The sequence below is a fragment of the Podarcis raffonei genome, chromosome 2 (assembly GCF_027172205.1).
Source record: "Podarcis raffonei isolate rPodRaf1 chromosome 2, rPodRaf1.pri, whole genome shotgun sequence".
Lineage (NCBI taxonomy): Eukaryota > Metazoa > Chordata > Lepidosauria > Squamata > Lacertidae > Podarcis > Podarcis raffonei.
The window spans coordinates 69993863-70121273 of NC_070603.1; the positions used below are offsets into that span (position 1 = coordinate 69993863).

The window sequence follows — 127411 nt, forward strand, 5'->3', positions numbered from 1 at the left end:
CCACAGCTGTGATCCTGCCCCTGCGAATGGTGAGTCCTCACCCCAGAGTAATTCTTGGGAGAATTTCTCGGTCCACAAACAGGGCAGCGCTGAGCTCTAGTTCTGTGTTTTCCCTCCTGGTCGTCTGGCAACCCTAGTGTCTCCTGCCTAGGATATTCTCTCGGCATAGGCACCAAGGGGTTAAACCCAAGTCACCTCAACCACAGTTCCTTCACCCCAACCTTCCTGCTATTTATCATTACCTGTTCTTCACGGCCAATTTCCCACCCACCTGAAAGGATCTAGAGTCTTGACCAGCCAAGAGGATACAGTTGGGCGGTGTAGGGGGCAGGGGAGGAGTTTCTGACTAACCAAGTTTCAAATTAAACTAAAGTCCAGGCCTGACTCTTCCCCATGTATATAGTTATCTTGTGTGCAGATGCATGTTTCTGGCATATAGCAAGGGACAGAAACAGCTCCATCTCTCCATATAGTTTTCCTGTAGAGGTTTGGGTGAAATATTGTCAATATTCCAGCTAAAATAAAGGGTGGAAGAAACAATGCCTTTTTTTTTTTTACAAAGCAAACTAGAAAAGGAACACTGATCACATGGGCATATGATACTCAATATTTTGACAAATATTTTATTACCTTTTATCAATGGCAATTTATTATGATTTTAATGTAAGACACTTTGAAGGGTCCATTGGATGAAACAGAGCCTTAGAAATCTCAATCAATGAACAAATTGCCACTTGATATACAGTTAGTGATTCAGTAAAGCTAGCAACTTATGCACATTTAACTTGTGTTCATTCAGCTTTATGCGCTTGGCAAAAATAAAAAATATTTTAAAAATTAAAGGGGCGGGCCTCTGGGGGGGAAAAGACTTTGGCAATCCAAATCCAATGTGCTTTGCCTATACACAATTTTGTCTTTTGGCATGATCCCTGGAATGTAATCCCTGCATAAATTGTGGGTTTACTGTGCTGCGCTTTGGCTTTTATTTATTTTGCTTTTACACATTATTTCTTGGTTCCTCTAATTCATATGTAGCATGGCTTTGTGACCTTCATACACAACCTACAACATACTTTCGTCCTACCTCTAGGATAACTAAGAGACTGTGTGAATATAAAATACAGTTTTAGCTGTTTAGTTTGTTTTAAAATGCAATACAGATGTGCCTAGCAAGGTATCTTGGTTCTCTGCTTTCTTTATTGGGCTAGGCAGCATCCGAAAAAGAGCAGGAAAATAACCTTGAAAAGTCCTATTTTTCAGGATCTACAAACTATGCAGCTGTATTCAAAATCAGAAACAAAAGAAAGCAGTTCCAGAAAGTCGTCTCTAGCAAAGACTGGTAAAAAGATAGACAGCGATGACATACATACAGCCCTTCCTCCTATTAGTCAAACTGCGGTTAATGCAGCTGCCTCATTCACCTCTCCCTGTGTCCCCCCAAGCTAGCCTCGTCTGACCTGGAAGCCTTCTGCTGCCTCAGGGCTGGTGGAGGATGCTATCCCATCATCCATGTTAAAGCAAGTCTTAACTGCCTGGGATCGTGTCCTGTGTCTCAGGCAGCAAGATTTCTTGGGCCAGCCCTACATATGACTAGATTAAGAAGAAAACTTAAAACCCTTTGTAGGCACTGATTGGTATGGTCCGTATCCATGGTGCCCTCGTCCCTCTCAGGTGTTAGTCTAGGCATGCCTTGCAAGGAACGGTGCCCAGTGGGTAGGACAGGCTCTCCAGACAAGTGTTGGTTAGGAATAATTGGTTTGTGGCATCCTTCCAAGCCCAGTCCGTTTTATGTTGTGAGTTTTCAACAGTCAATGTACCATCCATAGAATAACCACAAACCAAAATTATGTAAGTCGTGTCTGACTTCCAAGGAGTACAGTGATCGTCACACTAATATTTAAATGTAATTTATGTTTGCAGAGCTGTCAGGAATCTGGCATGGGATGGAGCACTTATAGAACAGCGGAATGAGGATGGCCAAAAGAACTGCGTCTGAAATGCACCAACTCTTCAACAATCCTCTCTTCAGAATGACTCGCAATCATTAATTTCCTCTGCCCTGGTCTATCACTCATTGACCGTGCTAGGCCAAAGTCCTTGCCCAGCATGCAATGTGACGTTCCATTGACGCTGCAGCCCAATAGGCATTGCCTCCCACCTCCCCAGCATGCCAAGTGAAGGGGTTCTGCATGGGGAGATGGGGACTATGCCAGAACTTGCTGCATAAACACACACACACACACACATTTCTGTGGGCACAGGGTGAATCATCTCTCTTTTGTGGTCTGTGACTTTCAATTACCTGAAAACATTTTGGTATTTTTCTCTCCAGCAAGAGCCTTTTGTCCCACCCTACCCAGAGAAAGTTTATCCATTTGTATTTGCCATACGGAGGATGTTTGAAGGCTGATTCATATGTAAAGGTAGGGCATACGGCACTGCCTTTTCATGGGATAGTATCACCTTGAACGTCTGCTGAAGTCACCCAACACATGGAAAGGTATGTGTAGTCTTTCTGCATACAAAGAGGCTTTCAAGTGGAGGTAGGTGCCCCACATGCATTGACTGAACATGAGCCTCTTGCAACAAGAGAACAAGACTTCTGGATTTTCAATCAATTTTAGCAGATAACAAAGACATGAAATGAGGAGCCCTGACTGCCCATGAAGTGGAGTTGCCAGCAAGGAAACCAACAGAAAGATCAACCAGAGCTTGTTCTCATGGAGGTGGTAGATTCTTTGGCAAGAACTGAGCCACATAAGAAGGTCCTCAGGCCAGAAATCTGGCGTGCTGATAGAATCTAAGGGCATCTCTGTATGACCTGCCCAGTAACACCTCAACTTAGTCTTCTTAAGAGAGAGTTGTGCAGGTTTCTCTGCAGAGACAATGTCATGATATCCATCTGCACAGAACACATGGGAAGCAAGGTCTTTCAGCAAGTTTGGTCTCCAGTTCTGCTCTTGCGCCCCTCAGGGCTCTGGTGATACAAACGGCACCTGTATAAATGTGACAGAGGAGAGTAAAAGATGTTCCAACTAACTTTATTTACCCAGATCTCATTCCACAGAGAGGACAGACAGTCAGACAGCAACAGCTGGACAGACAGGACCACAGCGACATCCACGAGGGCATGAAGACTGAGCAACAGGGCCAAGCCATGGAGCAGAACAAGGAATGGTCACGACTCCACTCCTTGCAACCAGCAGTCTAGCAGCTCCTGTTCCTCAGGTCTGCTGCTGCTGCTGAATAGTATTGGGTGCCGGGACAGGACAGGAACCCTGAGGAGCGCAGCAGAATGGAACACATTCAGAGGCAGGGAGAGAAACCCAGGAATCTATGATCACACCTTCAGTGAAGTTCATCCAGGCAAATGGGCTGTTTCTTCCTGTGTATGGCACCTTGGTTCCATGGAACCTCTGCTAACATGGGAACCTGCAACACAATTTCCCCCACAACTGCCTAGACTTCTTCCTCCCATCCTCTCCCAGTCACACTCCTGGGGTCCCCATCCTCTTAAGAAACACACTGAGTGCTCAAAAGATCCTCATCTTGAGGGGAAGGGGAATCCTTCATGGGAGCTAAGCTAAAACACATGTCCTCATCTGCATCAGGGTCATATTCCAAAATGCAGCAGGAGGATATCATGGCTTGGGACCTCTGGAAGAGGCAAATAAGTTGTTCTTTGTCGATGGACTTCTGGTCTGGTTGAGACAAGCTGATCCTGACATGTCAGTGAACATACCTTGGACTCATCTCCATCCATCTGGTTGGGCAAGGACTTCTGGGGGGTGTGGAAAGCCTGCAATGAGAGCCAGGACGGAGTTTAATCAAGTGGCCTGGGTTATTCCAAAGCCCAGAGTGTAGTTTGCAATCTATTGACATTACACAGAACACAGAGAACCCCTTCCCACCAAATACATAGGTGAGCAAAGCCATCCAACAGACCATCTGTGAATGTGACCACACATTGGGGACTCTTCACCCAATTGGAGCTGGGGTGGAGCAGTTACCTTCTTGGCAGGCTGGATCTCCTCTGTGGATTTGGACCGAGCTTTCACTCCCTGCTTCTGAGGGGAGCTGGATTGCTCCTGCAGCACAGGAAGTACACATCAGTTGGGGAAATGTGCCCTTCGTTAAGCCATTTCTCTCCCTTGGAATCTTTCATAACCTCTGTTTTCCTGCAGACACTTCAGGAAGGGAAGCTCATGATTGATACCCCATTCATATACACTGCAAGTGGTGTAGGAACCACTTCTGGGTTGCAAGATGCAACCCCAGGGCACAGCAGTCTACAGCGGTATCAGCTCTCTTCATCACTGGGCTGGGAGCTGGGATGGATCCATGCAACTGGCTGCATGCAGATGCATAACCACAGTGGCATAAGGTCTAGGCACAGAGAAGCATCTCCCATGCCACCACCAGCAGGTGTGAACAGGGCCGTCTTAAGTATATCCGGCGCTGTGGTGCAAAGGTCCCTCCGGTGCCCCCCCCACCGTTTCCCAGAGTTGCTGACCTTTTTAGGGCGCTGCTGGCAGCTTTACAGGGCTGGAGGGCGGCTCCTCCGGTGGTGAAGAGGCGGAGCCTCCAGACACGGTGCTGCTTCAGCAAGGCGGACAAGGGTGGCGAGCTGACGCCGGGAGGCACCGCATCCAGCTTCCGCCTCTTCCCTGGTGCCCTCCAGAACTTGGTGCCCTGGTGCCCCACACCACTTGCCTCTATGAGCAAGATGCCCCTGGGTGTGAATGGGGCTAGCAGGGCTGTCCCATTCCAAGTGGAAGCTGCATAGCTGTCACACCACTGTATACAGCCCACCTACTGCAAGGTGACTCCTGGCACTGGCCTTTCAGTATAATGTGGATGCAGGAAGAAGATACGACCTGCAAGGTAAGTGGCATGATCGCACCTGACATTACAGAACATGCTCAGCTCTCGGCGTGTTTTCACTGATGGGTGCTAAGTGCAAGCTGGAAAAAAAGGTCTAGGATCTCCACTGATCAACTCTGTTTGAGGCTGGCTGTACATGGAGAAAATGCACACATTTGCCTCCTTGGTCTGTCTTGGTGGTGCCCTCCAGGGGTTATTGAACTACAACTCCTATCTGCCCCAAGAAGCATAACCAATGGTCAGGGATGATGGGCATTGTAGTCCAAAAGCATCTTGAAGGCACCATGTTGGCTATTCCTGGTGGAGCCCATATTGTTTATAAACTGACTGTAGAGTGGTTCACAAAAGTCCCAGGCAGTGGTCCTTCCCAGCCCCCACATCTGAGATACGGCAGACTCTTGAGACTAAAACCTGGGATCTGTGAATAAGAGGCTCTTCCCCTGAGCTGTAGCCCCATCCAAAACTGCATTAATGCAACGATGCCATTCTGTGCAGCACAGTGACTCTCTGCTGGATTAGAGAGACGTGCGACACACTTGGTGGCACTCAACCTCCTTCATGCTTGGAGGGACTCTGTGCATCGTTGCCATCACTGAGTGACACCCTGTGACACTTCCTCAGAGGTGCCGAGCATCGGCAGCAGGGATGGGGAAACTGTGGCCCTTCAGGGGCCATTGACATCCACCAGCCCTAGCCGAGGAGAATGGGAATTATAGTCAACAACATCTGGAGAGTTACAGGATCCCTGGTGCTTATTTATAGTGTCTTCAGGAATAAGAGAGAGGCAGTTGTGGGAAGGTTCCCCTTTTTTGGCCTCCTTAGTGTAAAGCATTTCCATGCAGTACCTTTGAGTTCAGCTCCATGGCTATTTCCTGGTGGGTAATTCTTAAATCCTTCTCTGGCCAGACAGAAGTTTCTGCAAGGAAGATGCACATCATCTGAGAAACCACCAGTCTCCTCCCGCTCCTTGTGGCTGCGATACACATGAGGAGGGTAGTCATGGCTAATAGTACTACTAACCTCAAGGGAAATAAGGGCTAAATCCCCTGTTTCCTAGTGACAATAAAATGGACAGGCCTTACAAAGGAAGGGTATAAACAGGGGCTCCTCCCTCCCTCCAGGATCTGTATTGGGGCCAGCCCTTCTAAACTTGTTCATAAATGACCTGGAGTTAGAGGTGACCAAAGTGGTGGCCTAGTTTGTTGATGGCAATAAATTACAAAGGGTGGTAAGAACAACAACCAAAAAAAGGGGGGGATAGCAAAGGACTCCAAGGGTATCTCTTCAAATAGTTGAATGGGCTTTAAAATGGCAAAAGTGGTTCAATGCTAATAAGTGCCTAGTGGTGCACACTGGGGCATAAGGGGGGGAAATCTTAACCTCACATTTGTTTTATGCCATGGGAACTACTTGACAGTGACTGAGCAGGAAAGAGACCACTGGGCTGAGGTAGACAGCTCAACAAAAAGCACCGGTCAAATTGCAGCAGCTGTGGATAAGGCAAATTCCATGTTGAGGATCATCAAGGAAAGGAATAAAAAGCAACACTTACTGACATCATAATGCCATTATACAAATCTATGATGTGCCTGCGCTTGGAAATATCCTGTGCAATTCTGGTCACCCTACCTCCCAAAGAAAATTGTAGAGCTGAAAGAGGTGCAGAAACGGGCAACCAAAATGACCAAGCTAATATATGTCCCATTGGTTTTTTAAAAATACTTTTATTGACTACACCGATTCTGATGGCAAAGCTAAGCACGTAAAGATCTCCCAGTGAAGTGAATGTGTGGGGGAGGGAAAGAGAACTTAATTTGGGCTGGACTATGGCCAACTGGTTGTATGGTGGGTAAAATACCAGGCAACAGTCCCGATACTTTCCTTCCCTTCTTCCACTCCCTTCCCCACTGAGCATGTTGGTGTTGGGGGACCCGACTTGAATGGAAGTGCAAAGAAGCACATGCTGCTGTTTGGATGGTCTTCCACTCTGTACTCTGCCCATCAGCCTCACAGCGAAAACCGCAGCCTTCTCTACCCCCTTCACCCAACGAATAAGGCTGTTTGTCAGCTCAGAGTGGGGAGCACACCTGATACCAAGTCCTCAAAGGAAAAGTCACTGAAAGCCCAAGACGAAGCAGCCAACAGAAACCACTCCTTCCCCTTGTTTAAAAAAGCAGCAGCAACAACAACAGAACAATTACCTGCCCTGTCCCCATTTTCAGAGCGCTCAAGGGCGAGGAGGAGGAAGCTGAACAGCCTTCTTTGCCTATGACCTTGTCTCTGCTTACCTGTTCTTAGCCTTATGAAGCATTGCCCTAATATGGATTTTGTAAATGTTGTGCCCTTTGATGCTTCCAGGTAGATGCTCACTGTAGCGTCAATGCTCATCATGCATACAATTTCTTTCATTTTTATTTTGCAGAGTCCATATAGACCCGTCATGAGCATAAAAATACCAGCCTGTGTTTTCCCTCCATTTTACTACCCTTATCTTGTTGCCAGTGACCTGATTGCAATATCTCAGTGACCCATTTGCGAATAAAACCCCTATCTGGAAGCACCTGGATATGGATTTTGGAATTTCCCTTGCCCAAGTGCTTCTTGCCCTGAGAAGGCTGGAGATATGCTTCAAATCCCATGCACTCTGCAATTCGAAAACACTGTTCATTTGGACAGGCATCTCCATACTAAGGACATCTCACGCACCTCCACAGCTGCCTCCAGCCTGGGATCCCCAGGTCTCCTGCAGAGAGAGCGCAGACTGGGCAAGTTGTAAACTGCCCTGTGATTTTCGAATGAAGAGTGGTGTATAAATTAAACAAATTAAATAAGTAAGTGGCAGCGCTGGTTCCCCTTCCTATCAGACTGCAGCAGTGGCGTAGCGTGGGGGGTGCAGGGGGGGCCGGCCGCACCGGGCGCAACATCTGGGGGGGAGGCGCGCTCGCACTCGCAGCTCTCTGCCCCTACCTGGCTCCACGGGTTAGGGGGCGCAAATTACTTGCCTTGCCCCGGGTGCTGACAACCCACCCTACGCCACTGGACTGCAGCAGGATTCACCAACCTGCTGCCTTCCAGATGTTTTGGGCTACAACTCCCTTCAGACCTCATCATGCTGCCTACAGGGTTAGGACTGGGGTTCAAGCAGCCAACTACCGCAGCATGGCAAGGAACACAAAATTTGGACACTGGAAACAACGCTGACACCCCGCGCCCAGCATCAAAGTAGATCCCCAAAGGGAGATGTCACCCACCCACCCATCCCAGAAACGTTGTGCCACAGCGTCCCCTAGCGTTGACTTGAAGAAACGGAGGGAGCCCTGACGCTGAAGAGAGGTGCGCCCCTTCTACTTTGCTCCTCGCGAGCGGAGCGCCCCCTAGCCGACCAGCAACTCAGGAGAAAGACCCCTGCTTAGGAATGACCCCTGCTCCAGGAATGGCCGCCGCCCGCAAGACGCAGCTCGCCCGGGCTTACCTGGCTGTCGCTGGGGCTGCCGGTGGCTCTTCCCGTCCGGGATCTCCGCCTGCACTGGCTGCTCCCCTCCCCACTCTCATTCAGACGGTGAGGGGCCGGCACATGCGGTCAGGGGCAGCCAATGGGGAAGCAGCTGCCTCCTCCGCCGTGCTTAGCATGCGAGGCGAGGCTCGGCTCGGTAAGCACCTCGGGGACTGAGCTGGGCGAGGGGATGGGGCGCATCGGGAGACGGCGACCCCGCCTCGCGCGACCTCACCCACACGCCGCTTGCTGGCTGATCTCCCCAGCAAACGCACACAAGCAGAACACGTTTGCTGAGCAAAGGCTTGCAGAGGTTTCCAGGGACCTAGGAATGTGCGTGTTCTGTGTGCGTGGGGAGAGCGCGGCAACTCCACAACTGGAGTGTTTCCAACCCAAATTTCCATTCATCTCTCTCTCTCTCTCTCTCTCTCTCTCTCTCTCTCTCTCTCTCTTACACACACACACTGCTTGCCCACAGAGCACACCTCCGCCGTTTTTAGAGAGGGATGGGGGACCCAGCTCCTAACCAGAGACATACACAGCTCCAGCGGAGATTCTGTGGTACAGTTGGTGTGGGCTTGTCGGATCTGCACACCAAACGCTCAACCCAGGGCAACTGGGAGTTGGATTGGGGGTCCTCTTCGCTCTAAGCCATGCCGTTTCACGTGAAGGATGTGGGAACCTCTCAGGGGCAGCACAGACCCCCAAAACAGTCCTGTCTCCAGAACTCCTGCACCCGAGTGTGTCTGCCTTGAGGGCTGCATTCACAACCCACTGCTGCCACGCTGCCCAGAGAGGCATGTGATGCCGTGCACAAACTCGCAGAGACTCAGGACGACTTAAGCAACGGTGTTATCTTACATTTTACAAAGACTGAAAATTACAAACTATATACAGGCGTCATCACCACCTGCCACAGAGATGCGGTTGCTGCTGGGGCAGCCATGGGCAGCTGTTTCACAACACAGAGCAACACCGTACGACGGTCTGGTACAGCAAGTGGGCAAGACTGGCATTTTCCTGCCCAGCCAGCACGAGCAGTTCCAAGGGAGGAGAGTCAGCCAGAACATTAGGAGGACACGTTTCTATTCCTGGAAGACAGGCTGGGGGTCCCTAGAAGTGGCTGCAGGCTGTAGCCAGGCCTCGGACCATATTCCTATGAGAGGGGAGGAGTCTCTGTGAGGCAGAACATGGTACCACAACATATACTGAACAGGAGGGACCTGACCTCACTGCAAGGAACATGAGGTTGACTAGGCCTCTTGGAAGGGACTAGTATGGCTGGTGGATGGAGTCATGGAGGAGGTCACATGGCTGAAGGTTTCCCAGCAGGACCAGCTGATGATGGAGTTCCCGTAGGCGGCTTTGAAAGGGAAGCCTGAGATACCAACTGCTTCTTCTGGGCCTGACACTGAGAGACGGTGGCTGCCTCAGCACTGGGGGCCTCAGATGTGGACTTTTTCTCAGGGGCTGGGCTGGATGAGGAGCTGGTCTTGCTGGAGACACCATCTTGTTCAGGCAGCTGAAGGAAGTCAGGTAGTTCTAGATCCTCTTTGGACAGGAGGCCACGCTGGTCATTGACTCTGCAGCTCTGTACCCGGTTCAGCAGATCCACGAGCCCTGGAGGGGGGGGGGGAGAGAAGGAATTTGCTGTAGTTCTGGCGGCCTAACAATAATTTATTATACTAGCTGTCACCTTTCTATTCAACAGCCTTCTTCACATTTAAACCTTTCTTTAAAAAATGGCCAATAATCCAGGCAGAGGGCCTTCTCGGCAGTGGCGTCCGCCCTGTGGAATGCCCTCTCACCAGATGTCAAGGAAATAAACAACTATCTGACTTTTGGAAGACACCTGAAGGCAACCCTGTTTAGGGAAGTTTTTAATGTTTAATTTTTTTCTTGTGTTTTTAATATCCTGTTGGAAGCTGCCCAGAGTGGCTGGGGAGGCTCTGCCTAATGGGTGGAGTATAAGTAATACATTATTATTATTATTATTATTATTATTATTATTATTATTATTATTGACAACAACAACAACAACAAAGTAGTGAGGTTGAAAATTGCATGCATTTACAGAAATAAACATGTCAACATGTATGCAGATTCACATAGCACCCTTTAATTCCCTGGGACTGCATTGCTTGCTTCCTAGTCAGTAATAAGCATCTTATTTACCTCCCCTATCTGACAAGTAACATCAGAGAAGATTTACCTTCCAAGTCATACGTGCGTCTATTCTGTTTGCTTCTAGGAGGCTTAGTGTAGGAACAGGACCCCTCACTGAATGAATCAGATTCAGATTCTGTCTCTACAGAGCTGTCATCCTGGAACCACAGTAAGAGAAGGCATGATTATAACCAGAGCCAAAAACTGCCAACCCGGTACCTACCTAAGCACCATGACATAAGCCTAGCAAACCCAAAACAAGGTGATATGTATGGCTGGTGGGGTGGGGAGCAGAAAGACATCTCTGGACATACAAAACTAGTATTATCAGGAATACTGCTAGGCCAAAACTTTTCTCACTGAGATCTACATGCAGGAAGGCTTTGTTTCTAAAAATAAAAATGGAGCAGCATTCTGTCATGTAATTGCCCCAGCTAAGGTAATACAACCCATGGCCAAGACTCACCTCACTCAGCTCACGAGAAGGGCTTATTGCAGAATTTCTCACACCAAGAGGTTTCCCTTCTGCAATAAAGCACATGGATATTAAATATCCTGGAGGGACAGCAGAACAAAGAGTCAGACCTTAAGCTCTGACAACAATGGGAGGATGGCTGGAACGAAGGCTGAGAATAAGACATGATGGAGAATGGATCGGGATTTCCTGGAAGAGACAACATGGAAGAGGCTGGAAGCCTATAAATTGGGAGCTGAGAGAACATGAATGGACTGTCCTTGAAATGATTCAAGTGTCGATCCATGTGCTAGCAAGAACACTGGCAAAAAGAAGGAAATGCTGTGTTTACAAATGTGTCATGGACTAGGGAAGTTGTGGGTTTGGAGTACAAGATGAGAGGAAGTAGCAATGTTGCCTTCTCTTTTTCTGACAAGACTGCTATGTTTTCAGCAGCTGTATGATGGGAGCCCATTCAACAGGTGACTCTCCCCTTCCCTGCTGCTTCCTGCTGGAGAAAATCTTCACTTATCACACAGCTATGAAAGGAGCCCTGCCAGAAAAAAAGTGTCAACTTTAGTGGGCCACCTATAAAGTTACGAGACAGAGGTGGTTGATCAGAGCGAATGTGGAGCAGGATGCAACACTGCATGAAATCTGGTATGATCCCCCACCCCTGACGAATATCACCGTGCTACAGCACATAAATGCCCTGGGACATGTGGTTGTGCCTGTGGCCTCACTGCTTATGACAAATGGCTCTTCATCTAGCCTGTTCACCGTGAGTGAGAGCTGATTTCCTCACCACCATTCTGCAACCAACATTGAACAGGCTCATTGAGTGGAAGATGCAAAAATTAGTGGTCTGCTCTTCAACATTGGCAGGAAACACAAGGCAATCCTGTGCATCGGCCTCCCTCCCTCCCAGAGATCCACAAGGTATTCATTTTTCCCTCCCTAGGAAGGTGTCCCTGTCTAATACTGCACAGTGCCAAGCCATCTACCAACTATCCCTAGAAAAATGAACAAGGTCAAGATACTAGATTAGCAACCACATGTGCCTTTGAGCTTCACCTACCTGTATCTGACTCCAGCACAAGCTTCTGAGAAGCCACAGTGGTAACTTTCTCTTCCATATTAAGAGCTTGGGGCTCACCAGGCTGCAGCAGGAGAGCAGAGTTAGAGACACAGCAAGGCAAGGACTTCATGTCAGGGTGGATGAACAACCAGAACAACACTGTATACATGCTGCTAGAGTGGGCAGCTTTCCAAAAAGAAGCTGAACAGAAATAGCCACGTGCCGTAGCCCACCAACCCACAAAAATAATTAATGGTGTCTGAGACACGGGGGATCTCCCTCTAGCCTGGAGAGCTGCTGGACCTATGAATGGCCTGCATCTAGCTGGAACAGAACATTACCATGGACTCTGGTCTGGGTACCAGTCTCTCCTGGCCTGTCACTTCACTTGCTCCTGCTTAGCTAGAAGGGGAAAGCATTGTCCCTAATAAGAATGTAAAAGAGCCCTGCTGGATCAGACCATAAGCCCAGCTAGCCCAGCTTCCTATTCTCCCAGTTGCCAATCAGGTTGCACCCATAAGTGGAACGTGAGTGCAACAACACAACAACGAAGAATTCCTAGTAATGGTATTCAGAGGCAATTGGTATTCAACGACTAGTAGACACGGGAAGCTCTTGTCTTGTCTGCTCTTTTAGAGCCATCCAAGTTGGTGGCCATCACTACAACTTATGGTAGCAATTTCCATAGTTTCACTGTGTGCTGAGCAAGGGGTGCTAAAAAAAACCTGGGGGAAAGCTTAAGATCCAAATGTAACTAGAAATTCCATCCCTACAGACCCCAGCAGAACCCCACAGAGAGGAAAACTGCAGGGAGGAAACTCCAAGTTCCATACTCCTTAACCATTTACCATACTGCCTGGGGTTTATGGGTCTTTGAATCCAACAACATCTGGTAGGCCACAGGTCCCCCACCACTGGACTGGAGTCACCCAGACTTCATTTCTGTGTCCTGTTTCACTTCCTCAAAGACCATTCTCACCCGTCGAAGCAGGACTCGTGTGAGATCCAGGCCGTACTTCTCCACAATGGGCTGCAAAGCCTCCCGCAGCTGCTTAGTAGATTTCGCCAGAATGCACACTGTCTTATTCAGGGGCATGATTTCTAGCCTATAAGGAGAAGAAACATCAGAAATATACCCAATGGGCACAGTATACTGCATCTGGCACTGCCACCTTGCATAACTTGTGCACCCCAGTAATTTACCCCAGGTGAAGGATAACCCTCACTTCCTGATGCCTAATGGTAGGAAACCAAAGAGTACAGTTCTGATTCCCCCATTCGAAGCCCATGGGCAAAGTCACAGAAACTGAGCACATAGGAAAGCTGTGCAGGAAGGATGGTAGTTTCCTAATACTGTGCCCATATATGAATCACAGCAAAGTGGGCAGGGAGAAGAATATTCAAGCAGGTTGTCTTGAATGAAATCCTAATGTTGCGAACCCCTTGTGATTTAGGGTCTGAGAGGCAGAGTCTGTTCTGGAGCTGTGAGCCCTGACCTATGTTCATGGTGATACAGCAAGGTTCATGCAGATGGGGGGAGGGTGCTATCTCCCAAGAGATTTGCAGACTGGGGCTTGCAACACGTATGGCCTACTCACTTGGCCACCAGTACCTGTATGGGAGACTCAAGGGAGTGTGAAGAAGATAATGGGGGTGCTTCCACCTAACCCACCCCCTCTGCCTTTGAAAGCCTTAATGCTGCCTGAATTGGGGATACCAAAGGGGCAGCACACCCATTGGGGAAGCTGAGGCCTTGACATTTGGTTGGCATAACCTGATTCCTAGCTATTTTGTAGTGGACTTAGCCGCAGTAGCCAGAGCATCCAGGACTAAGATAAAACTGTGCAAACTCCTTTGTTGTTCTTGCCCCTGCCAGGAGGTGTCATGTTCCTACATTCATTGTACTGAAAAGTTGCATTTTGCATACTTTTTTATTATTGCTACTACGCAGAGACATCACCTTACCAACAAAGGTCCATATAGTTAAAGCTATGGTTTTCCCAGTAGTGATGTATGGAAGTGAGAGCTGAACCATAAAGAAGGCTGATCGCTGAAGAATTGATGCTTTTGAATTATGGTGCTGGAGAAGACTCTTGAGAGTCCCATGGACTGCAAGAAGATCAAACCTATCCATTCTGAAGGAAATCAGCCCTGAGTGCTCACTGGAAGGACAGATCCTGAAGCTGAGGCTCCAATACTTTGGCCACATCATGAGAAGACTCCCTGGAAAAGACCCTGACGTTGGGAAAGATTGAGGGCACAAGAAGAAGGGGACGACAGAGGACGAGATGGTTGGACAGTGTTCTCGAAGCTACCAGCATGAGTTTAACCAAACTGTGGGAGGCAGCGGAAGACAGGAGTGCCTGGCATGCTCTAGTCCATGGGGTCACGAAGAGTCGGACACGACTAAACGACTAAACAACAACAACTATGACATTGTTCTTGCAGTTGTTGATTTTGTGGTGTATTGCTGTTCTCCTTGTTGTAAGCTGCTCTGAGCAGTGTGTGTGGTGTGTAAAAGCAGCATAGAGATAAAAGTGGCATGAACAGCAGTAGACAGAGAGGTGTTGGGTGACAGAGAGGTGTTGGGTTTGCTTATGTTTCACAAATAAAGACGGGCCCCCATCCCTGGGGCAGACAGCCCTGGCTCCATGTCAAGAGGGATTTAGCAAAGTTTCCGCCTGTTAGCTACAGAATACATGGCCAATGCAGAGCAGGAGGGGTCTACAGCGATTACACTCACTCAAAGCTGACCCTGGTCTCCAGCTTCACCTCCTGATCCACCAGGACTAAGCTCTCCTGGTTCAGTGCCAGTGGCTTCTGTGAAAAACCAAGCAAAGGCAGACATATTAATACAGCAAAAATTAAAACACGGATGTATTGTTGTATATATATGGGTATACGCAGTGCTTTTTTCTAAAAAAAATGTTTAGGGGTACTCTCATTTTCCTACTCATATTGAAATACTGCCCCTCAATGAGGCCAAACTTTGATTCACAAAGTGTTTTGGAGCATGCATACCCCTGCATCCCCCCAGAAGAAAAGCACTACATATTTGAAGTAAAACTAGAAAATAAGGCCACAGGTGTGCATGAGTTTAAAAGCTAATGAGACCAAGGATGCAAATCTGGGAAAATAGCTTTGATAATCCTGCATGATACGTATTATGAGACAAAACAATCCTAGTGATTAAGGGCTTTTTCCTAGTTTACATTTGTTTGCTTGTTAACATTTCTTATCATCAGGTATGAATTGCCTCCTAGCATGAGTCCAAGAAAACCACCGTTATTTTCCATATGTTGCAACACATGTGTTGTTGCAACATCAGCGCTTTCTAACATTCCTCATGATGCCTCAACAATGCCTACTAATCTTTCAAGATGCCTTTCTCTTGATCAAGTTTATTTTTCAATTGTTTTGAGTATTTTGGAATCATATTTTTTATTTGATTATTTGTGCACTCGGGTGTTAGTGACAACTCTCTGCAAGCAGAGAGGTTACTAGTATAGTGTTCTGGCTTGAGGACAGAGGGGGTCCTTTGTTCAAATCTTGCCCCTACCAGTACTGACAATCTGTCAGCCTCGGTCCTTTGTCTGTGTACCTTATAAGGTTATTGCAAAGGTTACCAAGATAGCCCATGTGCAGCACTTCGAATGCGCAAGAAATGCTATTTAAATGCTGACTACTGTATTAAACATAAAGTGGCACCTCGGGTTACATACACTTCAGGTTGCATACGCTTCAGGTTACACACTCCGCTAACCCAGAAATAGTGCTTCAGGTTAAGAACTTTGCTTCAGGATAAGAACAGAAATCGGGCTCTGGCAGCGCAGCGGCAGCGGGAGGCCCCATTAGCTAAAGTGGTGCTTCAGGTTAAGAACAGTTTCAGGTTAAGAACAGACCTCCAGAACGAATTAAGGACTTAACCCGAGGTACCACTGTAGTTCTAAGCATGTTTACTCAGAAGTAGGTTCTCCTGAATTCAGAGAGATGTATCACCTAATAAGTGTGTTTAGGATTGCAGCCTTCTGAAATCCTATACAGTACACAGTTACCTGGGAGAAAGTCCCTTGAACCTCAGTGGAACTTACATCTGAGTAGACATGCATAGGATGCTTTTTCTTTTTTCTTTTGTACCAGGAAGCTTTCTGAGATTATTTCATTAGGAATAACCTATAAGTATATGTACACACACTGTAATCAGCTATAAGCTGGATATTATTTGCCTAATGCAAATATGCCTTCTGAAATACTTGATATACAATCAGGGTGGATCTCTGGGGCTTACCTGTGGATAGGTGGGTAAATATTTGTCTCTGGCAGCACTTTGTAAAGAACAACATTGAAGGTATTTGAATTTCAGAGGAATTGAAACTATGCAGAGGCCCAACCCCTGGGCAAAAGAAAGATTCACCCTGCAGTGAACCTAAAGTAATTTCATTTTGAGTTCTTTCCTTGTCAGCTATGTGGGATAAAATTAGCTGACTCAAGGAGATACTTGAAGAATAGTGGGTGTCCCTCAAAAAGTGATGATGGTAGTGTAACTCATATTGGTGCCTCTAGCAATCCATCTTCAGTGTCTTATCCATCATTAGTATTCTGAGCCTTCAACTAGCCGATCTTATGGGACAATTATCTCAGTAATTCTTACAACAACCCTATAAAATGGGCAATTGTTGCGCATGGCTTTTGAGACTGAGAGAATGTTGGTTTGCCTCAGGTGGGTTTGTACCTGCAGTGAAATTTCAGGCAAGCACTTCTGAACTCACAGCTCACAAGGGAAGCTACTGCATTGTCCACCAACTGGACAGTTTTTGCCCTTTGAAAGAGGTTACAGTTGCTGTCTCCGTCTATATTTGACCTGGAAATACAGCACACACAGCATCTCTTCCTCTTAAAATCTCTGCAGTGGCATTCCTCTAGAAGCTATTTTCCTTTTCCTCCCATAGGCTGGGCCTACCTTTTCATTCCCCACAAGATAGATCTTGACATCAGGCAGGTGGAGGCCCCGGCGCTGGCAAATCCCAGCCAGCATGTCCTGGATGGAGAGTCCAGAGCGCACAGGGGCCAGAGAGGCTGTCCCATCGGGAAGGTAAATACAACAGTACTTGACAGGCTGGTTCTGACTGTCAGGTTCTGAGCCAGTCAGGCTCTGCCTGTTGTTCTGGAGGAAGTAGAAATCAACACATTCAGCATCACTCTTTGGCTGGCTCAACTACTAGGATAAAAGCTCAGAGTGGACACCAGATGATTTCCTAAGGTCTGATATATAATTTTGTCTGTGGGTGTTTTGAGGCTTCTGGACAAATGTACCAATGATAATAGACATACACAGAATTTTCATACATAACTGTACATCATTTATCCGTCACCTGTGTGCAAAACATATTTGCTGTTCCATGCATTATAGAGAATGAGGAGATAGAATACTAGAATGTACACAAGTGGCAAGTGAGGGGTATAATGCCCTCCTTGTGCTTTTCTGATGGGTGCCATTTTTATTTTATTTTTAAACTTTCCTCTATTTAATAAACCATATTTTGAATCTTGCAAAAATGTTTAGCAGAAGAAGAACTCTGCTAGATAAGACCCAAAGTCTGTCTGGTATCCTGTTTCCCACCACGGTCAATCTAATTGCTCAGACAAGCTCATAACATACAAACACAAGAGGAGCCCTGCTGGATCAGGCCAGGGGAACGTCTAGTCCAGCATCCTGTTCTCACAGTGGCCAACCAGTGGCCAATGAAAACATGCAAGCAGCAATGCATTGTTGCTTCACAGCAAAAAGTATTGTCAGATCTACTACTCCTGAACATGGAGGTTCTATATAGCAGGTTTCTTCAACCTTTTCAGACTCAGGAACCACTTTTAACCCAAACATGCATTTGAGGACCCATTTCTTAGTCTCCCTATTGATATGCTAGTTTTGCTGCATGCAGGGACTACAACCGGGGAGCAATTTAAATATATGATCCTTCTCTACTACCTACAGTTTGAAGTAATACATTTTAGAATTCTACTCTTGCAGTCTACATTTCTCATTCTGGGTACTGTATAGAAAAGTGTAAAAAAATTCTGGTTCTAAGATGTGTCAGTTTGGCAGCCTAAAGTCTGCAACTCTTGCTTTCGTGTCCAACAGCTCCCCCTTTCTGCGGATCTGGCACTGGTGCTATGAATACAGTGCAAGGACCTTTGCATACATGTCACTCTTGCAGTCTAAGCCTGTAGCTCTAACCACATTTGCCTGTGAATAAGCACCACTGAACCTGGTGAACTGTGCTGAATCATGCCTGGTCTGTTGGCATTTATGTGTAATATCTATCAAAGCCAAAGAAAAATCTGATCTGATCCACTGTCCAAGAAACAAGTACAGTGGTACCTCAGGTTACATACACTTCAGGTTACAGACTCCGCTAACCCAGAAATAGTGCTTCAGGTTAAGAACTTTGCTTCAGGATGAGAACAGAAATTGTGCTCCGGTGGCAAGGCAGCAGCAGGAGGCCCCATTAGCTAAAGTGGTGCTTCAGGTTAAGAACAGTTTCAGGTTAAGTACGGACCTCCGGAACGAATTAAGTACTTAACCTGAGGTACCACTGTACGCTGTACATGCATGTGCATATGCTAAACAATAAGAAAATAAAAATCATTATTTTGCTCCCCAGAAGCTGGTTCCATCGGAACAGGTCTATACTCTGTAGTTTACATTCATGTTATGCAGATCAGCCAATATTCAGCACCCTGCTGTCCCTGCAGGGTTTTCTAGCAATGCTTCTCCCTAAGGATAATGTCACTCCCTGTTTTCCTTTCACTGGTCGTTGTATTCAGGAGGGGAGGATTGCCTCCCCACCAGCTGGGACTTCCTATGGCTTTAAGCAACATCTTTTCAACAGTTCCAGGGTTCTGCAGCTGCGGAAAATACTGGGAACTGCCTCAGCGGCTCTTTCCAGGAGCATTCGCAGAACTGCACATTGTTGAGAACTCCTCCACACTGCACAGTCACATAGCCCATTACAGATTGCGTGGGGGCTGGGCAGGACAGAGCGTGCAGCAGCCGTGGCAGAACACCAAGCAACAGCAAAACGCCTACTAGCGCAAGGAAGGGAGCGTGACCCAAGCAGGATGGGGCAGGCAACAGCAGCACAGGTCGGTTTTCACTGCCCTGGCCCTCCAAACCCCCAGGCTAAATAAGTCCCAGAAGCACTTGCCTCAGTCTGGGAACTGTTGGTGGTGTAAGATGAGAGGAAGCCCAGATCCAGGCTAGCCGAGGAATTCAAAGAGCCTTGAGACTCACGCCAGTGGGATGGCCCTTCGCTGCCATTTCTTTCCTCTAGGACAGAGAATCAGCAGGTTTTTGGAGGATATGTGATCCATGGCGATCGGGCACTTTATTAACCACCCTGGTGCCACCCAGAGACACCTGAACAATTGTGGTGTCCCAACTATCGGCTTTGGACTCACCTCCCCAGTGACGCTCCCGCCGGTCCCCTCTCCGAAAGGATCTCCGAGGGCTCCTGCTGCCTAAGTTGCCACCTTCCTCCATCCCTAGCGGCAGCGATTTCCCTGCTTTTAGTTTCGTTTTCTAGGGGGAAGCCAGAGAGTGCATCAGCTCATAGCATGCTGGGCCAGGTTAGGGGGACGAAGTGGGGAAAAGCCACCCCCTAACTTTCCCATGCAGTCCTGTTCAAGAGGAGGCCCCGTACCTTGCCATGGTCGCTCGGGGGGCTGCCGCTTCGAGAGTGAGGCCTCAGCTCTGGCAAGGGCTGCCCTTGGCTTTCGGCCTTCGCACATGCCTGATACAGTGGAGACTTGACGAAGCGTGCGTAGCTGTCAAACTTCATCAGGTTGAAGATCTGGAGCAAGAAGCCTTGGGTTAGTCATGTGCCCATCACTGTCCCTGAAGCAGGATGTCCTCCAGGACTTGGATTGCCTCAGAGGGACATAGGAAGCTGCCTTATACTGAGTCAGACCACTGGTTCATCTAGCTCAGTATTGCCAACACGGACTGGCAGCAACTCTCCAGGGTTTCAGATGTACCTGGAGATGCCAAGGATTGGGCCTGAGACCTTCCACATGCAAAGCAGCTTTTCTGCTACTGAGCTGCATCCCTTCTGCTACCTCAGAAGACTTCAGCAACAATGCTTCACATTACTGACTGGAGAAGCAGCAGGTGGTGTTCCTCGATTCCCACACAAGCCCATATCTCATAGACTAACTAAGGCGGACTGTTCTCACCTGGAGTTGTTGGATGTGAAACATGTCAGGAGTGGGGGTTGCCAGCATCTCCTCGCCAATCCAGGCCTGTCTGTCAATATTGACCGGGCTGACCGAATGTCTTGACAGGAACTCATCATAGATCCTCCTAGCCTCCTGGGCCAGCTATGGAGAAAGCAATGTGGGATGAGACGAGTTATGACGTTACTACAGGTAACAGCTGCTTTCTGTGCCACTCTTCTTGTCTCCTTTAGTGTAGGCTATAGGAGAAGAGCGTCAGGGTTCCTATAGTCATAGGGCTGCATGCAACCAATGCTTGTAGGCAAATACTAGAAAAGTATGAAATTGCTATTCATTTGGTTGCAAAATTCAACATTATGAGAATCCTTCCTTCCTTCCCATGCCTGGTAAAATCTCCAAAGCCAGAGAGAGACTCAAAATGTTTCCGAGCCATGAAAAGGAAGTATTTTAATGTGCTACATGGCTCCTTCCCCTTCCCTATGACTAGTGACGAAAGCAGGGAAGTATACAAAGAGCCAATTTCCACAATGTGTCTAGGTAGCAGAATCCACCTTTTTTCAGCCAAGAATTTGGCTTCCTCGGGTACAGAATTTCTTTAGTGTTTTCTTTTTAAGCACAGTTCATGTAGTGTAACTGAGAGGCAAGGAGTCATCCTGACATTTCTTAGCATATCCCCTCTTCCAAATCAGGCAATGTGTTTCCTGAGCAATGATAAACGTGCTGCCTGCATCTTGTTCACAACTGAGCTTCCTCAAAACAAAAGTCTTCATTTTATAAACTACAATTTCTAAACCTTGTGGTTAAAAAATAAATATGAATATCCCACTCAGGGCAAATTAGGAACAAACTGAGCTACACTTGCTTATATCCACTCCCTTTCAGCCCCCCAGGCAGAGAAAGAGTCTGCTTTGTGCTGGTTTTGGGTTTCATCTGCGTTGTCTGGCCTTGGTGGTGCTCTTACCTGTTGGGTGCTGCCAGGTGGGATCTGCTGAAACCGTTCACAGGCTTGCCAGAAATATACATTCTCAGCACTAAACTCCTTCTTCAGGAACTCCTAAAAAGAGGTGGGGTAGAGATGAAGACGACCCTCCCTCTGTCCCAGGACTCTCACAATTTAGTGTCCTGTGTAGGTCAAAGAGTTCATCTAGGCACCATTCAGCCAGGTACAACAAATGCAATACAACACAAAGCAAAACATTATGTATACTCTACAACAGGCACATACTATTGCAGGCTCACACATACACAGGGGGGCTGGGGGTGTACCTCTGCTTCTCACAGATTGGTGAGCCATTTCCTTCTCCATTGTGGCGCTGGACTGGGTGGAGCCTCCCCACCCTGCCCCCACTCTGCAATGAGTATGAAAATACCCCCCCCTCTCTCCACTCTTCAGGTAGTCAATCTAATTAGCAGGGAAGGAGCCATTTTGTCAGCCTTTGTGGCACTGGGCTGGGTGGAGAGGCTTCCACCTCTCTACATTTTTTTTTAAAATAAATTTTTATTAATTTTCCAACACATATTAAAAGACAATACAAAACAATACATAAACAAACAAACATATAAACACGTATAATTTCTTAACCTTCTTTTCCTTAAGCCTTCTTTCAGCGACTTCCCCATACCTCCTTTTTCTGCATCCCTGTTTTAAATCTTTCCAGCAACCCCTAATTTTAATTACTTATAACACTTCCTTTAAATCCTTTTTCTCATGTCCAATTGTTTATCGCTGCAATTCTATTTTGCATTACTCAAAACATTTTAACACTCATTAATTTTACAACAGTTCTTAAGATAATCTTTAAATTTCTTCCAATCTTCTTCCACCGTCTCTTTCCCTTGATCGCGGATTCTGCCGGTCATCTCAGCCAGTCCCATATAGTCAATCACCTTCGTCTGCCATTCTTCCAGTGTGGGTAGTTCTTGTGTCTTCCAGTACTTTGCTAAAAGTACTCTTGCTGCTGTTGTCGCATACATAAAAAACGTCCTATCTTTCTTTGACACCAATTGGCCTACCATGCCCAGGAGGAAGGCTTCTGGTTTCTTCACAAAAGTGCATTTAAGCACCTTTTTCATTTCATTATAAATCCTTTCCCAGAAAGCCTTAATCTTTGGGCACGTCCACCAAAGGTGATAAAAAGTACCTTCAGTTTCATTACATTTCCAGCATTTGTTATTGGGCAAATGATAAATTTTTGCAAGCTTGACTGGGGTCATGTACCACCTATAAATCATTTTCATAATATTCTCTCTTAAGGCTCCACCTCTCTACATAGCACCACACCATGGTGGGGAGGGGAAATGCACTACCCTTGCTTAATTCTGCATGCTTTTGCCCCAGTGGCAGCCACCAGAAAATTGGGTCAGAGGCTGGCAGGCCACTAGAGAAGGCTTAGCAGGCCAGACAGGGACGTAGGAAGGAGGGTGTGGGAGGTGAGGGGGGTGGCTCACGGCCCCATGCTGCCCCAAACGGCAGCATGGGGCTTGTGTCCGCCAGGTGGACTCTGTGGGCAGCATGTCATGGCACCTCCCTGTGCGGATCGCTGCGGCGCCCCCAGCTAGCAACACCCCTGAGGCTAGATAAGCCCCACAGACTGATCATGTCCTGCCCTGGATTGGAGGGAGATCATGATAAACAGAAGTGCTGTGTCTTACTCACAGTAAAGTAGGCCACACCAAGTCGGTCCTGCAGTAGTGTCTCAAAGGACTCTGCCCACCGTGCTACAGATTGCCCCGAAGAAGGAGAGGCGTTCTGGGTGCTTGGCAGACTGTCCACACTGTTATTACTGCCCCGAGCCCCCGAGCTGCTTAACTCTGTGAACAGAGAGAGATTTCAGGTCCTTCCCAAGCCCTAGAGTGACACTGAGTTGGGGGTCTGCCCAACTTGGCTACCTGAGGGAGAGGTCTAGATGACAACCCCATTTCACATACTGCAGGTGTGGGGAACCTTTGGCTCTCCAGATGTGGCTGAACTACAACTTCCATCATCCCAGGCAACTGGACATGATTGCTGGAGCTGATGGGACTTGTAGTTTGGCAGCATCTGGAGGGCCAAAGGTTTACCACTCCAGACATACAGAAACCAACTGGAGTGGCAACTGAATCTTATTTCAACAAGATGGCATCCTCCACTGCGCCTGAGGGCAGCAGGCTAGTGTAGGAGGTGCAGGCCATGATGTGGCATAGGCAGTCCTGTCATCCAATACTTCCTCATCTCTCCCTCTACCCCCAGCATCCTTCTGAGGTAGACACCTAACTCCACATAATGAAGGGGTTGGCCCAGCAACAAATCTCTGGCCTCTGTATACCAGCTGATAAATCTTAGAGCTGGAAGTGGCCAGTCTGTGTCCCGGCAAAATATCCTGAGAGGTATTTTGGGCAACGTTTGTTTCACCATCTAGTTGCCTGGAGCTGTTTTATGTAATTCAGAATGCCAATGTGAGTGAGTGTGAGCAGGTCTTCTTGTTGCTTGTAGAGTTTACCAACCTTTGCACTGCTCCACCCCTACTAGCCAGTGAGCCCTGCTGTCATGGTCAGGTCTTTAACCTTCCCACATGCCCAGCACCCTTCCCAAAGACAGACGGCCTACTTACCCCCATCTGACACAGCCAGGCCCTGCAAGAGAAGGATGAGAGTGGTCAAAAGAGTTCTTAGGGATATGGCAGAATGCAGCGGGGCCAGTACCCCTGGGGACGGAGGCAGCCTCTGCTCCAGCATCACACAGCCTCCCAAGACATTCTGCTGCACACAGCAGATGCAAGATAGCCGTCTGCTACCAGAAAGCTTCCGACTTCAGGACAAGTGCCAAACTGTGCCGCATCCAATCTCCTCTGCTGTTGTGGAAGTCTGCCGTGGTCAGAACTCGCTGTAAGCAATGTAAGATACATGGGAAGGAGGTGCTGACCTACACAAGAGCAGGAGCCTACCACTACCACCCCTGGACCCAGCTGCCTTTGGGATAAAGTAAGCTGTAGGCCCACCTTATTCCCAGATGCACCCCAGGTGGAATGACCCAGGGCCAATACTATTCCATACCGTCCAACATTTTCTCAGATGAAAATAGGGACATTCTATTCTACATCAGGAAGCTTCTCCCACATTTGATCTCCAGCACACACAGATGTCTTATACACCTATACATCTGTCACCTTGAGCCAATTACAACCTCTCAGCCTAACCTACCTCACAGGATTGTTGTAAAGAAAAAAAATATGTGAGAGAGGGGATTGTGTACACCTTCAACTGAAAAATGGAACTGAAATAACATTTCAGCAGTACGCTGCTTTGAGTCCCTGTCAGGGAAAAGATGGGAAAGAAGAGGAGGAGGAGGAGGAGAAGGAGTAAAAACTGTGAGAATGATCAGGAACATACCAGAGAGTAAATCCTATTGAACTCAGTGGGATTTAATTCTGATTAAAAATGCTTAGGGTTGCCCAGTCTTTACCCAGTTACCTGGGAGTAAGCTCCTTTGAATACAGTGGGACTTACTTCTGAATAGACATGTAAAGGCTTGCAGTGTAAGGCTCCATTTACAATAAAGGAATAAACGCCTCATGTGTTTCCTAAAAAATGGCTGGCTGCTGAAGCATTTTAATTAAACGATTTAAAGTGGACTGGTGACCTTTTCCTTCAGAATTATAGGAAGGGGCTTTGTATGCGCTCCACCATTTCCTTAATTTGATGTAGGTAATTTATTTTCGGTATAAGCAGCACTCCATTTTTGAACACATACACATATACACACACCACTTTAATTGCTCTCTGAGACATGGAGGGGAAGAAAATGGAAAAGTAGGACATTCCAGGTTCAATTAGAAATGGTGTTCAACGTTCAACATTACTTGTATAATGGCACCAAAGGGCCACACACAAGACCTAGAGCAGGGGTGGAGTGCTTCAGGCCCAGGGGTCAAGTGTGGCCATTCAGGCCTTTCTATTTGGCCTCTAAGACTCTCTGCTGCCACAATACGCTCTTGAGCCTCACCCCTCACCTGCCTTGCATTGCACCCTCCCTATTTTTGCCTGACCAGAATGTGTCATTTAAACTCTGATAACACCTCTTTGGCTTGTCTGAGTATATGTAAACACTAGCCAATCGTTGCTCTGCCTGCCTTTGCCTCTGGCACCACCCGCCACTGCCTTGTGGCCCCCAGAAGGAAATGCGGCTCTCTGGCTGACACAGGTTCCCCACCCCTCAACTCGAGACCCCAATCCCAAGGACCATCCGGATGTGGCACAGAAACCAGCCTTGCCACAGTGCCACAGTCTAGTCGAGCCAACCGCATACAGATGTTGGTGGTGTCCTTTGCCTACGCCATTGCTTTGTGGCACATACAAGGTTCCTCATACTGGAACTTCAGTCTAGGTCTTTCAGATCACACAAATCTGAAAAGGACTAATGGAAGGAGGGTGCTGATGGGATACGCCTGTCAGCTTGGTCCTTCTCATGTCAGGCAAGACAAAACAACTCCCCATATGAGAACGTGAGCAGCCATTCCTTCCTGAAAACCCACAACAGTTTCTACAGAAACAGGGTTGAATTCAACCTAATGTTACATGGCAGTGGCAAACTTCCAGGACACATAGATTATGCACACATTAGCACACACACACCCATACTGCATACTGCTGTACACAGCCGAGAAGGGGCAGGGATGTCTTCACTTGATACCCATTGCCTGTTTGGTTTCCCCATGCCTGCAAACCACCACCACCCTGAACTCATGAAGCTGTCATCTGCACATGTGCAACAGCTGTACACACCTCAGCTTAACCGTGAAATGAATGTAGCTTATGTTTTCCAACTGGATGGCACTGGTTTGAAGGGAAATGCACCAAGGAGCAGTATTTCTCAAGAAAAAGTGACAGGATATAGATGTGGATTGTGACAAATGCCTTGTGTACGCAGCTTCAAGCACCAGTGGTGGGCCACAGTAAACAGTAATGTGGGTACCGTCTCTGGGGTCAGTATCTGACATTTCTATTTGAATCCACATTATAGAAAGGATGGGGAACCTCTGCTGGACTACAGCTCCCATCATCCCTGACCATTTGTTATACTGGCTGAGGCTGATGGGTGTTGAAGTCTAACAGTGTTTGACAGGCCACAGATTCCTGAACTCTGCACAATAGGATAAGACTCTATGTTGTCACCATAGTCAAAGGGAATCTTTCCATGAACCACACCATGGACCTCTCTCCAAAGGCTCCTACAAGCTGATCCCACACAGAAATTCCACATAGGATCCCCCATTCAGGGCAAACAAAGGCTAAAGCCACTTTCCAGGCAACCAACTGAGTTTCTGTGGCTGGCTCGCAATTATCTCCCGTCTAACATTCCTACTGAACCCTGCTATTCCCTAAACAAATAGCTGCTGGTTTTCAGCACCACCAGCTTATCTAACCTGCAACCCCTTGCTTATTTTTGTTTTTTGCTTTTTTTTGTTGCCTTGCTCACGACATGAGTCTCCGGCATCCAGTTTTGTCAGCCCATCTAATCTGATTACAGCCCTTCCTTGCCTTTTGTGGCTGCCAGTCATGCTGAGTTGTGCAACATGATCTCAGAGACTCTCACGCCAGCCCTCGGTCTTCTGGGCTCACCGCGGCAGATCATCTCTCAGTGCAGGCTGCAGCCTCTGAAAAGTACTGTGATTTCACAGGCCACAGAAACCCTCGAGCTCAGTGTGAGACAAAAAAAAAACAATCTGGCCGGGTGTGGAGTGCGAGGGGTTAGCAAGGCAAGAGTCACAGACCCTTGACACAGACCAGCCACGCAGAGAGTGCTCTCCATGTACTCTCCCACAAGTTACAAAGAACGAGGTGGGGCAAACAGGCTCCTTGTCACCAGGCTCAAAGGAAATGAAGTGTGGATTAGCCTTTCTCTAACAGTCAAATCCCATCCTCTCCTCAATATCAGTGTCACAGCCTCCCACTTATCTTCCTGGATGTCAGAGATCCATGAAAAGTAAAGGCACCCCTGCAAGGAGAAAAACAATGAATGCTGATCTTCCTGGACAAATAACAACCCCAAAATGCATACACAACCCAGATCCTTAAAAGGCTGCTTCCCTGAAGCATCCTTTGCTGGGGACAGAAAAAAACAAAACAGAAACCACATTTCCCTGCAGGTTTGTGAGCTGCAAGCCTCTGGCCTTGCCATCATCCCCCAGGAGCAACTGAAGTGTACTCACTCACCATTCGGCCATTTTGGACGCCCAGGTATTTGGGTTTTCCCAGCATGCCTCGTGCTGCTGTCACAGGTAGTCCGTCTAAGCCAGGACCATCAGCCTAGGAGAAGCCCCTCCCTGAGGCTGCAGCACGGCCTTCTGAGCATCCCCGGCAGGGAGAGAAAGAAGGAGTGCAGCTGCCTGCCACGCTCACAGTGCTGCACTCACTACCTCTTTTCTCTACCACAGGAAGTGTCACTATGGAAACCAAAACCACAGCTCAAAATGGGGTTTGGAAGAGAGACTCCCTCCTTCGAAGAGCACAGGCCCACAGACACCCACAACAGCCCAGGGCTCTCTGTGAACTGTCCAAGACTAGAGCATAAATTTCCCCAAAGGATTCTGCATCCTGATAAGGAACGGGAGCATTAGGAGCTAAAGGCAAAGAAATTTACTGTCATCCACCACAAGAAACCCCTCAGGGGAAGGAACTGAACAGATGGAAGCAAGGTAACAAGGCGTTGCTTCAGCAGAAATGCAGCAGAAGGAGCGAGAGAATGAAGACAACAATGTGAGGTGAATGCAGCACAGAAAACTGTCCTTGGAGATCATGAGACTCCATCAGGAACGGGAGGACTTTGTTTCATAATCTCTGCTGTAGCAATATGGCAAAAGAGGTTCCAGCTAATAAACAAGCTTGCTGGCATGAAGTCAGGGGCCTTGTGACTACATATACGGTGCCTCTAGGCCTCTAATCCAGGCAGCAACGGATATGACGCCCAGTCCGACATTGTTAAGCATGATATTGGGATTTATTCACTTATTTCTTACATTTTTATCCCAGCCTTCCTCCAATGAGCTCTGGGTGGCATACATTCCTTCCTCCCCTATTTTATCATCACAACTACCCTGTGGGGAAGGTCATGGAGCAATTGGCCAAAGATTACCCAGCAAACTTCATGGTTCTAGTTAGGGTGGCCACTTTCAGCACACATTGCCAGAAACAGAGAACACAGAATTGCATCTGCTAATTTTTATATAGAGATACCAATTTTAAATACTAAAATTTAAATAGAAATACAATACTTCTCACCACAGGGAGGACTGCAGCCAGGTGACCTGTGTGCCTGCTCAGTCTACTCTTGCGATACACACTGTTGATTGGCAATTCCAAAAGCCCTCCTGCTTTCCCTTTCTCTTTAAATTGAACCTGGATTCAGGGTGACACTTGAATGAAATACGGAAGGCAGGTAAGCCCCACCCCACATAGTCAATCACAAGATGCAGTGCACACACACTATTTAAATGGCAATGCCCATCAGCTTGGGGAGTGGGGGCAGCCCCCTGAAATATTTTATTGGGGGGGCAAAGGGCCTCAGTTCTTAGGAGTTACCTCCTATGCCTGGATTGAACTGCCCTTCAAATAGAGGACTGCCCTCTGTAAAGTAGGATATATGGCCACCCTTGTTCTAGATTCTAGGACATGGACCAACACATACACTATACTGGCTCTCACTGGGAAAGCTGGCAGCCTTTGAGATAGATTTGACCCTTCCAATGAAAACTTTAACTAGCTTCTGATAATTCTTTCAAATTCAAAGCAAGGTGTGATTTTAAAAAAAATGTTGTCCAGTTTCACTTGTAATGTGTAATTGTGTACAGTAATGTTATTGTGTTGTTATGCATATTCTGAGAAAGTAAAGGATCACTGACAACCTGAGGATATATTTCAGAATACCCATTCATTCTTTAAACATGACATTTGCTCCAGAGCAGTGAAGTTTCTCCTTCTAAGTAATGCCACTTGCATTATAGTACCTAAACATATTGTCCTGGGCATTGGCCTAGTATGAGGAGAATACACTGACCTCCCAAAGTGTAACAGTTGGACATCTCTGATCTGGTGCAAGGCTGGGAACACTAATGAGCTTACCTGAATGTGCTGCAAATTCTAGCATGTCATACAAACACAGCACAATCAATGGTACTCCCCATGGGTATAGCATGGGAGGCACTGCAAATAACATTGTAGTAGAGAATTCACAAGGGAGGTTGCTGTATTGTAAACATTCTCAAGATTGCCTGTGAAGATGTGTAATTAGTGCTTGCAGTGAGGAGTGGGTTAAAAAAAAATGTTCAAAGTCTAAAATAAAATTGACCACATGCGCCCATCATTTATGTACAGACTATTACCTGTGACGTCTATCAATTTGCCAGGTAAAAGTTCCCAGGTTCTATATGGACTGCATCAGTCATGAAGAAAACACTCTTATTTATGGCAAATATGCTTCTGGTGGTAATTTATAACAGGTAGTTCTCAACAGACAACAAAAATGCTGCCATCCGAGATAGGATGGTGGATGGTGGGGTCAGGGGGTTGGCTCCTTCCTGTAGCACAGATGGGGGAGTACAAAAAATGCACCTCTCTTGGTTCCTCGGCAGAGGAATCTGGATGCTGGTGGGAGTGGGAAAATGAAAAATTGGGAAAGCCAAAGTTGACGCGTTTTTCCATCCCTGGAGAGGAGTGTGTGAGGGTATATGGAAGCCAGCCAAGTGTACAAGGGAAAAATTTGTATTAATTGCTCCACCTGCCCCCCACTTATTTGCATTGTGCCCTGGAAGGTTGTCCCAAAGAGGAAAAGGGTTGTTCACCCTCCACACTTACAGTCAGAAAGGTACCAGTGCCTCTGTTCCTTGAGAAAGACTCTGACCCACCTGGAAAGTGTATGAATGCATACGAGTGCTTTCGATTCCAGCTTTGTTGGACTCTGTGGCATGAAGGCTAAAGCTCTGAGCCCACGTCCCCCTCCTTCCTGTCATATGTGCTGCAATCATCTTGTCACTTTTCTAGATCATGTCATGCAACGGGAGCAAGAGGCAGGAAGAATGGATCTGCTACTTGTCTGAATTTTTCAGGCTTTGGACAATGATTGTGGGTGGTTCTCTCCTACTTGGCTATGTTTTGTATCTATATATAGTACTTCAGCAAGAACTTCATATTCATGCCTGACATTCCAGCAAATGTTTAGGTTGCAAATTGCATTCGTTTTTAGTACTGCAGCAGCCAAATTTTTCATATTTTATTTTCATACTCTTTCATTCTCTTACTGTTCATTTGACCTGTATCTTCCATGGCGCTTCAAATTATATCCACATTATATCCACATTCCCAGTGAACCTCATGCTGGTTGTTGCCTCCAAAGGTACAATACACCAGATGGGGTCTTTCCTCATAATGGGAGATTTGTGCAGTTACTGTTATGCACAATGTTATCAGTTGTGCTGTAATACAAGGCCTATGCAATTTCCAGAGAGGGCTTAGTCTATTGCAACAAAAAGGGACTGTGTTCTAAGGACTGTGAAGCTGATTGTCCACATTTACAGAGAGAAAAGACCCAGGGAACCTGTTCTTCAAAAGGGAGAGAGAGAGAGAGAGAGAGAGAGAGAGAGAGAGAGAGAGAGAGATGCAACTGTTATTGGGAATCATTGCTGCCTCCAACTGTGGACGTAGAGCATAGCCAGTCACGGCTAGTGGCCATCGATAGCCTTCTCCTCCCATGAATTTGTCTAATCCTCTTTCAAAGCCATCGAAGTTGGTGGCCATCATTGCCTCCTAGGAAGAGCGAGCTCCATCCTCTGTGCTGCGTTAAGTCCATTTATATCATTCATAAATGAAGTAAATAACAACAACGCTGCTTTGTTAGAGGTTTTTGTCGATTAAGCAGTATATTACTCTCGTTAAAGAAAGAAAATTAAAATGCAAGTCATGGGCATAGCCAGGATTTATGTTAAGGCGGGGTGCAGGACTTTTGTTAGGGGGGCAGAACCGAGCTATATGCGACGCAATTGCTCAGTTAGTTAGTTACGTATTTTTATTTATTTACTTGATGGGGGGGGCATCTGCCCTCCCTGCACCTCGCCGGGTGTTAGGGAAAGGTGACCCGGCCGAGCCCTTGAAGGGGCCAGCCTTTCAGGACGGTCCCCACGTCGCGCGCGGTTCTCCGATTCTGCACGCGAAGGCCGACCCTGGCGCCTGGGAGACTCGGCGGCTCTGCTTTGGACTCCCACGACGCCCAAAAGCCGCAGCAAGGCGGGAGCCCCGGCATTGGCTCCTTCCCGCCCTCTCTGCATTTCCATGGAGACAGGAGCAGGAAGTATAAACGAGAAATCCGACTTCATCTCTCTCTCCACAGGCGCCACAGCCGGAGCCTTCGAAGAAACGTCCCCGGGCGCCTTGGTGCGCGCGCTGCGTATTCGGGCAAGTCTCGGGAAGGAGGCGGAGGGTGCTGCGTTGCCGCTTGGTTCTTTTCTTCCCCAGAGACTGCGAAGGAAGCAGCCTGAGAAAGGGTGGGAAGCTGCGGAGGGAACCGTCGCCTCTCCCTCATCAGATGGGGCGCAGGAAGGGAGCGGAGAGAGCGCGCGCGCAGAGGAAGAGTTGGATGCGTGTGCAGGACTCAACAGACCCTCTTTGCTCTTATAGGATGACACGAAGCCCCTAGGAGGGCAAGGGTCCCTTTATCAGCAGGTTAGAGGAGAAAAGTTGAGATGGTACAACTTTTCTCACCCAGTCAATAAAAGCTTTCTGCAGGTAAAAGTTCATAGGGCAAGTCTTGGGTTTGCTTGTTTTTTAATGGGTCCAGAGAAGATTCCCTAGGGAAACTATTAGCAAGCCGGCTCATTATACTGAGGCTGCTTCCAGCCTGCTACTTAGCAGCAACACAATTTCTGTTGACTGGGTGGTCCTCGCCAAACAAGCCGACTTCCCCCAAAGCTGGCCAGAGGGGGTGACCCTGTGTTTCCTCACATTCTCTGGCCCTAATCTCAGTCATGGCTATGCAAGAGCATCTGAAGGTGAAAGAACATCATCGACGCCCCATAACAGCTCTTGGCTACCATTCAGCACGACGGGAGTGCCTCACCGGCTTTGAAGGTGAGTCCTAGCTAGGGAGGTACATTTAATAATAATAATAATAATAATAATAATAATAATAATAATAATAATTTATTATTTATACCCCGCCCATCTGGCTGGGCCTCCCCAGCCACTCTGGGCGGCTTCCATAGAAACCAAAAATACACTAAAATATCACATGTTAAAAACTTCCCTGAACAGGGCTGCCTTAAGATGTCTTCTGAATGTCAGGTAGTTGTTTATCGCTTTGACATCTGCTGGAAGGGCGTTCCACAGGGCGGGCGCCACTACCAAGAAGGCCCTCTGCCTGGTTCCCTGTAGCTTTGCTTCTCGCAATGAGGGAACCACCAGAAGGCCCTCGGTGCTGGACCTCAGTGTCCGGGCAGAACGATGGGGGTGGAGACGCTCCTTCAGGTATACTGGACCGAGGCCGTTTAGGGCTTTAAAGGTCAGCACCAACACTTTGAATTGTGCTCGGAAACGTACTGGGAGCCAATGTAGGTCTTTCAAGACCGGTGTTATATGGTCTCGGCGGCCGCCCCAGTCAACAGTCTAGCCGCCGCATTCTGGATTAGTTGTAGTTTCCGAGTCACCTTCAAAGGTAGCCCCACGTAGAGCACATTGCAGTAGTCCAAGCGGGAGATAACCAGAGCATGCACCACTCTGGTGAGACAGTCCGCAGGCAGATAGGGTCTCAGCCTACGTACCAGATGGAGCTGGTAAACAGCTGCCCTGGATACAGATTTGACCTGTGCCTCCATGGACAGCTGTGAGTCCAAAATGACTCCCAGGCTGCACACCTGGTCCTTTAGGGGCACAGTTACCCCATTCAGGACCAGGGAATCTTCCACACCTGCCCGCCTCCTGTCCCCCAAAAACAGTACTTCTGTCTTGTCAGGATTCAACCTCAATCTGTTAGCCGCCATCCATCCTCCAACCGCCTCCAGACACTCACACAGGACCTTCACCGCCTTCACTGGTTCTGATTTAAAAGAGAGGTAGAGCTGGGTATCATCCGCATACTGATGAACACCCAGCCCAAACCTCCTGATGATCTCTCCCAGTGGCTGCATGTAAATGTTGAAAAGCATGGGGGAGAGGACAGAACACTGAGGCACCCCACAAGTGAGAGCCCAGGGGTCTGAACACTCATCCCCCACCACCACTTTCTGAACACGGCCCAGGAGGAAGGAGCGGAACCACTGTATGACAGTGCCCCCAGCTCCCAGCCCCTCAAGATGGTCCAGAAGGATGTTATGGTCAATGGTATCAAACGCCGCTGAGAGATCCAGCAGAACTAGGAAACAGCTCTCACCTTTGTCCCTAGCCCGCTGGAGATCATCAACCAGGGCGACCAAGGCAGTTTCAGTCCCATGATGAGGCCTGAATCCCGACTGGAAGGGATCCAAATGGTCCGCTTCTTCCAGGCGTGCCTGGAGTTGTTCAGCAACCACTCGCTCAATCACCTTTTCCAAGAATGGAAGATTTGAGACTGGGCGATAGTTGGCCATCGTGGCCGCATCTAAAGATGGTTTTTTAAGAAGCGGTTTAATAACCGCCTCTTTCAGCGGGTCTGGGAAGGCTCCCTCACGGAGGGAAGCATTCACCACCCCACAAAGCCCATTGCCCAGTCCTTCCCGGCTAGCTTTTATAAGCCAGGATGGGCAAGGATCCAGGAGACAGGTGGTTGGCTTCACTCGTCCAAGCAGCCTGTCCACATCCTCGGAGGTAACAGATTGGAATTGATCCCACGCAACTTGACTAGACAGGACTCTAGCACTCTCCCACCCCGGCCCTGCTCCCACGGTGGAGTCTACTTCTTCCCGAATCTGCGTGATTTTATCCAGTTCTTTGTGAGCATTACAGCATTAAATTCTACCCAACTTCCATGCCTGCTTTGTACAACATGCCCAAATCTTGGACAGTTACATCACATAATAGACCACCATTTCCATCCCCACAACAAGAGTACAGCCCAAAACACAGTATATCTATCACCTGAACCAAGAGTCTGCTTTCTGTCTCATCTACATGCTTTCAGCTCATGTCCTCATATGACCTCTGAATTTATGCTTGAGTTCTCATCAGGGAATGTCATGCTAGCACAGTGCCCTCATTCAAAACCCGTCAGATTTTTCCTTAAGGCATCTCTCTCCAAATGAGCTGGAGACGTTCCTTCCAAAATGAGTCCCTAGCTAAACAAGCTGTATTGTCACCCTTCTTGCCCTGATAGATGGAGTTATCAAATGGTGGGACGTGGAGAATGGGCGCATGTCCCTCTGCGCCAAGGAGCATGCTGGCCGAGTCACCCACTTCCAGTCCTGGGTGCAGGCACGACTCCTCTTCTCTTCTTCCAATGATGGCTCCGTGCTCGTGTGGGCTGTAGGCGGCACTGTGCTTGACCGCATCCAGGTAAGAACCACACCGTATTACATCCTGGGGTCAGTGCAGGCCAAGAGTAATGACACAGTTGCTTTTCTGAAGTTTGTAAGTCATTGCATGGCATTGATCAGATATCATAGAACAGGGTTTACCAAACTTGAGCCTCCAGCTGTTTTTGGACTACAATTCCCATCACCCCTGAACACTGGTCCTGCTAGCTAGGGATGATGGGAATTGTAGTCCAAAAACAGCTGGAGCCCCAAGTATGGGAAACCCTGTCAGAGAGTGATTGTGCTAAGCTCTTGCTCAATTCTGGGGATTCCTGGGATGCTACAGCTGCAATTTAGGTAGAGATCTCACTTTCTGCACCTACTAACTGAGGCTTCTGAGGATAAAGGAGAACTTGCCCCAACCAGTATTCCCATGAAGGGCTGCAACTCAGGAGCAGAGCACATGCATTGCATACAGGAAGCCCCAGGCTCAGTTCCCAGCTTCTCCAGGTAGCGCTGGAAAGGACATCTGTCTGACACCCTGGAAAGCTGCTGCCAGTCAGTGCAGACCTGGTGTGCCTAAGCTGTGGCCTTCCAGAACTCCCACCAGCCCCAGCCAAGCCTCAGGGATGATGGGAGTTGTAGTCCAACAACATATGAAAAGCTGCAGGTTCCCTGTCCCTGGGGTAGAAGGCAGCTTCCTAAATATTGTTTGGCTAACTAAACAATCTATGACCTTTTCAGCAGGGGAAGGGGTATTGTTTTTGTTAGTATGCTGTACATTTTTGTGTTTTTATTTTGTAAACCACCCTGCAATCTTCAGATGAAGGGCCATATAGAAATGTAATGAATAAATAAAATATTTGAGCCTTGAAGTGTCATGTTCATTCTGCAAGACAGGCAGTGCTTTCTTCTGGGGGCTACTCAAGGGTTTTCGGTGCCCACACCTCCCCCCCCCACACCAAATGTTAAAAGTGTGGCACTTACTGCAACAACTTCATGGTGAGTACCGGACCTTTTATTTCTTTTTAAAAAAGCACTGAAGACAGGAATAGATTTTGCTGTCTTCTGGGCCTCGAGTGCCCTGCTGGTCTAACCCCAATAAAATCTATGTAAGACCAGGCCCTTCCAGAGAGTCTTGCAGGGTGAGAACTAGGCAGTATTGCCTTCCTGAGTCCCTAGAGCCTATTATTTTGTGCACAGTCTTCCTGCACTCAAGCCAGTCCCCACTTTCCCTCCCTCCAGCTAGGCTACCCTATCTTCACCTTGTCCATCAGCCTGGCTCGGCATCTCCTGCTCTGTGGCAGCAAGGGACGCCTGATGGCTTTCCCCTTGGATGAAAGGAGAGAATCTGGCCACGTGGTCCACATGGCCCAGGGCTTTTCCGAGCACACACACACAGACATCGTGTCCTGCATCGCCTGCCTGGACAACCAAATATACACAGCAGGGTAAGTTGGGAGTTGCGGGAGTGAAGAATGGGCTCCTTCTGCAGATGGGTTCAAAGTACAGACCCCCTGTAATACTTACAGCTTTGTGAAATGCTTCTATCATATGCTACTCATGTCATGCAGAACCTTATCAAACAGGCCCTGCTGGAAGGGAGTGAGATGGTCTCCAGCAAGGTGACAGTAATAATGTGGTTTCTGGATGACTGTGAAGCAGTGAGTCATACACATTTTCCCAAGGAGGGAATCTGCAGCTCTGCTTTGAAACCAAAGCTCCCTCTCTCCCACCATGGGGAGGTTTAAGCCACACCAGCCTCAGAATCCAGCTTCAGTAGATCCAACAGTCCCTTCCCTTCCCAGGTATGACAAGAAGCTGCTGATCTTTGACACCTATCAGACTCCAGGCAGGAAGGGCCTGACAACCAAGCACTGCATCCCACGTGCCCATCGTGCAGCCATCACTCACCTGCTGCTGGTGCGGCAGCAAGAAACCACAAGGTACAAGCTCAGTGCAAAGGGCAGGCCACCTAGGCCGTGGGATCTGGATAATGGGTTGTGTGTGTGAAGGCATTTGTCAAGAGGTGCTCTCCTGCTACGTGACCCATGACTGGTCAGCATCTAATTGACTCTCCTTCCCCCCCAAACAGGAAGGTACTAGGCAAGAGTAGCCAGTTAGGTACTAGCAGCAGTGGACTGAGGGGAGACTTTTGTGCTGAAGGATAATCTTATGTTGTACTTGCATGACAGCTTCCTGGTGCCACAATTCTTATGTAGAACAGGGGTGGGAAACTTCAGAACCGGGGCCAGGGGTAGACCTCCAGACCTCTTTGAATGACTCCTGGGACTTGTCCCAGGCCATGCACCTCCATCCACAAGCTGTGCCCTTGACTGATCCTGCTCTGCATCCCACTCAAGTGCTTTTGCATGGCAAGAATATGCTGTTGAGTTGCGACAATGCCTCTTGTTCGCCTGGATGTGGGCATGCGTAGAAACCTCTGGCTTTTACTGTAGGAAAGGTAGGAGTCATACCAATGACTCTGCCCATTTTTGCCTCTGACTCTGCCCACTGCTGGCACGAGGCCCCAGGAAGAGAATGTGGCCTCTCACTCGAGCTGAAAAAAGTTCCTCATTCTGGCATAAGGACAGGGAAACGAGACAAAGCAGGATTCCCTCTTTAGTCACTTCAAAAGGGCAAATCCAAAGAGATCTGCTGTGGTGTGGATGGAAGCATACAATTGAAGGACAAGGATGAGCTAAATTTGCTCTCACATATAGAAAGTGAGAATCACTGTGCGCTGAATGCACACCTACCACCTTGTATAATGTACTCTGCATAAATTCTCTTCCCTTACAGTCCTTAATTCCTGCTTCCGCCCCCTCTGATTCACGTTTCCTAGGTTATATTTCTTCTCCATTTTTTAAATAAAGAAATACTATTTGGGTTTTGCTCCCTCCTCCTTTCCCTCCCCCTCCCGTTGCAGCTTCCTTCCTTTCCTGAGAAGTTAACATGGTGATGGGGAAAGGAGAAGCAGGAGGAGATGCCTCCTTCTCTGAATGGATTTCTGTTGCAGAGGCTGGGGCTCTAAGTGGCAGATCTAGAGCCAGAGGGCTCTGGAAGGATGACGTTTACCACAAAGAGGAACTGGAAGCCACAGGATGTTACTCGAACCTCTGGCCAGGAGGGAGAGGCTTTGAGTGTGTTCCGCTTGGGGAAGTGTAAAATAAGAACACTTTGCTTAAAGAAAAAAGAAATGTTATATTTTCTCCTGCTTTCAATGATTCACTAGAAAGGGAGCCCTGGGTTTAAATAGGGGGTGTGAAGTCTTTGCTTGGGAAATGTAAGCGCAGCCCTGCTCCCCCACTGCACTGCCAAAGTCCTGCTTCCCTGACCCTCCCTCTGGTCTGTGATCTCCTCTGCAGGGTGCTCTCAGGTTCTTTTGACCAGACAGTTGGCATCTGGTCCCAGGATGGGAAGCTCATCCAGCGCCTTGGCCCCTTCACCAGGAACATTACTGGACTCTGCTACGTGGCATCTGTTGGCATCCTCTGGATCACCAGTGGCACAACCCAGCCCACCCTCTATGAGCCTCAGTCTGGGGAAATAGTGAGCGACTTAAGTGTGGCATTTCCATGTACACCTCCGCCGAAAGATCAATGAACTTGTTATTATAAGGAGCCCTCTACTGGTGATGGATTAGCATTGCGTCCGCCTCAACTAGCATAGGGAGGGAGGGCAAAAGGCCCCAGTGTGTTTTCTTTCCCTTTCTGTCTTTGTGAATTGTGGCCAAGAGAATAAGCCAGCTGCCTCTCTCCACATGCGCTGCCAGGCTGCGCCAATCAACTCCCACACTTGCCCGCAGTCTTAGTGTATTAGGCATGTGCATTAGGACTATATAAGCTAGCATTGTCCAGTGTTTTGTTTTCTTCCAGCAAGGCCACAGTCCTAGTGGAAAACAATTGCTGCCAAGGGTTTGGCCATGCTGTGCAAATGGGGACCGATAAGCCCAGGATCCTGTTGCTCATCCATGTTACACATGAAGCAGGATTTTGTAGGGTGCCTTTTCATGGGCTGTTACTTCAGACTGCAGGAGTGAAAGTTGAATGGGGCATATTCAAGTGTGCCATCCTCAACCCACAGCAGCCTGAAGCAGAGCGGCTCACAAAAGCTTTATCACTTGGTTCTGCAGAATGTGCTAAGGTGCCATTTTGTCTGGGACAGATTTCCAGACTTGGAAGTCAATTTAAAGCCTGCCATGCAGTCTAATCCTCCATGCATGGCATTACTGTATTTGGCTTATTGGTGGTTACCAGTAAAAGATGCCTGGGGACCAGTGCCTTGTGAGGGGAGGGTACAATAGTAAGCTTTGCGTCAAAAAAAGGCCCCTGGTTCAGTCCCCGGCATCTCCACTTAAAATGACCTAAGTAATGGGAGCAATCAGTTCCTGAGACCTGAAGGAGCTGCTGCCACTCAAAGTATTAAATACTGGGCTGGATAGACTGGATAAATACTGGGCTGGATAGACTGACCTGGAACAACGTACGTAACGTCCCCTGTTCCTATGGGAGCTGTTCTATGGGATGATTTTTCCTTGTAGAATTGCCTGTCCTTAGTTGGCCTCAGCTCCTCATATTGTTTAGTTTTTATCATATGAAAAATTACCCATGTCAAAAAGAACACTCTTTGATGGAGCACGTTTCTTTTAACAAGCTGCCTTACCTTGACAGATCAGACCCATTTTGCCTGATTAATGACACGATACAGATGACATAAAAACTATACACAGCCATTTTATATTGAAAAATTACTCTGATCTTCTTCCAAATGTCAGGTGGCAGATATACTGAAGATTAAATCCTGTCTCTTCTCATTTCCTTAGCTGTTGTATCCTCCCATTCTCAGGGCCTCTTCCTGAACATGTTTTTCAATTGCTATTTCCATTGGGTGGATGCTTCAAAAGCCATTAGCGCCTCTAACACTGTATTCCTGGATCTGCAAACTCCCCCAAAACATACTCAAAAATAACATTTCTTTGTAGCTTTCAATACCAGATCCAACTGCATTTCACAGTTCCATCCCAAGTACTGTCATGTGCTCACCAAAGCTAAAAAGTCCACTGAACAAGTGCCCCTAGCACAGCTCTTTTTGATAGGTCTTTGATCCCTAAGTAAAGATGGCTCTTGTGTACCATTCCACATTTATAGGAAGAATAAGGAGAAACAGGTATTAAATGGCCAACCTGTTCTGAATTCTTTGTGCTGATCTGCTTTCAGGTTTCACAGTTCATATCCACATTCCAAGGCCAACAGAAAGATGGGCCTGCTCTTCAGCAGCTTCTCAGCTTGCCAGACTCGAGGCATGTGATAGGTGAGTTCTCCAGTAGAGTACAGATGCCCCCCCAATATCTGCAATACAAGGCCTCACCTGGTCTCTCAGCCGCCAATGTTAGATTCAGCATCTCTTCTTATCTGTAGGCCATGTCCTTTCATGCAGTTAGGAGAAAATAGCTTTAGTGGAAGATATTAGAACAGTATGGCACCCAGTGGTGAAAGCGTTGAATTGGCATTGGAGATATCCAGGTTCATTCCACCACTCAGCCACAAAGCTTGCTGGGCCTCCTTGGCCAATCACCCTCTCCCAGTTTAGCTTATGCCACTGGATTGTTGTGAGGAAAACATGGGGTGAGTAAACTAGGTCTTTTGCCCTGAACTCCTTGAAGGAAAGGCATGATATAAAAGTAGTAAAAATTGATTAATTAGTACAAAAAAGGGCTTTCATCACAGAACCAGGTGGTGACCTTGGTAGGCCCGTGTGCTTATTGCATTCAGACCCAGGATGGGTAAAGCACTTGGGAGAGACTAAATGTTCCCATGGACATCTGGTTAATTGTTGTGGGAACAGGTTTTTTTGTCTGATCCAGCAGGCTCTTCTTATGTTCCTGTTGGTTCCCACACAGATCCCAGATTTATATCCAGAGATTCCAGTTTCATGCGAACAGGTGTTGTGAGATCTATGCATGCTTTTCTAATTTAACACAAGGTGATTTCCCACTCAGCTTCTTCAGAGATATTATAAGGCTCAGTGGATGGCAAGAGCTTTTTAGAATAACCCAAGTAATTTTAAGAAACACAGAACATTTCCTTCTTCCAGGCACAGCAAAGCCGCAGCAAATACTCGTCTGGCGCTACAGCGAGTTGGGATGCCTGACAGTGCTGCCTTGTAAACACCCCCTAGAGTGCCTAGCTTATGGTAAGAAGCCATATATATCTCTAACTCTGCAACAGCTCCAGCCCCAGATGCACAAGCTCCGTCAGGTGAGGTTAAAAGCTATAAGAGCCTTATGTGGCTGGGACAAGGGCCGGGGTTGAGTTTTATGTGTCCAGCAATAAAACTTTTGTCTGGTTTTCCGAAGCCCCTGCTGCCCCTGCTTGACCTTCTGAATGTATCTCCACCAGCCAAAAAGGAGCCCGTTTTGCTCTTCAGTGGGGACAGCAGTGGGATGCTACAGAAGTGGGAGAAGAGCTACATCTCTCCCTTCATCTACAGGTAAGGTTTCATCCCCACAGACCTAGAAGAGATGCCAGTCCCTGGTGTGTGACATGGGTTGGGGAAGCCCCTATTGCAAGGTACAGCAGTGAGCAGAGGCTGGCCTAAGAGCTGCAGATTTCTGTTGGTAAGGAGAAGAAGCACAGCCCCTGGCAGAGGAGACTCTGTAGTGTAGCAGGTCTGTGCTATTTGGTGTCCAGATAGAAGCTATCTACTAGTGTCCTGAATAATAGAGGAGCTTAACTACTAAATGTGTTACCCTTGGTCATTAGCTGCCATTGACCTAGAACACAAGCCCCTGGAAGAGATGTGGTTGGAGGAATGCTGTGATCTAGGAGGAGTCTCCCTTGCCATCTCTCATTAAGTCAGGGGGGTGTTGGACTACAACTCCCATCATCCCTGTCAATCAGCCACCCTGGCTGGGACTGATGGAACTTAAGAGTCCAGCTACATCAGGAGGGTCACAAATTTCCCATCTCTGTAGTGGAGTTTCAAAAAGTTGTTCTTCTCCAGCATCTGGCTCTAACCGTGTCATGGTTAGTAGTGCTGTACAAAGACGAGATGCTTGCAGACAAGCAGACACCTGCCCACCCTAGTCCCTTGTGCTCCCTGCCCTCTGCGGCTGCCCATTCTCCGCCTGCTCCAGTCCTGCAGCCATCTGCTCCTCATGCCGTTGTGAGCTCCCAGCCTTCTCACCCATCCTCAACCACAACCCTGTCCACAGCCACAGGTCTACACTCCTCCCCCCACACACATCCTGTGTGTCTTTGTTTCTTTCAGCAGGGAGTCCTTCCACCTAAGTGAAGCCCAACTGGAAAGAAGAGGCCCCTTGGCACAGCAGAGGGAGGAGGATGGCAAGGAGAAGCCACAGCCTCGTCCAGATTCCCCCCGAAAGCCAGGAAAGGCCTCCGTTGGGCAGCAGAGTGGCTACACCAGGTTCCAAAGTGCAGAGAAAGACATGCGAAAAGGAAGCATAGGCTTCACTAGGTAACTGTCATTGTGCTCTGCCCAAGAGTATGTGCTACTGTAGCAGAGAGGCAACAGCATAATTTGTCTTGAAGAGACCGAGGGACTGCCCTTTCTTCCTTGGGGATCAGGCAGACCTTCACCATTTGCTTTGCAGCAGGGCTGGACAACCTGTGATGCTCCAGAGATTGTTGGAGCCATGCTCCCATCATCCCTTGCTAGTATGACTAATGGTCAGGGGTGATGGTCACCAAGCTGGCCAGAACAGGGCATGATTTAATTTTGGGGGGAGAGTTGGCTTCTGTAATGTTGGCTGTGAAATGACAGATGAAAGGTAGTTGCTGCCTTGCTAACGAAGCCCTGGGCCTTTGCCAGGGCTCTCTTTGCTGAAGAGTTGAATATCCTGGTGGTGTCGGCAGCTGATGGGAACATTTATCTCTGGGAGTTTGAGAGCTTCATCCCAGAAGCTGAACCTTCTGCCCAGGTGAGTGCAAACCGCTGTCCTAGCCTCTGCTTCTTGGATGGAAGACAGAAGACATGTGCTTGCAGGTAAGCCGCAGGAAGTGAATGGCCTCTGTCCTCCAAGATAAGAAAGATAAACCAGCCAGCCACATTTATTTAAGCAAGCCAACTAGGAGCCGCATGGCAGCACAGGTTTTGGCTCAGAAAATTCCCTTGGATTACAAACAAAAGAGAAGTGGGTGACATTTCTCCTAGAGAAAGGCTCCCTTAATGGTTTGTTATTTTCATCCCATGCTGTAGCAATGCCCACCTGTGTTGGATCAAAATTCTGAAACATTGGCATCAAGCTGTGTTCAAGATGAGAAGACCCAGGGCACTTCAAGCAGTTGTGTAGCAGGTGAAGAAAGTGGTTTGGAGTAAACTCAGAGGGGAAAGGTGCACAAAAGTAAACATTGAATGGCTCAATGCACTTTGAATGTATCCTTCCATAAGTACACTTCACAGCCCAATCCTAACCATGCCTAGTAAGTTCTATTAAATTCAGTGGGGCTTATTCCCAAGTAAGTGGGGTGAGGATTGCAAGCTTAGATGGAAAACATTGTGTGGCAGGGCTGGATCAAGGGTAGTCTGAGACAAGCCAGTAGTTAGGACTGAAGAGTAAGCCAGAACCAAATGAAAACTTGTGAGTCAGAGTCTAGAAGGAAGATCAGGAGTGGCAAGAGAGTCAGGGCCAAAGACCAGCCAAGGCTGCAGGAACCCACCAGAGCTCAGGAAGACTTTGTTGCTCAGGCAAGCCTCAACTGGACCAGGAAGCCCCCTTACACTCTTTGCTGTCTAGGAGGCTCCAGTAGTCAGCCTGAGTGGGTGGAGTCATTCACTGAGAAGCTACCACCTGGAGTCACCACACAAGGCAGCTGTCCTGGCAGGCCTATACCATGGTCCGGGACCAAATGAACCAGAGCACTGTATAGGACACTGGGGTCATCCTCACTTCCACTTGCTCTGCCACTCCCCACTCCCCACCCCCAGAAAACCCATGGTTTAGCGCTGAAACAGAACAAACGGCAATCAGGTTTTTTGTGGATTGTCATTTGTTCCAATTTTCCAGGGGTTTTCCAGGGGAAAGCAACAGGGGACAGGCAAAATCATTTGGACTCATGCCTAGAATTCACTGAACAAGTGGAAAACCACTGAGACCTGTGCTTTCTGGGCACAGGGCAAACGAAAAAGTGCCTGAGTCCACTTGTTGTACACCTAAGTGTCCCTGATGAAATCTCCCTTCAAACCATGCTGGGGCACTGAATGTTTCTCTAGTTTATTTCATCTAGTTTCTCTAGTTTTCGTTTGGTACTGGTGCCTCCCCTCCTTTCTTCAAGCTGGGGATAAAAAGCACCGCAGGCTGGTTTTTTTGGGAAGCCACCTCCTGAGTGTGTAAGAGATTCCGGTCCCTGTTTTTTCCTCTTCTCCATCCTGCTACTGTCTCTCTCATGCCAGAACTGCCTTAAATAGGTTTCACCTGCAGAACAGTGCTGTGCGGGCACACGGGCATGGTGACAGCACTTGCTGTGGCAGCCGGCGATGCTGGACTGTACTTCCCCTACCTGGTGAGTGAACCGTAGAATGGACTTGGATGTCATTGTATGAGACAGCCCAGTCTCTGTTGATGGGCAGCAGGGAGAGAGTGAGATGCTGTAGGAAGACCCTGTATGGCACATATAGGGAGGAGAGGGGATGTGGGTGAGTGCCAGTGCCAGAGAGAGAGAGAACACACACTGCAAGCAGGGGGAGGGGAGGGGCAGCATTGCAAAGCAAGACTTCACCTTGCTGTATTTCATTGTAGCTTAGTGGAGGATGGGATGGAAAGCTGTGTCTTTGGGACCTGCACAACCACTCTTTGCAAAACGCCTTTTCCAGTCTACCTGAGGACAACGGGCCCATCCTGGATATGGCCTACTCCCCAAAGAGGTGGGTGATTCTGCCTGCCTGCTTATTTGAAAGGTGGGTAAGCCACAGAATGTTCTCAAACACCACTTTGAGGCCTCCCAAGCAGGAGAGATGTATTGCTGAAAAGTGGGGGTGGGGGACAACAGTAATAGAAAGGATGAAGCCACTCCTGCAGGAACCTAATCTTTGGGTCCAGGGCTGCTAATTCGATTTTCCCATGTCTTTTGCCATTCCCGCATCCACAGCCCACACCCTCCTGGACCGGGCAGGAGGGAATTTGCTTTCTCTTCTAGCACTGGCAGAGTTTTTATCTGTGCTTTCAATCCTCACTGTGCTGAACTGGTGCTCCTGGCTGAGCTCTGTGGGCACAAAGCTGCTGTCGTAGCCTTGGTCTGGCACCCACTAGAGGACAAGTGGGTTAGCGGTGCTGAAGATGGCTCCATTCGGCTCTGGGTAAGCCCTTAATCAGGTGGTGACTTTCATATTTTGGGTATATTCACTAGCAGGGAGGTAGGAAAACTTTGGGCTAGTTGCTGAAGAACTTGGTTGAATTTCTGGACCAATAAGTTTTTTGGGGGAATTATACAGATCAGGCAGAAATATTTTCCAGGGAATGACCAGAGAGTTCCATGCTTTTGACCACTTCAAATCCAACATTCAAATCCAGCAGCAGGGATGATAGGATTTTTTTTTTTAATGGTTCACACAGAGCGAAGATGGTGGATGCTGTGTGCAGAACCTGAGAGCCTCCAGAGGGATTACTTGCCTCTGCATCGACCAGGTCAATGGCTGCATTCTTGCAGGGGTCCATGATACCATCAGGTAGGCTGGTACCATAAGGTGGTGGAAAAGAAAGGGATGAGAGGCAGCACATCTTTGAACAGGCTGATGGCTCTGCTTTTTTCTCCCTGCAGGGTTTATGATCCAAATTCTGGAGTGCAGGTGCAAAGTTACACAGGGCACCAAGATTCCGTCAAGGGACTCATCCATGTCCCAGAAATGGAGCAGGTAGGAGAGACAGGGACCATCCCCTAGGGGAAAAGGTCAAGAAAGCTGGGGGCTGGGAGTTTTCCCACTCTTAGGTCCAAGTCATGAATGGACCAGCACAAAGCAATGCATATACTGTGATGGTGCATATTGGAGCCATGTGCCTAATCTGTATCTATCAGCATCCTGTTCAGAGAGTCAGCTGCCTGTTGATGACATTTAGTGAGGTCGTGCCCACTTTTGAGCTGGGCAACACTACCAAAAAATTGTCCCCATGCTGTATTCTTGTCGTTTAAATAGAGTATTATATTGCACTTCCAGTCCTCCTACAAACAAACTAGTACTTAATGGAGAGGGGGAATTGAATCCTTTTTTATTTTAGAATTCAAAGCAGTTTACAAGACGTTTACCTATCATAGCACAGCCAAGGGGTGGACTGAACAAATAATTACCTGTTTTCTGTTTCTGTCTGGCTTCACTAACAGTGGCTGACAATAAGCTGAATCCTACTGAGGGAGCAAGCATGGCTGCCCTCCTCTAGTTTGTATCTAGGCCAGCAATAGCCATCCTTTGTGGGGCAGGCAAGGGCGACCTCTACAAGCTAAGAATATGCCTCAGAAGTTGCTACAGGATTCTGTAGTGTATTCTCTGTTCACATGGGAAACACAGATCCTGCTCGTGGATTTCCCATGAGCACCTGCTTGACAGCTGTGAGAACAGAATGCTGGACGAGATGGGCCTTTGGTCTGGTCCAGCAGGCCCTGTTCTTAAGTTCTTAAGCTGAACGTGGGAAGTCAGATGTGCACACAGTGAGTTGGCTCACTGCTTAAGCCATGAGTGTGCCTCTCAGAGTCCTGAGGATATTGCTGAGGATTCTGGGGCCCAGACTTGATTTGTGCACAGCCAGCCATGCCAGAAGCAGAATACACATGTGGCTTATAACATTGTTCCTTGAATCATGCTGGGTGTCTGACCAAATGTCACTTGGGTCTTTGGCCAACTAACTTTTTTTTAGCGTACTCTTAAAAAAAAAGCAGCTTCCTTACTGATTGCTTTAATGCAAATCTGTCAGTTGTGGAGAAGTACACCCACACACCCACATGCGTATCAGGAAGGTGCAATGTGGCAGGAGGAAATCTTGTTCTGATATCCTAGCTTGGCTTGCACTGATAGTGGATCCCAGGCTGGTGCCGCCCACTCTAGTGTGCTATGCAGTTGGATGGGAGACCAATGCAGTCTGAGACCCACATGAGTGAGGACCATCGGTGACCGATGGACTGCATGGAGACACTGAATCCAGCCCCATAGAGGGCGCTGACGCTCTTGCACCCTGACATGTTCTCCTTTCTGCTTCCCTGCAGTATGTGTCGGTCTCTCTAGATGGCACAGTGTGCATGTGGAAGGCCTATCGCCCGGGGGAGCAGCTCGCGACCCAGGTCAGGTGGTGACTTCAATCTCCTGCTGGGTGCTACCCAGGACCTAGACTCTGAGACTCTCAGCTTCCATTTTAACAAAGAGCACATTTCCATCCTTTGTGGTTGTGCAGGAAAGCTTCAAAAGACGTGTGTTCAGCATGCTCAGAAGCTAGTGAAACAACTAGGTGGGGCTTCCAGTGGTCAAGGGTGAGGCTTCTGTGCTCTGATGCTTCCTGTCCCCTCCCCATAGTCCTTGCTTCTGTGTCTCTCTTTCCTCCCCTTTTACTGCCGTCACAGTCCCTGCAAGCATATTCTGTGAAATGACATTTGCAATGAGAATAACTTGTGCCGACCAAGAACATACAAGCTAATGTGGATAATTAACTGTGATCTTTTCTTTGGTGCTGTCTTCTGCCCGTGCCCATGTCCTGCTGCACTTAAATTAGATTTGAGCTTACACATTCAAGGCAGAATGCAAGAACTTCAAAAGGCCAGACACAGCCAGTGATTAGGTGCCCCCAGCCAGCCTGAAATGTGGCAGGAAGCTTTCATGTCAATGAGTCATCTCTGTATAAGCAATTTGCACTCATATTCTAAGAAATAATGCAGCCTAGCCAGGAAAGGTTAAAAATTAAAAACAGCAGTAAACGCTGATGCATATTGATTGAAATTCTTTTCCGGACCCATGATCAAAGTTGTTAGTGCAGTAAACATGCAGCTGTTAGCCACTGGCTAGGCCAGGGGTAGGCAACCTAAGGCCTGGGGGCCGGATGCGGCCCAATCGCCTACTAAATCCGGCCCGCAGACGGTCTGGGAATCAGTGTGTTTTTACATGAGTAGAATGTATCCTTTTTTAAAAAAATGCATCTCTGGGTTACTTGTGGGTCCTGCCTGGTGTTTTTACCTGAGTAGAATGTGTGCTTTTATTTAAAATGCATCTCTGGGTTATTTGTGGGGCATAGGAATTTGTTCATTTTTTTCTTCAAAATATAGTCCAGCCCACCACATGGTCTGAGGGACGGTGGACTGGCCCATGGCTGAAAAATTTTGCTGACCCCTGGGCTAGGCAGAGCCCAGACAACTTCACTCCAGGATGTGCTTCAGTTGCAGCAACACCGCATTCCCTGTTCTGTACATGCCATACTTTGTATCTGAGAAAATTATTTTTGTCTCCCAGATAGCACATGCACCACTATTGCGATTATTGCTGGAATGTGATTATATAAGTGTTAGGGGCACCTACTTACTGGCAATGAGAATGGTGATGAGCAATTATAACTCCCACACTGCTTCTGTCTGTACAATTGTGTGGCTTTCCTCTTAATTTTGTTACATATCTATTTGCAAACATTCACCTAGCATGTAGAACAGGCTTTCTCCACCTCAGACCTCCAGATGCTTTTGGCCTACAACTCCCATGATCCCTAGCTAGCAGGACCAGTGGTCAGGAATGATGGGAATTATAGTCTCAAAACATCTGGAGGGCCGAGGTTGAGGAAGCCTGATGTAGATGTAGGAAGCCTGATGTACACAGAAATCTGCTTCATGCTGTGTCAGACCATTTACCCATCTAGCACTGCACACAGACAATGGCTTTCCAGGGTCTCATATTGGGGCCTTTCCCAGCCATATGTGGAGATGCAAGGGATTGAACCAGGGACCCTCTGCATGCAGAGAAGATGCCTTACCATGGAGCTACAGCCATATCCCACTATGAGTGACACAGGTGCTGCTATTGATGCTTGTTATGAGGAACTGAACGCACCAGTTAGGCTGCATATAAAGTTTGATAACCAGAGCTAAAAGCTCTAGGACAATGGAGTCAAATTCTCTCTGTGAAGCCTATTTTTGTTCCCTCTTGGTTGCTAGGCAGTGGTGTAAGAAGGAAAACAATCTATTGTGCCAGATTGCCATCCTGTGTGTGCCCGGGTATGCCAAGCTGGCATTCACAGGCACACAGGCCAAAGCAGCAAGTGCTTTTCCCCTGACATCAGCTCTGCTGTCCGGTTGTATTAATATCAGCATATACTTGTTTTGGGAACCACATGCCACTTTTGAGAGCTACATTGTGGCTTTCGGTGCTATTTCCTTATCAGGGATTTTTCCATTTTTACTATTTTGAGAACAGAGCTGATTGCAGAGTAACCAAGAAACATCACATGCCCATGGTAACCAACTGGTCAAGCAATGCTGACTGCCAGTCTCAGGATGGTGCTTGCAATGAGAGTATCCATCTACACTGCTAATGGATGCAATCTCTGTTAACTGTGTTAGTGCTGAATTCCCTTGTCTTGCCCCTCAAAGATTCATGAAGAAGGGGGTTCTGTATTTCTTGCCCAGTTGTGACTCTACCTGGACAGTTCTACAGCTGTACAATAAACTTACTCTTCTGTTTTCGCTACTCATGAATTGTACACTCTCTTGTTGCTGAGACGGATCCAAACTTCTGGGGTTTGGAAGCAGGTAACTGAGACCATCAAGTGACTTGCAAACTTTAGGGACTCCTGTTGCTGTGCAGAAGGGGTACTCCACTCCAAAAGCTTGTATTGTTGGCTATGTAGCCTGATCCCTTCACCCTGCCAATTTAATACTACTGTATTTCTTGCCCCCCAGCCTCTTTTAACTTCTCTAGTAGTAAATATCCTTTGAGTAAGTAGAGCAGGGATGGGGAACATGTTACCCTCCAAATGCTATTGGACTACAACTCCCATCATCTCTGGCTGGGGCTGATGAGGGTTGGGTCCAAACACAGGTCCTCAGCCCTGTTGCAGAGCATGCCTTTTCTTCACTAAGCATCTGCCACCCATTCTCACATATGTTGAGCAAAGGTTTCTCACCAGAGGCCCCACAGTACTCTAACCTTCTGACAGTACCAGTTTAGACAAGATGTTTGTCACAGGGTTTGACCTTGTGTGGCTCTTGGGGTATCATTGCTGGCACATAGTGGGTGAGCAGCTAGGGAGCATGGAGAGGGGCTTTAACCCTCAGCCCTCAACATCCATCACTCTGGTCAGCATCCTGTAAATCCATTCCTCCTTTTTTACAATGGAAGGAGATCTCTTGGGGTACTGATGAGAGCTTTTCTCTCAATGTGCGTGGCTGGTGCTGGGGAAGGGGGAATTCGGATCAGGATCATAGTAGGAGCAAAGGGTGTTAGCTCACCTTCCTGAGACAACACCCCCCTTGTCACCTATTTCCTTCTTTTAAAAAATCAGCCACACAGGTCCAAATGTACTATCTAGCTTAGCCCTAGCCTGGAGGCTATGAAAGCATGCATCGCTGAGGCCACTCTATATATGCCAAGGCTGCTTAACCAGCCTAAGCTGGTAAAAAAAGTGCTCTGTGCCACAGAGGAAACTTGTGCCATTGGTGACAAAATATGGTTCAAGAAGCACCCTGAAACCATAAACCTGTTCCTCCAGAGGGAATGCAACCCCATCAAAAGTGGGATGAATACCACTCCCCTTGGCAGACAAGCCACTCACCAAGAATGACTCGGGTCTTGCCTGCATTGAGCCTCAGTTTCTTGGCCCACATCCAGTCCATGACTGTGCTGAAGAAGCACTTGTTCAGCACTTCCTCAAAGCAGATGGAATTAGATGAATTGGGCTTCCTGCCTCACCTGTCAAAGAGAACTGGAGCTGAGGGTTATCTGCTTATTGATGACTCCTGGTGGCAAATCTCTGGATGACGTCACTCAGTCAGTTCATGTAGATGTTGAAAAGCACAAGGAACAAGACTGAAACCCGTAGCACAAATGCTCAAGCACTACATTCTGACATAAGCTATCCAGGTAGCAGTGGAATCATTGTAAAATTGTGCCTCTAATTCTCAGTCCAGACAGTCTGTCCAGACTGAGAGGTCAAGAAGAATAAACAAGGCAGCACTCCTCCTTTCTCCTGGCATAAGTCATCAGGGTGACTGAAGTAGATCCAGAAAATCAGTTGGCACCAGGTCTGTCTTGAAACTTTTTCTTAAAGAACAATACCAAGTAGCCATTGCATCCCATTAAGCAATGGGATTTCAGACTCCCTGTCGGTTAGAATACTCCTACAATGGGCCTACAAGTTCAGAGAGCCCAGTAAATCTATTCAAATGAAAGCTGGGTCAAATTGCCTTTCGTGCAATTACATGAATTCAGAGATGCATGGAGGGTGGTTGGCTGTGGAAGGCAGGAACATAAAGTACGTGTGACAAAATATTTTGAGGAAAAAGCGGAATGCCTTACATTTTCTTCTGGTGGGTCTTGTGGGAATCTTGCTCCTTGGTTTTTGACTATGTTCAGCGGTCTCACAATAATTAGTATTACAATATATCTATGAGGAGTGCACCTTCCAAAAAAAGCAGCCCCACAAAACCTTAAAATGGCTCTGGTTAACATTAAAAAATGAAAACAAGTGGGTTTTTTTCTCCCCCCCCCAATATATTTGTGTGTGTGTGTGTGTGTGTGTAAATTTTCTGTTTTACAATTTAAAATACTCATTTAAACATCCTTAAAATATCAGTGACTTCCCTTCTATTTCCATGGTTCATTTTGCATATCATAAATCCCTGCATTTACAAAAACTAAACCATTCAGTATTCCATTATTACATCCATCAAAACATTTATACTGTTGAATTTATCTTAATGCTGCCAACATTTTCAAGTGTATACAATTTACCCCCACGTACAGTTCAATAAACATTTTCCAATCTTCTCTAAACGTATGTTCTTGTTTTCTCATTCTATTTGTTAAGTCTGCAAGCTGTGCATATTCTGTCAGCTTAAGTTGCCATTCTTCTTTAGTTGGGACCTTTTCCATTTTTGAGCTAACAAAACACAGGCCGCAGCAAGAGTGTTTTTTTCAAGCAAGACGAGGAAAGGCTGCAGGAAATCCTATATAGTAATTGAACCAAGGGTGCATATTGTTGTTGTTGTTGTTTAGTCGTGTCTGACTCTTCGTGACCCCATGGACCAGAGCACGCCAGGCACTCCTGTCTTCCACTGCCTCCCGCAGTTTGGTCAAACTCATGCTGGTAGCTTCGAGAACACTATCCAACCAAGGGTGCATATACACCATACATTTAAAGCACACAGCTTCCTCCAAAGAATCATGGGAACTGTAGTTTATTCCTCACAGAGCTTCAATTCCCAACACCCTTATCAAACTACAGTTCCCAAGATTCTTTAGGGGATTCCATGTACTTTAAATATGCATTAAATCATGTGTGGTGAAGTCTGCAGCCTTAGATTCCACACCAAGTTTTCTTCCACTGCTGGGCCTACCATTCCTTTGGGTTGGAGCAGGGAGGACCTGAGCAACCTCGTCAGACCATCAAGTCACCCAGATAGAGAAAATTTCCACCCTGAACTGCGTAAGCTAAGATGCTAACCAAAAATACTCAAGCACCTTGTTACATGTTTAAATCTGGTTGGGCAGACAGGCATCTTTTGCCTGGAGCTTCAGGAGTGGACTGGGTCAAGCCAGGGCGACAGCTGGCAGTAGGGGGATTTACCTAGGGTATTACTAAACACCCTGGGTAAATTGAGAAACACAAGCTAATTCTGGAGTCCTAATCCTCTTCCTTCCCCCAGCTGGAGTGAGGCATGTCAGTCACGCAGTGGGGACCCAGCTACCAGCCTAGAGCGCGTCCACGGCTGGCTCTGCAGAGGATGTAGAGAGCCTGACCATGGGTGAAGTGCAAAAGGTGAGTGAATTCTGATCCTGTAACAAATACTGGGGGGGGGGGTTAGTATTCACAGAATGACTCTTTCGGCATCTACTCTCTGGCAGGACTTGCTATCAGTCTGCTCCCCAGAACTGGTTCTACAGACCCACCATGATTACTATCTACACTTAATATCTGCAACATGGGGGCTGCAACAATGTGTTGTGGCTGTTCACTGTTTCAGTCAGCCATGCCTGCCACGGCAATATTCCCTTCTGTTCCTCCGTTGCCTGTTTTTTCCTCCCTGCCCCCCCCCCAAAAGTCAGCCAGAATTCTGTGCCTGCTGCACCATCTGTCCTCACTGGGCTGTTTTGGGGATCTCCATCACCACCACCGAAATATTTCTGGTACTTCTGTAAACCTTGAGGTTCCTGCCGATAATCTCCCTCTTGTTCATGGATGGCACCATTTTGGCTACATGAGCAACAGCACTCAACCTCTCAACACAACGCAAATGGAATGGTAACCAGAAGCTGCAGGATGCAACCCTGGTGCCCATGGTGGAGGCTGGTGGGACCGTTCATGTGTGAGAGGAGCAGGGAAAATGAGGGTGGTCCAAACATGGCTATTCAATAATCTAAGGCCTGTGAAAGTGTGGGGGAGCTGACTGTTATTATGATGACTATTTTATTATTGGGCTGTCTGTCAGTATGCTTTTTATTATGTTTTTATCTATAAAGTATTTTTAATGTTCTACATAGCCTTGATAAAGGATGGTATATAAATTGTTGTTGTTGTGAATGGTATATAAATTGTTTTTGTTTTTGTTTTTTTTGTTCCCCATCCATCTGACTGGGTTGCCTACACATTCTCGAGCAACTTACATAAAAACATAATAAAACATTACATAATAATCATCAACACAAATTGAGAAAGCTGAACTTTGAGATGTTTCTCTGAAGCTGGTAAAAGCTGGTAAAATGGCCCCATTGTCAGCTCTGAAGACTGGTGGGTAAAATCAAGTGACTGTCTAAGGATGAAGGCTCTAAAAACATGGTGGGCCCTCTCTAGGAGGCAGCAGCTAGAATAAAGATCCCAGCCTGTAAATGCTGCTTTTGCTTTTGCCTAGGGCCTTCTCTCCGTCATCCAGAAGCTTAAAGGCTCTGAAGAGCAGGAGTTGCGAATTGTCCTCCTTGGGCTGGACAATGCCGGAAAGACTACTTTGCTCAAGAGCCTGGCATCGGAAGAAGTCAGCACCATTACCCCCACACAGGTAAGCACAGCGGCAAAGGAGATCAGCACTGAGGGATTGGGATGGGTTGTGCGGCAAGGAGGAATTGGATAACCAGTTACATAAAGTCAATGGAGCAGATTGGCAGTCAGGATCCTAACCAACCCCCTGCTGTTACGCTCCTCTCATCCCCACAGTGTGGAGCTCAGACACACCAGCAATAGCACCTTGGCTCTCTCAGAGCAACCCATCCCCTGTGCTGTTCAGGCAAGCCTTGTAGCTAAGACATTGCATTGGGACGAGGGAGGAGGAGTTGCTTTTAAGTTTCTAATATATGGGCATATTTGATGAAGATGTTGCCCATCTTCTGAGTTCTCATCACCAACTGGGCCACATGCAAATTCTGTGTAGCTTGCAGCAGCGCAACGGGGTGGGGATTCTTCAGCATAGGAAGCATGCGGTCCCTGCTATGCCTCTCCCCTATCCAACCTCTTCTGATTCCTTTTGTGAAGGGATTCAACATCAAGAGTGTCCACTCTCATGGCTTCAAGCTCAATGTCTGGGACATAGGAGGGCAGCGGGCGATCCGGGCCTATTGGAAGAAGTACCTGGGCAGCACAGACCTTCTGGTGAGTGTGGGGCTCAGCCCCTAAAACTGCCTTTGTAGAAATTTGACTGCTGGAACCACACAAGTTACCAAATTAAGGCAAGGCTAGCCCTAATATCCAGTGCCCTCCAGACAGCCTTTGCGCTGTACATTCATAACTGCTTATGTTCATCATGGTATTGGGGACAGGGGACGGTTGCACACGATCCCATGTTCAATACTGTTACATCTGCAAAAGTTTTGGGGTGGATATACTGCTTTGTTTCCAATCGATACATGTCCCATTGCTGAAAGCATTTAACTTTTCATGCTACAAATGTTCCAGATTTGGTGTGGTTTTTTGGTCCTACTTTTGTTCCGTTGTAATGCAAACATTCGCCTCCAGGTGGCAATAGTGTGGTAGCACTGAGCAAGCATCACAGAACAACTAATAAAGTGGAATGATGTGTGGATGCTCAAGTATAAATCCACCTCTCATGTGCTATTATTGTATCAATGACATGTTGCACATGCAATGGAACCACCAATCTGGAAGGCTTTAGGCAGTGCCAGCTGATCGGCCTCAGATTGCAGAATTTAGAAGGTATTATCAAAGGACAACTAACTGTTATTTTATTTACTTTATTATTATACTTCTACAGCCGCAATGTGTGGAGGGGGTGGGTAGGGCACCATTTGGATTTCATACCTTAGAAAGCAAGATGTCTTGGGGCTGCCAAAAACCAAAAAGCTTTAGGAGTTGGTAAGAGGAGCTAGGACCAAAGGAATAGTGCTGGGCTGTAGATGATTCCCTTCTTTTCCTCATTTCAGATCTATGTTATTGACAGTGCTGACCAGAAACGCTTTGAGGAGACTGGGCAGGTAGGATAGACAGTTTACCTCCTCCAATCCCATAATTCTACCTATGGCAGGAATTTGGTAATCTGGACTGTGGAGAACTGCACACCTGGGAATGAGTGTTGTGAGGGGTGAAAATATTGTCAAATAATAGCAGAGTCTAGAAGTAGAACCCAGTGTTCAGAATGCTTGCTTGGTGTCTTAACCTCACATCTCCTTCTCCTTACCCCCTTTAGCTTAGCGGGTTCAGAAGGTATGGATCATGGGAGAATCAACTGTACAGTGGTACCTCAGGTTAAGTACTTAATTTGTTCCGGAGGTCCGTACTTAACCTGAAACTGTTCTTAACCTGAAGCACCACTTTAGCTAATGGGGCCTCCTGCTGCCGCTGCGCCGCCGGAGCACGATTTCTGTTCTCATCCTGAAGCAAAGTTCTTAACCTGAAGCACTATTTCTGGGTTAGCGGAGTCTGTAACCTGAAGCGTATGTAACCCGAGGTACCACTGTATTATGACCACCACCCGCCCTGTGCTCATAGCAGTTAACAAGGAACAGCTATGACACATCCCTTGAAGGACAAGACCCTACCCCTCTGGGTTTACCATTCAAAAAAGGAGTTTGTGAAAAAGAGTACATTACAAGTACTAGTTCTAGGTAGAGGTGATGACAATTTGTGCCTGAATGCCACAGCTAGCAATATAACCTCCTCTGGGTGGGTCTTGATGTAACTTTGATTCTGATGAGCCTGTTCAGAATCCACTGCGTTCTCTTTATCTTTGGCAGGAGTTGTCCGAACTAGTGGAAGATGAGAATCTCACGGGTGTCCCATTGTTGGTGTTTGCTAACAAGCAGGATCTAGCAACAGCATCCCCCGCAGCAGAGATTGCTGAAGGGCTCAACCTGCACACGTACCGAGACCGGCCATGGCAAATCCAAGCTTGCTCAGCCTTATCTGGTGAAGGCATTCAGGTATGAAGGGGTGTGTTGTGTCTGTGAGATAACGTGGCACATCGTGAAGTTCTGTAGGGAGTGGGAAAGGGAGGTGCTCATGGCTGGAATCAGAGCCCAGAAAGTGCTGCTAATCACTGTCTCTCTTTTATCTATCTAGGATGGGATGAACTGGATTTGCAGCGAGATCACAAGTCGGAAAAAATGAAAATGCTGAGCGCAGGAATGGATTTTCATATCTACAGAATCCCCAGGGGCCACGGCCTCAGTCTTAGTGGTGCACAAAAGTTCATAGCAGAAGGTACCATCAGGACCTGGCCCAAGATTCAAAGATGAGAAAGGATGTTGAACTGAAATGATTTCCTGAGTTTTCTGAAATATCTGACCTAATAAGTAAATCTCTTCCTGCAAGCATACCGTAATAAGGGATGCAATACTAGATTTTTGAAAATCGTCCTGGAACTATAATTGTGATCATGTCACAAAATGGCGAAAATGAACTTAAAGCAAAAGATCCATATTCTCACTGGACAGATACTGACTATAGACTCTGCAAACAACTTGGTATGATAAGCTCACCTTACTAATGTACTAGATACACCCATTACTTTCAAATAAGCTGTACAAAACGTTTGCACTTGGCCATCACTGGACTCCATGAATGAATTCTACAGCTTCCAGCCTTGCACTTCTATTTACATTCCCTTTTGCATTTACTGATGACAGCAAAAGTTCTCTAAGGCTAAATAGCTTTACAATTTCCTTCATTCCTAACTGGGCCACAAAATCCACAGGAAACAAGCCAGGCACACAGATCTCTAGGGAAAACATTTTTCCCTGTGTTAATACCCTCTCCTGTAGAACTGACCTGGAAGAGCTGCTGCAGAAAAGAATCCCTGAAAATTGTGGGGTGGAACTATGTGTGATTCCTGAGCCTCCTACAAAAGACAGAGAAAAATTAGACTGTCCACTTCTCTGGACTGGAAAACAAAAGCACCACCCTGCCAAAGTTTTATCTACCCATGAAGATCTTTGTAGGGGAAAGCAGGGGCAAAGATTGCACACCCTAAACGTGAATATGCTCCTGCTCATTTAGGAACTCCCATCAGACCCTGTCCAGAGGTGGAGCCATAACAGGGCAATTTTGTTTCAATGAAGTGGCCTGTAGCCTCTAGGCTGGTAATTTCTGAATTGGTGGTTCAAAAGTTGGGTTAACTAGGACATCTTTCTCACTGCTGTATGGGAGTTGTTTGTCTTCAATACCAGGATACACAGATCAAATGAGGGGGCCTCTGGCTGTTTCCACACTAGCCATTTTCTTTGATTGTACATCAAGCAAACTCTGTTTTTATGGTGTTATCACTAGTGCCAACCCATTGCACATCAGGGTTTTCTGTGTTCCATCTTTTTCCATTCCTGGTTTGTAGTGGTATTTTTTTCTCTCAAAATGCAGTTCCTGCACTAATGGAACTACAATATCCCTGAGGTTTCTAAGGGCTACCGTCCATTTAGTCAATAGATTACTCCTTGCTCATTTGAAAATGGCTAGTTGCTCTTGCTCACTCCTGGCCAAGGAATTCCTGGAAGTAAACCACACTAAATTCAATAGGACATATTTCTTTGTAGACGTGATTATGATTGTGTTGTTAGCCCTTAATTAGTCAGTTCTTGTTTCCTGGAAAGGAGCTTTAATTGTTGTCCAAGCAATAGCTCGTTACATTTTACTTTTTTATTCTGCTACGGTAATTGTACCAATAATTAGAAGAAGAAATTGCTGTGGCTTCAAAAAAGGAAATCAATTAAAGCCATTTAAAGGAACGGGAACTAATTAAGGGTCAGTTCTCTGGGCCCCTGCTACTAGAGAACAAGAAGCAACTAATTGGCTATTTTAAGAGAAAGGGGCAGGGAGAAACCTATTCATTAAAGGTACAGTTGCAGGGGAACGTCCCTCTAAGTGAAGATACAATAGGATCTTGCCAGATTTTTATGGACAATATAGCACTATGTCAAGTGCTGTGTGGAACCATAATTTTTATTTCTGCTTCCAGCTGACTGTAGTTAAGTAATGCCTTGTGTAGTTAAGTAAAGTACTAGTGGCAAATCAACTTCTAGCTGAAAAGACAATGAAATGAGGACAGTTCAAAACTAACCAAGGGAAAGGCACATAGATACATACTGTTATGAGTTTGATTGGGGAAGAAGTAGACTGTATGTGAGTTCTTTCTATCTCTTGGATCCAGCAAGTGTTAAAATATAAGCCAAGCTGGCTTCCTTGGCTGAGGTGATAGCCTGGGTGATGGGCCATTAATGGGAAGAAAGGAAAGGGGCTCTGTGTGAGACGGCACATGACTGCCCCCCCCAGCTTGTGGTTAGTTAAAAGGATGAAGCCAGAGTTTAGAGTTGAGTTGCAGTGATGTGAGTTAGAGAGTAAAGCAGCAAGCTGGGAGAAGACAGAGAGACAGAGCAATGTTGGATGTCTGTAAACTCCAAGGCTGTGGCTATGAGAGAAACAAGAACCTTTTGGGATGTTAATGCTGTGAACCCCTCCTTTGTAGGCTAAGGTTGTATATATGTGTAAATAAACTGTATATCCTAAAGGCACCACAGTCTACACTCTGCCTCATTCCCAAAATGAAACACGAACCCTGGGTAAGTGCCTGGAATCCCTGGAATCTCGCAACTCTCGGAGATTTGGGTGGCGTGAAACAATACAACGAAAGAGTCACAGTCACATGTAGCTCAGTGCCAGATGCAAAGTAATGTTGTTTGGATGGTTAGCCAACCTAAGTTGTGAAAAAAGAGCAAACCAAATTAGGAGGACTCAGCCTGTCCTCCAGTTTGCGGATGAAGTCACTTGTATACCTTTGGACCTGGATGCCACATTCAGTTACTGAGAAGATCAGGGGTGCCAACTTGAATAAAAGATTGTGGGGGCCCAGGTAAGCCCCGCCCTGCATAATCGATCACATGACACAGTTCAAAAACACTATTTGAAAGGGAATGCCCATCAACTTTTGGGGTGCCTGCAAGTATTTTATTGTGGGGGCCGAAGCCCCCACGGCCTCTAAGAGTTGGCTCCTTTGGAGACGATTGTGGCTAGATCTAGGATTCTGACAAGATGCGAGCCCCACCACTTGTGGTTTTGACACATATCTTTGAGAAGGAAGTTATCTTGTTTGATAGATGTTAAATGCTTCCTTAAGGGAGAGACACCCCCTCCTACCTTAAAAGGGCCTCTCCTAAAAAAACCAAAACAAAAAATACAGAGAATCCAGTTTAAAGTTGAGCAAAGTGTTAGAGAAGGCACGAGTTATTGAGTGGTAGGGATTCCCAAGACCCTTTTACGGCTTCTCACTGGACTGGGGACCTGGAAGTTGCTTTGGTTGCCCTCGGGAACAGCTGTGCTGGGAAATGAAGCTGCGGGTGGGGCCATCCCTGAGGATTGCCCTGGAGCTCTAAGCAGGCTTTAGAACCACCCACTCCTCAATTCAGTGTTGTTCCCTTACTCAACCAGGAGGGAAGAAGTCGGCCGAGAAACAGCTCACAACCACCTTGCTAGGTAGTCCATTGCTAACAACCACCATATTGCAGATTGGAGGGCGGGTGCTGCTGAGGCTGAGAACCAGCAGGCCACGAAAACCTTGCAGCGTCCGATATTTCCGGGGTGGGGGCAGCAGAGGAGGAGGAGCGACTTTTAACTGACCCGCTCCAACCACTCGCAAGCCGACACGTTGCGCTCTCAGAACCCCGGAATGCGGTAACAGGAGGATACGTTTCACTCTTTACTTTTCCTATCTCTACAGCCGCTGGGGGGGCGGAGTTCCGGCCTACAGAGACCGGAGAGTTTCCGACGTCGATGGTTTCGGTTGCCTTGGTTCCCTTTCCTTTTTACCTCCGGGCGAAGGGTCGACCGGAAGCAGGAAGAAGAAGGGCAGGAGGGAGTAGGATGGTCGTGGGTCGGGGAGGCGGTGGATCCGCGCGGTGCTTGCGGGGGTCGGCGGCCGCCATGGCGCTGCCGCCCCTGCTCTTCCTCCAGCTCCTCCTGGCCGGGTCGGTGCCTCGAGGGGCTGCGGAGCTCACAGACGGCAACAGCGAGCACCTGAAAAGAGAGCACTCGCTCATCAAGCCTTACCAGGGTGCGTGTGGGGTGGGCAGGGGCTGCTGCCCCCCGACTCGCCCGCCCCTTCCTTCTCGCCCGCCTTTCTCGAGCCTTTCTCCATCCTGGCTGCCCCTGGTTAACGTTCAGGTCGAGTTGGGCCAAGGGGAAGACTTGGTTTTGACACTTCAGGAGGTAGAGAGGAAAACCAAAGGGCCGCGGAGACAGTACTATTCGTTTTGCACACATTCTCGAAGGACCCTCATAAATAACCAGGCGGGACCTTTCTGTGCCCAGGAGAGCCCCTTCAGTTTGAAGGCCAGGAGGGGCAGGGCGGGGGTCGATTGGAGGCTGTGGTTTGTGTAATACGCAGATCTTACAGATCCAGAGGAAAGCCCCAGTTGCCTGGTAAATAATATATTATAAATTAATGGAGTCATGTCCAACAAGTTGCCATGAATAATCGGTTTCTGCTGATTATTCATGGCCAAAGAACGGGGAGAACAAGTGAACACAGTTCCCATCATTTTTGTGAGGTGGTGGTTTTGTGCCTAGTCTGTAACTTCTGGTTTCCATGGTATCTTCTTTGTTTTAGGGGTTGGCTCCAGTTCAATGCCCCTCTGGGATTTCCAGGGGAGTACAATGCTGACCAGCCAGTATGTTCGATTGACCCCTGATGAGCGCAGTAAGGAGGGTTCAATCTGGAACCGAGTGGTGAGTGTGTTTCTGCATGGAAAAAGTGGTAGTGGGATGAGACTAGCAGTGATCTTGCCTACTTAACAATACCCAAAGTGTGAATCATTCTCAAAAGTGCTTAGGGCTACTATATTCTGTCTTCTAGCCCTGCTTCCTAAAGGATTGGGAGCTCCATGTCCATTTCAAGATCCATGGAATAGGCAAGAAAAATCTGCACGGAGATGGTTTTGCTCTGTGGTATACTCGGGAGCGCCTTACTGCAGGTACTGAAGTGGGTTGAATAGTCAGGGTGGTATCCCACTGTGATGAATTCTGGGCCCCAAATGCAGTTATGAGTGGATAGTTTCTGAGCTAAATTGCTTAAACTAGCCTAGCATTATAAGGTGCAGCAAGTCCTTCTGAGTTCAGTGATATTTATTCCCATATATATATATATATATATATATATATGAAATTGCAGCCTTATGCCTATTCCCATATATATTTGTGTAGAGGGATGTTTTTAAATGGAGAAACATTCAGTCATGTGAGCTCCTACCTGCGGTCTGTAGTGGCACAGCTCAGACAGGTTTGCCATCTCAGTGAAAACTAGGCCTTCATAGTAAGCTCTTAAGAATGTTGGGTGAGCACTGCTGCATGGTCTTCTGGGAATTCTTAATTACATATCAGCTCATCGTTGCTTGAGAATGTGTGTGCAAATGCTTTATTGTTGTTTCACAACTAGATCTAAATTCTTACATACTTGACATGTTTCTATAGGAGATAATGCATGTGCCATAGTAGAAAAGCTGCTGTTCGAGAAGTAGGAATATAACATCCTAGTTATATTCTTTGTGCAGAATGTTTGAAAATAATACAACCTTTCTTACAATGTTTGCTGGCAACATTCAAGTGCTTCAAACTGTATGGAAATAATGATGCTCTCTACAGATTAATCTGCAGAGTTCTGCCTGGCTGGATTATGTTGTTCAGTGGTGCAAGGATGCAGATCTAGTCACCATACTCTGCTTTGTCCTGCTCAGGCCCTGTCTTTGGCAGCAAAGATAACTTCCATGGACTGGCCATTTTCCTGGACACTTACCCAAATGATGAAGCTACAGAGGTAAGTAATGACACACACTGGCTTTGAGGGTTGCTTGTACTTGCAAGCCAAGCACAGTTGTACCTCGGAAGTCAAACGGAATCCGTTCCAGAAGTCAGTTTGACTTCCAAAACGTTTGGAAACCAAGGCGTAGTTTCCGATTGGCTGCAGGAAGCTCCTGCAGCCAATCAGAAGCTGCGTAGGACGTTTGGGCTCCAAATAACTTTTGCAAACTGGAACATTCACTTCTGGGTTTGCTGCATTCAGGAGCCAAAATGTTTGACTTGCAAGGCGTTTGGATCCAAGGTACAACTTTTTGGGGTTTAATATTAACTAACTGGAATTGTCTCACAGACAAGTGGAGCTTCCATATGCATATATGTTTGCTTCACAAGTATTCAGGGTAAGAGCTACATGCAGAAGATTTAAAACCATGCTACTTTTATTGTGCAGCGTGTGTTTCCATACATCTCTGCCATGGTGAACAATGGATCCCTGACATACGACCATAGCAAAGATGGTCGCTGGACAGAGCTGGCAGGCTGCACAGCTGACATTCGTAATCGGAACCATGACACTTTTTTGGCTATCCGTTACTCCCGGGGACGTCTGACAGTAAGTTGGCTGGGGTACTACGTTGAATGCATTCTTCATGGGTTGCCTTAGGTGGGGAACCTTTTTGCCCCAGTGGGCCAGATTCATATCTTTCCCCCGCAACTCCGTGGGCCAATTATGACAACTCGCCTTTCAATCATTTGGAAGTACCAAGCATCGAGTTTGCAAAATGCTTTGTGCAGTGGTTTTCCAGTGCCTGACAACCACCTTGTTGGGTGTTTCGGAAAAGCTATGCAATGGGAATCAAGAATGCCTGCAAATCAGCATCCAGTAGGTGTTGTTGGGGTAGTCAATGGTCAAGGATGATGAAAGCTGTAGTCCACGACATTTGGAGAGGTCCAGTTTGGGGAAGGTAGCAAGATACAAAATATAGAACCGATTGTCCAGACAATATAGTATGGTATGGTCAATTTCTCTTCCTCAGAATTGAAGCTCTAGTGTGCTTGTAAGGTTTTTTATGTGGTTGGGAGAGTGAAACTTGGATTGTTCTTCGCATCCAAGATGACACTTATTTTGCAGGTGATGACTGATGTGGAGGACAAAAATGAATGGAAAAATTGCTTTGATGTTGCTGGAGTCCGCCTGCCCACTGGTTACTTCTTTGGGGCTTCTGCTGGTACAGGCGATCTATCTGGTAAGGGCTGCTTGCCAATAAGGTGGAATTGGCTCTGTTGCCTAGATCTGGTGTTATAGGTAAAGTAGAGCCATTTTTAGGTAAAGTGAAGACAATACATTTGTACTGTTGAACTGGGTACTAGAGGATCTTAAGTCAACTTCCTGAATTAATAGCTTCTTTATTAAAAAAAAGTCTTCTTTCTCTAAGAGATGGCATTTTAAATAAGCTGTACCACCACACTGCAACTTGATGTCTTTGTTTCCTAGACAATCATGACATCATCTCAATGAAGTTATTTCAGCTGATGGTGGAACATCCACCAGAGGAAGAAAACATTGACTGGACAAAAATTGAGCCTAGTGTCAGCCTTCTCAAGTCACCAAAAGGTGAGTTCTTAGTACTTTTGCTTTGAATGCTCATGAAGCAAACGGGAGATCGCTCCCTCATGTGAGGAAGCATCCCCATATCTCTTCAGGGCATGCTAAATGGTCAGCATTCACTTTCATGGAGCTGCGCTTGACCCTTGATGAGCTTGAAGCGGTAGACTGAAATGAAAATCTTGATCCCTTTTACTAGGGAACACTTAGGAATCCCAGTGCAAGGACAGCTATAATCCTAAACATGCATTCTAGTATTTATGTCCTTCCGAATTCAGTTAAATCCTCTGAGTAAATATTTCTTCATGTGTTATGAACATTTGTAATCTGAAGGTCCCAAGTTGGGATTGTTGTAAAATGTGTTTACTTGGATAGGCATAAAATCTGTATCATGTGGCTGGCTTGAATTTAATTCTGGGTATAATTCTCCAGAAGCTCTCTTCTGCAGCTCAGAATTTTGACAATCTGTAATCCTGTTCCTGCATTCAAACAATGTGTATTTTGTAAAGAAATGTGCTATGGTGCATGTTGGAAGCACAAGAGGTCCAGAGGGTGGCAACATGAGAACAGGCCTTTTCTGCAGTGGCTCCCCTCCTGTGGGATGCTCTCCCCAGGGAGGCTCGCCTGGTGCCTTCTTGAATATATTTAGGACCAGGCAAAAACATTCCTCTTCTCCCAGGCCTTTGGCTAATTAGCCAATCTATGTCCTTTTAAACTGTAGGTGGGGGTTATTGCTTTGTTTGCTAGTTTCTTACGTATTTTTGTGTTTAATATTGTAAACTGTCCTGTGATCCTTAGGTGAATGGAGGTATAGAAATTTAATCAAATAATAAAATAATAATAATAAAAGTTGGAATTGATTAAAAAATACTTTAAAATAGTGTATAGGTATGCATGTGCCATCCATACCCCAGTGATCCCCATCTGCTCCACCACCCAATTGGGGGTGGGGATTCTAAAAGCAGTTACAGTTAAAAACATTATTTCATCATATGGTATCAGAGTTGCCAAGAGCAGTATTCTTCAGTCACTAAATGCCTGGACACACAGGAATGTTTTCAAATTCCTAGTGAATGGTTCACCTCACTAGGGAGCATATTCCACAAATTAGTAGCCACCACTGAAAAGGCCCTGTCATGGGTTAATGCCAACCAGTCTGCCTCTGTGGCTGCACCACTGAGAACGTCATTTTATCACTGTTGTCTGAGCATACTTAGAAGCATTCTTGTGATCAGGAACCTTGATAACGCAGGGTAGCTGATCACAGGGAGATTTCCAAGTACATTCAGCCAAATATGCTTAGAAGCCCCTTTTCAGGCCTTCCTGCTCAATGCAAGACAGCTGAGGGTGGAACAGAGCAATATTTGGAGACAGGAGGCATGCCTTCTCCTCTTTCCCCTACACACTCTGTGCATTCTTGGCAGTGTTAGAAACTCAGATATATAAACTGGGCACCAAATGGCTCCTAATACTAGGGTTACATTCACCAAAATAGAATGCCTCATTGACATTTTGGGGCCAGATGGCTTGAAATTCGTATTTTTCAATACGACATTTCGGTTCTTAAAATTCATTCTCATTGTGCAGATAAAATATAGCAATGCAGGTTGTGTTGTTAGTGTGTGAAAACAGGATCCAAGGATCCTCAGGCATGCACCACCAGATGATGGGAGACGTCAGGCGCCATCCTGGCACCCGGGCATCTTCATTTGGTCACAAGTGGCCAATAACCAGGTGCAAAATGCGCCTGGCTCCTGGCAAATTTCGACTGCTGATTCTTAGGGATTGTATTAACCCAATTCCTGTCTAGCCTGAGAGCGTGATGTGTGTTGTAAAATCTCTCTCTCTCCACTTCTATTTCCCACCTCCTCTCCTTTAGATAACGTGGATGACCCGACAGGAAACTTCCGCAGTGGGCCCTTGACGGGCTGGAAGGTGTTCCTCTTGCTCCTGTGTTCTCTGCTTGGCATCATTGTTTGTGCCGTGGTGGGAGCCGTGGTCTTCCAGAAACGCCAGGAGCGGAACAAGCGATTTTACTAGAGGGGGAAGCAAGCCCACATTCTGGGCATTTGGGAATATTTTTTACAGGGGGGAGGGAGAATTGTATAGACTCTGGCTTCGAAAAGGCTCTTTCAGAGAAATACATGGATTATTTTCATATCTTTTCCCCCCACCTGGCAGCACAAGCCCGACAACATATGTCAGAACAATCAGGAAGGTAGGGGGAGCACCTTTTCTCTCTTTCTGAATACTATTCAGAGCCGTCAGCCCCTCTTTTAACACCTTTTTTAAAAAGGAGGGAAAAGAACTGTGGTTCGAGGTGAGTGTTCCTGCTCTATGGGGCATGACTCTGTATCCCAGCTAGTATGTGCTGGTGTTTCTCTAACAGGGCAATATTTCCAGAGTCCTGCTAACTGCTGGCAGCAATTTTCTTGCCTGGCCCGTAAGCCGCCTTCAAGGTGGATGTTTTGAACTGAATGTATTTTGTAATCTCACTGGCCTTGGTACTTCCTTTTAGTACCAGCTCTTTCTCTACTGCTGAAAGTGAGACTAATTTACACCAAAACAACTGGTGACTATCAAATGTGATCTCTCCCGCCCCCTCCCCCTTTGGTGATGGAACCTGTGATTGCATTGGTCTGAGAGAGTGGGAACTTGATTTTTTCCAGTTACTGTGGAGTATATGCCAAAATTTGGTCACAGACATTCAGGTCCTGCTCTGAATCATCGCATTAAACTTCTGAACTAGGTGGTTCTGGTGGTGGGACCTTGCCATAGCCACATAGCTGCGTGTGGGTCTGCAAGATGATGGGTGAAAGAGAGGGTGTGTGAAATAAAAATGGAAAACTGACCTCAGCTGCTGGTTTGTCTTAATTTTATGGAGTATGAGTGATGTAGCCTTGTGGCTTGGGCTCATGTTGGACTCGGTATGTATCACTTCACACTGCAGGTGGTGAATTATTTTCAGGGAATTATTAAAAATGTAGGTGTGTAAGGAGTTTCTTAACTGCATTTTTAGGTGCAGAAAGATTTGCAATCTTTTTGCTCACTTCTCAACTCAGTAAGTAAGCTAAGTGTTCTTCATGTTTAATAATTGGAAAAGTGAGAGGTTACTTAACATAGATCACTTTCCCTTAAAGAACACGATTAAAATGATTTAAGTACATAAATGATAAAGCGAGGACATGTATATACACCAGTGCTGCCAGCTGCTTATTCCTGTGCTATGGAAGGCTCTTCTGCTGTTGGCCCTACACTCTTGTCAGTGTCTTTTACTACAGCCTGGCAGGTGTTTCTAAAAGAGGAGCTTGTGAAGAGCAGTTTTAAGATAATCCAAGCCTTTAGTTTTATAATCTAAAAGACATGACACACAAGGAAAAAATATGAAAAGGGAGGAGGAAAACACACTCATGCATCAGTTCTTAAAGTTATAGTTCAGCTAAGATGGAAACAGTTTAGGTCAGGCTTCCTTAACCTCGGCCCTCCAGATGTTTTGAGACTACAATTCCGATTATCCCTGAACACTGGTCCTGCTAGCTAGGGATCATGGGAGTTGTAGGCCAAAAACATCTGGAGGGCTGAGGTTGAGGAAGCCTGGTTTAGGTAGTTGACAGTATTGTTGCCATTAGGTAATAGTTTAGGGAAGACCAGATGCAGATGGCTTCTTAGCAGGGCAGATGGAAGGAATATGTTCTTCTCTGAAGCCTGAAAGTATGATAAGTATAATAACAACTTTCCACTGGACAATGATATCTGATTTATGAAAATACTTATATACCTCTGTATCATAAAAATATATAAAAGTGGTTTGTAAAAATATAAAACCAGTCAAATCATAAAAAGTTTAAAGCCAAAAAATTAAAAACAAACAACAGTAGACCATGTTGTGAACTACCCTGATATGTTGTGAATCATCCTGAGATCTATCAGTATAGGGCGGTATGCAAATGTAATTAATAATAATTGTGTGGAGTGTACTCCTAACTGTTTGCATTGGCCTGGCTCAATATAAAAGTTTTCAGCAGATATTTAAAAGCTGGCATAGAAGGAGCCTGCTGACACACTTCTGCCCATCTCTGTGCTTGTTCTTAGAATCATAGAATTGTAGAGTTGGAAAGAGACCCCAAGGGGCATCATAGTCCAACCCCTTGCAATGCAGGAATCTCAGCTAAAGTATCCATGATGGATGCTCATCCAAGCTCTGCTTAAAAAACCAGTGAAGGAGAGTCCATCACCTGCGGTCATCTATACCACTGTCAAACAACTCTTACCACAGAAAGCGCTTCCTAATGTTACATAGTTGGAATTGCCTTCCTTGTAACTTGAATCCATTGGTTCAAGCCCTACATTCCCGAGCAGGAGAAAACAAGTTTGCTCCATCTTCCATGTGACAGCCCTTGATATATTTGAAGGTGGTTGTTGTTTAGACATTTAGTCGTGCCCAACTCTTCATGACCCCATGGACCAGAGCACGCCAGGCACTTACTTCTGTCTTCCACTGCCTCCCGCAGTTTGGTCAAACTCATGCTGGTAGCTTCGAGAACACTATCCAGCCATCTCATCCTCTGTCGTCTCCTTCTCCTTGTGCCCTCAATCTTTCCCAACATCAGGGTCTTTTCCAGGGAGTCTTCTCTTCTCATGAGGTGGCCATGGAGTTTTCTTGGCAGGGATACTGGAGTGGCTTGCCGGTTCCTGCTCCAGGTGGATCACTGTTTGGTCAAAACTCTCCACTGTGACCTGTCCATCTTGGGTGGCCCTGCAAGGCATAGCTCATAGCTTTTCTGAGTTATTCAAGCCCCTTTGCCACGGCAAGGCAGTGATCCATGAAGGGGAGGCAGTGAAGGTAGCTAGTCATATCTCCTCTCGGTTTCCTCTTTACCAGACTAAACATACCCAACTCCCTCCACCATTCCTTATAAGGCTTGCTTTCCAGACCCTTGACCATCTTGCCCACCCTCCTCTGCACATGTTCCAGCTTGTCAACATCCTTTGTAAATTGGGGTGCCCAGAAGTGGACATAGTACTCCAGGTGTGGTCTGACCAAGACAGAAAATCCAGGCCATTCCTGTTATCACACCTTCAGTGCATTTTGAACTGGGTTTATGCACTCCCAATACTTGAGAAACTAGCTCAGGCTTATGCTCTGGCTGCAGCAGTTTCTGTTCCAGAAGTCAGGGAGCGAGCCTGAGGCATATTCTAGGACAGCAGTGTCTAAAGGGGTTTGGAGGTGCTAAGGGAGACGGGATGCCGCTAGCCAGGTGATGCTTTCCAAATGTTGCGCTGGAACCGACATCAGTCCTCTGTCAGCATAACCCACGAGGGGCATTATAGTCCAAAACATCTGGCAAGACTGGCAGGATTATTGTAATAACCTGCAGTTTTTTATAAGAGTACAGTGTATATTTAAAGTAGATGAATAAATGAGCAAATTAAGTTAATTTGGATATGCAGAAGATATAAAAAATAAATTTAAGCAACCGTAGAAAGAGGGGGGAGGAAATCAAGTTTTGAAATATTAAAATAATTGTGAAATTAGTGAAATGTATAAACCTGAAAAGCATATTTTTTATTTAAAAAAAACACACCTGGCAAGGCGCAGGTCCCCGCCCCCGCGACATGCGTCTTCGCTTCTGACCAATGGCACACCAGCACCTCTCCTGCAGGAGAGGGGAGGTTCTCCAGCGAACGGCCCGGCGCCGCTTCCTTCCCGAGGGCTGCTGGGAGTTGTAGTCCTGCCTCCTGAAGGCCGCGCGGCTGCTCAGCCCTCTCGGCTGGAGCGATTACGTGGCTCGAGGAGCGGAGGAGAGGCGGGACGCAGGCGCGGCGTGATGGCGGCTCCCGTGCGCAGCCCGTCGGTGCTCTTGCGGCTCTTGCTGCTGCTGGCCGGCCTCGCCTCGCCCGGCTGGGGCCTCTACTTCCACCTGGGCGAGACAGAGCGCAAGTGCTTCATCGAGGAGATCCCCGACGAGACCATGGTCATCGGTGCGCCTGGCGGGGCGGAGGGGAGAGCGGGGAAAGTGGCGCTAGCTAGACGGGGGGCGGGTGTCGGATTCATGGCCCGGGAAGAGTAAAGAGGGGGTGGATCTGGGGCGCAATGGACTGGGGGGGGCTGCGGGTATTAAAGGCTTTCGAGGGGCTGCCGATCGGGAAGAGAGTTGGGCAATGAAACTGTGGGTGAGATGGGAACACGGGAGGAGATTTACCTGTGTATATGTATATAGCAGATGGTGATGGAGATTCAGCTGGGAAATTAAGTTGTTTAACTGTTTGGGCGGCCAACTTTCCCCTCATCCTATTCCGTTTCTATATCACAGGGAATTACCGGACGCAGCTGTTTGATAAGCAACGGGAAGAGTACCTTCCAGCTACTCCTGGCCTGGGCATGTTTGTGGAAGTGAAGGACCCTGATGAAAAGGTACACGGACACAGAAGAAGTCCACGTGCTCTGTTGATCTGAGGGCAGATGTGTGTCTCAGGTGTATGGTGTAACCACAGACTATTTCTGCTCAGAAGTATAGAGAAAGGGGCCTTTCCTTTTCTGATCTTGGTCTCCTAAGGGCCATTATTTTGATTGTATTCTCCTGGTCTATTGTCTGGTGTGCTGATATGCAAGTATTTCACCCATAGGAGCCAACTTCTAGGGGCCAAGGTCCCTTCGGCCTCTCCAATACAATAATTGAGGGAGTCAGGGCATTGCCATTTAAATGATGTGCATGTGGGACTTCCGGGTTGGCGCCATTGTTTAATGGCGGATTCCCTCCGAGCTCCGGAGGGAATCGGCTCCGTAGCGTCTGGGTCTGGCCGCTGCGGCGAAGCGGAGACCCTTAAAATCACAGGCGTGGATGCCTGTGAACACAGAGACTCGGCGGGCACCATTTGCGCCCCCCCAATCCGTGACGGAGCCTTTTTAAAGGCTTCGGAACGGAGGCAGGGTGAGGCGTGGTGCTGAGAGTACTCCCTCGCCTACGGAGTGAAGCCGCAAGCCATGGACAGAGAGCGCCAACTTCTTCCAAGACCGATCGGACTCTAAAACATAAACCCGTGAGTAATACGGAGATTGGAACCTTAAAAATTTTTTAATTTTGGATTTGGAACGAGCGGGAAGGGGCTAAAAAGGAAGTCCCCCCCCCTCTTTGTAAACAATTTAAAGCAAAGGACTGGGCAGCTAAGGTCGAGAGAATCTGTTTCTTGTTTTTTAATGAAAGATCCTGACTTCACGGTTTTGACACTATAAGAAGATTTACTGGAGGATAAAAAGAATTTTGGGAGCTGAAATTTCACCCCCCCGAGACCCGGGAACGTCCTATGAGAAAGCCTGTTGCATTGAAGATTTTGACAGCTGTCAAGTGAGCTGTTAGTCAGCTAGTTGTCAGCTGGAAAAAGAGAACATTGTTTCTGCTGTTTTTGCTGGTTTATTTGGTATAACTTTGTTGAAAATAAGGAGGGCTGATACAAAATAACTGGACTTTTGGTTTTGAGTTGAAAGGAACATTAAGGAACTAAAATCCCCCTAGAGGGGTAATAGGGACACTACATCACAAAAATGGCTGGAGTATGTAAAATCCAAGCAGAACTGGACAGAGCACTCGTTCTCTTGGGAAACTTGCAAGATGAATACAATGCTTTGTCTACAGAGGTATCACTACTACACTGGACAGTAAACAACAGTTTTGAGCCTGATAAGGACTTGAAACAGGAAGCCTATTCAACTGAACAAATAAATGAAACTGAAAGTGTAGATACGATGGAGCAATATGTTGTTTTTGAAGAAAATGAAGGAGGAGCAGGAGATTTGCAGGAGTCAAAGGAGAGTTACAATATGAGGCCTGACATGTTGATAAAAAAGGACAATAAAAATTGGATGTGGAAAGCCTGGTCTGAATGGGAGTCTGGAAAATGGAGAGATCCCCTTTGGAGGAGATCTGAAGACCTGAGGATTACAAATTTGTTGAAGGTGAAAGCTGGAGCTTTGGGGACATCTGGATCTGAAAGAAATTTGAAACAAGAGTTGGAGCACCCCATAGGCTTTGCTTTTAAGTATGGAGGACTGGCTGGAAGCAACATGGATTCTGTTGGGCCGGAGCCCCTCCGAGACTTGGGGCTTAACATCAAGGACTATCAAAGAGACCGGCAGAAAGGAACTGAGAGAGATATAAGGGCCTCGGACGTGAGATCTCCAGGCTAAATAAATAACATAAAGACTGATGGATATTGGTTGGGGACTGGAACCGGGAAAAGGGTGGGTGGAGGTTGGGAATCCAAAGGGTACATAAGGATAATTTGCTTTTTATATTTTGTTAGTGGTAAGGAAATTGGGTAAATCGTGGAAGGGAAATTTTGGTCGACTTTAGGAAAAAGGTTTAAGAATAATTAATGAGGTATAAGTATTGACGTGTGATTTTAATAAGGTAAAATTGGTTTTTTCTTTTTAAATTAATTGAAAATAAGGCTGTTAAAAATAAATTGAGGAAATGGAAAAAAGAAGTAAAGTAAAACAATAGTATGTTAGAATAAATGTTTAAGTTAAGGTAAAGAAATAAGTTAAGGACTTGCTGAACTGACAATTTAAATTGGAATACAAGAAGGGGAGGTGTGAGGAGGTCTGAGAAATAAGGTTAAGAATAATAAGTATTGGAAACTTTATGTGTTTTTTCTATTTTTTTGTTGTTTAGTTTTGGATATTATGTATTTTTGTGTTTTTGTTTTTGTTTTGTTTATTTCTTGTTTTTGTTTGTTGTGTGTTTCTTGAAAATGCCAATAAATATTTAATAAAAAAAAAATGATGTGCATGTGCTGCCTCTTGTGATTGATAATGCAGGGTAGGGCTTACCTGGGCCTCCCCAATATTTTATTCAAGTTGGCACCCCAGACTTGATATGAAGAAGCAGGGTTCTATTTTTGGTCCCTTGTGCCCTTTTGTGTGGCAGTAGGACTAGTACGTTGAGCTCACTACATCAGTGTTTTGTGAATAGCTTTGGATAATTTGCAGACCACCTCTTTCATCCCCAAAGAAGAGTCTGGGTGCATGACTGTTGAGAGATAACAATGCGGATCTCAAACTTTATGCTGTTGATTTGTTGTCATGGCCTTTTGCTGTGGAAAACCACTCAGCACACACCTGTTGGAGCTACAGATGTTGGCTTTATAGCCTGCAGAACTGGCAGTGTATCATGTTGAGATATTATTATATGTAGAACAGGCAGTATATCATGGTGGAATAGATGCAGCTTGAAGACTTTATCCAGAAGACTTCAGGTACACAATAGAAATCTTAATAGTTTTTAATTATACAGAGCAGAGTATTCCAGAAGCATATGTGTAATCAACCTAAAATACTGGTACTACAAATTTTCAGTGTTTCCTAATTTAACTGATTATGGCTGTGTGAACCCTGGTATCAAAATGGTTTTGGTATGTTTGCTTGACTCATACGTTACATTCCCTTCTGTTCTGTTCTGTTCTGTAGGTGGTGTTGTCTCGACAGTATGGGTCAGAGGGCAGATTCGCCTTTACTTCACACACTCCTGGGGAACATCAGATCTGCCTACATTCTAATTCCACAAAGTTTTCCCTTTTTGCGGGAGGCATGCTGGTAAGAGGATTCATGCAAAGGGAAGATTTGTGTTTGGGTTCATTTGACTTGACAAGCCAGCTCCTGAAGCATCATGCTTTGGTGGGTATCTTCAGGCCTAAGTTTTCACTGCTGACATTGTTTCGAATTTCATTGCAGAGGGTCCACCTCGATATCCAGGTTGGGGAACATGCCAACGACTATGCTGAGATTGCAGCCAAAGACAAGTTGAGTGAGCTGCAGCTACGTGTACGCCAGCTCCTAGAGCAGATTGAACAGATCCAGAAAGAGCAGAACTACCAGCGGGTAAAAAGAGGGGGACTGTGGGCGAAATTTAATGTCATGTTAAGGTGATAGTTCCAGCTTCACAATTTTTTGTTTTTTTTTTTTTTTTTTATAATATTTTTTATTACGTTTCTTTCCAAATTTTATACATTACAAACAAGGAGTTTACAAGAAACCATTTTTTTTTTTTTTTAACAAAAATCCCAAATTGGACTTCCCCACCCCTTCCGATTCTGCGTTCTTTATATTAACAATGTCAGCAATTTGTTACCTTATGTCATACCTTATTGTAACTTTTGCATGTTATGTATCTATATTCAATGTATTATGTCAGAATTTTTATACCTTTAAAATAAACGTAACATGTTCAATTTCATATTATCTCCTTTTCTCTTTTATCACTTAGTTTACTATTTACTTAATCATAATTGCTAAAGCGTATCATTTTCAAATCATGCACCGTCTTAAAATTCATACAGTTTGTAATACTTTTGCAAGTAGTCTTTAAACTTTTTCCAGTCCACCTCAATTGTTTCTACATCCAAATCTCGGATTCTGCCGGTCAGTTCAGCTATCTCCATGTAGTCCATCAACTGCGTCTGCCATTCCTCCAGCGTGGGTAAATCTTGTGTCTTCCAGTTCTTTGCGATGAGTATTCTTGCTGCTGTACTAGCATACATAAACAAAGTTCTGTCCTTCTTTAACACTTTCTGGTCTACCATGCCCAACAGGAAGGCCTCTGGTTTCTTGGGAAAGGTATACCTAAATACCTTTTTCAACTCATTGTAAATCATTTCCCAGAAAGCCTTAACCTTTGGGCATGTCCACCAGAGGTGAAAGAAAGTCCCCTCTGCTTCCTTACACTTCCAACATTTATTGTCAGACAGGTGATGTATCTTAGCTAACTTGACTGGGGTCATGTACCACCGGTATATCATTTTCATAATGTTTTCCTTCAAGGCCGTACTGGCCGTGAATTTCATTCCGGTGTTCCATAACCTTTCCCAGTCTTCAAACATAATGTTGTGTCCAACATCCTGTGCCCATTTAATCATAGCAGATTTAACTGTCTCATCCTGTAAATTCCACATAAGCAGCAAGTTATACATTCTAGATAACAGCTTTGTCTTTGGTTCTAACAATTCTGTCTCTAGTTTCGACTTTTCCACCTGGAAACCAACTTTTTTGTCCATTTTGAAAACCTCTTGAATTTGAGCATAATGTAGCCAGTCTCGCACCTTATTTTTTAGTTTGTCCTGGCTCTGCAACTTCCAATTGTCTCCAATTTTTTCAGTCAATTCCCAATATTTCGGCCAATAGGCCTCCATATTGGGTCTTTTTCGGGCCTTGGCCTCCACTGGTGATAGCCACCTCGGAGTTTTACTCTCTAGTAAGTCTTTATATTTCATCCAGACTGCAAAAATTGCTTTTCTGACAATGTGGCTTTTAAACAATTTATGTGCTTTAACCTTGTCGTACCATAGGTATGCGTGCCATCCAAAAGCATTATTAAAACCTTCCAGATCTAGGACATCGGTGTTTTCCAACAAAAACCAATCTTTCAGCCAGCAGAAGGCTGCAGCTTCATAATACAACCTCAAGTCCGGCAGGGCAAACCCCCCTCTTTCTTTCGAATCTGTTAATATTTTAAACTTTATTCGGGGCTTTTTGCCCTGCCAGATAAATCTAGATATATCCTTCTGCCATTTTCCAAAGCAATCCACTCTGTCCACGATCTGTAAGGTTTGAAACAAAAATAACATTTTCGGCAACACATTCATTTTTATAGCTGCAATTCTTCCCAACAAGGAAAGTTTCAATCTTGACCAAATTTCTAAATCCTTTTTAACTTCCAACCAACATTTCTCATAATTATCCTTAAATAAATTCAAATTCTTGGAGGACAAATAGATCCCAAGGTATTTCACTTTTTTAACCACATTCAGTTCTGTTTCTCTCTGAAACCCCTCTGTTTCTGTAATTGTTAAATTTTTGGTCAGAACCTTAGTTTTTTGTTTATTCAACCTAAATCCCGCCACCCGACCAAATTCAGATATAAGTTCGAGAACTCTTTTTGTACTGGATTCTGGCTCCTGCAGTATCAAAACTAGGTCATCTGCAAAAGCTTTCAGTTTATATTGTTTCACTCCGACCTCTATCCCTTGTACCAACCGGTCCTCTCTGATCATATTCTGAATGGCACCTTCAATTTCCTGTGTGGTTATTATAGAGTTCAAGATTGATCTTTTATCTTGAGTTATTTTTGATAGTCCATTTGTCTTTAAAAATTGATCTATCTCTGATTCTTTCTGGGGCCCCTGTGCATACAGTTCTTTGAAGTATCTGTGGAAGCACCTCCTAATTTCTTCTGGTTTCTGTACGGTCCTTCCATCAATCTCTAGATTTGTTATCGTGTTTAGCTTTTGTCTTTTTTTCAGCTGCCAAGCTAGCAGCTTTCCACATTTATTTGCTGATTCAAAAGATCTTTGCTTCATCTGTTTTATTTTCCATTCAATCTCCTGATTGATCAATTTTGAGTATTCTGCTTGGTGGAATTTAATTTCTCTCAGCACCTCCTTGGACTTTGGTTTGGTTCTCAGTTTTTTTTCTCCTTGGTGTATTTTCTCCAATATTTTGTCCTTCTTTCCGTTCCAGAGTTTTTTCTTGATTGAATTCTGTTGTATCAGAAACCCTCTCATAACAGCTTTACTTGCGTCCCAGATCGTTCTTTTTTCAACTGTAGTATTCAGATTTATCTCAAAATAGTCCTTTAATGTTTTTTGGGCCTTTTTCACAATCTCTTGATCTCTTAGTAGTGTGTCATTCATTCTCCATCTGAAGGAACCGGGTTGAGTTAATCTAAGTTCTATTTTCAAGGCATTGTGGTCGGAGCATGTTTTTGGGCAGATTTCCACCTTTTTAGTCTTGGGTGCCAGCCCCCTGGAGGTCCAGATTTGGTCGATCCTTGACCAAGACAGGTGGGCCTCAGAGAAAAAAGTTCCTTCTTTACCTAGGGGGTTCTTTGTCCTCCATATGTCGATCAAATCCAGATTGTCAGTCAGTTCGAAAAAAGTTTTGGGCAGTCTGCCATCAGATGTTAAGTTTTGGTTGTGAGACTTATCCATATGTGTAGACACCACTCCATTCATATCTCCCATCATTATGATGTTAGCATAGTCCAGATAGTCCAGCAACGTCTCATGCAGCTTCTTGAAAAATTCTGATTTCCCGTCATTTGGGGCATAAATTCCTAATATCAATATTTTTTCTCCTTGGGTTTGAATTTCAATTGCCAAAATTCTTCCTTGTTCATCCTTAAATAGAAATTTGGGTATCAGGCTCTCCTTAGCATAGATCACCACTCCTCTTTTCTTTACTTTGTCAGACGAAATAAATTCTTGGCCTAATCTTTTATTTACCAAAACCTTCCTGTGGAGCCTGGTCACATGGGTTTCTTGGAGGCAAATAATATCCAATTGTTCTTTCTTCAATATGTGAAATAACCTCCTTCTTTTCTCCGGGGAATTTCCGCCATTTATATTCCAACTGAGTAGCCGCAGAGACATCCTGAACTATTCTGCTACACCTAGAGCGGTGTATCTTCTTTCTCCTCTGGTTCCGAAGGTGCAGGTATTGCTCCACCTGGGTTGGGTATAGGCCAATTAGCTGCTGCTTCTTTTTGGAGGTCTTCTCCGTGGTCGTGCTGGAACTTTTGTAAGTCCTCTGGTGATCTTATTTTAACCTTCTTCTGTTTGTAAGTGAATGATAGCCCTTGTGGGAACTCCCACCTATAAGGAATTGTGTTGAGTCTCAGTAACTTAGCCAAATCTGAGTAGGTGGCTCTCAAGTCCAATAACTGTTTAGGAATATCTCGATAAATTTCCACCCTTTTCTCTTGTATCACAATTGAGTTTTTGAAGTGTAGGCCTAGTATTTTGTCTCTCTCCTCCCTTGATCTCAAAGCTATTAAGCAGTCTCTGGATCTATCTTTTCTTACTAATCTTCCCAACCGAAAAGCCGATACAATTTTAAAATCAATTTCTTCTTTTAAGTCCCAGAACTTTGTAAACTCTGTTGTCAAAAGTCCTTTCAAATCTTCTTGTTCAATTTCTGGGACTGCCCTTAGTCTAAGGTTGGTCTCGCGATTTTTCAATTCCACCAACGAGAGATAGGTTTGTTGGTCCCCTATCTGTTTATGAAGAGGCTTGACTTCCGCTTTAACTTCCTCGACTTCTTTTTTAGCTGATGTTGCAATTTGAACGGCTTCCCCTGCCAATTTACGATTCTCTTCTGTTGCTCCTTGCAATTTTTCAATTGCTTGAGTATGTTGGGAAACCTGATCTGTCAATTTCTGAATCGAGGATGTTGCTTGGTCAATTTTTGTTGATTGGTTATCAATTTTTTGATTTATTGCTGACAGTTGTTCCAAAACTTGTTTCAGTACTGCCTCAGCTCCTCCTGCTGCCATATCTTCCTCTTCAGATTTTTCAGGCTTTTCGGTTTCTACTTTTTGTGTCGCAAGCACAGCTGGAACTGATAATCTACGTCCCTGAGTTAAAGTTGTTTGCAAAAGCTGTGCTTGCTTTTTTGCTTTCTCTTTCTCCTTAGCTTCCTTAGCTTTGGCTGCTCTTGTCTTTCCTGTGCCACTCATCAGTCAACGTTCAAGGTCAAGTGTTGTAATCCCATGGGAAAGGCAAGTCCAGAATTAAAAACAGTCTATTGAGAGAAGGTAAACAAAAAAAAACTTTCCCAGGCCTCTGTATTCCCAATGTCCTCTAGGGGGAGTGCCACCAAAGTTTTAGTAAGAAGAAGGTAACTTTCCACAATTAAAGTCTCTTTGTTCCAACTTTAAAAACAATTTTAAAAGCAAATTAGTTCCAGCATGCTAAAAGAAAAGTCCTGCAGAGCCCTTTTCAATATATAACAAAGTTCCAGCAAGGTGCCTGCAATTGTATCCACTTCAGCTAGATGAGCTCAAAAGTTGCAAAAGTATCTGGAAGCTTGCAACAGTTCCGCAGTTTAAACAACTTTACCCGGCCACCCGGGAATTTGGGGTTAGAGTCTTCCCTTGCCCTTGGGGTGTCCGCTCCAGGTCAATTTTATGCTGTATTTATTCTTTAACAGTAAAATTCAAATGTGCACGAAGGTCCCGATTTAAAGCTTCAAAGCTTCCCTGTTCACGGCGCTTTCCGCTCTTTAGACCGTCTGCTTTGATCTTGAAAGCAGTGTCGGAAGACGGACTTCCTCTTTCTCGTCTCCCGTTTTTAGCCAAATTTTCCGATTTAATTTGTAAAATCTTAGGTCCTTACTCACGGGTTTGATGTTTCAGCCCGATGTTTCTTGGAAGAAAGGTCAGCGCTCATCCGTGACAGCCGCGCGGCTTCGCCTCCGCAGAAAGAGCGATGAACCCACAGCACCGCTCCCCCTCCTTCACTCCGGAGCCCCTTACGGGGTTCCTTTTGTGATTTCGGGGTCGCTCCAGGTGCCCGCCGGGTCCCACGGCCACGGACTCACTCTGCCCGTGGTTTATCTTGATGGGTTGCCGCTGCGCCGTCGCGAGCAACCCTTTTCTGCGGTGCCCCTCTTCAGAACTCGAAGAGGTCCGCCATCACGGTTTTGCGCCGCCTCCGGAAGTGTGCACAATCTTCTGTTCTGAGTGTATGTCTTGCAGTTGGTTTCCACTGGAGGTGGGCCCCAGCTTCACAATTTTTTGGAACAATCTACTCTCTCCTCCTTCCATGCACTACTCTGGGGATTCTTGCAACCCAATTTGAGAGCATAGGGATGGTGGGGGAAGTCCCAGTGTGCTAGTGGGACTCCCTGTGCTGGCTTCTGCTAGTGCAACATCTTGGTTGAATCCAGCTCTGTACTTCAGTGGCAGAGCACCTGCTTCATATGCCGAAGGTCCATGTTCATTCTCTGATGCCTCCAGTTAAAAGACTCTGGCAGTAGACGATGGAGAAGACATTTCCTCCTGAGACCCTAGACAGCCCCAGCCAATCAGAGTAGACTGTACCAGCCTAGATGGACAACTAGTCTGTTTTGGCATGGGTAGCTTCCAAAGAGGTTCTCAGCTGGTCTCCAGTAATGCTCTCTGTATAATAAGGCTGGGAAAGGAAGTGGTCTGCTTACATGCTCACATCATACAGTTCTGACGAGGGGAAGAGGGCTTCTTTCTAAAGGGAATATGCACCCTTATTAGTTAAGGTTGTGCTATTTGTGGAAGGTAGACTTCAGCCACATTCATACAATACAATTAAAGCACTGTGATACCACTTTAAACAGTCATGGCTTCTCCCAAAAAGTCCCCGAACAATAGGCTGTTAAGGGTGCTGAAAGTTATAGGAGACCCATTCCCCTCACAGAGCTGCAATTCCCGGAGTAGTTTAACAAGCAATCCCACTTCATAGGGATTTGTGGGAATTGTAGCGGTGTGAGGGGAATAGAGGCCGCCCACAACTCTCAGCCCCCTTAATAAACTCCCAGAATTCTTTGCATGAAGCCATGGCTGTTTAATATGGTATCATAGTACTTTAAATGTGTAGTGTGACTGTGGCCAAACTTTGGTTTCCAGAGTCAGCTGTTCCCCCCAACTCATGCTAAAAAAGTATCCTTTTAGCTTTTGATGAATCCTCTCCCCTTTCCTACTCATAAACTCTTTTCTCCTCTTCTTTTTTCCTCAGTGGCGAGAGGAGCGCTTCCGGCAAACTAGTGAGAGCACAAACCAGCGGGTTCTCTGGTGGTCCATTGTCCAGACCCTCATTCTTGTAGCCATTGGAGTCTGGCAGATGAGGCATCTTAAAAGTTTCTTTGAGGCCAAGAAGCTGGTATAAAAAAAAGTGTGGTTTGATATCAGCAAAAGGCCTGCAGTTCCCACAGGAGCCATTCCCAGTTCTTCAGTGCCTGCACGGGTGCTTCTCCTCTCCTCAGTCTTCTTCCACCAGACTTGTTGTTGTCCAGGCTCAGTATCATCTACCTCTCTCTGCCTCTGTCCTTCCATCTCTCTTCCTCCCTGCCAACACCTCAGCCTGCTGTGGTTCCAGGGCAGCAGCTTCGCCTCTTAAGGCACTGTGTTCTCTCCAGACAATCCAGACCTGCCCTCCCTCACTGTCACTCATGTTCTGTGTGAGGAGCTGGGGGGGGGGTTCTCTTGCCTAAGAGTGTCCTTCATCAAAAATCAACTCTTCGCAAGGGCACCCAGGACCTTTTTTTCCAGCCAGCGTCACAAATGACAAAGCCAAGAAACTGATGCCAGTTTTGAGCCCTGCTGTATTTTTACTAGCTCTGACTTCTTGATGCCGCCAGTATGTTGCTTTGAAGAAAAGCACTGAATAAGAAGACCTGGAAGCTCTGCCTGCAGTTCTCCTGTCCTGTATATTCTTAATGTGAATGGGATATGGAATGATTTTGGGATTAACTGCTGTGAGATTGGTGGAATAATATTGGGACACTCCGTATGTATGTGTTGGGATATGTGATAATAATTGGGCTATTAACTGAGGATAGCTAAGTATTGAAATTTACTTGACTTATATCTTCCTCTGTAGCTTGCTAGAATTAAATTGGCTTTTCCTGTATATACACAACCACTATTGTCGGTGCCTCGAGGGGCTGCGGAGCTCACAGACGGCAACAGCGAACACCTGAAAAGAGAGCACTCGCTCATCAAGCCTTACCAAGGTGCGTGTGGGGTGGGCAGGGGCTGCTGCCCCCCGACTCGCCTGCCCCTTCCTTCTCGCCCGCCTTTCTCGAGCCTTTCTCCATCCTGGCTGCCCCTGGTTAACGTTCAGGTCGAGTTGGGCCAAGGGGAAGACTTGGTTTTGACACTTCAGGAGGTAGAGAGGAAAACCAAAGGGCCGCGGAGACAGTACTATTCGTTTTGCACACATTCTCGAAGGACCCTCATAAATAACCAGGCGGGACCTTTCTGTGCCCAGGAGAGCCCCTTCAGTTTGAAGGCCAGGAGGGGCAGGGCGGGGGTCGATTGGAGGCTGTGGTTTGTGTAATACGCAGATCTTACAGATCCAGAGGAAAGCCCCAGTTGCCTGGAAAATAATATATTATAAATTAATGGAGTCATGTCCAACAAGTTGCCATGAATAATCGGTTTCTGCTGATTATTCATGGCCAAAGAACGGGGAGAACAAGTGAACACAGTTCCCACCATTTTTGTGAGGTGGTGGTGGTTTTGTGCCTAGTCTGTAACTTCTGGTTTCCATGGTATCTTCTTTGTTTTAGGGGTTGGCTCCAGTTCAATGCCCCTCTGGGATTTCCAGGGGAGTACAATGCTGACCAGCCAGTATGTTCGATTGACCCCTGATGAGCGCAGTAAGGAGGGTTCAATCTGGAACCGAGTGGTGAGTGTGTTTCTGCATGGAAAAAGTGGTAGTGGGATGAGACTAGCAGTGATCGTGCCTACTTAACAATACCCAAAGTGTGAATCATTCTCAAAAGTGCTTAGGGCTACTATATTCTGTCTTCTAGCCCTGCTTCCTAAAGGATTGGGAGCTCCATGTCCATTTCAAGATCCATGGAATAGGCAAGAAAAATCTGCACGGAGATGGTTTTGCTCTGTGGTATACTCGGGAGCGCCTTACTGCAGGTACTGAAGTGGGTTGAATAGTCAGGGTGGTATCCCACTGTGATGAATTCTGGGCCCCAAATGCAGTTATGAGTGGATAGTTTCTGAGCTAAGTTGTTTAAACTAGCATAGCATTATAAGGTGCAGCAAGTCCTTCTGAGTTCAGTGATATTTATTCCCATATATATATATGGAATTGCAGCCTTATGCCTATTCCTATATATATTTGTGTAGAGGGATGTTTTTAAATGGAGAAACATTCAGTCATGTGAGCTCCTACCTGCGGTCTGTAGTGGCACAGCTCAGACAGGTTTGCCATCTCAGTGAAAACTAGGCCTTCATAGTAAGCTCTTAAGAATGTTGGGTGAGCACTGCGGCATGGTCTTCTGGGAATTCTTAATTACATATCAGCTCATTGTTGCTTAAGAATGTGTGTGCAAATGCTTTATTGTTGTTTCACAACTAGATCTAAATTCTTACATACTTGACATGTTTCTATAGGAGATAATGCATGTGCCATAGTAGAAAAGCTGCTGTTCGAGAAGTAGGAATATAACATCCTAGTTATATTCTTTGTGCAGAATGTTTGAAAATAATACAACCTTTCTTACAATGTTTGCTGGCAACATTCAAGTGCTTCAAACTGTATGGAAATAATGATGCTCTCTACAGATTAATCTGCAGAGTTCTGCCTGGCTGGATTATGTTGTTCAGTGGTGCAAGGATGCAGATCTAGTCACCATACTCTGCTTTGTCCTGCTCAGGCCCTGTCTTTGGCAGCAAAGATAACTTCCATGGACTGGCCATTTTCCTGGACACTTACCCAAATGATGAAGCTACAGAGGTAAGTAATGACACACACTGGCTTTGAGGGTTGCTTGTACTTGCAAGCCAAGCACAGTTGTACCTCGGAAGTCAAACGGAATCCATTCCAGAAGTCAGTGCATGTTGGAAGCACAAGAGGTCCAGAGGGTGGCAACATGAGAACAGGCCTTTTCTGCAGTGGCTCCCCTCCTGTGGAATGCTCTCCCCAGGGAGGCTCGCCTGGTGCCTTCTTGAATATATTTAGGACCAGGCAAAAACATTCCTCTTCTCCCAGGCCTTTGGCTAATTAGCCAATCTATGTCCTTTTAAACTGTAGGTGGGGGTTATTGCTTTGTTTGCTAGTTTCTTACGTATTTTTGTGTTTTATATTGTAAAGTGTCCTGTGATCCTTAGGTGAACGGAGGTATAGAAATTTAATCAAATAATAAAACAATAATAATAAAAGTTATAATTGATTAAAAAATACTTTAAAATAGTGTATAGGTATGCATGTGCCATCCATACCCCAGTGATCCCCATCTGCTCCACCACCCAATTGGGGGTAGGGATTCTAAAAGCAGTTACAGTTAAAAACATTATTTCATCCTATGGTATCAGAGTTGCCAAGAGCAGTATTCTTCAGTCACTAAATGCCTGGACACACAGGAATGTTTTCAAATTCCTAGTGAATGGCTCACCTCACTAGAGAGGACATTCCACAAATTAGTAGCCACCACTGAAAAGGCCCTGTCATGGGTTAATGCCAACCAGTCTGCCTCTGTGGCGGCACCACTGAGAACGTCATTTTATCACCGTTGTCTGAGCATACTTAGAAGCATTCTTGTGATCAGGAACCTTGATAACGCAGGGTAGCTGATCACAGGGAGATTTCCAAGTACATTCAGCCAAATATGCTTAGAAGCCCCTTTTCAGGCCTTCCTGCTCAATGCAAGACAGCTGAGGGTGGAACAGAGCAATATTTGGAGACAGGAGGCATGCCTTCTCCTCTTTCCCCTACACACTCTGTGCATTCTTGGCAGTGTTAGAAAATCAGATATATAAACTGGGCACCAAATGGCCCCTAATACTAGGGTTACATTCACCAAAATAGAATGCCTCATTGACATTTTGGGGACAGATGGCTTGAAATTCGTATTTTTCAATACGACTTTTCGGTTCTTAAAATTCATTCTGATTCTGCAGATAAAATATGGCAACGCAGGTTGTGTTGTTAGTGTGTGAAAACAGGATCCAAGGATCCTCAGGCATGCACCACCAGATGATGGGAGACGTCAGGTGCCATCCTGGCACCCGGGCATCTTCACTTGGTCACAAGTGGCCAATAACCAGGTGCAAAATGCGCCTGGCTCCTGGCAAATTTCGACCACTGATTCTTAGGGATTGTATTAACCCATTTTCTGTCTAGCCTGAGAGCGTGATGTGTGTTGTAAAATCTCTCTCTCTACTTCTCTTTCCCACCTCCTCTCCTTTAGATAACGTGGATGACCCGACAGGAAACTTCCGCAGTGGGCCCTTGACGGGCTGGAAGGTGTTCCTCTTGCTCCTGTGTTCTCTGCTTGGCATCATTGTTTGTGCCGTGGTGGGAGCCGTGGTCTTCCAGAAACGCCAGGAGCGGAACAAGCAATTTTACTAGAGGGGGAAGCAAGCCCACATTCTGGGCATTTGGGAATATTTTTTACAGGGGGGAGGGAGAATTGTATAGACTCTGGCTTCGAAAAGGCTCTTTCAGAGAAATACACAGATTATTTTCATATCTTTTCCCCCCACCTGGCAGCACAAGCCCGACAACATATGTCAGAACAATCAGGAAGGTAGGGGGAGCACCTTTTCTCTCTTTCTGAATACTATTCAGAGCCGTCAGCCCCTCTTTTAACACCTTTTTTAAAAAGGAGGGGAAAGAACTGTGGTTCGAGGTGGGTGTTCCTGCTCTATGGGGCATGACTCTGCATCCCAGCTAGTATGTGCTGGTGTTTCTCTAACAGGGCAATATTTCCAGAGTCCTGCTAACTGCTGGCAGCAATTTTCTTGCCTGGCCCGTAAGCCGCCTTCAAGGTGGATGTTTTGAACTGAATGTATTTTGTAATCTCACTGGCCTTGGTACTTCCTTTTAGTACCAGCTCTTTCTCTACTGCTGAAAGTGAGACTAATTTACACCAAACAACTGGTGACTATCAAATGTGATCTCTCCCGCCCCCTCCCCCTTTGGTGATGGAACCTGTGATTGCATTGGTCTGAGAGAGTGGGAACTTGATTTTTTCCAGTTACTGTGGAGTATATGCCAAAATTTGGTCACAGACATTCAGGTCCTGCTCTGAATCATCGCATTAAACTTCTGAACTAGGTGGTTCTGGTGGTGGGACCTTGCCATAGCCACATAGCTGCGTGTGGGTCTGCAAGATGATGGGTGAAAGAGAGGGTGTGTGAAATAAAAATGGAAAACTGACCTCAGCTGCTGGTTTGTCTTAATTTTATGGAGTATGAGTGATGTAGCCTTGTGGCTTGGGCTCATGTTGGACTCGGTATGTATCACTTCACACTGCAGGTGGTGAATTATTTTCAGGGAATTATTAAAAATGTAGGTGTGTAAGGAGTTTCTTAACTGCATTTTTAGGTGCAGAAAGATTTGCAATCTTTTTGCTCACTTCTCAACACATTAAGTAAGCTAAGTGTTCTTCATATTTAATAATTGGAAAAGTTAGAGGTTACTTAACATAGATCACTTTCCCTTAAAGAACAAGATTAAAATGATTTAAGTACATAAATGATAAAGCGAGGACATGTATATACACCAGTGCTGCCAGCTGCTTATTCCTGTGCTATGGAAGGCTCTTCTGCTGTTGGCCCTACACTCTTGTCAGTGTCTTTTACTACAGCCTGGCAGGTGTTTCTAAAAGAGGAGCTTCTGAAGAGCAGTTTTAAAATAATCCAAGCCTTTAGTTTTATAATCTAAAAGACATGACACACAAGGAAAAAATATGAAAAGGGAGGAGGAAAACACACTCATACATCAGTTCTTAAAGTTATAGTTCAGCTAAGATGGAAACAGTTTAGGTCAGGCTTCCTTAACCTCGGCCCTCCAGATGTTTTGAGACTACAATTCCGATTATCCCTGAACACTGGTCCTGCTAGCTAGGGATCATGGGAGTTGTAGGCCAAAAACATCTGGAGGGCTGAGGTTGAGGAAGCCTGGTTTAGGTAGTTGACAGTATTGTTGCCATTAGGTAATAGTTTAGGGAAGACCAGATGCAGATGGCTTCTTAGCAGGGCAGATGGAAGGAATATGTTCTTCTCTGAAGCCTGAAAGTATGATAAGTATAATAACAACTTTCCACTGGACAATGATATCTGATTTATGAAAATACTTATATACCTCTGTATCATAAAAATATATAAAAGTGGTTTGTAAAAATATAAAACCAGTCAAATCATAAAAAGTTTAAAGCCAAAAAATTAAAAACAAACAACAGTAGACCATGTTGTGAACTACCCTGATATGTTGTGAATCATCCTGAGATCTATCAGTATAGGGCGGTATGCAAATGTAATTAATAATAATTGTGTGGAGTGTACTCTTAACTGTTTGCATTGGCCTGGCTCAATATAAAAGTTTTCAGCAGATATTTAAAAGCTGGCATAGAAGGAGCCTGTTGACACACTTCTGCCCACCTCTGTGCTTGTTCTTAGAATCATAGAATTGTAGAGTTGGAAGAGACCCCAAGGGGCATCTTAGTCCAACCCCTTGCAATGCAGGAATCTCAACTAAAGTATCCATGATGGATGCTCATCCAACCTCTGCTTAAAAAACCAGTGAAGTCCATCACCTGCGGTCATCTATACCACTGTCAAACAACTCTTACCACAGAAAGCGCTTCCTAATGTTACATAATTGGAATTGCCTTTCTTGTAACTTGAATCCATGGTTCCCGAGCAGGAGAAAACAAGCTTGCTCCATCTTCCATGTGACAGCCCTTGAGATATTTGAAGGTTGTTGTTGTTTAGTCATTTAGTCGTGCCCAACTCTTCGTGACCCCATGGACCAGAGCACGCCAGGCACTTACTTCTGTCTTCCACTGCCTCCCGCTGTTTGGTCAAACTCATGCTGGTAGCTTCGAGAACACTAACCAGCCATCTCGTCCTCTGTCGTCCCCTTCTCCTTGTGCCCTCAATCTTTCCCAACGTCAGGGTCTTTTCCAGGGAGTCTTCTCTTCTCATGAGGTGGCCATGGAGTTTTCTTGGCAGGGATACTGGAGTGGCTTGCCGGTTCCTGCTCCAGGTGGATCACTGTTTGGTCAAAACTCTCCACTGTGACCTGTCCATCTTGGGTGGCCCTGCAAGGCATAGCTCATAGCTTTTCTGAGTTATTCAAGCCCCTTTGCCACGGCAAGCCAGTGATCCATGAAGGGGAGGCAGTGAAGGTAGCTAGTCATATCTCCTCTCGGTTTCCTCTTTACTAGACTAAACATACCCAACACCCTCCACCATTCCTTATACGCCTTGCTTCCCAGACCCTTGACCATCTTGCCCACCCTCCTCTGCACATGTTCCAGCTTGTCAACATCCTTTGTAAATTGGGGTGCCCAGAAGTGGACATAGTACTCCAGGTGTGGTCTGACCAAGACAGAAAATCCAGGCCATTCCTGTTATCACACCTTCAGTGCATTTTGAACTGGGTTTCTGCACTCCCAATACTTGAGAAACTAGCTCAGGCTTATGCTCTGGCTGCAGCAGTTTCTGTTCCAGAAGTCAGGGAGCGAGCCTGAGGCATATTCTAGGACAGCAGTGTCTAAAGGGGTTTGGAGGTGCTAAGGGAGACGGGATGCCGCTAGCCAGGTGATGCTTTCCAAATGTTGCGCTGGAACCGACATCAGTCCTCTGTCAGCATAACCCACGAGGGGCATTATAGTCCAAAACATCTGGCAAGACTGGCAGGATTATTGTAATAACCTGCAGTTTTTTATAAGAGTACAGTGTATATTTAAAGTAGATGAATAAATGAGCAAATTAAGTTAATTTGGATATGCAGAAGATATAAAAAATAAATTTAAGCAACCGTAGAAAGAGGGGGGAGGAAATCAAGTTTTGAAATATTAAAATAATTGTGAAATTAGTGAAATGTATAAACCTGAAAAGCATATTTTTTATTTAAAAAACACACACCTGGCAAGGCGCAGATCCCCGCCCCCGCGACATACGTCTTCGCTTCTGACCAATGGCACACCAGCACCTCTCCTGCAGGAGAGGGGAGGTTCTCCAGCGAACGGCCCGGCGCCGCTTCCTTCCCGAGGGCTGCTGGGAGTTGTAGTCCTGCCTCCTGAAGGCCGCGCGGCTGCTCAGCCCTCTCGGCTGGAGCGATTACGTGGCTCGAGGAGCGGAGGAGAGGCGGGACGCAGGCGCGGCGTGATGGCGGCTCCCGTGCGCAGCCCGTCGGTGCTCTTGCGGCTCTTGCTGCTGCTGGCCGGCCTCGCCTCGCCCGGCTGGGGCCTCTACTTCCACCTGGGCGAGACAGAGCGCAAGTGCTTCATCGAGGAGATCCCCGACGAGACCATGGTCATCGGTGCGCCTGGCGGGGCGGAGGGGAGAGCGGGGAAAGTGGCGCTAGCTAGACGGGGGGCGGGTGTCGGATTCATGGCCCGGGAAGAGTAAAGAGGGGGTGGATCTGGGGCGCAATGGACTGGGGGGGGCTGCGGGTATTAAAGGCTTTCGAGGGGCTGCCGATCGGGAAGAGAGTTGGGCAATGAAACTGTGGGTGAGATGGGAACACGGGAGGAGATTTACCTGTGTATATGTATATAGCAGATGGTGATGGAGATTCAGCTGGGAAATTAAGTTGTTTAACTGTTTGGGCGGCCAACTTTCCCCTCATCCTATTCCGTTTCTATATCACAGGGAATTACCGGACGCAGCTGTTTGATAAGCAACGGGAAGAGTACCTTCCAGCTACTCCTGGCCTGGGCATGTTTGTGGAAGTGAAGGACCCTGATGAAAAGGTACACGGACACAGAAGAAGTCCACGTGCTCTGTTGATCTGAGGGCAGATGTGTGTCTCAGGTGTATGGTGTAACCACAGACTATTTCTGCTCAGAAGTATAGAGAGAGGGGTCTTTCCTTTTCTGATCTTGGTCTCCTAAGGGCCATTATTTTGATTGTATTATCCTGGTCTGTTGTCTGGTGTGCTCATATGCAAGTATTTCACCCATAGGAGCCAACTTCTAGGGGCCAAGGTCCCTTTGGCCTCTCCAATACAATAATTGAGGGAGTCAGGGCATTGCCATTTAAATGGTGTGCATGTGCTGCCTCTTGTGATTGATTATGCAGGGTAGGGCTTACCTGGGCCTCCCCAATATTTTATTCAAGTTAGCACCCCAGACTTGATATGAAGAAGCAGGGTTGTATTTTTGGTCCCTTGTGCCCTTTTGTGTGGCAATAGGACTAGTACGTTGAGCTCACTACATCAGTGTTTTGTGAACAGCTTTGGATAATTTGCAGACCACCTCTTTCATCCCCAAAGAAGAGTCTGGGTGCATGACTGTTGAGAGATAACAATGTGGATCTCAAACTTCATGCTGTTGATTTGTTGTCATGCCCTTTTGCTGTGGAAAACCACTCAGCACACACCTGTTGGAGCTACAGATGTTGGCTTCATAGCCTGCAGAACTGGCAGTGTATCATGTTGATATATTATTATATGTAGAACAGGCAGTATATCATGGTGGAATAGATGCAGCTTGAAGACTTTATCCAGAAGACTTCAGGTACACAATAGAAATCTTAATAGTTTTTAATTATACAGAGCAGAGTATTCCAGAAGCATATGTGTAATCAACCTAAAATACTGGTACTACAAATTTTCAGTGTTTCCTAATTTAACTGATTATGGCTGTGTGAACCCTGGTATCAAAATGGTTTTGGTATGTTTGGTTGACTCATACGTTACATTCCCTTCTGTTCTGTTCTGTAGGTGGTGTTGTCTCGACAGTATGGGTCAGAGGGCAGATTCACCTTTACTTCACACACTCCTGGGGAACATCAGATCTGCCTACATTCTAATTCCACAAAGTTTTCCCTTTTTGCGGGAGGCATGCTGGTAAGAGGATTCATGCAAAGGGAAGATTTGTGTTTGGGTTCATTTGACTTGACAAGCCAGCTCCTGAAGCATCATGCTTTGGTGGGTATCTTCAGGCCCAAGTTTTCACTGCTGACATTGTTTCGAATTTCATTGCAGAGGGTCCACCTCGATATCCAGGTTGGGGAACATGCCAACGACTATGCTGAGATTGCAGCCAAAGACAAGTTGAGTGAGCTGCAGCTACGTGTACGCCAGCTCCTAGAGCAGATTGAACAGATCCAGAAAGAGCAGAACTACCAGCGGGTAAAAAGAGGGGGACTGTGGGCGAAATTGAATGTCATGTTAAGGTGATAGTTCCAGCTTCACAATTTTTTGGAACAATCTACTCTCTCCTCCTTCCATGCACTACTCTGGGGATTCTTGCGACCCAATTTGAGAGGACAGGGATGGTGGGGGAAGTCCCAGTGTGCTAGTGGGACTCACTGTGCTGGCTTCTACTAGTGCAACATCTTGGTTGAATCCAGCTCTGTACTTCAGTGGCAGAGCACCTGCTTCATATACCGAAGGTCCATGTTCATTCTCTGATGCCTCCAGTTAAAAGACTCTGGCAGTAGATGATGGAGAAGACATTTCCTCCTGAGACCCTAGACAGCCCCAGCAAATCAGAGTGGACTGTACCAGCCTAGATGGACAACTAGTCTGTCTTGGCATGGGTAGCTTCCAAAGAGGTTCTCAGCTGGTCTCCAGTAATGCTCTCTGTATAATAAGGCTGGGAAAGGAAGTGGTCTGCTTACATGCTCACATCATACAGTTCTGACGAGGGGAAGAGGGCTTCTTTCTAAAGGGAATATGCACCCTTATTAGTTAAGGTTGTGCTATTTGTGGAAGGTAGACTTCAGCCACATTCATACAATACAATTAAAGCACTGTGATACCACTTTAAACAGTCATGGCTTCTCCCAAAAAGTCCCTGAACAATAGGCTGTTAAGGGTGCTGAAAGTTATAGGAGACCCATTCCCCTCACAGAGCTGCAATTCCCGGAGTAGTTTAACAAGCAATCCCACTTCATAGGGATTTGTGGGAATTGTAGCGGTGTGAGGGGAATAGAGGCTGCCCACAACTCTCAGCCCCCTTAATAAACTCCCAGAACTCTTTGGATGAAGCCATGGCTGTTTAATATGGTATCATAGTACTTTAAATGTGTAGTGTGACTGTGGCCAAACTTTGGTTTCCAGAGTCAGCTGTTCCCCCCAACTCATGCTAAAAAAGTATCCTTTTAGCTTTTGATGAATCCTCTCCCCTTTCCTACTCATAAACTCTTTTCTCCTCTTCTTTTTTCCTCAGTGGCGAGAGGAGCGCTTCCGGCAAACTAGTGAGAGCACAAACCAGCGGGTTCTCTGGTGGTCCATTGTCCAGACCCTCATTCTTGTAGCCATTGGAGTCTGGCAGATGAGGCATCTTAAAAGTTTCTTTGAGGCCAAGAAGCTGGTATAAAAAAAAAGTGTGGTTTGATATCAGCAAAAGGCCTGCAGTTCCCACAGGAGCCATTCCCAGTTCTTCAGTGCCTGCACGGGTGCTTCTCCTCTCCTCAGTCTTCTTCCACCAGACTTCTTGTTGTCCAGGCTCAGTATCATCTACCTCTCTCTGCCTCTGTCCTTCCATCTCTCTTCCTCCCTGCCAACATCTCAGCCTGCTGTGGTTCCAGGGCAGCAGCTTCACCTCTTAAGGCACTGTGTTCTCTCCAGACAATCCAGACCTGCCCTCCCTCACTGTCACTCATGTTCTGTGTGAGGACCTGGGGGGGGGGGGTTCTCTTGCCTAAGAGTGTCCTTCATCAAAAATCAACTCTTCGCAAGGGCACCCAGGACCTTTTTTTCCAGCCAGCGTCACAAATGACAAAGCCAAGAAACTGATGCCAGTTTTGAGCCCTGCTGTATTTTTACTAGCTCTGACTTCTTGATGCCGCCAGTATGTTGCTTTGAAGAAAAGCACTGAATAAGAAGACCTGGAAGCTCTGCCTGCAGTTCTCCTGTCCTGTATATTCTTAATGTGAATGGGATAGGGAATGATTTTGGGATTAACTGCTGTGAGATTGGTGGAATAATATTGGGACACTCTGTATGTATGTGTTGGGATATGTGATAATAATTGGGCTATTAACTGAGGATAGCTAAGTATTGAAATTTACTTGACTTATATCTTCCTCTGTAGCTTGCTAGAATTAAATTGGCTTTTCCTGTATATACACAACCACTATTCTTCTGGCAGATCAGATGCCTCATTTTCTTACGAATGTGAGCTTATTGGTTGTAAGCTTGGCTCTGCACTGCTGTTCTTGCAGCAGGAACATGTGCTGACTTGCTTTTTCCACCTGTTCCACCAGCCCGATCATAACTCCTATTTACTTGGAAGCAAACCCTGTTGGTTTCAATAGAATTCCTTTCCCAAGGAACTTTACAGTCCAGGTCTCCTAGGGGTTTGTTTTGCTAAATACATTTATGGACATCCAACAAATTCATATGGTTTGATTATAATTCCAAAATTATTGAAGCATCTTCTCATGACCCCTCCCCTATCAAAGTTTGAGATTGCTATTTGGGAGGGAGGAGACCCAGAAGACTGTTACATTTAAACTAGGGGGAGAGCCAAAAATATGGTTAAATCTCAATGAGACTAATTTTGAACTGGTCAACCATGGATTATTGGCCTAAGATTGAACCATGTGCCCATACACTCTTCCTTCCCCTTCTCCTCCCTTCATTGCACCCAGCTTGGACACTTACATCGTGCTTGTTAGGAATGGAAACTTAACACTTGTGAGTTGCAGCACTTAAGCCTAAGTTTGGATGTTATGAGAAACTGTTGTAACGAGCCCCCAGTTTGGGTGCATGAGAGGGGTAAGGATCATGTGTGTTGGGAGGCATGCAGCTTGTTCTCAGGCCAATATCACTATGGGTGACCTAGCCACCGTATGTAGACTATTTAAGTGATGTCCAGTGTCTTTTGTTTGTAAATGTTACTGGTGACTAAGCCTTTGGAGAAGTGGCTGTGTTGGCTTGGCGTATCTGAGATGGATTTTTTAGGAGACACATTGGAGACAGAGAAAGTGCAGATATGGTTAAATTCCCATCACAGCAGCACCTATCCATGCCTTCTTTTTGCTATAGAGGTCTGAAGCTCATATTTTGTGTGTCATGATGGCTGAGCAGAAAACTTGAAAGGGTAGCATATTCTTTGCTCCGCTTTGGCTTCACAATTACCATACTGATTTTACATGAAAGTAGAGACAAGTGTACACTTTCCTAAATGTGAAAGGGAATTTTTTTGTTGCCATACAAAAACCAGAATTGTTTACTAGAGGCAAGGGAACAACTGTAGTGACTTCTGCAATTCAAATGGCACCAGCCTTTCAATTTCTAAAATTTATCTTAATGGTCCCCCCCCCTTGCCGCTTTGAATATGTTGTGTTATTAGATTTACAAAAGGGTGGTGGTGGTATGTTGCTGAGATACTTGTGAATGTCCTCAAGTTGCTAAGGAGTTTTGAGCCAGACATAATATGCTCTGGCCTGAACTGTCTTGATTTTCAGATACAGATAGCAGAACTTGCTAAACATTGAAGTGCTGAAGATGTTCAGAATAATTCTTTGAGGGCATTAAACTGGGTTTAATTATAAAGCTTCATGACTGTGCCAATATCTATCTTAAAAAAGAAAACAGTTGAGAGCATAGGAAAGCACATTCTAGACTAGGTGTGGGGAACCTTTGGCTCTCCAAATGATGCTGAACTACAGCTCCCATCATCCCTGGCCATTAGCCATGCTGTTTGCAGCTGATGGGACCTGTAGTTCAGTAACAAAGGTTCAGCCAAAGGTTCCCAGACTTGCTCTAGAATGAATGAAGATTGCTGCACTAGATGAGTGAATGCTGGTGTCCTTCTATTGGAACCGGGTTTGTTGGAAAGGGTCTCTTTCATCTGAGTTTTTTGTTTTGTTTTGTTTTTTTTAGTTTCCCAGGTTTGTGATATTTGCAATGGTCTGTGTTTGTGCCACTGACTACACCATCCAGTTGAAGTGGTCTAAGATCCCAACTTCCCTAAAGCCACCTTGACTGTGCTCCTGTGAAACAAGTGAAGTTGCCTGTTTCTTACACTCTGCTGTGACCAACTAAGACAACTTAATGGGGTTACAATTTTAGATGCTGCAGTGTAGGAGTTCAAGCTTTCATGTAAGAGATTAAACAACTAAAGCTTTATGGATGAAGGACCAGTTTTAATGAGTGGCACATACTTGTTTTTTTGTATTGGGGGTATTTCAGCCCTGGTTGCTACTGTAAAGCAAATGAGAGAGAAGTCAATAAAGATGGTATTTCCTTCTAACAATGACTGCTAACTTTATTTCATGTCAAGATCTTACGCTTTCTTCAGAAGTCCCAAAATGCATGTACATAAGAGCTTTGGTAATAGGAAATCAATACTTTGTTGCCAACTACAACTTTTTTAAAAAAAAATGTTTTCACAAAAACTAGTCATATTACATGCTTCATCTCACCCCAACTTCGTTAATTCATTTGCTCATTCTGGACTGTCTAGAAGCTACCCATAAGCTGCCTGATACCACTGAGATCTACTGCCTCGTTTTCCTCCTCCTCTATTTTTTCTGTGTGCTCCACCTCTGCCGGGAAACCGGCGAATCTGCGGTTCCTCGGAGTAGCTGTCCTCGTGTAGGAACGAGTGTTAGGCGGAACAGCCAGCGAGGAGCACGTTTCTAGAGGACCGCTCTAGTCGACGGACCTGGTGTCCTCGGCAACGTGTCCCGGCCGGGTTGGGCGGGGAGTCCTGCCGGCAAGGCAGTAGGATGTTCCCGTCCCGGCGCAAGTCTACTATGTATCGCCGCGCGGGTAGCGGGTAAGTATCCTAAGGGAGAGGAAATTTATGCGAGGGGGAGGAGAACTAGGAAGCGGGGGGGGGGCGATGGATGAGAAGCGCTCGGGGACAATGAAGGCTCAGCGTCTAATCTTCAGTCCTGAAATATCTGTTTTATCTTCCGACTTTTTGTCGCAGTTTTGAGCGGTCAAGAAATGGTGCTGTGGAGATTAGGATGGGCGTGAATCTGAATGGCTGAGAAACAAGTTACGTTCCTGCCTTAATTATACAACGAATGGCACATCTCTTTGCTTTTTTCTCCACGAATAGTTTACTTCCCCTATAGGAATGAATGGAAATCACTATATAGGGGGGGGGGGAGAGGAGCACTTGAAGGGGGGCGCGGGGAGCTTGTACGGGAGGCGTTTTATGGAGATTGAGCTGGGAGAGACGTCTAAGAGGGCTGTATACTTCCCCTTATCTCACCCTGCCCTTCCTCTTCTCAAATATAGCAAATCTTTTTTTTACCTAGAGATGTAGTAACGGAATCCATGTTGTCTCTTGAGTCAGGAAGAAGTTCCTCCCAAGTAACTGGCAATTGGCAACACATTAGTTGTTAGGAAGAAGGGTTTTCAAGTTGGCGGGTTTCACTTTGCACAAGGTATATGCAGTGCTTTTAAAGAGCCCATTTTGGATTAATATGGGGGGATAGGATGAGCTCTTGGAGTTGGTGTAACATAGGGGGAAACTTAACAGCATATTTCTGTGCATGTTTACTCAGTAACAATTTAATGTGAAGCTTACTCCCAGGTAAGTGTGTAGTTTGATCTAAGAGCTGGGAGGTCCCTGGTTCAAAAAGTGCTTCAGCCATAAGTTTGCTAGGCAGCTTAGGCAAGCCATTATTTCTCTGCCCCCACCCCGCCCCCAAAATAAACTACAGTATAGGAATTAGACTGAATTACTTCACATGAATATTTGTAAGGATAACTGAAATGGTATGTGAAGTACTTTTAAGATTTGAAAGGGCCATACAAATGCTTGATGTATCTTTCCATGTCATTCCAATCTTACCTATTTTATTTTCACATTATGACAGTGGTATTTTTCCAAAGTTCTTGCTGTTGTGGTGTGGGTTGAATGAGGGACCTGAATCCCAGCCTGTCATGATCCCCACCTTAACAGGTGATGCTTGCTTAAGAGAAGCTTGTGGCTTCTTTTTGTCTTGCCTTCTTTTGCACATGGAATTATCTATCATGTTTCACTGTGTTGACTTGCCCTATTCTGATTTTGCTTCAGGTCCTGTCGGCTGTTTGGTATCCTACCCCGGAAATTTTCTCTCTTTCAACTCTTTTTTGTTGCACTGTTGCTGGGTTTTCTCTCCCTGTTGTGGCTGCAGCTCAGTTGTTCAGGGGATGTGACTAGAAGTCAAAGAGCTGCAGCTACACTGCCTCAGAAACCCTGCACATTGGAGCCTCTACCTCAGCTTCCTGATGACCCATCATGGGGACCCCACCGTCTAGCAGTGTTGGTGCCTTTCCGGGAGCGCTTTGAAGAGCTGCTGGCGTTTGTGCCTCACATGCATCACTTCCTCAGCAGGAAGAAAATTCGCCATCATATCTTCATACTCAACCAGGTGGATCATTACAGGTACTGTAAGGTATGGGTGAATGTGAACCCCATGCTGTCCCTCCCCCTCAATGTTTCAACCTAACCTGTATCCCAGATTATTACATTCTTCTTTGGGTGACTTTGGACATGATATTGATATGGAAGGAAACATTGGGCCTTTGTATTATCTAAAATAGATATTTGCATTTCCCCCACCTGTGAGATGTGTAACCTTGAAATCATATCTGAAGTCTCTCATATCCATCTATCTAGTACTATTATTGTTGTTGCTATTTTGAAATTTATTACCCACCCTTCACTAGCAGGTCCTACAGTGGGAATTTAAAATTCAGAATTAAAACAGACCGTAAAACGAATCAGTCACTGGAAAAGTGTGGGTCCTGAAAATTCACATCTCAGGTATCAAAGGTGCATATTCAGCTTATGCCAAAAGTTGCATTGTGAGGGTGCCAGAACACTTCTGTGAGGAGGGGATTCCATGACTCAGGGACTGCCACAGAGATTGCCCTCTTCTGAGCAACTACCCCACCAACTTCTGAGAGTGGTGAGACTGCAAAGAGGGCTCCCTCAGCACCTGAGGCGATTTGTAGGAATGGAGGCAGTGTCTGTTATTTGGGGCCTTAAGCCATTTAGAGCTTTGAACAGTAGCATGAGCCCAGAAACTAACAGCCAATGCAGCTGTTTTAAAACAGGAGCTATATGAGTTCTAAAGACAACCCCAGTACGTAATCTGGCTCCTGAATTTTGAACCTGTTGAAGTTTCCAAGTCCTCTTCAAAGGCAGCCCCATGTAGAGTGCATTGCAATGATCCAGTCTGGAAGTTAAGAGAATATGGAACACAGTGGCAAAGTCATCTCCGTCCAAAAGGGACTGTAGCTGGAAATAGCATTTCTAGCTCCTGAGGCCACCTGGGTTTCCAGTGACCATGCTGCATCCAGCAGTACCTCAAGTTACGAGCCTGCTCCTTCTAGGGGAGTTTAACCCAACCCAGAATGGATTTGAGAACCCAGTACACATGCCACCTATACCTATTCAGTATCAGTTAGCTGGTGCATATCCAGCTAACCACTACTACCTATGTAGCACCTAAGCCACTTCTCATGATTCAGATGGAAGAGAGAGAGAGAAGAGGGTGTCATCTGCATAGTGTGACTCCAAAACTCCAGATGACAGCTCCCAGTGAGTTCCTAGGGACAGCGTAGATCATCAAACAGTGGCTGAGTGCACAAGCTGAACACTTTTGACAGTGATGGCTGAGCTTTCCTGAATAGAATTTTCTGGCATAGGTCCCATCTGCTTGCATTGGTCTCTTGGGCAGGTTTAACAGAGCATCTCTGATCAACGTGGGCTTCCTCGAAAGTGGCAATGACACAGATTACATTGCCATGCATGATGTGGACTTGTTACCTCTCAATGAGGAATTGGACTACGGCTTCCCAGCTGCAGGCCCTTTCCATGTGGCATCGCCGGAGCTGCACCCTCTCTATCACTATAACACCTACGTAGGTGGCATCTTGCTGCTCACCAAGCAGCACTATCGAATGGTAAGACCTAAGTTCTTTCTTTTGGGCTCCTGGGATATCTTATACAACCCACAGAAGGACAAAGTCCTTGCTGGTTATTTTCATCAAGCCCACCACCCTTGTTCTCACCCTTCTGAGCTGTCCCAGGGGGTTGGCACTGTATATTTAATGGCTTTTGATGCATTCTACTCCCTTTAATCCTGAAGACGAAGAGTTTTGCAGTAATGGTGTTAGCTGTGGCTTAGTAAAGACAGCAGCAGTTATTACTGTCTCTGTCCCAAGACTTGAAGGAGGGAGAATATTTCTGGTTTAAACTGTGCCTTTATTGTTGTTTCAGTGTAATGGAATGTCGAACCGCTTCTGGGGCTGGGGCCGTGAGGATGATGAGTTTTATCGCCGCATCAGAGGCGCTGGACTTCAGGTGAGGCTGCAGAATGGCTTTCGCTGTAGTTTGAGACCTTGGGACTCTAGTTCTGGGTGAGATTTGAGCCTATTATTCTGCCATGGTGTGTGAATTCTGTTTTGGACAGAGCTTTCTGGCTTCAGTGTAGGCTCCAACTTTTTATTTCAGCTGTTCCGGCCATCAGGAATTAAAAGTGGATATAAGACATTCCAGCATCTTCATGACCCAGCTTGGCGCAAGAGAGACCAGAAGCGCATTGCTTCCCAAAAGCAGGTGGGAGTTTCTCATGTGGGAGATGGGGGAAGCAGGTGGCTGGGGGTTGGAACTAAAAATACATTGTTTTTCTTACGTGGAGCCGGCCATATAGCTCTGTAGTAAGTCCTGCACTGTTGCTTCTGCTTAGCCTGGAGGGAACAGCGTTGAGCAAGATGGTTACATCAGAAGGCACAGAAATAGGTATGGCCTGGAACTCATGAATCTGTTATAGATTTTTTTTCTACAAAATGTAGACAGTATTGACTTTTCAAAATATTTAATTTTAAAACGTACATTTCTATCCCTGATGACTGTGGATAAAAACTTTACAAGGTAAGCAACAAATGAAACCAGGGAGTGTGCCTTTTGCAGGCAGTATCTCCGTCCTTTAGTGCCTCTGATCTGTTTCTTCCCAGTGTTCATGTGTATCAGCTTTCCCTTCCTTATGAGTGCCATAAATAAAATGAAATGAAATAAAAATTTCAAAAGTGATGCCCACCCATTCAGTTTGAACAAAGCTTGTGTTGTAAATTGCTTCAGGATGCCTCACAGGAAGTGATACATAAATGAAATAAATAACAGTGGGTGGAATTCAGTATAGCGCTATGGTGAATGTTACATTGGTGCACGTATTTCTCTCTGCACAACAGGACATTCTCCTCCTCTCCCTGCATATCCCCTAAATCTGTTCTAAAGGCTTCCCCAACCCTATGGAGCAGATTTGGGGATAGGACAAAATATTGAGAATCTCATCTTCCCCTCTTCCACCCTTTTAAAATCCATATGATTATAGGGAAACATTTTGAATCAAAGTTGGCAGATTTTGCTGAAAGTAGATAAAGTCCAAGGTTCCTCGTAGTCTATGGTCAGGTCTTCTCAGCTTGGTGCAAGTGTGTCTCTACTTTTCTCCCTAGTTTTTCTTAAAAGGAACTCAGCAGAAGTCTCCCATAAACAAAGTAATAGGAATTGTGCAATGCCAATGAATTTATGGAGACTTGCATAACTTACTGATTGCACATTTGGTGTTCTGATGCTGCAGAATAGAAGAACCATTGATTGTGATCGTCTTAGACCCCCTCCCTTTGCCATAACTGAGGTTTAAGTCTGTGACTCTATCCTTCACAACACTTAAGCCTCCTTCCCTGCTTGCTCTGCTTCACACAAGCCCTCTTCATGATGTCATTTTTTTGCTCTCCTACTCTGGACCTGTGTGTATGATGTGTGGCATTTTTGTTCCCATGTAGGAGCAGTTCAAGGTGGACCGTCACGGAGGCTTGACCAACCTCCAGTACAGAGTGGAGTCACGAACTCGGTTGACTGTGGGAGAATCTCCCTGCACAGTCCTCAACATCTTCCTAGAATGCGACACCAGTGAGACTCCCTGGTGCACATTTGGCTGAGCCGACTCCTGCATAGACTCTTGCGTTGCTGCAGCAGCTGGTTATCAGAATTGTGTCTGGACTCTCCAAAGCCAGATCCTTCTGCAGGAGCCAGCAACAGGGCATGGATGCCTGTGGTCCAATGGTTACAACAAAAGGTCTGAGGATCCACATCAGTTGACAGGTCAGATGCAGAGCATGACCTCCATGTGGATGCAGGCAAGGTGGCAGAGACGCTGGCAAGATTAAATGGGCTGAGCGCCTGTTCAGAAGGATGTTGACTTGGCAGCCTACATCTCAACGGATGGAAGAAAATCTGAAACTAAGAGGCAGGTCAGTGACTGAATCATCCTGCCTATATCAGCCAGTGCTCCAACACTACATGATAACAAGGCAGTGGGACCTACAGACTTGTTGCCCAGGCTGATGCTTAAAGGACTTTACAGAATCACTATCAGGTAAACTTGTTGGAAGTTTGCTGCTCTCCTATTTCAAAATATGTATAGAGACTTGCTGTGAAGCTCTTGTGCACCCCATCTCTTCCTATGAGGTCTCCTGCGAAGTGGACACTTGTGCTCTGGCTCAGAGAGCATTGTCACTTACCCCTGGACCTAAACTCATCGTGGTAAAGTGTCTTGTTATTGGGGTCTTTGAGACACTGAAAGCTGTTGGTTTGCTTCAATAAAGCCATTAAGGCGAGTGCCTCATGAAAGGAAATCAGTGTGCGTGTGTTTACATAGGCATTGCTGTAAGTAGTACAGTGGAACCTCCAGTTATGAACTTAATTCGCTCCGGAGGTCTGTTCTTAAGCCAAAACCACTCATAACATGAGGTGCACTTTCGCTAACGGCACCTCCCGCTGCTGCCGCGCGACTTCCGCTCACATCCTGGGGCAAAATTCGCAACCGGGAGCATCTACTTCCGGGTTAGCGGAGCTCGTAACCCGAAGCGTTTGCAGGGAGGAGGGTACATAACGCGAGGTTCCACTGTATCTGGTGTTTTGATTTGCACCTTCTCCCTTTTCTGGCCCATTAAACTTTCTAATCCAGAACCCTCATCCAAACCCATTCTTCAGATCCCTGATTGGCCCTGATGTTGCCTGACACGCCTTAAAAATGAAAGAAACGAGCCACACAAGTAAAGAGATATATTGTCTGAATATAATGCATTTGTACACTGTGACTATTCCAATAAATCTCCTTCGCCAAGAGAACGAGAGACAAAAGACAGACCCCCCCCAGCATCAGGGAACCAGGCCAAAACACCTGCGAAAGAACTGATAGCTCCTACTCAGGTGCATGCGGCACCTGTGGAAGTGCCTGGTCACAGAGCTGGCTGTAGCAGTGCTGGTTGTCTGCTGGAGGCTGACTGTCGACAGGTGAAGGGTCTGTGCTCGTGGAGGGATGTCACTGGGGCCTGCAACGTGGAGAGGTGGAAGAGATGTTTGCCAAGCCTCCATAGAAATGCCTGCCGCCTCCAGGTTCCTCTCCTCTTTCAGAGGCTTAGATTTTTTCTTGAGCTGTTGAGTAAATATGCTGCTGAACTGTTCAAGGGTACTTGGGTGCTCAGACTGACTTGAGTTGGCTGCCAGGCTCTTGGCATCAGGGGCGAGTTCTTTGTAGTTGCACGAAATAAGCTTCTGCAGCTGAGTTTTGGAGGTAGTTTTTTTGCCAGCCGAGGTTGCTGTAAAGGGTGGGGGTAGAGCCAAAAGGGTTACAGAACTGTGATTTTCTACACCCCAGAAGCAGTTCCCACTTAACAAAACTCTTCATTAATTGCTTGCAGCTGGATGTGATGTATTAGAAGATGTGAGATTCTAGAACTCTGTGAAAAGAGCTCCCACATATGTCATTAGGGTGCCCATTCCCAATATCTGCTGCACAGTGCAGGGCATTTTTTTTTTTTTTTTTAAAAGACTCAGTTCCATGCACCCCATGAGGGGTACATGGAAATCAAGATTGACTTTCAGCTGACGGTGGTGCACCTTTAGCAACTTCCCCTGACTTCTAGGCTTCTATATGTGCTGACTGCTTTGCTGTTCCCAACTAATCTAGTCCTTGTCTAAATCTTCCAGACTTTGCAGACAATCCACAGTGCAGTTGAGTAACGCAACTCAAACTGATATGAATAATTTATTCCGAGTGCAAAACCAAAGTTCCCTTAGCACACATCCCCCCCATGTCACATACTGTGTGTGTGTGACAAACTGCTATTTTTTAGGCATGTCATACAATTTCCACTTACCTGTAGCTAAAAGAACCAGGGCAAAATTGGAGAGTGCACAGTGGAACCCTTGGCTTGTCAGCCTGTCCTCAGACTTTAGAGGGTGGGCAAGAATTAGGTACTGATCTGAATGAGCAAACCCTCATGTGCTGAAAGCATAGATTAGCATGGAGCACCTGTGGCAGGCAGAGATATGTGACAGGGTTGGCACTGACTTGGAGACCCTCTCACCGTTGCTGAATGTGGCCAGCAGTGGTGGGTGGGGCTAGCCTTACATGGCCCCTCATGCATACTGTCATCTGAATCCTTCCCTTAACACAAAGGAAGTAGAGCAATACCTTTTCTGAGGCCCATCCCTCTCATAGTGACATCCCTGGTGGTACTTTTCAGCAATGTGAAGCTACTATAGCAGTTGCTGGGAGCTAATGGTGGAAGTTGATCTAGAATTGAGACTGTTGTCACCATCAGCTCTCTGGACACTAAAAGTAATGGAAGATGCACTGCCGACAGTAATGGCCAGTTGCTGAAGATGGGGTGCTGTCTCATTTATGAAATAAACAGGGGCTCACCACTGATAACACAGCTTAGCAATCATTTGATCAGCTAAGCGATAGTTTGGGTCTACGTCCCTGGAGAAAAAGGGTCAGCTATGTTTCAGTTCAGTTTGCACTGCAGATCTTAAAGGTTTACTACATTAGTTGCTCCTTTTCTAAAGCAAGGTTGGAACTAGTGCATGCCTGTGATAAGCGATCTCACAGGGCAGCCTCCTGCAGTCTAGTGCCTTCCACATATTGGATGCCAACTCCCATCAGCTCCAGCAAGCGTGGTCAGTGGCCAGGGATGGTGGGATCTAGTCCACAACATCTGGAAGGTACTACATTGGCAACCGCTACATGGATGTAACTCCCTCCAGTTGGTAAGGTGTTCACAGTGCTGCCTTATACTGCTTAGGCACTTCCACCTCTCCGTAGTCACCTGCTACCATGTGCAAGGAGCTGCCGCACTTGGATCCAGACTTCATTGATGAGGCCTCTAGCTCAGTGGTCATACTGGAGGAAGATGAATCCTCGTCGTTTGTCTGTATGAAAGAGAAGCATACACAGTTAAGGCAGCAGCTCTGAAGCTTAATCCACCACTATTCAAATGTGCCCAACTAGGGCCACTGCCTACCATCCCCAGCCAGAAATGATGCTTATAGTGAGATGCTTGATAAAGAGAACTAGGACTTGGTTGGCTAGGTTTTCTCTCTTCCCAATGTTCTTATCCCTATTAGAGAAATGTTTTAGGTTTTTTTAACCAACAAAAAGGGAGGCGAAGTCTGTCACCACTTGCAAGGAATGGAAACAAAGTGGGCCTTGGCGGTTAGTCACTATTCAGGAAGTCTTGCTCAGTATTCTATTTGAGGAACAGGTTTATTTCTCTGACCAGCACACCTGAGTCCAGGGATGCTTAACCACTAGTCAGTGGGTGTATAGGACTGTAGCCTAAGGCAGTAGACCAAGAGGGTTTTCTGCTTCCCAAGAGGCCATAGTGCAACCTGATGCCTCCGTAATACTTAATGCAACCTCATTTGAACGTCTGCGGTCTCATACCTCACTCCATCTAAAGACTCATACAGTGATGACTTTACCACCAGCCGCCACCTCCTCCCACCCACCATTTGCTCTGCTTACTGTCTGCCTGATGAAGAGTTCTGGAGAACTGAAAAGCTTGCACACCGTTTTTTGACATATTGATTAGCCACATAACAGTATTATCCTAATGTGGGTTTTAGATAGATAGATAGATAGATAGATAGATAGATAGATAGATGATAGATAGATAGATAGATAGATAGATAGATAGATAGATAGATGATAGATAGATAGATAGATAGATAGATAGATGATAGATAGATAGATAGATAGATAGATAGATAGATAGATAGATAGATAGATAGATGATAGATAGATAGATAATATTTATAGCCCACCCATTTGGCTGGGTTTCCCCAGCCACTGTGGGCGGCTCCCAACAGAATATTAAACAGAATAAAACTTCAAACATTAATAACTTCCCTAAACAGGGCTGCCTTCGGATGTCTTCTGAAAGTCAGGTAGTTGTTTATTTCCTTGACATCTCGTGGGAGGGCATTCCACAGGGCGGGCGCCACCACCAAGAAGACCCTCTGAATGATGACTGTGGGCCAACAGGGTTGCCTTTGCATTTTAGGAACACTTTGCCAGTTATGCACGTTGTTTGCAGAACTACTTATAAAGTGGAGTTTATGGCCCAAGTGCATTCAGCTTCTTCTGGCTGAAAAAGGAAAGTGCCTGCACCCCTTGCAGAAGAGAACTCAGTAACTGGGACAGGTTCAGTCCTGCTTCACATACCAAGCTGGGTGACTGAGACGGAGCTTCTTTGTACACCTTGTACCGTCTGCCCTTCCTGCTCCCATAGAATCTGGAGAAGAAAGCCCAGGGCCCACGAGAGTTTAACGCTGGCTCACTGGCTTGTGATGAGATCTGTAAGAACTGAATGTCCAGCTGCAACTGTCCTCTTGTCTTCTCCTTCTTGCCAGGTCGAGATTGCAGCACAAACCACCTGCAGAGAGATAAGGCAATGGCCTCTATGGCAGGTGTCTAACATGCCACTCTTCTACTGCTGAGAGAGGCAACGTGGTGCCCTCCAGGTGTTGTGGAACACAAGTCCCATCAGACCCAGCCAGTTTGGCCACTGAGCAGGGGTGACTCAAACTGTAGCCTGAAAGATCTGAAGAGCTGCACACAGTCTACCCTGGCTCTATGGGTTACCACTGCAGTACCAATGATCTAACAAGAGCCCTGCTGGATCAGGCCAAGGCCTCATCTAATCCAGCATCCTGTTCTCACAGTAGCCAACCAGATGCTTATAAGATGCACAAAAGCAGGAGCAGAGCCAAATAGCTCTCTCTCCACTTGTGATTCTCAGCCACTGGTATTCAGAGGCATACTGTCTAGGTTAGAAGAGACAGAATATAGCCACCAGGTCGTTTCTTGGCACCTATGTAGTAACACAATAGGGTAACCTTCCTCGACCTGGTGTCCTACAGATGTTTTGCACAATCCTGTACTACAGCGACTGACTTGGGCTAAAGCAGTATTTCTCAAACTTGGGTATCCAGCTGTTTTCTTGGATTACAACTCCTATCATGCCTAGCTAGCACGACCAGCGGTCAGGCATGATGGGAGTTGTAGTCCAAAAACAGCTGGAGACCCAAGTTTGGGAAACCTGGGGCTAAAGGGAGTTGCAGTACACATCTAAGGGCACTGGGTTGTAGAAGGATGCTCTAGAGCAGGGACAGCCAACACAGCTCCCTGCAGATGTTGCTGGACTACACTCACGATTCTTGACCTTTGGTTGTGCTGGCTGAGGGTGATGGGAGTCATGTGACACAACATCTGGAGGGCACTGTTGGTTTCCCCTGTCATATACAGTGGTACCTCGGGTTACATACGCTTCAGGTTACATATGCTTCAGGTTACAGACTCCGCTAACCCAGAAATAGTACCTCGGGTTAAGAACTTTGCTTCAGGATGAGAACAGAAATCGTACTCTGGCAGCGCGGCGGCAGCAGGAGGCCCCATTAGCTAAAGTGGTGCTTCAGGTTAAGAACAGTTTCAGGTTAAGAATGGACCTCCAGACGAATTAAGTACTTAACCCGAGGTACCACTGTACTGCAGTTGAATATTGACCAAGTTGTAACTTACCACAGTGTGACTGTTACCATTTTGTAAACTGGTCATTTGGCAGCTGCTGAGGAGAAGTTTGCAACTCCTGTAAATTTCCAATTTGGGTGTGTGTTGCAGTGACCTCAGCACTTGGCTGGATCTTTCGGCCTACCAGTTTCCTGTTTGCTTACAGGCTAATTGCTGCAATTTACATTTTGGAAAATGTGAAGTGCCCTATTCTGCACTGGAGATGCTAAAAAAATGGTGTGCCTGGGTGGTTTGCTGAAGGTGGAGCCTGCCAGATTCTGCAACTGGGCATTTCAAAGAGCGTGACTGGATAAGTGTATTAAATCTCATCCATATGCTAAACTTCCCTACCAGCTCTGAAGAAGACAGAATCCTCCCTCTTGCTTTTCCAGTCAATTAACAGCTTGCCACAAAAGGAGCCTACAAGTGATTTACAAAATGTTAAAAGCATAAAGCATGGCTCAAAATTGGGGGGGGGGGGAATGCATTACAAGAAAAGCCATACAATAAAACCAATCAAAGAGCAGCAAAAGCACACCATCAATAGATAGATTATTACAATTTTGCTATCAAATGCCTGGAAAGTGATAAGTTTCTAGCTGGAGCCAGAGGAATGTTAATTATGGTACCCGGTGGACTTCAGCAGGAAAGCATTCACCAAATGGGGAGCCCCAATGGAAAAGACCCTCTCCTTTCCTCCCAAGTACTACTAATATTACAATCCCAGCTAAAATTTGGCACTTTTACATAGCCCTTCAATATATGTGCATTTTTATGGGAGCTATGGCTTAATTAGTTTGCAGCCAGTTTTCGTTCAATATCTTATTGTGTGCACATGTTTGTGTGTGCATGACATTTGCATTGCTGCCTCGGCTGTGCAATGATGCACCTCTTAAAAGGCTTTTGCCTCATTTTTGCTGCTTATGGCGCTGACCATTTTCTTATGGGCCATCACCTCCAAACTATATCTTCCTACACTTCTTGCCTGAAGCCACCCCATGGCTCAAAAATGTGAACTCTGGGTTAACCAGCATGGTGTCCTCTAGACTACAACTGCCATCAATCTTGACCACTGGCCAAACTGGCTGTGGCTGATGGAAATTGCATCTGGAGGACACTGTGTTGGTTATCCATAGCCTGATTTTGCGAGATAGATGCAGGGCTGGCAGGTGATGCTCACTCATTTCTTCTCTTCGTTTTGTCCTGAAAAAGTTGGGCAAGAGGCAAGCATACTCTGCCGAGGAACTGGTTGAAATGATGCAAGGACTGGTGCATGACGGTAAGGATGAGGCCATTCTCTTCTGAGTCATCCAACACACTGGGCAGCTGCAATGTACACTCTTCATGCCATTCGGGACTTAGGCTGTGTAGTGCTACGGAGGTCCTGAACTTTTGCTTTTGTAGCTGAATCACAACATAGGGGTTGCTGGTGCCAGTGGCGCCCTTAGAGCGTAGAGAGCAGGCACGCAGGACAGTCAGCTGCAGGTGGGTAGGGTGCCAGGCAGGCTCCTTTTCTGGGTCCTCATCCACCCTGCAAAGACAAATCCTTTTATTAGTTAGTGGCGGTTGTGAATCGTATAATTGTAGAGTTGGAAGAGACCTGAAGGTCATCTGGTCCAACCCCTGTAATGCAGGAATCTCATCTAAAGCATCCATGACAGATGGCCATCCAACCTCTGCTTAAAAACCTCCAAGGAAGGAGAGTCCACAACCTCCCGAAGGAGTCCGTTCCACTGTCTTAACAGCTCTTACTGGCAGAAAGTTATTCCTGATGCTTAGTCAGAATCTCCTTTCTTGTAACTTGAATCCATTGGTTGAGTCCTACCCTCCAGAGCAGGAAAAAAGAAGCTTGCTCCATCCCCCGTGTGACAACCCTTGAGATATTTGCAGGTGGATATCATATCTCCTCTCAGTTGCCTCTTTTCCAGGCTAAACATACCCAACTCCCTCAACTGTTCCACATAAGGCTTGTTTTCCAGACCCCTCATCTACTTGGTTGCCCTCCTCCACACACATTCCAGCTTGTCAATATCCTTCTTACATAACTTGTGGCACCCAGAAATAGACACAGTATTCCAGGTGTGGTCTGGCCAAGGCAGAACAAAAAAGTACTATTAGTTCCCTTGATCTAGACGCTATGCCTCTGTTGATATAGCCTATAATAGTGTTCACTTTTTTGCTGCTACATCACATGTTGAGCTTGTGATCTACAAAGACCTTATTCATTTGTATTACTGGCAATCCAGATGTCCCTCCTCTTATATTTGTGCAGCTGCTTATTCTTGCCTAAGTGCAGAACCTTCCATTAGTCCCTATTGGAATTCATTTCGCTAGTTTTGGCCCAGTTCTCCATGTTCACCCAGTGAGCTTCCTGTTGCAGCAGAGCTTTGAACCTAGCTCTCTCCCCATCCAAATCTCCTTTCCTAATCTAAATTGCAGGGTTACTGTGAGGTTAACCTGGGGAAACTCCATTGGAGCTGCCCTGAAAGTCTTTGAGGGTGAGGTTACAAACATAATAATAGCTGGTCTTCTTAGGCTGAGGTGGGACTGAGTCAACATTTAGCTGTCTAGAGAGATGGAACAACTCTTTACCCGATCACTGGCAAGGACTTTGTTCCCTCCTGGTTTGCATCCAGCTCCATGTAGCCAATTCAACTGACATCCACGTCACTGCCTTAATGGCACCTAGAGTAAAGCAAGGAATGCCCATTCGAGAATGTGGAATTTGAGGTTGACAATCAGGTGGGCGGAGCTCTTATTAGCCACACCCCTATATCCAGCAATTTTCTTCTTCTTTCTGATTCCGTATGTTTTGCTCTGTTGTTGTCAGGGCGCACCTCTCCACTCTGACTTAGAGTCACTAGGAGTCCACCTGACTACACGATCCCACAGGAAGGCGCTGGTGGAACCCAAAAACTATGAAAAGCAAACTTTTTGAGTTTTTGGTCCATAGTCTCTTGCAGCTTCAGAGATGCCAATACATCTCCTTGCCAAGGCAAAAGGGACCCAGGGGCAGGGGGTGCTGGTACAGCTCATGCCAAGGGCACAAGGGAACCTACATGCGCCTCTGGATGTTGTTAGTACAAAATTCCCACCTTTTCTACTTAACGTTCAGCTGCTAAGGGTTCTAGTGGTGATGCTCAGTAATCAAAGAAGACAGTTTAAATCCTAGCCCCTGCCTTGAGGGATGGTGATCGTTTATTTAAAATAAAAACTAAAACAGTTCTAAACCTGTATGAAGAAGCAGAGCAAAAAAACCTAAAGTAAAATAAAATTAGGCCAACATTTTCGCATAGATTTTCAGGGGAAAGTCTGTATGCCCATATGTGTGTTGCAGTGCTATTTTTCTAGAAAAAGAGGTGCCAGAATTCACCACGAATGCCTCCCTTGTTCTCTTATAACGGCAATGGAGCCTGCCTGAGAGGTGCCGGAACTGAGTTTTGGTAAGTTCCAGCTGAAAAAAAGCTGTGTGTGTTTTAAATGGAGATGTGATGCTTTAGAGATCAAGTTGGTTTAGCTGAATTAGGATCCCCTACAAGATAAATGTAAAAAGAAAACCAAACAAAACAATTAACGCCCCACCACCAAGAGTAATTCTGGAAAAATATAATACATAGTATTATTTTCTCTGTCATTTCTGCAATGAAAACTGAAATCTTCACTCCCTCAAACAGTGAAATCAGTGTCTACAGGACTAGAGTCAATATGGAGTCATGGCAAAACAAGAGAGTGTTTCACCATGCTCAGAAGAACCCTGAAATTTACAGAAGTACAAAACCATTAAAAAAATTCAACAACCAAAAGCTATCAACTGTCTCCCCCTGCCAAAACAAAAAACTCAGCCAAATAAGGACTGAGCATGCTCAGTAGTCATGAATGTCAGGAAATGGAAAGTGGTGGTGCAGTGTAGCAGAAAGCCCTGCTCAGAGAGAATATTGCCTGTAACCCACAATAGGAACACTGCTTAGGAAGGAGGAAATACTGCACAATTTTGTTGAAGGTTCCACTTGTTACTGCAGAAGAGCAAATAAAACCACCAGTATTCTGGGAGTTTTCATTGGATTTCTGGAGCCTTCATACTGCTTGTAATCTTTAAAACGCAAACCCTAAACAATACAGAGCTACGCCTATATTTTCCACATGTGTAATTATAATATTTTATATTTTAAAGAATGCGATTTATGATATGCCATGGCTACAATAATTATCTTAATGTTCTGTGTGTTTAGCCCCATGGTGAGGCAAGTACTGTGCAATTACTGAGCTGGAAACAACTTTGTTAACAGATAACCTAGGGTTGGCATCAATTTACTATGTCACTGATGATTTGTGGCCAAGTAAGTTCAGTTCTTGCCTGTATTTCAGGGGGCGGGACTAGATGACTCTTTGGGTCCTTTGCAGCTCAACAGTTCTATTATTCTAATTGCTCAGACAGTAAACAAACAAACAAAAACATTGTCTAAGTATCTAGATTCAGTTTTTCATAAAGCCAACTCTCCTAAGGCTTGTGGTTATATTATATAGTACCAAAATTCTCTGGTGCGTTATTTTATTTCTTTGGTTTGTTTCTTTTCTCCACCAAAACTACTGCTTTCTAGCCTTCTTCCCCAGTCCCCCACTGCCGTCAAAGAGTGCAATTTTGTGACCTCTAAGCAACCCTGAGTCTGAGACTGCTTTTCCCAGAACCATCTGACTTAGCCTTGATTTATTATTTTAGTCATGTTGCTAGCTCATGTAAGGTTCAGTAGTTTGTTTGACCAAACTGCGGGAGGCAGTGGAAGACAGGAGTGCCTGGCGTGCTCTGGTCTATGGGGTCATAAAGAGTCGGACACGACTAAATGACTAAACAACAACACAACAACAGTGCACATAATACTCCTTGCTTTCATTCATCTTCACCACAACCCTGTAGGATAGGCTGGTGCATGGGTGGAACTGAGGAAGGAAGCTACCTTAAAGCAATATTGGACCCATGCTTGCTTAGGATGTTGGAGACTGCAGGCTACAGATTGCTACTGGTGATATAATGTGCTCCCAGGACCCTGTCCATTAAGCGATGGGCTGCTACATACTGCACCAGCTGTGACTGGGGCAACCCTATGTAGATCACATTACACTAATCAAGTGCTGAGATTATGAAGGAATTTATCTTACACATAAATAGTAACAGAAATGTGTAAGGCGTAACAAAAATATGTGAGGGAGACAAAGTGGGTATTTCTGTGCTCAAGCAAAAGGGGTATGCCCTCTTGCCCTGGCATGCTAGGCCTAAAAAAGCCACCTAGATTTACAAAGTGGTTGCTATTCCCCCAACCCAATTATGTTTGTAATTGTGGGATGAGAGATTTGTTGCAGGGGGTTGGACTACATGACCCTTAGTGTCCCTTCAACTCAACAATTCTATGATGCACCCAAGGTAGCCAGGTGTAAAAACAACAAGGTCCCTGCACATTTAATAATTGTGTAGAGGAAGGCATATCAGCAGACGCAGGTTGTCATTCCAACCATACCTGCTGAAGCTTTCTCTTCTATACAATAATTAAAAAGTGCACAAGATCTGTCCTCTTTTTCACCTGGCTGCTGGTACTGCTGCTGGAAAAACCTCAACGACGAAAGCACAATACCCAACGAGTGGAGACAAAGGAAATACTGTTCTTCTCTTGGTATGCCTTTCTATGATAGGGTTGCCATATTTCAAAAAGTGAAAATCTGGACATTAAAGTGATTTCCGCCCAGACAATGTTTGCGAGGGTCAAATCCCGGCTATGTCCGGGAAATTCCGGACATATGGCAGTCCTAGACATATGCATTTTCTGAAGTAAGGTGTAGTTGGTCACAGGAGTGTGTGTTTGTAACATTTACCAAAGTCATAAATATCTCTAAATACGTGGAAGAGCCTGTCCTATAAAACAGGACAATTAAGACAACTGAGAGGAATAGGAGACCCAATCAATGCTGGTTTTTGTTTTTTATAAGACAGTTCAAAACAGGGCCAGTGGGAGCATTTGGAATTATGAGAAAGTGCCATGGGTGCCTGTCAATAAATGGCTGCCTTGGAGGGGAGGTGGTGGCCCAACATAAAATGATTGCCTTAAGGTATGTGGCACATCACAAAATGGCGGCCACATCTAATGAGCAGATAGATAGGACCCTGCCTTGCAACAGCAGCTACCCACAACAATGGAAAAAGGCCCAGCACTTGCTCATGGAGAGCAACTCTTTGCACCCCTCCCCTGGTCAGAATGGAAAGAAGGGTGGGTGTCCAATCCTGGCACCCAGTGAAATATGGGCATGTTTAGGGGAGAGTGTTCAATGAGACAGTGCAAACAGGAATTGACCAAGAAGGGTAAACATTCTCTTGTGTACTGTGAGTTTTGGAGGGTTTATTTATTGAGACCTGTCACAGGCACCATAGGTGGAACTGCAGGAACCACACTGGCAGCTATCCATGACTTTGCATGGAAGTCTTTAAAGGACCCACAGGTAGAGCGGCTGGGTTATATTAACCATTAGGCCAGCAAGCAATTGAACACAGACCTTGCTCTAGTGCAAAGGCAGAAAATAGATTGGGATCTACAGACTGGAAAATGGATGACTTAACGGTAGATCAGCAAGTGTTTCTCTTTAATAGTTATTTAAAAACAGAAACAGAAAAAAGCTCCCCCTAAGTTAGGCTGTTAGAATTACTGATCTGTATTTTGTAGTAAGTGTAGATTCTGATATGTAAAATGCAGCCTATGACCCCTGGGTTATTAGCTCCACCCCATGAACCCCCATTTCATATCTGGTTCTGGTTAGTGGATCTTAGGGATCTAGTAAAAAATAAAATCAGAGCAGATCCGTAGTCTGCTCAACTCTGATCTAATATTAATGCATCATGTTAATGGAGATGGGGCTTATACTCCACCCTCAACCATGCTCCTTTCAAATCCCCATAAAAGTATTGTTAAAATACTTCTATACCACTTTTCAAACAATTATTGTTTCCCAAAGTGGCTTACATGAATTAAGAGCGAGAAATGAGTCTTGTTCTTAGGCGTATAAAGAATAGACAAGACACAAAAGGGAGTGGGACTGGAAAGAAAGAGCAGATGATAGACTCTAACTCCCATCAGCCTGAGCCAGCATTGTCAGTGGTCAGTGGTTTTGGGAGCAACAACATCTGGAGAGCCACAAGTTCATTGGTGACCAAAATATTAAGACAGAACTTATATTGAGAGCTGTATCAAGGGTAGCTCAGTGACCACTGACCATGGTGCCTGGGGCTCATCATCCTACCATCCCTGATCATTGACGGATGAGAGTTGGAGTCCAACAACATCTTTATGGCACCACATTAGGTATCCCTGACTACATGTTTTTGTGTACATGTGTTAGTCGGCAGATGCATTGTTGGGAAAGGACACCATTGGCCAGGAGTGAACTGATATGATGGGAGCAAGTTCAACAGAATAAGGGTCTAAGATTGTATTTTGGGGAGTGAGGGTTAGGAACAGGAATATATGAAGCTGCCTTATACTGAATCCGACCATCAGTCCACTGAGCCATTTGGGCTTGCCGATCAGAAGGTCGGTGGTTTGAATCCCCATGACAGGGTGAGCTCCCATTGTTCTGTCTCAGCTTCTGTCAACCTAGCAGTTTGAAAGCAGGCCAGTGTAAGTAGATAAATATGTACCGCTGTGGCGGGAAGGTAAACTGTGTTTTCGTGTGCTCTGGCTTCCGTCATGGTGTTCCGTTGCACCAGAAGCGGTTTAGTCATGCTGGCCACATGACCCGGAAAGCTGTCTGTGAACAAACGCTGGCTCCCTCACCGCAACCCCATAGTCACCTTTGACTGGACTTAACTGTCCAGGGATCCTTTACCTTTACCTTTTTTACACTGACTAGAAGTGACTCTCTGGGTTTGGGGGCAGAGGATTGAACCTGGCATCTTCCACTTGCAAAGGAGATGCTTCACCACTGAGCTGTGGTCCTTCCCCCATTAGGAAGGAGACTTCTAGGTCAGGGCTGCTGTGTATGCCTGGGAATACGTAGGAGGGCTGGGAATGAGGGAAGGCTTTGGAGAGCTTTGGCGCATGTGTAGCTGGAGGAGAACACACCCAGTGTGGAGCATGTGTTAGGAGCACAGCATGTAATTACTAAGCCAGAAGGTGCTTTGCCTGGGTTCCTGTTTTGAACTGAACCGTGGTGGTGTTGGCATCCCTCCCAGGTGTAACCATCACACCCAGCCAGGAGGCTCCCTGACAACACGCCCCCGATCCGGCTTCACAAGCCTGTGACAGCTGGGGAGGGGACGGAAAGTAACAAAAACCAGAACTCGACTAGGAGGGAGCAAGGCTGACTCAGAGCCATTAACTGTGTCATGTCTCATTCGCATAATGGAACGGTGGAACAGGGAAAGGGCTTGCCAAGCCAAATTTAGTTGTATGTCTGCCCAAGGATGGGTGCTTGCTTTGGAGTATTAGGCTTCTTGGGAATCACATTGCAAACCTGGCAGTTCTTGTGCGCCTTCAGGCTGCCACTGCCCACTTATTTCCCCCCAAATCCAGAGTTTTACAAAGCGTATCTTCCAGGTAAACGACATTGCTGTTAGTCCTCCAAATTCCCTGAGACTTCCAGTCATGCGGAATCTCTGCGTAGGGCACTGTTACACTGAACAACAGTAACTGTTAAAATCTAAATGTATTTGGCACAGCTGGTTGAGTGTGTAGATAGCTATATAACAGAATATGAACAGAATATGCACTGGCTGCAGGGGCCATAGCCATCCCACCCATACCAGCAAAGTAAGGCTATAATATGATGCATGTTTACGTGGCAGTAAGTCCCACTGAACTCAGTAACATGCATAGGATGCTAGGGCCTGGCAGCAAAGTATTGGAGGATAGTGCTGTGTGTGCCACATGGCCTGCCCTGTAAAGTCAGCTTGTCCTCTGATATGGTGGAGGAAGATGTCCCATCAGTCACCAGTGCTAAAGTAAGATTCAGCTGCCATTCTGGTCAGTTTCTGTATGTAGAAATTGGTGTGGCAGGGAGAATACCATAATGTCCTTACCTTGGAGTAGGGATGTATCTTGGGCTGGCCCCAATACAACCCTAAACGCCTTCCTACTTCCTGTCTCAAGTTTGGGGACAACATTCAAGCACTATTCTTTTTCTTCCTATTACATATACACTATCTTTTGTAGCAGTATCAGAGCTATTTGAAAAACCTCTTGACATCTTGCAGGAAATTGAGATTCTGCCACTGCTGACTGGAATTACAGGGCTGTTATCAACTCGCCCACTTAATTCTCCACGGCCAAGATTTCTGTGGGGAAGGAAGGATCGGGGGGAGAATGTTCAGCTTTGTGTTGAGTGAATAATCTTTTGAAGCGGGGAAGAATCCTGCAGGAAGCCACCCGTGGTTGCATTATTTTGAGCCTATAATTGCTCAGAACAACGCTGCAGCTCAAGCAGTGCTGGAGCTATTACATCAGAGAGCCAGAGCTGGAATCCCAGGCAGCTTTCCAGTCCCTGACCTGCAAATGGCTGGGAATTTGGGATGCTTCATGCAGTCAAAACGTTTCATCTTTGGCCAATTCTGTTTCCTGTTATTGACTTCAGTGGGTTTCACAATCTGACTCACAGTGATATATATCAAAGTGCTGTTGTGTTAGCTGCAGGGCTCTGTAACTGGCAAGTCCTGGCAGGTCTAAGCATCTACAGAACAAGAGTTCCGCTAAGGGTTAATTATACAGAAACAGACTGTTCCTGTTGCAGCAATTTGATCTATGCTCTGAATGAGCCCTTCTTTAAAGTGTATATATACGCACGGAACAGGATTAGGGTTTGGGGATTGGTGGAACAAATATTACACTGCAACATGGATTGCAGATAGTTTTATTCTATGGACGAAGAAGGGAATTCTGACCATCCATGTAGAATAAGGGAAACTGGCCTTCAAACTGGACACTTAGAAATGGACATTGTTGTACGTGAAGTCATAGGCATATCTATGCACTTGGCCCTGGTCTCTGGAAGCAGAGATCCAGGTTACTGGTGCATGGGACGTCATAGCATAACCTTGACTAACTTCAGTACCCTGTCCCAGGATGAACCTCTCAGGAAAACCAAGTCGGAAGGTAAAGTTGTTTGAAAGATTGAAGTAAAGAAGCAAGAAAGCATTATTCATTAATAACTACATCTCTGTTCCTTAGTAGAAACTGGTACTTTATTTGTACTACAAACATTCATTTACCTCCTTCCGGTACTCCCTCTGGCATCAAAATCATAATCTTTATTCAGCGAAAACATAAAATTACGGAGAAGGAAGGGATCTCAGGCCGTCTAGCCTCCATGACCCCCAGGCTCCACCACCAAATGTCTAATCTCAAAGTTCACAAGCCAAGGACAGAACCAGTTGTTAACAGCAAAACAATGGGGCTGCCACCCTATAATGCCACTGTAAAGCTAAGGAGAGGAGCGAGAAAGAAGGGCTTTACCCTCCTTCTGCCTACAGATTATTCCCTACAAATGGACCCTGGCAGTTTCTAATCATCCCCTGCCTCACTGCAGCTGGGGTTTTTTTTTGGGGGGGGGAAGTCTGGGGGAAATTACTGTGGGTAAAATTGGCTGGTGTAGAAGTTAAGCACCACTCTGTGGCTGAAGCACTTGTGAAAACAATTGGTTATCTTGAAGGGAGAGGGGAACGGTTAATCATTAATATTATCTACACATAGTAAATTCCGGCACTCTGCTAGGATGGCTACACAAGCTCAAACTCAAAAATGCAGTTATTTGCAAAGCCTAAATCAGACAGGTCAGGAGACCGTTTCCTGTCTAACCAGCTATCTGAAACTGCTGATGCTAGCTACAGGTCAGAAGATCGTTTCCTGCCTAGCCAAAAACTGCTGTCAACTAAAAACCACTAGCAAGATGTTTCCTGCTTTGCTTCTGCTTTAAGTAATGCAAGATAAGAAGAGATACGAAGGGAATGCTTAGCTAGCAAAAGAAAGACACGTGTACAAGAAGGTGGGAGGGGGTGCTTACTGAGCAGAGAAAATGCTTAACCAGCAGAGGAAGTGCTTAGCTAGCAGCCTTAGCCAGCAAATATTGATATGCCCTAAAAGGGAATGAGTTGAAAACTTGCCAAGCTGATTGGGGAAGTTTTGGGGGGAGGTATGGGAGGAGGGTGAATGCTTTCAGGTATAAAAATGCTTGCTGAACATGGTAACAACACAGTCAGATTTCAGAAACTATATTCTGCTGACTGTCTCTGTGCACAGATTTGCAATAAAACTCTTTTCTCCAAAGAAGAAACTTTCCTGGAATTTTTTATTCTCTTCTCGGTCCTGGGGACGCGGGTAAGCAATTCTCTGGCAAAGTAAAGGGCCTAAGCCTACAGCTTGGTGCATTGGCCGGGAAATCTGCCCCACCCCAGGGGGGCCGGGAAGAGCCAGGCTCGACCAGGTGAACAGCTCGGACCGGAGTTTGCAGGCTTCAGCGCGCACCCTACTGATTCGTGGGGGAAACCGGCCACACCGCTCCTGAGTAGGGACCTCGGTCGAGGGAGGAAAGAGGACTGGCCAGGAGGGAATCCGCAGCGGAAAACGGTAAGCCCAAGGGAAAGGGCGTGGGCCCCAAGGAAAAGGGGGGCGAGGTCTGATCAAGCCTCACCTGGTTGTGCAGAGGGCCGCCAGGAAGGGAACTGGCCGATTGCAGTAGTTTGCCGCCAGTAAGGTTGGGTAAAAGGGAAACAGAGGGGAAATTGTATTGGTGTGTTTTGTGTGTTGCATGTTGAAATTATAATGGTGTGATTTGTATGTTATATGTTGCATGTCGGATACCCCAGTGACTGAATTGTTGTCAAGTGTGGGTCGGGGCCTAGCGTTCCCCTTGGCCGAGCGATTGCAGGGTTGTGCATTTTCTGCCAGGGCGACCTCGGCAGGTCACAATCTGTAGTGCGTGGAGTGTGAAAGAATTTACAGCCCATTAGGTGCGGGGTATCTGAAAAAAAAAAAAAAAAAAAATGGGGTCTGGGGCAAGCCAACGTAGTCCTCTGAAATGTTTTTTAACCAACTGGAAAGCAGCTACGAAGCATGATGATTGGGTTCAAATTGAGAAGAGAGAGGATGTGAGGTTGATTGGCCCACCCAAGGAACTAATTGGCCCTTGGAGGGCAGATTTAATTTGCAACTAATCAACCCACTATATCAAAATATCTTGAAGGTCCACCCAGACCAGATCCCTTATATTTCTACCTGGAAAATCAATGTAGAAAAGAATCCACCGTGGCTGAAAGCCTGCCGAGGCGACGCCCCACAAAATACAATTTGTGCAGTCCAACCGGCAGGGAAGTCAGAAAAGCCCCCGGTGATACCAGAGCCAGAAGGAGAAGAGGGGGAAGTCATTAAACCGCCGCCACCCTATGCTCCACCAACTGCCCCTCTAGCGAATCCCCCAGGCCCAGGGCCCCAGGACTAGGGAGGAGCCGGCCCTCAGCCTGAACCCTCCAAGGTTGATGAATTAGAGAGCAAAGAGGAAGAGGATGATGAGGAGTTTATGAAGGGACTAATTGAGTTAGCAAAGAAAGGAAAAATGTGGACACAGTATCAGACATTGAGATTGCAACAGTATGTACAACCCTATGCGAAAGAAGTGGATGTTAGTTCCCATTTGTTGGCAGCAGCAGGATGTTTCCCAACACAAGGGAAGTAATGGCAGAAGGAATGGATAGAAGCAGCAACCAGTGCGTCCCTCTATAAGTCCCATAAGGCACAGAAAAAGGGTGGGACTGCAATGATGCCTCTATGCAGAGTGTATGACCCACCAGCCCCCCAGGACAGGGTGGGGAAGCACCACCATGCACTTATACAGTCCAACATGTGCCTTTTTCAAGTGCTGATGTGTGCAATTGGAGAAATTAGAACCCTACCTTTGAGGAGAACCCAGATGATATTGCCAACGCCCCATTATAAAGGCTGCCTTTGTAGCTCAGGCAGCGTCCAATATTCGCCAAAAGAAAAAATCCAGAAGCATGAGGGGTGCATCGGCCATGGGCTGGAATAGATGTTGGAAATAGCTCAAACCACTTACAATCAGAGAGATGAGGAGGCCCAGAGAAAAAAGGAGAAGTATCAAACAAGGAAGTTGATGACATTACAGGCAGCCGCCCCCACCCCTCAGAAAAGAGGAAGTGCCCGGGGAGGAGGGCGAAGCCGTCTGGGGAGGAATCAGTGCGCCATCTGCCGACAGGAAGGGCACTGGAAGAGAGAATGCCCTATTCTATTATTAGGAAGAGATTTGTTGGTAAAGTTGCAAGCCCAAATTACTTTTAAGCCATCGGGAGAAGCCACATTGTCCACTATGTCACTTGGGGAACTGGTTGTGGAGGCACCCCTGAGGGAGTACTGGCACCTCATGATGGTAAAAGAAGAGGAGGGACCCATCCCCGCCAGTATTCTGGAACAAGTGAACCCCCCAGGAATGGCAAAGAATATCCCACCAATAATTGTGAAGCCCAAGCCATTTGTCAATCCTGTTGCAGTAAATAAGTATCCCATCCCACGAAGGGCGACTGAAGGAGTGTAGGTGCATCTAGAGCGACTGCTCCAACATAGGATCTTGAGGCAATGCCAATCACAGTGAAACACCCCTTTGTTACCAGTGAAGAAAGGAAGCAGGCTATTATCCTGATACCAGAGCCAAAGAACTGCAGAGAACTCTGTGGCTTTCTGGGGTCTGCAGGATTTTGTAGGATATGGATATTTAATTACAGCATCATTGCCAAGCCTCTACATGAGTCAACCAGGGGAACTGAGAGAGACCCCTTTGTTTGAAGCACAGAACAACAGCAAGCCTTCGTGGATTTGAAGAGGGCACTACAGCAAGCCCCAGCGCTTGGCATCCCAAACCCTGAGAAACCCTTTACTCTATTCGTGGATGAGGACCAAGGGACAGCGAAAAGGGTTTTGTGCCAAAATTGGGAAGCTGGCAACAGCCAGTGGCATACCTAGAGCCCTGACCCTAGCAAAGGGACAGAAGATAAACATTTATACTCTAAGTATGCCTTTCTGACTTTACATGCCCATGGAGCCTTATGGAAGGAAAGAGGTTTGCTTACCTCCAGAGGAAACCAGGTGGCCCACCCACAAGCCTTATTGAACCTTCTGGATGCTGTATGGGAGCCCAAGGCAGTGGCAGTTATCCATTGTTATGGACACAAAACTGGACTAGGAGAAGTGGCCAGAGGAAACCGACTAGCAGACAGGGTGGCCAAGGAAGCAGCCCGAGAACCAGCTCCCGCGTCAGTTATTGGAGCACTGGTCCCTGGAAGGATCTTGAACACCGCTGATAAGCCAATATACACCAAAAAGGAAAGGGACACTGCAGATGCCCAGGGGCTGACCATGTCCAAAGAAGGATGGTACCTTACTCATGATGACAGAATATGGATTCCAGAGTCCCTTTCTCGGCAGATTACTCAGAGATACCATGAGTCCACCCACATGGGACCAGATGCCACAACCAGACAGCTGAAGCGGTGCTTCTACATAGCCCACCTTTATCAACTGGCAGCCCAGATTTCCAGGAAGTGCCCGCTATGTCAAAAGAATAATCCCAGAACCGGACCCTTGGCTCCCCCGGGGATTCAGCATAGTGGAACTGCACCCATGGAAGACCTTGTTGTGGATTTCACTGAATTGCCCCGCTGTGGACCATACCGCTACCTGTTCGTGGCGATCTGCACGTATACAGAATGGGTTGAAGCCTGGCCCACCAGAACTGAAAAGGCATTTGAAGTAACCAGGTGCCTGCTTAGGGAGATCATTCCCCGCTATGGACTACCTAGGTCAATAGGATCTGACAATGGACCAGCCTTTGTCCACTCAGTTTTGCAATAACCCCCCATGCTAGTCAAAATGTGCAGTTTAATAATTATGTGCAGTAATTCTCCCGAGATTTTCTCTCTGTCTTAACAGGTGGACCCAGGCCCACTGCTGTTACCTCACCCCTTGGGTCCACCACACTTAAGTGAAGAAGGCTATTTTAGATTGGACAGTTACACCAAATCCTGATGATCCTCTGAAGCTAACCATCTCCAGAAGAGCGCCAGACGACTGGACAAGTGGATGGGAGGGACGCCCGCGGGCAGCGTCCCCAACGTAGAGACTTTTTTTCCCCAGCAAATTCTGAGGCACCGCCAGGACTTTTGATATTGGGGCCAGAACTCTTTGATATGGTCACTCCGTGTGTCAGGCCTCTGCAAGGGTGGATATATATTCCTGTGGGTATATGTTAATATATGTAGAGGGAGAAGCCCCTTTCGGATACAGTGTGTTGGGAAGAAATCATGAGAGTATTAAGCATCCACAAGGACAGGTGGGAAAATTGGTTAAGGTAATAGGCTCCTCCTCAGAGAGGTGGGACACAACCTCCCAAAAAGCAAGGCAGCTGATAGAGCACGAGTATCAGTGGGCCCTTCAGCAATAAAATAGATATGTCCCAGATAATAATGTCAGCATTTCAGCCACCATTGATCACATGGAAACAATGATAGCCAGGAACCCGCTGAAAACTACAGGAGGTGATCTATGGGGTTGGTTGTATTCCTGGCTGCCTGATGGCAGTTGGCTCAGGAATGTTATAGTATTATTGGCAGGACCGCTATTAATCCTTTTGCTTCTTTGCCTCTGTATCCCCTGCTTATTGCAATGCTTGCAGCAAATGATGCAAAGACTCCTGTCACGGAAGCTAGGACCCACAGTCATCGCTGTGATGAGGGAGTATAGGCCCATACCCCAGAACGAACCTAAGTATTAGGTTGTTCAGAAGAAGAGGAGGGAGTGAAGGGAGAGGGGAACGGTTAATCATTAATATTATCTACACATAGTAAATTCCGGCACTCTGCTAGGATGGCTACACAAGCTCAAACTCAAAAATGCAGTTATTTGCAAAGCCTAAATCAGACAGGTCAGGAGACCGTTTCCTGTCTAACCAGCTATCTGAAACTGCTGATGCTAGCTACAGGTCAGAAGATCGTTTCCTGCCTAGCCAAAAACTGCTGTCAACTAAAAACCACTAGCAAGATGTTTCCTGCTTTGCTTCTGCTTTAAGTAATGCAAGATAAGAAGAGATACGAAGGGAATGCTTAGCTAGCAAAAGAAAGACACGTGTACAAGAAGGTGGGAGGGGGTGCTTACTGAGCAGAGAAAATGCTTAACCAGCAGAGGAAGTGCTTAGCTAGCAGCCTTAGCCAGCAAATATTGATATGCCCTAAAAGGGAATGAGTTGAAAACTTGCCAAGCTGATTGGGGAAGTTTTGGGGGGAGGTATGGGAGGAGGGTGAATGCTTTCAGGTATAAAAATGCTTGCTGAACATGGTAACAACACAGTCAGATTTCAGAAACTATATTCTGCTGACTGTCTCTGTGCACAGATTTGCAATAAAACTCTTTTCTCCAAAGAAGAAACTTTCCTGGAATTTTTTATTCTCTTCTCGGTCCTGGGGACGCGGGTAAGCAATTCTCTGGCAAAGTAAAGGGCCTAAGCCTACAATCTTACATGCGGGAGATTTCCTTGTGGTGCAGGCCCTGCACAGCAGCTCTTTCCAAACAATTTATTTCTTTTTCAGTTTGGGATAAGTGCATACCTAATACCCGGAGCATGATTATTTCGTGCCTGTGAACTTCTCTTCTGCCATATGGATGCAGAATAGAGTGTTGACAAAATGAAACAAATGAGGATGGCTACTGGAGAGGGTCTTTCCAGTGTTAGCACCCCCAGAGAGGTCTGACTTTTTCAGATGACTTTTGACTTTCAGATGATGACTTTTTCAGATACCAGGTGAAGATATTTTCATACATTTTCATTTTATTTTTCTGCTTTTTATATTGGTTGTACTGGTGTCATTCTCTGTTGCTGGCTTTATTCTGGGTTAGATTTTAGTTACCTATTGTATTTTTTGTTTTTGATTTTTACTTGTAAACCACCCAGAGGACTTTTGTCTTTAGCTGGTATATAAATATTGGAAAATATAAATATAAATAAAGTCTCCCTCACTGATCCTCTTGGGCAGAGATGCCCAAACGTTTTTCAAAGAGGGCCAGATTTGATGAAGTGAACCAAAGTTGTTGACCTTTTTTAGGATTAAAGTTGGATTAAATCGTTAGGCGGGCCAAATTAGGCCCCCAAAACGGACTTTGGACATGCCTGCTCTTCGGTAAATAAATGCTCCATTACACCTGCATTCTCCAAGATCTTGGCAAATGTGAAGTTGAGAGTGGGAACATATGCTTCCTGAGATAATGTCTGGTTTGGTCTTTACATATTATCATGATGGCAGAGATAGAGGAGTTCCCTTGTCTTTGTGTCTTCATTTGGCACAATCTCCCCGCACTGATTCAGCCTGGTGACAGCCTGTTTCCTGTAAATGCCAGACTATTATAGCAGCAGACAAGCTCCCCTATTCTGAAAACCCACGATTCTGAGGGAATTTTAAAACACGAGAGGAATGTCAGGACTATTCCTGCACATGGCTTTTGGGCTGCATGATAATTTCTGAACACATACATGCACACATGCTTCAGGGTGTGTACACCCACTGCAATGTCTTCCACTCCGAAGAATAAAGGATTGAACAGCCTATTTTCTTTTCGCTAAAAAAACACAGCATACCAGTTGCTGGGAATCGCAAGTGGGGGGAGCGTTCTGCTTATAGGCTTCATCTGGGCAACTGGTTGGCCACTGTGAGAACAGGATGCTGAACTAGATGAGCCCTTTTTCTGATCCAGCAGGTTCTTCTTACATTAATAACAAACAATATAAGAAAAGGAAAATTACAAGAAAGCCCTCTATGAAAAGAAGAGCCTGGCACCTCCTAGAATTGAGAATTATGCCTTATTTTAAGGGACATCTGGGGTTGCTGTTTCCAAAACTGAAAGATACTCCTATTATATTTTCTGGTCCACAGAATGTGATGAGGGTTGGATTTCATTCATTCATTCAAATTTAATTTAATTTAATTTAATTTCGATACCACCATACACCTGGAGGTCTCAGGACAGTTCACAGAAAAGGATGCTGGAGGAGAGGCATCAACTAGATGCTGGCATTGCCACTTCAATGCTGTTTATAGTGCTGAAATATGTTTTTATTAAGGGTCACATTCTGATCTCTACCCTGCATGTTTGGCCACATATGTTATACCCTGGTTTGTCTGTTATGTGATGATGATGATGATGATGATGATGATAGTAATAATTTATTTATACCCCGCCCATCTGGCTGGGTTTCCCCAGCCACTCTGGGCGGCTTCCAAAAAAATATTAAATTACAATAGCCTATTAAACATTAAAAGCTTCCCACCCTCACCCACCCCCTCCCACCAGATGTCAAAGAGAAAAACAACTATCTGACTTTTAGAAGACATCTGAAGGGTTTAGGGCTACCTTCAGATGTCTTCTAAAAGTCAGTTAGTTGTTTCTCTCTTTAACATCTAGTGGGAGGGTGTTCCACAGGGCCCAAAACACCACTAAGTGCACTTCTATGGCCAATCAAGTACTTCTAAAAACTATTGTCTGGCAATCTGGGTTGTATTCTGAATGGGCCTATCACTGGCAAGAGACTTAAAATAGTCAAAGAGTCTTATGGCAGCTTAAAGACTGACAAAGGTGTACTCAGGTGGGGATGTCACTTAACTAGTCTGCAAGGTGCCTGTACTCTTATTATTTTTGCTGCAAGAGGCTAATGTGGCCAGCCCTCTGGAAAAAAAGAATAATAAATGTTCCTTCTTTGCTAGGAATCTGTCTCAAGACTCTGGAATGTAATGCATCAGAATTTGGGGTTGTAACACAAAACAGCTACTGCAGAGGACAGAGAAACGGTCTGGAGCCAGTTCTGCAATTTTAGATAGAAGCAGAGCAAATCAGCCAGATAGGGGAGTTTTTGCTGAGGCTAGCATTCAGATAGAAACAAAGGAATCTGGGTCAAGATCAGAGACTGTGCTACCTGCTACATGATCCCATTAACTTCCAATATGCTCAACTATATATTTGTAAAGAAACAAGCACTACCAAGACATCATAAGCCTCCAGTGTTCTTTCATCCAAAAGAAACTAAAGCATGTTAACGTTAGTCCTGGACTACTCGGTGCTTAGGAAAGTGGGGAACATGTTATGGTATCCACAGTGAAATTTGTCTCATGCATGTGTAAGAATCGTAGGCACTGCAGAGAGACCTATGGAATATCCAGTTTTATTTCTGTGGGGATTCTGTAAATTTATTGCCAAGTGCCTCTTATCCCCGGCTGTGTTGAATTTTGGAACTGCTGATATGGCTGGCTGTGGGATGAAGAATTTCTCTCGTTGCGATAGCTGTAAAGGACAATAATTAAATCAGGTGATAGCAGTACTTACTTTCAAAATACCTCACCGCCCACAATAGCTGTGGCATTCTGCCTGTCAGAACTACACAGTTTCCCCACATTTTCCTTTTGGCTTCCAGGGCAGGGGTTCTCCGATTGCCAGCATCTAGTTGATGCCTCTCCTCCAGTTCATGATCACGAACCATCCCGGTGGCAATTACTTTTCCATGTAAAGCAATGCTGTCACATCAGGGGAGTGTTTAGTATATTTTTAGCCTCTTTTAATGTGCTTTAGCAGCTGGAAATGAGGGAAGAATTATAGTCAAAAGGTAACAACTGTGGGATCTCATGGCTGAGGAGGAGGGGGCAGCTGGGCTTCAGCTGTGCAGATTAAAATCACAACATGCCTTCCTGACAAAAGTGAGCTTGGGTAAGAGCAAATGCAGGAATGGAGCTTGGTCAGACGTACCAAGACTGAATCTGATTTCTGAGAAGGGTTCTGTTCTCACCTAGTAAGTGAAGCCCCATTTGTCTGTACTGAGTCCCCATTAAAAAGACTCAGTAGGGTTCATCTGCTCAGGGCATTGATCAGCTCTTGAGGCAAGTAGCAACTTTGGGAGGGTGATAGTCATTCAATAAATTGTGGCACCAAAGTGGGATGAGGGACAGGGAGTTACTACCTCCTGTGTGTGTCAGGATCCCTAATCTGGCCTCCTCTGTAATGGCGGCCATTTATAAACAAATACCACAGATCTAGTAAATGCAATCATACAAAATCTGTTCTATGCAACCATGCATGTAATATGTTCTTTGGCTCTAAGTAATCCACTTCAGGCTTCATTTATGATAACATGTGAAGTAAAACAACAACAGCAAAACAAAGTACTTGGGGACCTACTTTCCAACAGTGGGGCCTTTTTATTTTCATCTCTTACTTGGAACAGCTCTGTTGTGATTTTAGTCTTTGCACCAATCAAGCAGTAATCTTGCTTTGGGTTACAAAGACTGGCTATTCGAAGACTGGCTCAAGGGCATAGATAAATTTTCCAGCTTAAGTTGGACGTCCACACATTTCTGCTAATGTGCATCTCAAAAACAGATAACAGCTCTACTGTGTTATGCAGAAGGATTATTGGGGAGCCATGAGAATAGCTTGCTGTTATGTTGTCAGTTCCTCCAGCAATGGCCTTGTAATCACCAAGGGTGTTGTGACTACTATATATTTGTCTTGAGTGGAAATGAAATTATTCTCTCCTAACAGGAAAATATTTTCAGTGCTGAACTCAGAAATGATGCAAGATACTGCATAGGGATGCCTGACACATAAAATCTTTATATAGTGGCTATAACCATCTCTTTAGGGTATCCCAAAATTTTCTACCTGAGGCAACTCCCTCACCCTGTAACATCATGGCTGCCCCACAATAACAGAATTTTCCCTTCCTGGAGACTTACCATAAATCCAACTCTGAACATCTTCCAGAGGGATTGTAGTATCTTTGAAGCCACCCCCCCATTGGATTTTAATGGCTTGAGTTACAATGGTTTTTATACTGGTTGAATTATATTTGAATGTATTGTTCAGGGGTTGTATTTAAAAATAATACGAAATCTGTAACAATACTGTAATATTTTATCTATTAAATTTTATGCTTGCATTTTGTTTGCCTACCTTGAGGGGACTTGGTCCAGAAAGGCAGCTTATCAATTTAAAACAGTAGTAATAATTTAAAAACTCAAAAGAAATAAATCTGGTGTTATCAAAGTTCTGTGAAGCAAAACCCACACAAACAGTACATAGCATTTTGACACTATATTCTCTATCATTACCAAGCATTGTTTTACTGATAAGTGCATTATGGAATTTAGAACAACTTCATAATCCCACCCTTATTCCCACTTTAAAAATGTGGACTTGAAAGTACAGAGGCTCAAATTTAAATATTATCCATTGGAAAACACTGGGCATTT

The 127411-nt window shown here is 46.0% G+C and overlaps 10 protein-coding genes across 16 annotated transcripts; 8 read left to right on the forward strand and 2 right to left on the reverse strand.

The window, feature by feature from the left end:
• Window positions 1-3025: 3025 nt before the first annotated feature.
• Window positions 3026-28047, reverse strand: RGS14 (regulator of G protein signaling 14). 7 transcript variants are annotated; one of them, XM_053377275.1, is made up of 20 exons: window positions 27499-28045; window positions 23898-23919; window positions 22964-23118; window positions 21269-21361; window positions 20308-20451; window positions 19776-19925; window positions 19534-19654; window positions 19281-19402; window positions 17036-17239; window positions 14819-14895; window positions 13055-13181; window positions 12076-12157; window positions 11010-11068; window positions 10590-10701; window positions 8357-9997; window positions 7591-7627; window positions 5730-5800; window positions 4011-4088; window positions 3743-3799; window positions 3026-3278 (listed from the first exon to the last, which is right to left on the reverse strand). In XM_053377275.1, exons 1-15 carry the CDS (start codon window positions 27541-27543, stop codon window positions 9684-9686), a joined length of 1827 nt encoding a protein of 608 aa, XP_053233250.1. In that variant the 5' UTR covers window positions 27544-28045; the 3' UTR covers window positions 3026-3278; window positions 3743-3799; window positions 4011-4088; window positions 5730-5800; window positions 7591-7627; window positions 8357-9683. The 7 variants fall into 7 exon arrangements, with proteins under 7 accessions (XP_053233250.1, XP_053233247.1, XP_053233249.1 ...); XM_053377272.1 differs by lacking the exon at window positions 7591-7627; XM_053377274.1 differs by lacking the exon at window positions 7591-7627 and having other exon boundaries at window positions 5730-5857.
• Window positions 28048-32258: 4211 nt separating this feature from the next.
• LOC128408079 (uncharacterized) lies at window positions 32259-42980 on the forward strand. Its single transcript, XM_053377280.1, has 10 exons — window positions 32259-32400; window positions 34616-34794; window positions 36000-36205; window positions 36563-36700; window positions 38123-38306; window positions 39974-40067; window positions 40851-40949; window positions 41156-41246; window positions 42027-42233; window positions 42588-42980. Exons 1-10 carry the CDS (start codon window positions 32298-32300, stop codon window positions 42763-42765), a joined length of 1479 nt encoding a protein of 492 aa, XP_053233255.1. The 5' UTR covers window positions 32259-32297; the 3' UTR covers window positions 42766-42980.
• Window positions 42980-47886, forward strand: LOC128408080 (uncharacterized). The gene is made up of 7 exons (XM_053377281.1): window positions 42980-43071; window positions 44184-44278; window positions 44515-44639; window positions 44888-45071; window positions 45328-45440; window positions 45533-45626; window positions 46967-47886. Exons 2-7 carry the CDS (start codon window positions 44222-44224, stop codon window positions 47051-47053), a joined length of 660 nt encoding a protein of 219 aa, XP_053233256.1. The 5' UTR covers window positions 42980-43071; window positions 44184-44221; the 3' UTR covers window positions 47054-47886.
• Window positions 47887-51534: 3648 nt separating this feature from the next.
• Window positions 51535-58895, forward strand: LOC128408081 (ADP-ribosylation factor-like protein 3). The gene is made up of 6 exons (XM_053377283.1): window positions 51535-52710; window positions 53801-53944; window positions 54415-54531; window positions 55320-55370; window positions 56130-56315; window positions 56455-58895. The coding sequence occupies exons 1-6, from the start codon at window positions 52693-52695 to the stop codon at window positions 56500-56502; spliced, it is 564 nt and encodes a 187-aa protein (XP_053233258.1). The 5' UTR covers window positions 51535-52692; the 3' UTR covers window positions 56503-58895.
• A 1240-nt stretch (window positions 58896-60135) lies between these two features.
• Window positions 60136-66626, forward strand: LMAN2 (lectin, mannose binding 2). The gene is made up of 8 exons (XM_053377284.1): window positions 60136-60430; window positions 60986-61104; window positions 61232-61349; window positions 62109-62188; window positions 62621-62782; window positions 63302-63416; window positions 63665-63784; window positions 65655-66626. The coding sequence occupies exons 1-8, from the start codon at window positions 60151-60153 to the stop codon at window positions 65813-65815; spliced, it is 1155 nt and encodes a 384-aa protein (XP_053233259.1). The 5' UTR covers window positions 60136-60150; the 3' UTR covers window positions 65816-66626.
• Window positions 66627-69494: 2868 nt separating this feature from the next.
• On the forward strand, window positions 69495-81208 carry LOC128408083 (transmembrane emp24 domain-containing protein 9-like). Its single transcript, XM_053377285.1, has 5 exons — window positions 69495-69757; window positions 70090-70190; window positions 73242-73367; window positions 73506-73652; window positions 80315-81208. Exons 1-5 carry the CDS (start codon window positions 69604-69606, stop codon window positions 80462-80464), a joined length of 678 nt encoding a protein of 225 aa, XP_053233260.1. The 5' UTR covers window positions 69495-69603; the 3' UTR covers window positions 80465-81208.
• A 628-nt stretch (window positions 81209-81836) lies between these two features.
• Window positions 81837-85480, forward strand: LOC128403702 (vesicular integral-membrane protein VIP36-like). Its single transcript, XM_053368725.1, has 4 exons — window positions 81837-81988; window positions 82116-82233; window positions 82977-83077; window positions 84443-85480. Exons 1-4 carry the CDS (start codon window positions 81887-81889, stop codon window positions 84668-84670), a joined length of 549 nt encoding a protein of 182 aa, XP_053224700.1. The 5' UTR covers window positions 81837-81886; the 3' UTR covers window positions 84671-85480.
• Window positions 85481-88332: 2852 nt separating this feature from the next.
• Window positions 88333-92345, forward strand: LOC128408086 (transmembrane emp24 domain-containing protein 9). Its single transcript, XM_053377288.1, has 5 exons — window positions 88333-88591; window positions 88924-89024; window positions 89996-90121; window positions 90260-90406; window positions 91449-92345. The coding sequence occupies exons 1-5, from the start codon at window positions 88438-88440 to the stop codon at window positions 91596-91598; spliced, it is 678 nt and encodes a 225-aa protein (XP_053233263.1). The 5' UTR covers window positions 88333-88437; the 3' UTR covers window positions 91599-92345.
• Window positions 92346-94883: 2538 nt separating this feature from the next.
• On the forward strand, window positions 94884-100873 carry B4GALT7 (beta-1,4-galactosyltransferase 7). The gene is made up of 6 exons (XM_053377287.1): window positions 94884-95009; window positions 96264-96614; window positions 97915-98140; window positions 98457-98540; window positions 98691-98795; window positions 100022-100873. Exons 1-6 carry the CDS (start codon window positions 94960-94962, stop codon window positions 100175-100177), a joined length of 972 nt encoding a protein of 323 aa, XP_053233262.1. The 5' UTR covers window positions 94884-94959; the 3' UTR covers window positions 100178-100873.
• A 415-nt stretch (window positions 100874-101288) lies between these two features.
• On the reverse strand, window positions 101289-108796 carry LOC128408084 (rab11 family-interacting protein 2-like). The gene is made up of 5 exons (XM_053377286.1): window positions 108688-108796; window positions 107276-107626; window positions 104752-104962; window positions 103355-103457; window positions 101289-101839 (listed from the first exon to the last, which is right to left on the reverse strand). The coding sequence occupies exons 1-5, from the start codon at window positions 108735-108737 to the stop codon at window positions 101400-101402; spliced, it is 1155 nt and encodes a 384-aa protein (XP_053233261.1). The 5' UTR covers window positions 108738-108796; the 3' UTR covers window positions 101289-101399.
• Between the last annotated feature and the right edge of the window lie 18615 nt (window positions 108797-127411).

Bases quoted from the DNA above. Each gene is read 5' to 3' on its own strand.
- LOC128408081 (XM_053377283.1), top strand. The intron at 53,945-54,414 runs GTAAGCACAGCG...CCTTTTGTGAAG, and splicing joins GCACCATTACCCCCACACAG to GGATTCAACATCAAGAGTGT. The intron at 54,532-55,319 runs GTGAGTGTGGGG...TCCTCATTTCAG, and splicing joins TGGGCAGCACAGACCTTCTG to ATCTATGTTATTGACAGTGC.
- LOC128403702 (XM_053368725.1), top strand. From the start codon at position 81,887: ATGCCCCTCTGGGATTTCCAGGGGAGTACAATGCTGACCAGCCAGTAT. The intron at 82,234-82,976 runs GTACTGAAGTGG...TGTCCTGCTCAG, and splicing joins TCGGGAGCGCCTTACTGCAG to GCCCTGTCTTTGGCAGCAAA. The intron at 83,078-84,442 runs CTTTGAGGGTTG...TTTTCTGTCTAG, and splicing joins TAAGTAATGACACACACTGG to CCTGAGAGCGTGATGTGTGT.
- LOC128408079 (XM_053377280.1), top strand. From the start codon at position 32,298: ATGGCTATGCAAGAGCATCTGAAGGTGAAAGAACATCATCGACGCCCC. The intron at 34,795-35,999 runs GTAAGAACCACA...CCCTCCCTCCAG, and splicing joins CTGTGCTTGACCGCATCCAG to CTAGGCTACCCTATCTTCAC. The intron at 38,307-39,973 runs GTGAGCGACTTA...ATCTGCTTTCAG, and splicing joins AGCCTCAGTCTGGGGAAATA to GTTTCACAGTTCATATCCAC.
- LOC128408083 (XM_053377285.1), top strand. From the start codon at position 69,604: ATGGCGGCTCCCGTGCGCAGCCCGTCGGTGCTCTTGCGGCTCTTGCTG. The intron at 70,191-73,241 runs GTACACGGACAC...TCTGTTCTGTAG, and splicing joins TGAAGGACCCTGATGAAAAG to GTGGTGTTGTCTCGACAGTA. The intron at 73,368-73,505 runs GTAAGAGGATTC...ATTTCATTGCAG, and splicing joins TTTTTGCGGGAGGCATGCTG to AGGGTCCACCTCGATATCCA.
- LMAN2 (XM_053377284.1), top strand. From the start codon at position 60,151: ATGGTTTCGGTTGCCTTGGTTCCCTTTCCTTTTTACCTCCGGGCGAAG. The intron at 62,189-62,620 runs GTAAGTAATGAC...TTTATTGTGCAG, and splicing joins CAAATGATGAAGCTACAGAG to CGTGTGTTTCCATACATCTC. The intron at 62,783-63,301 runs GTAAGTTGGCTG...CTTATTTTGCAG, and splicing joins ACTCCCGGGGACGTCTGACA to GTGATGACTGATGTGGAGGA.
- LOC128408086 (XM_053377288.1), top strand. From the start codon at position 88,438: ATGGCGGCTCCCGTGCGCAGCCCGTCGGTGCTCTTGCGGCTCTTGCTG. The intron at 88,592-88,923 runs GTGCGCCTGGCG...TCTATATCACAG, and splicing joins CGACGAGACCATGGTCATCG to GGAATTACCGGACGCAGCTG. The intron at 90,407-91,448 runs GTAAAAAGAGGG...TTTTTTCCTCAG, and splicing joins AAGAGCAGAACTACCAGCGG to TGGCGAGAGGAGCGCTTCCG.
- RGS14 (XM_053377278.1), bottom strand. From the start codon at position 27,543: ATGCTGGGAAAACCCAAATACCTGGGCGTCCAAAATGGCCGAATG. The intron at 10,702-11,009 runs GTGAGTCTTGGC...CTGTGGTTCCAG, and splicing joins CTTCTCGTGAGCTGAGTGAG to GATGACAGCTCTGTAGAGAC. The intron at 9,998-10,589 runs GTAAATCTTCTC...CCCCCCCTCCAG, and splicing joins ACGCACGTATGACTTGGAAG to GGCTCGTGGATCTGCTGAAC.
- B4GALT7 (XM_053377287.1), top strand. From the start codon at position 94,960: ATGTTCCCGTCCCGGCGCAAGTCTACTATGTATCGCCGCGCGGGTAGC. The intron at 95,010-96,263 runs GTAAGTATCCTA...ATTTTGCTTCAG, and splicing joins TATCGCCGCGCGGGTAGCGG to GTCCTGTCGGCTGTTTGGTA. The intron at 98,141-98,456 runs GTAAGACCTAAG...TTGTTGTTTCAG, and splicing joins CCAAGCAGCACTATCGAATG to TGTAATGGAATGTCGAACCG.
- LOC128408080 (XM_053377281.1), top strand. From the start codon at position 44,222: ATGGTGACAGCACTTGCTGTGGCAGCCGGCGATGCTGGACTGTACTTC. The intron at 45,072-45,327 runs GTAAGCCCTTAA...TGGTTCACACAG, and splicing joins ATGGCTCCATTCGGCTCTGG to AGCGAAGATGGTGGATGCTG. The intron at 45,441-45,532 runs GTAGGCTGGTAC...TTCTCCCTGCAG, and splicing joins GGGGTCCATGATACCATCAG to GGTTTATGATCCAAATTCTG.
- LOC128408084 (XM_053377286.1), bottom strand. From the start codon at position 108,737: ATGGAGCTGGATGCAAACCAGGAGGGAACAAAGTCCTTGCCAGTGATC. The intron at 103,458-104,751 runs GTATGTGAAGCA...TCTTTCATACAG, and splicing joins CGTCTCAGTCACCCAGCTTG to ACAAACGACGAGGATTCATC. The intron at 101,840-103,354 runs GTGACTACGGAG...CACCCTTTACAG, and splicing joins CTCCTTGCACATGGTAGCAG to CAACCTCGGCTGGCAAAAAA.